The 134,193-nt window shown below is 40.1% G+C and overlaps 8 protein-coding genes and 1 long non-coding RNA gene across 10 annotated transcripts; 3 read left to right on the top strand and 6 right to left on the bottom strand.

Annotated features, from left to right (window-relative positions):
* Window positions 1-31,541: 31,541 nt before the first annotated feature.
* LOC133015794 (uncharacterized) lies at window positions 31,542-39,022 on the bottom strand. Its single transcript, XR_009681539.1, has 3 exons — window positions 38,852-39,022; window positions 37,417-37,983; window positions 31,542-32,321 (listed from the first exon to the last, which is right to left on the bottom strand). It is a non-coding gene; the product is annotated as an uncharacterized LOC133015794 (long non-coding RNA).
* A 10,229-nt stretch (window positions 39,023-49,251) lies between these two features.
* On the bottom strand, window positions 49,252-58,264 carry LOC133015255 (glucosamine-6-phosphate isomerase 2). 2 transcript variants are annotated; one of them, XM_061082416.1, is made up of 7 exons: window positions 58,196-58,264; window positions 57,327-57,462; window positions 57,113-57,214; window positions 55,131-55,313; window positions 54,821-55,005; window positions 51,617-51,791; window positions 49,252-50,655 (listed from the first exon to the last, which is right to left on the bottom strand). In XM_061082416.1, exons 2-7 carry the CDS (start codon window positions 57,448-57,450, stop codon window positions 50,597-50,599), a joined length of 828 nt encoding a protein of 275 aa, XP_060938399.1. In that variant the 5' UTR covers window positions 57,451-57,462; window positions 58,196-58,264; the 3' UTR covers window positions 49,252-50,596. The 2 variants fall into 2 exon arrangements, with proteins under 2 accessions (XP_060938399.1, XP_060938398.1); XM_061082415.1 differs by lacking the exon at window positions 58,196-58,264 and adding an exon at window positions 58,108-58,182.
* A 1,247-nt stretch (window positions 58,265-59,511) lies between these two features.
* On the bottom strand, window positions 59,512-60,988 carry LOC133015612 (cytochrome c oxidase subunit 8A, mitochondrial-like). The gene is made up of 2 exons (XM_061082857.1): window positions 60,804-60,988; window positions 59,512-59,861 (listed from the first exon to the last, which is right to left on the bottom strand). The coding sequence occupies exons 1-2, from the start codon at window positions 60,918-60,920 to the stop codon at window positions 59,766-59,768; spliced, it is 213 nt and encodes a 70-aa protein (XP_060938840.1). The 5' UTR covers window positions 60,921-60,988; the 3' UTR covers window positions 59,512-59,765.
* Window positions 60,989-62,291: 1,303 nt separating this feature from the next.
* Window positions 62,292-69,644, top strand: rrh (retinal pigment epithelium-derived rhodopsin homolog). The gene is made up of 7 exons (XM_061083412.1): window positions 62,292-62,403; window positions 64,380-64,570; window positions 66,487-66,586; window positions 67,315-67,468; window positions 68,240-68,408; window positions 69,216-69,394; window positions 69,539-69,644. The coding sequence occupies exons 1-7, from the start codon at window positions 62,292-62,294 to the stop codon at window positions 69,642-69,644; spliced, it is 1,011 nt and encodes a 336-aa protein (XP_060939395.1).
* Window positions 69,645-70,674: 1,030 nt separating this feature from the next.
* Window positions 70,675-95,420, bottom strand: enpep (glutamyl aminopeptidase). The gene is made up of 20 exons (XM_061082450.1): window positions 94,566-95,420; window positions 91,322-91,463; window positions 90,037-90,171; window positions 89,820-89,940; window positions 88,323-88,477; window positions 86,398-86,511; window positions 86,172-86,306; window positions 85,678-85,743; window positions 79,466-79,531; window positions 78,676-78,836; window positions 77,704-77,786; window positions 77,448-77,584; window positions 76,833-76,888; window positions 76,604-76,754; window positions 75,889-75,962; window positions 75,568-75,672; window positions 74,720-74,893; window positions 74,321-74,461; window positions 73,225-73,306; window positions 70,675-71,557 (listed from the first exon to the last, which is right to left on the bottom strand). Exons 1-20 carry the CDS (start codon window positions 95,204-95,206, stop codon window positions 71,411-71,413), a joined length of 2,886 nt encoding a protein of 961 aa, XP_060938433.1. The 5' UTR covers window positions 95,207-95,420; the 3' UTR covers window positions 70,675-71,410.
* Window positions 95,421-97,022: 1,602 nt separating this feature from the next.
* Window positions 97,023-104,112, bottom strand: lrit3b (leucine-rich repeat, immunoglobulin-like and transmembrane domains 3b). Its single transcript, XM_061082452.1, has 8 exons — window positions 103,912-104,112; window positions 103,182-103,284; window positions 101,777-102,043; window positions 99,956-100,333; window positions 99,643-99,728; window positions 98,768-99,061; window positions 98,607-98,666; window positions 97,023-97,533 (listed from the first exon to the last, which is right to left on the bottom strand). Exons 3-8 carry the CDS (start codon window positions 101,884-101,886, stop codon window positions 97,070-97,072), a joined length of 1,392 nt encoding a protein of 463 aa, XP_060938435.1. The 5' UTR covers window positions 101,887-102,043; window positions 103,182-103,284; window positions 103,912-104,112; the 3' UTR covers window positions 97,023-97,069.
* On the top strand, window positions 103,925-109,404 carry fam241a (family with sequence similarity 241 member A). Its single transcript, XM_061082454.1, has 2 exons — window positions 103,925-104,137; window positions 105,694-109,404. The coding sequence occupies exons 1-2, from the start codon at window positions 104,003-104,005 to the stop codon at window positions 105,988-105,990; spliced, it is 432 nt and encodes a 143-aa protein (XP_060938437.1). The 5' UTR covers window positions 103,925-104,002; the 3' UTR covers window positions 105,991-109,404.
* Window positions 109,405-109,625: 221 nt separating this feature from the next.
* Window positions 109,626-117,871, bottom strand: jkamp (jnk1/mapk8 associated membrane protein). The gene is made up of 7 exons (XM_061082453.1): window positions 117,781-117,871; window positions 117,138-117,217; window positions 114,924-115,078; window positions 113,559-113,765; window positions 112,747-112,928; window positions 111,794-111,870; window positions 109,626-111,153 (listed from the first exon to the last, which is right to left on the bottom strand). The coding sequence occupies exons 1-7, from the start codon at window positions 117,782-117,784 to the stop codon at window positions 110,935-110,937; spliced, it is 924 nt and encodes a 307-aa protein (XP_060938436.1). The 5' UTR covers window positions 117,785-117,871; the 3' UTR covers window positions 109,626-110,934.
* Window positions 117,872-121,915: 4,044 nt separating this feature from the next.
* Window positions 121,916-124,707, top strand: LOC133016116 (G-protein coupled receptor 135). The gene is made up of 2 exons (XM_061083442.1): window positions 121,916-122,022; window positions 123,366-124,707. The coding sequence occupies exons 1-2, from the start codon at window positions 121,916-121,918 to the stop codon at window positions 124,705-124,707; spliced, it is 1,449 nt and encodes a 482-aa protein (XP_060939425.1).
* The last annotated feature ends 9,486 nt before the right edge of the window (window positions 124,708-134,193 follow it).

Raw genomic sequence — 134,193 nt, forward strand, 5'->3', positions numbered from 1 at the left:
TACAACAAGGTGGTATTCTTAATCTTTAAATATACCTTTGAGACGTGAGGAACAACATTTTATTTGCCTTTCAGCTCCTACTTTCAATCCAAAAAATCCATAGATCAATATATTCCCTGCCACTTTCCCACTGTGGCAGCCAGTTGGAAAGGTAGCTGAAACATCCTATGTTCCCACATTTAATCCCTCCATGTTCTGAGTCAACCGTGCTTAGAAAACCACAGGTAGATGCGTTCAAAATGCAGTTAAACAACTCAACTTCCTCCCTTGAATGTAGAGGACAGATAGTAACACTCTGTCCTTCTTTCAGATATCTGAGACCTTCACTCTGTCTATAACATTGAGACCCAGACATCCTGCAAAGCAAACAATACTTTGGGCTTCTTGTAGCCATAGTCTCATTCTTCTCAGTCTTTACCCAGAATAGATAGCAATATGGCAACTAATGCAACACAGATTATTCAATTAACTGAGGCCTTCATCTTCAGGCTAATAGCAGTCTTCTTCATGGCAGTCCAGCGCAATCATAAACCCGGAGATTCTTCTTGTCCTTCCCTTGTGGCATTGATTCTCTCCCAACCTAGAGGGGGCGAAGCATCGTTTCCCAGCATCATGTTCTGTGTCTGTATGAGTCACAGCACACTGAGCTTCACACTGTGCTGTTCTGGTGTTTGTGACTGCACCATTACAACAGAGCTCTAAGTACATTTTTCAATAGCAGTGGTTCATAATATAATATAATGGATCTTGATCTTTATGGTTAGCTACATACTGTGATTTGCTTAGCTTCAATGCTAATGACTTCTGTTTTTTATTGAAAAAGAAACACAGGCCTCTTTGTTAGCCAGCAATGTCAGTCACTTCTAAGAATTAAATTAACTAGAATAATTCGTAGCAGATTCAGCTTTCTTAGGATTCTGATTCATTAACCCACTCATGGCAGCTCTTTAGCCGACAAATGTTTGCAGAAGTACAACTCCAGTTTAAACAGAGGAGATATTGCCATCAAACGTTTATAAAACAGCCCAAGTGTTTACTCTTTGCTACTGTGCTAGTGACATAGTTGAGAGGCAGGAGAGAGGAGGTGCATTGAACTTTGGAGCTGCAATAAGGAATGGAGGGTTGTTGTGCCCACTCTTAAAGATCTACTACCTGATTGTATTATAGAGTCCAGTAGTTATAATGATCAAAAGTGAGTTTTGGGGAGTTCTGTGACACTATTGGTCAATGTTAAAAAACCAGGGAACATATCTTTTTATATATTTGAACAAATTAATTGTTCACAGGGCTCTATTTGTCATGGCAACAGCTCAAAGTGTTAGAAGGATGGAGGTCAAACTGGGCCAGTTTCGGCTCAGAGGTGAATTCATGAAAGTAATTAGTCAAATCGGTCAAACACTGAGTATCAATGAGCGGCGATAGTTGTTTTTCCCAACAGCCACATTTTATAGTGAACAAAGTTATAAAACAAGTTATAGAGTTATCATTGATATACTGTAGAGCGAAATGCTAAATGCTCTGTTTAAATTGAAAACATCTGGCTCTAAATTTTACATTTCTTTTTTGGAAAGGATTGAGAAAACCATGTCCTTTAGATAATACGGCTCACAAATTACTTGAATTTTCATTTGTATGGTTGTGTTGCATGTTAAAAGCTTACAATAATGCCACCATGCAAACTATCTGAAACAAAAGAGATAGATACATACTGATGTATTTCCAGCAATACCTTGAAATTGCTGTATAAATGTTCAACACAATGTCTGAATGTCAGCTGTGATTAGCTTAGAGTCAAAAACAAAAGGAGCATTTAACTTTGATAGACTTCAAGCTTAAATTTTATATAACATTATTTTCTTTTCAGAGGCAGAGGTTCAGAAAGTTGTCCTGGAGTTTGAAATGTAATACTTTACTCTGAATTATTGATGGAGATGATCAGGTCAAATCTTTTCACAGACTCTTATCATTTCCTTCAAGATTCTTTTCAGCATTTATAACACCACAATGTTTCACAGCTCTTTACCACCGCTGCCTGACTGACTCTAAATTCAATTCAGTACAAATACACTGTTTGACACAGTAGAGTGGACAGTGGAATCAATCTCAGTCGAAGAATGATTTATAGGTTTGGAGTTAGTTGACAATTTGTCGTTTGTCACAAGAGGTCACCAAGGGGCTGCTGTAAGTCAGGCAGCTAATGTTGGAACTATTGATGATTTAATTGAAAGAAATTATAATTATTGTCTCTGCTGAATAAAAAGTACTTATGCCATTATTTAGTTAAGGACTAAATTCTCTTAGACAGTGCAGGATACCTTTGTTCTTTGCTCTACGATAAGTGCTTAAACCAGAAGTTAAATAGTTTTCATAAATGTGCCATCATCAAATAATATACCTTTACCGACATTTGCTTTCTTCCTCAATTTGAAGTTGCGAAGCATTTCCTGTTGTTAGTATTTAGAAAGAAGGATGGCGTGAAGCCCTAGAACAATACTACTCCTTTTACATCTTGTAGTTAACTAGCATCAATATACCCTGCTAAATATTTGGCTTTACAAAAAAAAACAGGTGAATTCTTCTTCAGGTATTTTTCTCATGCTTCTTAAATGTAGTGATAGAAATGTGGCACCTGCAGACAACACAAAGACTAAGGGAGAACAGAATCATACACCAGCATTGGTCCAGGAAATGACTTCAGACGAGAACTTTTCACATACACCAAAGAAACTGACAAGACACAAGTTAAGCAGTATGTCCTAGATTTCATGTTGCCCTCAGTTCTGATTGCATTTAGTCTAATAAACGTATATATAAAACATTAGCTACAGAATAGTTTTAACCTGGAAAACACCATTCCCCCATTGCCAAGATGCCATATTTCTTCCAAGTTTATACAAATAATAAGTTGTCATAATCCACATTTACTTAATAATTATTGTCTGATATGTTATAGATGTAAGTATCTAACAGGGAATGTACGGAAAGCCTCATCAATCTATGCAAACATGAACATTGTTCCAGATGTTATAAATCTCTTTTTCATTGGTGTTAACTAGAGATGTACAATTTATGACATTACTTTCTATCAATGGAAATAAAGGAACAGTAGAAAATCATATAGAAAAATGTCCATAGTGCACCAATAAAAATACGACGCCCATGAGGAGTACTAGACGAGGCCAAAATGGCTTTACATGGCAATGCGTAAAACATGGCATTCCCCATGTATGGCAGCCCATTGCAGCCATGCTGGAAAAGAAAAGACTTTTAACATCTTATTGTCAGTAGGCGATCATTCTCCTGATAAATGATCAATTCTGCTATCCTATCTCAGCCATCCCCCATTCCCTATGAGAGAGCTTTTTGGAGTATTGGTTCCGCTTGTAACCTTTCTACTAAATGCATATTGCGATATAATACTAAAAGTTGATTTCAGGCCTCTGGTATACCAGTTGTCTCTATTAAAGGGACTCTCACCTTTGTTGCATTTGAGAATTACAGCACATTCAAATCATCCCGCCTTCCTCCAATGCCCCACCCCCTCGTTCCCATCCGCGGTGTTTTATTTAAGAAACTTTATTTACACAAGCAGACTTACAACCATCAAGGTGTTTTTATTTTTTTGAAGAAACTTTATTTACAAGCAGACTTACAACCTACTGCCTCCGCGCACGCACGTGAGTTTTTGTTTACCAAAGCAATGGATTCGGATTCAGAAGCACCGGTAAGTTATATACATTGCCTTGATGACGCGGGCCCGAATGCGTCACAAGATGCAGACGGAAAACCTGCATGTCCATGCAGCAAACAGACAGGTCTGTCGGCCAATAAGGTCCTTCGGTCCGAAGAATTTTATTGGTTGAAGTTTTCTCTAAATATTATGAGAGTGAAATAATTGTTTGTTTTTACTCCTGGTGGGTCTGTCTTGCATCAATATACCCTGCTAAATATTTAGAGTGTCAGTACCTTATTAATACCAATTTAACCTTATCCAAACAAAGTGTAAAAATGCAACAAAGGTGAGAGTCCCTTTAATTCATTTCCTCATAATAATTTCTACGAGTGCTCACCACTCTGCTGCTCATAGTTTCTCTTCTTAAGACAAATATTGACCCAATTCACTGATTAAAGGCACTGTAAAATCTGTCATTTAGATAGAACTGAAACACTAGAGACAGCAGGTGAGGAACGGCAGGGAAGGACTGTGGTGGATGTTAGGCCTAAGGTTCTGATTGGTGGCAACCGCTCAAAATTAAGCTGTAGCAGGCTGGAGACACCTTCACTCACAGGGTCCAAGGAGAGTTTCCTGCTCCTCTCTGACAAATTAATACTATCGTCTCTCTCAATCAATTCGATCCACCTAATTATTATATTATAGCTTCAGGCCTAAGTTAAAGGTTGAATGTGTATAATTTAGTGAAATCTAGTGGTGAAGTTGCATGTTTCAGTTAAATATTTTTCCCCTTCCAAACATGAAAGAGAACCGGTGCTAGCCTTCAGTTGTCATAACAACTCAAAAGTTGTGTAATTTGTTTGGGATACTACAAGGAACATGTCGGCCTCCTTAGAGAGGACCCGCTCCGATGACATAGTAGCTGTATCTGCACTTTTCCTGATTGTAATATAGTGGTTTTACCGTGTAGCTTGGCTAAATCCTGGAATAAAAGAGTACAAAAGAGTACTTCTTCGAGACTTCATCCCAACAAAGAAATCGCAGTGCTCGCTCAAACTGGTGATGCCATCAAGCAGTCATAGCAACTTCTCGTCTTACGAGTGTCAATTCCTACAGTATTAAAAGAAAACAGTGATTTTAAATAATTAAAAATAAAACAATCAAATTTCTGTGATGGTAGCAAACAAAAGAAAAGCAGTAGTTAAAAATGTAATCGTTTTTCGAGTCGAAACAGTAAGTAAAACATAATTTGTCATGCATAGTTAAGAGATGCATGACATCTCTTAGTCCACTATCGTGGACTAAAGTGGATCCCATCTTGATGCTGGATCATGATGTTGCTGGCTGCTGACCAGAGACTATGATTGCAGCAGGACTGCTTGACATATAGTATTGAAGTTATCCTTCAAAATATTTACCCTCATCAATGCTGCTAAAAACTTTAATGCCGATGATGTTTTCCTACACTTGACATCTATTGCACTTCTGTCCGTCCTGGGAGAGGGATCCTTCACATGTGGCTCTCTCTGAGGTTTTGACGTATTTTTACCTGTTAAAAGGGTTTTTAGTAGTTCTTCCTTACTCTTGCTGAGGGTTAAGGGCAGAGGATGTCACACCATGTTAAAGCCCTATGAGACGAATTGTGATTTGTGAATATGGGCTATACAAATACATTTTGATTGATTGAAGAGATGATACATTTAAATATAAGTTCAATTCCAATGTGTTAAAAAGAGAAACTGGGAGCAGTAGAGGCTTGAGTTTGATATAACCCTGTTATAAATATATTATATAATTTGAATACTGAATTTATGTGTCACATTTGAGTACAAGTTTAACTTTATCTTTTTTAACCTCTATTATTACTGATGCCTTTATGTGTTTGTGCCAGCTGAGAATAGCCAATCATCTTTTTAAAGTGAGAATTTATACCAGGTTCAATATCTCCACACGCTGCAAGGTTATTGCAATCTATTCCACTGTACAATAGATTAGATAGAGTTTATTTTCCAAGTGGAAGAGTTGCCTTGGACATCACAGTGTCTGCAGTATAAAATTGCAGCCATAAACAATAAACACATCCGTCTGACAATTGCACAATCACATCTGTAATAATCATCAAACAATAATGTTTAACTCCACCAGAGGATGGTTGATCCAAAGTCACACAGAAGTTCCTCTTACCTCTCCCCACCTCTGTGGCCGTGAAACCCCTCCTTAGGTTTCACTGATTCCATTATTCTTTTAATTGCCCTTTAGTAGCAAAAACAAATTCATGTGCAAGTGAGAAATATTCCTCTTATGTAGCATTCAAAGCAGGCTTGGTAAACCTGTTGATACTGTACCAAAAGGACATTATGTAGATATATAGGTTGCAAAATGTTGATTCTCATCCTCGCAACGCTTATAAAAATCTAATAATGCATTATAATATCGTGTTGGTCTGATATATTGCTCTTCTAAGAATGTTCTTTTTCCAACTGAATCTGCTTAATATGTACAGCTTATTTTCAAAATTATCAATGCAAGAATTATTTCTCTTTAAAAGGGCCTTTGCCCAAATATTGTAGCTTCATCTGCTGACTTTGTTAATTGCAGAGTATAATTTCAAGAATTTAGTAGTTTCTTACAAAGCGGTGTCATGGGGTTAGCACTAATTTCCTCTGCCTCCCTCCTGATAGAAAGGTCCAATAGTTTCTATAGGGCCTTCAGTTTCCCCAGCTTTAAAACTCTTCTGTCTTGGCTTCAAAAATTATTGTTATCATGATCTGTGTTAAAAAAAATATATAAAATGCAAGTGTATATTGCTTTTCAATCTTTGTCAAGTGCAAATGAAATCATTCGTATAAATGTATTCAAAAGTTGTATTGTCAGACATTATGTTCCATATCTTTCTTTGTAGTTAGCCGACGACTAGAAATCAAATGCTGTATTTTTCAGCCCAACAACCTCAAAAGTGTGTTCATGTGAACATGACAGCAAGGTTTTTTTTAATGATGATGCTACGTATTGCATAAGCTCAAGCCATAAACACATCAATCACCTGTGTACAATGTCATTCTTTGTAAATGTTGCTCATGTTGTGTCGTGACTACTAACTAAATACACTGTGATACAATAAAGCAGTGCTTGGAAAAAGATGAAGTGGTCAGACTCGATGTTTGAAACCAATGTCAGACAAGCCCCTGTTGTTGATCATTTAAGGTTCAGTGCGGAAGATTTAGTATCATCAAGCAGTGAAGGTGCAGATCCCAGGGCTTTCACTGCTTGATGCAGCTGGAGTTGTATGATTTAATAATTCACCTGGTTTGTTCATAAGGAATAGGTTCCAATCTAATTTACTTATTACTTATATAGCTAGAACTGCACTCAACATTCCTGAAACCAAATAAAATTCTCTAGATTTGGATTTTATTGAAATCAGCAACTACTTATCCATGTTGAGGTTAAGAAGAGCCAACATATAGAATGTTCAGGCATGCTGACATTCAAGTTGTATTTATCAATGTTATGATTCTGCTCTTAGAAAACGTTCCATTTTTTGTATTTGGCCTTGTTTGTTATGGTTTTGGATTTGCCTTTGAGTTTTTTATACCGAGTTTTATTTTGAAATTTAGTTCCTTGTTTGTGTCATGCTTCACTTCCTGCCTTTGACCTCTTTCCCACCTTTTTGATCTTGTGTATTGTTTTTGTCAGTTTTTTCTGTTAACACATGGGTTTTCCTTCCTTTCCTACCATAGGCCTGCTTTGTTTCATTTTCTCATTAAACTCACCCTCACCAGCATAAGCTTCCATGCCTACATGTTGGTCCTCTTTGCAAAACCCTGAGATTCAACTCATGCACTGAATAATGTGAACAGAATCCCACCTTTAAAGTTGCCAATGCTGTTAGTTAGAGTTGGCTTAGGAACCTTTTCAAAGCCTCCCTATTGGATGACCTCTGTCTGCACTACAGCTTTTGGCTCAGCACACAGATAAATGAAATCATTTAAAACACAAACTTGCGTTGATTCATCTACTCTGCTTAATACCACATTATGTACAGCCTACTAAATCCATGATTTAGTTTAAGACTACTACTAGATGACTCACTACTGCAAATGATTCTCAGTCCGACATGTTGTTGTGTGCTCAGTTACATTTAAATAATTTACGTCAACTTGGCACTATAGCAACAGCGGTTACTAAACTGATCCACAATTTAACGGAGAATGCATGTCTGTGTGGGTGTCTTAGTCTTTAAATAACACTGCACTTTTGTTGACAATTACGCAAACACTTTTGGGGCTGGTGGTAACTTTAAGCATGGAGCCTTTGTAAATGAGTTCCCTGGCACATGTCTGGAGGGAACAATAGAAAACACTCATTCTTCTCCATATTACCCCAGCTGTCTGTTCACAATGTCAGGGCTTTGCACAAACATTGTTGTCAAACTACTTGTAATTTCCTCAGTGTTCGATTTTCTTTTTATTCATTTTTAATTGAAAAATAATGATGAAACATTCAGGGAAGGGAAACATTTTCTACAGGCAAAGTCGGCTGTTGGGTGCACGACTACAAAAAGCTATTTCAAAGCTGTGAGTTATCCAAGGACACTTTGAGGTTTCTTTTGTTGTTCAGCTTCCACATCCCTCGAGTCGTGCCTATTTCTCTCCTTCTATTTTCCCTGGAAGGTACCAATTAGCATGTAAGCTTAATGGGAGAAGGCAGTGGCGGCTGAATGAGGCTGCTGACAACAGGAGGGAACTAAAACTGTTGTTTCTTGGTGATTATGGGGTATGAAGTTGAAAAGCTCCCACCTCATGGCAAGCAAATGAGAGTTCAGTATGAAACCTTTTTAGATTAGATTAGCACAGAAAAGTCGTAGGACCACTGGTCTTCTCATTGTGATTGAGGTCAATTGAGGTTTTCACGAGGCAAATTTGGTAATTTTGGATGTACTAGTTGAATCCTCAATTGCTCTCACATGACTTGGTCAAACTGAGCCATCGGTTCAACTTGAACCAAGAAAATGTCAAACACCCGATTCAGACAAACTTAATGGCCAGAAAATGTCCGCTTGTTCAAGTCTGCAATTATTTTTCTTAAAATCCCTTGCATCATTTATTGAATTCATCTATCTTCTCACCTGCCTTGTACTTTGCCGGCTTTTGGGTCCTATTGAAAGCAAACTAACCATAATAACCTTTATATTTGCGTTCAGCAATCAAATCTTAACTCCATCTCTTTCTCTCATAGGGCAATTGATTTGGTGATTGTCATCGTAAAGTGTGAAGTGTGTGTGACATTTTGGTTAATATCTGATCCGAATCATTCACTGAACAACGAAAAGCCTGGAATAAAGATATAAAGGAATATATCTCTTTAGACAACTAGGTAGTAATAAGTGGAGACAACTAAATAACTTATGATAACTACAATATGATTAAACTCATTTTACCCTGGCCATACCATTGACTTGACAGTGTATCATTGCCACGTTAACACTCCTAGCAATCCCCTTGTCTTGGAGAAACACTCAAAGATCACGGGCGGAACAGGATTAGGTAAATAAAAAAAGTATGGACAAATTACCCATTTTCTGAGAAGGTAGAACCTTCCATAGAAGCCTAGGCCCCAAATCATATCAATCATTATCTCAAGGAATTTAGAGAGTATTTTGAGATCTAACAATATTTTAGAGAAACTCAACGAGTGATCACTTATTACTGTGGAAAGAAAATACTGCCTTTTTACAGGGAGAAACCTACAGCAGAACCAGACTGGGAACTTGCGACCGGAGAAGAATCGGGGAGAGAAGATGATTATGTAAACATATATGTAAGTTTCTAAGTCATGTTTGGACTTATACATTTTAAGTTATTTTAATATAAATATTTCATTGATGTTTAATCCTTGTGCAAAGCAATTTGGGATTTTACTACGTAAAGTGTCATACAAAAAAACAATTAGTATTATCTACCTACTAATTCCACAAACGTCTGTATGTATGTGGAATGAATATCTTGTGAAATGTTCGGCAACCCATTTCAAATGGATCGAGAAAGTACCAAGTTTAGTGTGATTTAGAACAGACAGGTTTAGAAAAGGCACTGCACTAGTTATTATAATTTTGCCTTTGGCAAACGGTAAAGTCCATCCCCACATTTAACCCAAACAGTTTGGATTTAAGAGGAGTTTGCTTCTTGTATCAATACAGATACATTTTTTATACAATTTCTTACAGCTTTAACTGGAAAATTAAATGGACCCTATTTTATTGTATATTTGTACCGATTAGGAAAGAGTAACCTCAGTGTGTTTCCTTAAATCAGTTCATTCACCAGTCAGATCTGGTTAATATCATACGTGCTTCTCAGATGTCCTTCCTCAAAATAATAAGCATGAGTAGGTGATGTGTTTCCATCACTGTCAGTCACTATGGAGTCAGACATAACTAATCTCCAGAGGGTCAGAGGTGGCTGTGGCTCAACGTGCCTCTGGAGGCTTTCCTCTTCCCACTGCCTGAATCAGATGAGGTCGGTGGTTGTGTGTGGGGGAGGCTGCTATTATCAGTGTTCTCTGAATTGTGTGAACTCATTTGAAGGTGACATGCTGTGCAAGTGGCTGTAGCGCTCCAACATTAAAAACAGACGCGCTGGTAAAAACACAATCATTTTTCCATGATGGAACACAGCATTTGACATGCACGGCTAAATTCTGACAGCCATGCATAACTTCCACTTGAAGCTTTTGGAAAAACACTTGATTAATTTATCTTCTATCTACCCACTGATGAGTTGCAGTAAATGGCTGATTAACTAAAGCTCTGAACGTGATCTTGAATGGTGCAGTGCCAATTCTTTCTGTCTCCTTCCTCTTCGTTGATGCACACCAAAGCAAGGTCTGTCACATACTAGAGAAATGCACTCAGCATGACTGATGCATTTCTCTCATGCCTTGATGATTTGGTCTCTCGTGACTGGCCTAGGTGTTTCAAGTCTGAAAATAAAAACAAACAGTAAAAAATAAGGTTTTTTATTTTGATAGACATGTAGTAGTAGTAGCATTTTAAAATGAGTGACAGGAAACCTGTGCAATAATCTTGGACTCATAGTAAAAATGGATGTTGACACTGAGTCAACACAGAGACTGAAAGCATCTGGAAGCTGTTATTTCTGCAACTGCCAGCCGAGGGGGCAACTTCACTGGTTGCAAAAATAAATCAATTTCTATATGCGTCTATATGAGAAATTGACCCAACATCTCACATGATTTATAACAATAATAAACATTCTTCAAGTTAATGGTCTCAATTGCTAGTTTCACATTAATTGCACTTCACTAAAGAAAAATGTTTGTTTTGTAAACTACAGTCCAATTTTAAAAATAGAGCTGCGTGTCTTGGGGCTTGGTTATGTCTGACAGGTGGTACTGTACCATGCATGGTGACTTTCCATTATCTCAAGACAGAGGAGAAAGATTACTGTGTCAACGCTGTGATCCATTATTTCAGATCATGAAAGTAAATGGTAACAATTGTTTTACCTAAATTTTCCCTGTTAAACTATAGGACATTGTAAGGAGTCAGCTGTTCATTTTTTCAGGTAGGTATTCAAGCCTGGTTTTCACTTGCCAAAATAACCCTTCCAATTAATATCACAGTAAATATGAATTGCGTACATTGTTAACCAAGCTATTTAGCTAGTGCTAGAGTTAGCCAACAACTTAAGGTTTAATAAAGATGTGTGTTTTGATCGCACACATGTCTTTTGGATTCCTTTGGATAAGCAGCAAGAAAAAGACCCAATAATCAACAGTAAATGCTCCGACTCACCCTTATGCACGACAGATGCTTTTCAAGGAACAGCCAGGCTCAACCTGTCTGCATGGGTTCCTCCTCAGAGGGAGGTGCAGTGCGTCAGGCCGGTCAATTATGTTCGGACTGGGTGTCTGAGTTTGTCTAGAACTTTCTCCCTCAAGTGGTTTTCCAGTCTAAATGTGAGGAGACAAGAGAGCTCAAATTATGTGAGACATCACAAGAAGCCAAAGCTTTTTTCATGAGATCATTCAAACTTTCAAAACTTCCTCATTCCACTGGACATCAGCCAGTACAGAAATAGACAGTTGTCAGTTGTGACACTCTGCCATAGACTCAAAAAAAGGTTGGATGGATTTCCCCTGAAATGTGCTAGACAAACTCACCTTTGAACCTGATATGACATTCTTCATTAGACTGAGTGCTCTGGTGGCCAAATGGTCCCAGCACATGACACATTATTTATCCGCTTCCTATTCAATTCTGGTTTTGGACCTTTGCTGCACGTCATACCCTTTCTCTCTTGCCTTGTTTGCAGTTGACAAATCAAGTTAAGATGAAAATGCCAGATGAAATCTCCAAGAGTATCTGAGGGCAACTGAATCTTCAGCTTTGTTTGGATGGGATCCACCTTTGAATCAAGATGAGTGTGCATGTCTTAATCTGTTGTATCCTATCCCATAAAGTTTGCATTAGTAAAGAAGTGTAAGTAATCTTTGAGGTTTATAGTATGAACTATTTGGGAGTCTGAATGAGCATTACAGTGGGAGCAGATGAGAAGCAGGAGAGGAGTCTCTGGATAAGGAAGGGGTGAGGCATTGGGGTTGTGGAACTGAGCATGATAAGTAATGAGACCATGGAGAACTGGACATTGGGGACTGAAGATCCAAAGCACGTAGCAGAAGACAAGGAGCTGCAGGTGGCACACAACAGAACTGTCAGGTCAGGATTAGAAATGCACAAGATTACCCAAAGTATTACAGACTATAGAATTTGGCCATATACAGCATGGCAGACAGTTATCTGGCAGCGTCTGCAGGGATGAGCTGGGGTTTAAATACTTTATCAGGTAATAAGCTGATGAATGATAGGAGCTCAGGTGTAGTGACAGGAGCAGAAAACCCAGACCCTTCATGTTTTAATGGAAACAGAATAAGAAATACAGAGACCCACTCACTCACTGCTTTAATTTACAGAATAAAAACCGGGTAAAAGCTACAATCAATGTGAATAATAGATACAAGACAATTTTCCTCTTGTGTAATCCAGCAGCTCATCCATGTTCCCACCCTGGCTATGAAAGAAAAGTGCTAACCTGTCACTAACACATTGTTTACTTTCCTTTATGACCATGAAAACTGTCATCTGAGCTTTAGATTTCTAAAAAGGGGATAACTTTGAAGCCTTTCACTTAGTACACTGGTATTTCAAATTGGATTCCAACTGTATATCTTGAATCCAGTTTCATTGGAACCATGGCTGTGGCTGAGGGGTTGGAGCGGTTGTCCTCAGAAGGTCGGTTGTTCTATCCCAAGCTGCCCCATTCCGAAAGCTGAAGTGTCTTTGCTATGTGGGTGGCCACCACAACATACGGTAGAAATAACCAATGTAAAAGGACCTCAGGCCAATCACAGGCTTTAACCCCTATAAGTGTGATGATAAGTGTAACAAAGCAATTCTCTTTGTTTTTGGGTGTGTATTACTGAAGGTTCCTCCTCATATTGTTTTAACTCTTTCTGACATTCTCACATGCTCACTGAGGATCACGGGAGCATGTGATGCATGTGAAGGACAAACCTACGGGCATTAAAGTGTCGTCATCCTCAAGGAGACATGAAGCCTGGACATATATAGATTACGTGCAACAGCGGGTCTTTCCTGCATAACTGAGGTGATTTGGATATCAGTGTATTGATATCATATTGACCATCTCCAGATGTGTGTTGAATCTGGAACTTTCTAATCACATGACCTATGTTCTTTGACAGCTTAACATAACACATGAGATAAGTAGGTGTTTAGAATGTCCCTTTTCTTTATGTCAGAAAAGAGGACTCTCTGTTTAGAGAATGTCCACTTGATTTGTTACACTGCTGAAGTTTTATATTAGCTCCAGACAATAAAATCCCCCATCACTTGGCAAGGTGACTTTTAATTCAGTGTCTTTTGCAGGGGTATGATGTCATGCAGCTTCCACCTACATTGCAGACTAAAGTCATTATTTGCATGACTGCATGAGACTATCAGGGAAATGAAGGTGGAGGTTGTTTGGTTAGTTTTAGACGGTTTCATATAATAGTTTTCTATACCTTTGCAATATGTTTGTGTTCCAGGCAATGAGTTCAAAGTGTAAGTAACCATACATGTTATTGCTACAACAGAAACTTGTACAATAAAAACTTGTCAGAACATTTGTTAGTGTAATCTAATGTAGAGCTTTCCTGGTGCTTTTAGAGACAATTGTCTGTTTTCTTCTGTACAGTGAGTGGAGGTAATTAGTAAGACACTAAATTAACCTATTAGAATGATAGCATTAGGTAATGACTTGTATGATTAAAAAAGAACTGGGGCTTAACAAAAGTTTACTTCACTCACATTTATTCCTTTACTTTTCTATTCTACACACCATCTTATGTCGAGCTGCACCTCAGCCTTTTCCCACTTTCATGTTGAATTCTTAGGGGGATCATTCAGTCACTGATATTCATACTAAATTCTAAATACATTGCAATCAGACCTTCAAAGCAGCCTCTCATCAAACTGTTCTCTGTTGCAAATCGATTGTCATCGTTTGAATTTCCAAATCGACAAATCCTGATAGTGGGACTGCAACAGAAAGTACTGTGGAAATTGTTTTGTGATCACGGATGTACTGGTCAACAGTTTATATGAATCAAAAAGCTTGGGACAGAATCAGTCCTACCGGAACGCAGTTGAATTAATTCAGTTATAGTGATCAAGTCCACTTAGTGTGTTAATTTTGGGTCTTCGCACACGTTTGGGCTGTAAACATTTTTTTTTACAGTTTTCCCTGGCTCTGTCAGTAATTTACTGCTCAAGTGGAGTTACAGTGTGTGCTCTTCTGAATACTCCTAGTGTCCGTTTTATGACATTGAGATGCAAGGAACAAATTATGATACTTTTCTATAGTATTATTAACCCTAACCCTTGATGGCCAGCACTTCCTCCCACAGTCCAAGCAGTGAGATGCTGTTAGATTATTTAGAGACCATACTGTATATGTGTCTCTTCAGCCTGTGATAAGCTGGTGGTCTGTTTAGGTTGTAACCCCACTCTCGCCCATGTAACAGTGATTGGCTACATATCTCTTAGAGTATAACAGATATAAAAAATTCAAATGCAGATAATATAACCATTTTTTTATGTGTATAGGCACATTTTATAGGTCTTTATTGAGTTGGAACTGGAAGAAAGCATTGTAGCATATACATCAAAACAGGTAATCTGACTCAGCCATGAAGAATAAGCCTATCAGCCCAATCCAATGTCACACGCTTACATCCTAGAGCTAGAATGATGTTCAGTAGTAGTACATCCCATAAAATTATAATGCTAACGGAAGTAGTACAAAAAACATAAACCTAAAAACACACCAGCAAACAGGCCTGAAAACAGAACCTCCTTGGCAGAGGTTATAACACAGCATCTCACCCATATTAAACAGGCACAAGGCAATAATTCTGAAAATGTTCTGGCTGCTTGTCGTCTCATTGTCTCTTCTACTTTGAAATTCCTCTTTCATCTAAAACCCTTTATGTTCCCTGCAGGTGTTGGGAAATAATTATTTCTGCAATGCCACCCAGTCTTTAGAGTAACACCAACAATCTGAACGAGCCTCTGTAATATTACAGCCCCCCACTGTTATGCAAAACAAATTAAAAATAGTTGTGGCATATAAGACCATACATAAATCCCCCCTGTTATAATTAAGAGGAGATGTCATCCATAATCCAGGTGACGTGTTACCCCGATAGTAAATCTTGTGACCAAGATGTATTGAACAGAGCCATGTGTTGATGCTCAATGCATCAAGAGGGAAGTGTGATGCGCAGTACAATATATAACTTAACCAGTAAAGCCACACAGAATCTGAAACTGTTTCCTGAAAAGGACGTATTTAAACCCACAGATCCTCACATGGACTCTGTAGCATGTTACGCAGAGACGGTTTGTGTTGATATTGAACCACTGAGGCAATGGCTGTTTTTTTATGTAAATTTTCAATGGTTCTTGGACTGGGACATAGAAAACGTCTAGTTAGAGTAAATGTCACATGATAGAGAGTGTCCTAGTATCTTGTGCCATCAGCAAATTAGAAAAACACCCGTCAGCCCGAGGGTAAAGTGAGCCTGCAACACAGTCAATTAACTGTACTGTTCTAGAGTCTACAAAAATGTTTTTTTTTTTTGTGAAATATTTGCAGGAGTGATAGATGCACGGCTTCATACTTTATAGTACATGTATTTATTTGAGTATAACTGACTACTTTCATACAAGTAGATAGTCACATTTATGGCCATATTCAAGGCAAAGCCTATGCAACAACATTGTGCTGCTAGTTAGTGCCAAATGATCTCACGATAACTGGTGTTCTTGGTTTTGGGAAATGACTCGCCCCCTCTCCTCTTCTCTCTCTTCATCCCACCCTCCTGAGGGATATGAGTCTGTCACACAATCCTACATCCTGAACCTTCATGCTATCTTGTTGTGGTTGTTGTTGAGATTGCAATAAACTTCATTCATTTGGATTTATTCCCGTATCCATCCACATAGCATCAAGATGTGTTTAGGAGTTAGCTAGTTGGTTGTCTGATAAAAGCCATCAGGTGGAAGGTCGGAGTCCTTTAAGGAGCAACTGCAGTCACGTATAATAAAGTCTATTCTAGGTCGAACAAAATACATCACAGACAAAAAGCCAAGTTGGCCGACAATCATGAAGTAATAGCAGTAACAGCACATTAGGGGATTCCTGCAGCCCACTCACTTGTTTTATTATCAGCTGTGTGCCAGGTGATAGCCAATGAAAACTGTCAAATCAATGAGATATTACATATTTAGTGTCACACTGACCAATAGTATGCGGAATCACAAGAGTGTCTGAAAGGGCCTCTCTGAAGACTGACTGTCCAACTGCTCCTTTAATCAGTGTCTACTGTCTAGTCTAAATTAGTTTTTCTTTAAACTACACTGAACACCAATGAGCTGCTGCAACAGCTACAGCAAATTATAGCAACAGCTACAGCAGCTCATTGGAATACAAACTGTAGCAGGAATTATCCACAGCAAGGCTCAGATCTAATGTTCAACACGACTCATTTGGAACTGATTGTGCTGTAATTCTGACATGATAATGTGCTGATGTGAATAACACAACTATTTGTAATTCCTGCCAGATGACCCCCCAGTCTTGGGTTAGGGTTAAATGGAATTGATTTAATTCACACTAGCCTCAATCCCTCAATGGGATGTCAATAACAAGGCACTGCTTATCAGTTTATTGCCAAAGTTGCAACTTTGCAATTTGCGTTTTCCGATTTTATTTAAATAATTTATTCACTTCAATTATTTATGGATTGGAAATGGTTCCTTTATGGCAATACATGGTGGCTACATTAAGAGTAATAATGAGACAACTTTCAGATCCTGCGTCGGGAAGTGGACAAAAACCCAGACACAGATAAAGATCCCACATCGAGCCACCTCAACACATCTGCTGAATAATCCCTGAATTGACTTGAAGGTGGGCTCTGTCCAACCAACCACCCTTTCTGCAATCTCAATTGTGCTTGTTGTTGTTTTTACCCTCAGCATTAAAATGACTTATTTGCAAACAAGTTCTGAACCTCAATTTCCGGAAGCCGTTCCCCCCAAAGCATTTTTATTGAGACATACAGAATATAGCAGCTTTAATAAATAATAAAGCTAATCTTAGCATTCTGAAGATTTCAGCAGTAGTTGCCGTCTTCCAGTACTGATCCATGTGCCACGCAGATGGAAAGCAAGCCTTTCTTTTAGTGAAATGCCTCATAAACAATGCATGACAAATGTATGTCAGTGGAAGTGCTCCCCTTGATGGAATTTCCTATTTTAAGGTATGAAGGAGAAATGTCCCATCCATCCCATCTTCTGCCAAAAGCTCTGCAGCCGCGGTCCCAGCACTGTGGAGGAAATAGATCACACAGAAAATGGGTGGGGGTGGCACTCAATGGTTGAAATGTACAGTATCATCTGTTTTCAGCTGCATTTAGTACACATAGTACAGTGCACACACCTGATCATATACTGTATATACAGATGGACAATATGTCAGCTCGCCAAAAGGGATACCAAATCATCTTGATCGCCCCTGGTGGCTGGCTGCAGTATAGGTCATGAACTCAAATATGTTCTTGTGATTAGTCGAGTACAGGGGCAAACTGGGGCCAACAAATGTTGTGTTCAACACACACACACACACACACACACACACACACACACACACACATTGGAAGACAGCACCACTATATAGAGCACAATCAACTTAGAAAAATTGAACTTTATGATTTCAGAAGGTCAACTAAGTAAGAAGTAGCCTTTAGTATTTGTCAGCAGCTCAATTTTCTGTGCCATCAATCACCATGTCAGTGTCCAAGGTCATCATGCCCAGCACACACTGGAGGTGTGAGCAGTGCGTGCACTTCACAAAACATCTTGCTTTTCATTTAGGAGCCCATGTTATCAGGTTAGACTAGAGCATTGGCTGCTTGAACCACGTGTCTCAGATTTTTCTTCCTCTTATTTTGTAGGAATCCAAACGATGATACAGACAAACCAATGAACATGCTTTGGGTATGGATTCAGATAGAATTTATCATTAAAGTTTTATTGTGAAATATTATCCTGTGTGTAAAAAGAGGTAGACTGAATACTGATGAAAAAATGAGGTTAATAGTAAATATTTAATATTTCTTCTTCTTCAATGATTCTGTGCATCTTCTAGGTCAGTGATCAGAGTCCAAGTATTGACTACTCAGCGTGTCTTCTCTTGTATTCCTTCCATTGAATGGTGCATTCAGGTGAATTTGAAATAATCATCGGAAGCTTGCTGAAGTAACTTCCAGCTTCCAGTTTCCAGGAGATAGGTGATTACTGAGTACCTTGGAGATACTTTGAAAAAAGGCATCCGAGCTAAGTGAAAGTGCAGGAAGTGAAATGGTTATTCTTAGCATAGAGATTCTTCACCAGCATCCGAGTATGTCTGGACTAAATGTGTCAGCAGTGAACTCGACAACACAAACTGGATCAGTTGTGGCCAAGGCTCGAGCAGTCGGACCAGTAGTGCCCACACCATCAGAAGATCAATACATTAAACTTAGTTCCCTGAGAGAACTTCATCGCAGATACACAATTGACTAAATAACAAGGGAAAAACTCCAGTCAGCTGTATCATAGCGTTCTCAGAGGAAGAGGAGCAGTTACTAACGAGGACAAACACTTTCACAGTTGACGACTGAAAAAAGTCCAATTTACTGATGAATCCAAGTTTATTAAAGGGATTGAATGATTCCAAGTGAATCCAACCAACAGTGACAAATGGTAGGTTTACTCAAGTCTGGGGGTGTTTTGTCTACTTTGGTTTAGATGTGTAGATGTGAATAGAGATGTCATTATCTGTATGAGTTCAAACAACAAAATTATCTCAGTATGTGTTGTGTATTCAGGTAGAAGACTCAATGTAAGCATGGTAAATAAAGTATGCTAAGTACCATTACAGCAAGCAAATGTTGTACTTTCCAGGGCTGTAAGGGATGAGTTACATTTACCCTCATGACAAAAGACATTATTTTTCTAGATCTTATCCTAAGGTATTCTGTCTTTTGTTTGTTTTCACAAACCTTGTTCTATATTAAAGACACTTGACATGAGCCTGTGACTAAGAGTCGAGCACTTGAGTCCAGAGTTTGTTTTGGTGCACATACATGTTAATGAGGACATGGCTTCGTTATCCCAAACCATTTTCATTACAGTACAGAGGTTCCAAAGATGTTCTTAGATTTAGCTGAAGGAACAGCTGATGTATCTGTCTGCAGCTGCACAAATGGCATATCAATCCCCACTCCCACCTTCACGGGCAGTTGGTGCATGACTTATTCATTCAACAAGGCATATGGGTTCATTATTTATAGAACACAATGTGCGGCACTGTCCCATCACTCCTGATGTAATGAAATCTGAGGCACTGGGGTTTTGGCATTATAAATAACCTTTAGGAATGGTGTCAGAGTGAATCATTGGAGGGGTGGGATCAATGCATTACACTGAACAAAACTCTCTGCAGACTTTAAAGACATTGGTATTGGCAGCAATCCGCTCCTGTATTGGCACTGAATTGACAATCAACACCCATAATGGCTCTGAAAACTGCACGTTCTATTTAACATTTTGTCCACTTTCATTAGGCCTGCTGAAAGGCTGACAGCATAACAGATATCTTTATAAAGTCCAGTATTGATCTTTGAGATGAAAGATTCAGTCGGCAGAGGAAACAAAACACAGAATGAGACCTTTGTCTGTTAACTTAAAGGAGACATATTATGCCCATTTTACCACAGTTGATTTGGTTCCTTGGGGTCTTAATGAAATGTCTAACATATTTTGGGAAAAATACCACAAGGATCATTTAAAACAGCACCCTTTTCAACCAGTCTAAAACAGCCCTCATCAGATTGACCTGTTTTGAGTGCTGGAGACGAAGATACAATCTTGCAACGATATCGTTTTTAACCAGAGTCAGGTGGGCCGAAGCCTGGCTGCGAGAGCCCCAGCACCCCAGCGCAGGCCCGCAGTGGGAGCAGTGGGGCTGGAGCATTAAGCTCCAGCTCCTATTGCCCACTGCCCACTGCCCATAGCTCCAGTTAGCAGCCATAGCTCCACTAAGCAGCCAGCTCCCCAGCGTTAGCTCGCGACCCGTCAGACATCTAAGTGGCCGATAAACATGCCGATCGTCAAGGCGGAGACCGCGGAGACTCTATCCCGGGGAGACGCGCTCGCCACGGTGGATCGCGTTTTCTCCCTAACGCCGGAGCTAGCGTTAGCTGGCCATCATCACCATCATCTCACCAGTGGGGGGTCACCCCATGTAGCAAGACTCTCTGACACTGAACCCAGAGGATCCAAGTGAAGGGTTAAAAGTGACAAAAATGCTTTGAGTGGTCATTGAGTCAATTTCTTCTCCTTTCAACTTACTTTACACTTGCATTATTTGTTTGTATTTGTTTTATAAATACAAACAAATAACCAGTGCTAGCATCGTTGGTGACATCCATATTACCAGTTATGGAAATGGGAGATCTAAGGAAGTGGAGATGGAGAGAGCTAGAAGACTTGCGAGCAGGAGTGCAAGGGCATGTGTAGCAGGCATTGAGGGGATTGTTTGTGTGCTCAGGGCCAAAGCATTATGGGGAACAGGCATAGAGGTCAAAGTTTAGGTATGTAGCTAGATTGGAAGGAGGGGCAGAGGCAGAAACCACCGATTAAACATTTTACTTTAGCAGAAATCGTCATCTTTTGCTCCTTAGATTGCTGGAGAAAAAGAGGGAGCAGATATCACATCACATATACAGTATATCTCATATCACGTGTTATATACTGTAGGTGCGGAGCTGATTGTAGCCTAGTGCAGGGCACAGATCAAGAAAAACAGTTTTCACTACTCTGCAATCCTGAGGGACAATGACAGCTTTTAGAGGGCAAAGCCTATACCATATAGAATATAAATCATTCGGCTGGGTTTGACTTCAGTTAATTGGACTACACAGGTTAAGCAATTGGTGGAAGAAAACCACTTGACTACATGGACTCAGAGCCCAGAAGAATTATTATCGCATGCAGCTTTGAGGCAATATTCCTCAAGATCAACAGAATAGGGAGCAAGAGAGCAGTCAGTATAATTGTTTGTGGTTTAATCTGTGTGAATCTCATTAAAGGAACTTACAGCTATGAGAAAAAGGTCATGCTCTTTTTTTAAACATCATCCTAACACTGTGATTGTGGTCCCCTGCATTGCCTCCTGTGTTGGGCTGTGTCCTGCCCAGATGTCATGGACATATATAGGCTTTGGTGTGTCAAGCACATTGTGTTCTGGTGTTTGTAATGCACAACTGTGCTCTCTGGCCATACCCCCTTCACTACGTGATTATGATAGTCCCTGTTGGTTTGTCTCCTCAGCGCCATTTCAGACTCCTCACTGCATGCACTCCACTCAAAGTGTCACTGACAGTCAAGATCATGCACGGAATATCCTTGGAACTCCCTATACATCTACATACCCCTGTTTTAAAAAAGTCCTAACTATAACTACAGGTGCTATTGGAGTTCGAAGCTGGGAGAATATGACACAATGTGTGTTGTGCTTTTGCTCTACCTCTAAAGCCTCAGATTCAAAAAATGTTTGGTCAGACAGTGAATCACCATGTAGGAATAATGGCTAGTCCGATAGTGAGATTTCTCATAATTAGAAGTTTCTCTTCGATATGAATTAAATTCCTGAATGATCCTGATCAGGTGTTGGTGAGTTGTATGGATGAAAGGGAAAAAACCTGAAATCACATTTATTTGAACTATTGTTCCGTTCATCACTTATTTTTGAATCTAAAATTGTTTAACATATTTCAGCTCAGCAACTTATAACTCAACCAAAATCAACTGAAAGCTAAATCTATCTTTAGAAAATGTAATAATCCTGTTGCAGAGTTGAGGGACACTGATATGGGGATACCACTTGTGCTGCCAGTCTGTCCTTGTAATGCTGACCTCCATCCTCATCCCTTTGCCCAGGTAGTGGATCCTCCTGGATGTCCCCACTAAAAAATGCAGTGATTGTGCTTGACTTTGGTCATGACGATGTGATCCACTTGCAGGACTTTCAAGAAGCCCCGTCATCACTGTGCCAGTCAGTGATGACGGCGCTGTAAAATACAGTATATATGTATATTTAACAGTTATTTACAGTCATGCAGTAAGATTTAAATTGGCCAGAACCAGAAAAAGAACATGGCAACCAGACATGACATCTTCTCATGTATAACACAAACTAAACTATGTTTTTTTACATAATTTCAAAATTCCAATTCACATCACTAAATCTGGATAGGTTGATTGTCATCATGTTCACTCAGACAAGCAGGCAGTCCCAGAGGAGTCGAAAGCTGACCAGCAAGCCTTCCTCAGACACCATTGCTAGACCGGTCCCTCTCGTCAACTTCTGCAGCGCCGGTGTCATCCTTGCTGTCATCTGGGCCCGGACCTTCCTCCTCCTCTTCCAGGATGTCACCTGCTGCCACAAATGTTGTGGTGGACACATCAGGCATCAATCATCTTCTTGGTGAAAAGAGGCTGAACCTCAGGGCCCCTCAAGAAGATGGAGGGCCATCTTGTATTGAAGAGGCAAATGCTGCGCTCAATAAAGTTTCTAGTTCTGGCATGGTGTCTTCAACTTGGCCTGTTGATAACAGAGTTGTGTAGTAAATGTACGTAGTGTACCATAGTCACCAAAGTAACAATTTACTGTGTGTTTAAGGGATGAGACAAAGAAAGTATTGTCACTTACAGGCCGTTGGCACGGTGTCATAATGACAACAGGACACTTCAGACACGGGTGTCCCCCATCTCCCACAAAGAAGAAGCCAGTTGGTGGATACAGGGCCTGCTGGGACATGGGTGATCTGCGGAAGATGAGGGCATCATGCACAGATCCTGGATTCCAAATGTACCCTGTAGTATAACAAAAGGGAAACGCTTCTTGTTAATGTAATATCTCCTTTTTACGTTTCAATTTGATCACCATTTACTTCAGTGGTATTGGATTTGGCTGCAACGCTGTTTACCACTGAAACTCCAGAAGTGTTTTGTGGATTCAAACACTTCACCCACTCCTCCATCGGCAGAGCGCTTGGATGACTTCAATAAACCACTTATTACTCGATGTATGCAGTGTTTATACAAAACAAATACATTGATAATGATACCACATTAAATTACAAAAATGTGAATACATACGTTGTGAGGGTCACATCAAACTACCAATCCTCCCCTTTAATTGGCAGTTACAGTTTTTCTCAATTGGTTTGGCTCATTTCACGAAACAGAAATGACATTCTCAAAACAACACGTGCAAACCTCCAAACCGCTGGGCACTTGTTCACAACAGATTGGAAGATCTCATTCCTTTAATCAAATTGCAATTGTATTAGCACAGCCTTGCACATGACAAGCACAATTTTCATATGATTTAGGACACCTTGCAAACGGTTAGGTACAATTGCCTTCAGTTAGCCCACTTACCAATTGAATATGTCTTGCTGGTCTAAACTGAATGTTGCTTCTCAGTCAAGTGGTTGTTCTCTGCAGAACATGTTGGCATCATTTCCTTGTTTACATCATCACCTGCACAATAGTTCACTCCACTGTCAAAATCTTTCAGGCACATAATACCATGAAAAACATCATGATATATACTGTAATATGGATCTCTTGGATCATTGGCCTAATTTTCATGTGCAACTAGAACTTTACTAACCATGGCGAGTTTCACACAACCAATCACCAATCACACAGTAAGTTTAGTTAGCTGACAGGTGCTATCCAGGAGCATAAAGCACTGACCAAGTTCAGTACAATTTATGAACATGGAGGCACCTGGCCAGGGAAACAACCAAGGGCAACTGCCTACTTGAGAAAGAGGAGGAAGAAGAAGAGGAAGAGGAGCAAGGGTGCGTGGTGGTGGAGAAGGGGGAAGAGGCCGAGGAGGACGAAGACAACAATTTGTGCCAGATGAAATTCGGGCTACACTTGTGGACCATGTGGTCAACCATGGCCTCACAATGGCAGAGGCAGGTCATCGAGTTCAGCCTAATGTGCCACGCTCTACAGTGTCCTCTATCATCCAAACATTCCGCAGGGAAAACAGGTATGTGGTCAGTCAACTATGGAATTATTGATGGTAGAGTTAACTGTAATATTTAAATTTATTGAACTAAAGTCAAAGTAAACAACTAAATACAAATGGTAATAGTGTCTATTCCCACACATTTTTCATTGTGTGGGACAATGTAAGCTTCCACTGTGGCCCGCTCATCAGGGCGTGTTTCACTGCCATCCAAGAATGCTGATGGTGCTCCTATCACCTTACTCCCCATTCCTCAATCCTATCAAGGAGTTTTTATCTGCATGGAGGTGGAGGGTCTATGAGCATCGGGCTCAAAACAAGAGGTCCCTTCTCCAGGCAACGGATGCTGCTTGTGGTGATGTCACAGCAGAGCAGTGTCAGGGATGGTTGCAGCATGCACGCCGATTCTTCCCCCGTTGCATAGCAAGGGAGAACATCAGATGTGATGTTGATGAAAGTCTGTGGCCAGACAGACGTGAGCGTGAGGATGAGCAGGAGAGTGAGGATGAAAACTAGTGAAACTCCAGCTTTACTTTAGTTTCTTACTTTATGTGTTGTTAGTGTAGGCTATACCTAATTTTAGTTTTGATGTGCTTATTGTCCCACAGTATATTGTGCTGTACACATTTTCTGTTACTGTAACCACGATGTATGGCAATTACTGTAACAATATCCATGGCTGTATGACTGCAATAAAGTATTTTATGTGAAACCTTGAATTAATCTTTTTTCTGTTTACACATAGTATTCTGGAAAGAAAACATCTACTGTACGCATTCAGTGTCAAAGGACTGAGCCAAGATTGAAATGTGCACATGAGGGATATTTCTATGGTCCACTGCCATACTGACAAAACATCTAAACATTTTGACCTGTAGTGTTTAAACAATGCCAAAGGGACTTTTCATTTTGGGGGCAGTGACTGTTTGTATGAGAAAAGGATTTAGTTTTGACTGATGAGTTGTCTGTTTTGGGAGAGATATGACCTTTTGCAGGTGTGCCATGGAGTTTTGCTGAACCATCTAGGTTATTTTGGCAAATGTATTTAAACCTTGGAGAATGTCCTTTTTCCCCCGAGAGATGAGCCACAGCAATCGAGAAAGAACTTTTCATTTTGGGGGCACTGATTATTTATATGAGAAAATTATTTGGTTTTGAAGCTTGAGTTAACTGTTTTGGGTGAGATATGACCTTTTGAAGGTGATCCATGTAGTTGTGCTGAACCATATAGGCTATTTTGCCAATTGCACTTAGTGCTCTGAGAATGTCATTTCTGTTTCGTGAAATGAGCCAAACCAATTGAGAAAAACTGTAATAAGGTAGTCCTAAGGTCATTTGACCTTATCGGATCTTACATATTTATAGTATATTGTGTATTATAGTCATATAAAATGGAATAAGACATTTCTTGTACTCTCCACGTCTACTCTGCATCCACCCTGCAAGCAATGTTAACAGTTAAAAATTTGTATCAAGGATGGTTGTGTTGTCACTGAGAAGGCAACTGTATGTGCCTCGCTGTCCCTGGTGCCTTACAAGGAGAACAACCCTCAATGCCTTACATTGATGTTGTTCTCCATGTGCTCTGCTAGCTGAGAACATGTACAAGTTTGTTGTCTCTTTCTTTTACTTTGAGCCCATACAGCAGTGACCCCATTTCTTTAATCCCTCCCCAAGTCTGTTGAAAATGTTTAGGATGTCAAAGGCTGCATCAATTATGCATAGGAACTGACTGATTGGATTTTATCTCTTGTTTACAATACCCATTAGCCCCTCCACTGCTGAAAGTCTGGGCTGCAAGATGGACCTTAATTTTCAGGTTTTGCCCCTGAATGTCCGACATTTTTTATTTGATGCAAGCCATCCTTCACATGAAACCTTTAGACCTCCTTGATGTAATTTTATATGCTGGCTATTTTCCCCAGATTATCAGAACGTCAAATGATGAGAACACATTCGGTAGAAGCTTGAGCATGTGTCAGTTCATGGACTTTTTGTGTGAAATTCCTCAGGATAGAGACGGTGAGCTCTCATGTCAATGATCAATCATCAATCAAATTTTATTTGTATAGGCCATATTCACAAATCACAGTTTGTCTCATGGGGCTTTAACATGGTGTGACATCCTCTGTCCTTAACCCTCAACAAGAGTAAGGAAAAACGACTAAAAACCCTTTTAACAGGGTTAAAATAACGTAGAAACCTCAGAGAGAGACACATGTGAGGGATCCCTCTCCCAGGACGATGATGTCTTGGTTGATGCCTTGGTTGACACGACACTGCCCAATCATTGTGAAGTTTTGAGATGGTCCATCACTTGTCAATGGGACAACTGCGTGACAATTGCGTGAAACCTAATAAGGCTCTCATGGATGAGGTGTGCTCTTTTGCTCCTGTCATGCCATTGATAAGAGAGTAAGCTTTGGGGTCTTCGAGACTCATGGTTTGCAACAACGATGCTTGTTTTGCCACATTTTCTGTCTCACTGCCACAGATACAACCTATCCATGGATTTACCCTCCTGAACTCAGTCTCCTTGTTTGGTGGCTTTTCAACTTCAGCCTATTACGAGCTTCATTGAGCCTCTAATTTAATTTTTACTTTTACTGCAGAAGCTTTCCTTGTAATTGTTCTGGGAAACTCATAAATGATATAGCAGTGATTACTCAGAAAGCAGCTGGTTTGAGACAGTAAAAGTGGCCTGATGCTGAATCTGCCCATCCACCATTTAGATTAGGTTGCTTAACACTACCACCATAGCCAACAATGCAAAATACATTTACTGTCAGAGCAATATGTCATCATGCACATAATCTTATACTGTTCAGGTTTGTCCTGATGGCATTGCTCTGACTGATGTCACGACTGCAGTTATATACATCGCCAACCTCCTCATTGCTATTTCCAAATGAAACTGAGATGTGACAGGTCCTTGCCATTTACAAGTGGGAAAAGCAAAGAAATGAATCAGTCTTAGTGACAGGTGCCGAATTGAGAGGAAAAACTCATTGCCGTGCTGCGACTTTCTTCTTGCCTCCACATGTACTTCAGAACAGACTTGAGCTTGATAATCTCATTTTAGATAGGAAGGAGATTGTTTCCCCCAAAACGATGAACTATTCCTTTAGTTCAGGGGTCTTCAACGTTTTTCAGGCCAAGGACCCCCAAAATGCTGGAGAGATAGAGCAGGGACCCCCTACTATATTTATTGTAAAAAAATTTGTTTTATATTAAACTGGGCCTAGTGCCATGTATAAACATAGCTACCCTGTTATTGTGGATTCAATACTAAGCTATTGAAATATTACAAGGGTTCATATATTCATGTTTTTAATTTAAACATGTGCAAGGTACAGGGTGGCCATGCCTCTGCCATTTATAAACATACATCTTGCATACAATACAACACTGAGCTATTAAAGTAATTCACAGATTCATGTTGTTATTTTAAACATACATGTAGAAGAGACAGTGATCGATCCCCAGTCTGACCCATCTGCATGCCGAAGTGTCCTTGGGCAAGATGCTGAACCCTGAATGGCCCACTATAGAATAACAAAGTACTGTGATTAGATGCACTGTAGGAATGTGTGTGTGAATGGGTGAATGTAAAACTGTACTGTAAAGCGCTTTGAGTGGTCACTAGGAAAGCGCTAAATAAATACAAAACCATTTACCATTTACCATTAGTGAGACAACTTATCTAACCTTGGACGGATGGAGGTTGTCAGGCAGAGGGTCAAATCAGCCTCACAATATTTTGGATGTATGTTAATGTGTATTTAAAGACATTTCAATTTTTGGAAAAAAAAATTGGTTAAAAAATAAATTAAAAATTATAAAGAAAATTAAAAATTGTCTAATCAACTAAAGATTTTGCGACCCCCGTGCAGTACCCCCTGTTGAAGACCTCTGCTTTAGTTTATTGTGCATCCAATATTGTGTGAGACAAAATGTGAAGAGCTTTTTTAAAGCAGATGATTTGAAGAAGTCTAGAAACTCATTCTACTGGTTGTCGGTATTATTTTATAGTTGAGTAAATACACAAGAGAAAGGTAGGTTATGACAGATCTGTGATACATCCCAATGGTCTCTTGCTGCATGTTTGGTTGATAGTTTTCATTGAAAGATGCACTGATGAGTATGCAATATAGTTCTAATGATTACTGATAGAGTCACAGTGTGAGTTGTGTGGATGCAGCGGTGCTTGTCTGTCCTGCGGTAAACCTGGTGTGCTCAGTCAGATGTGCTGGATTACTTCTTGTCAAGTTCATTCTTCATTCCTCATCACAGCACCTCAGTTTCCATGGAAACAGACAAGACAGCCACAGTGACCATGAATAGCATACTAGTGTGCTGAGCGTCAGGTCAGTGCCTGCACACATGGACTATGAGAGGAGCTGCAATGACTCACAGCAGTGGTGGACATGAATCATGTGCGAGGTGATGCAAGGTGAGAAAATATTTGCTGGGATCAAGACGTAGCACTCACCTCAAAATAGGTTTGGCAAGTGGAGCAATGCACCTGAGGCACACTGGCATGTGTCAACAGGGAATTCTTAACCTTAAATCTGATTTGGCGAAAAAGAGCAGTTTAAAAACTGAAAAGAAGTATGCGTTTTCAGGCATAGGACATCAACGTACCTGGTGGCCCACTGTGGCCCCGACTCCACTCAAATGAAGATCCCAACAAACATGCATGTAGAGTGAGCATACCATGTGACCAACCATTTATTTAGTTCTCGTTTAAACACGCCTTCGCGAAGACAACCGGCTGCGTCGTAAACGTAGTTTTTCAAATACTTGCCGATGAACTACGCGTGTTACCGGAGGATACCACTAGAGGAAAAATCGGAGAGATCAGACAATTAAACATCCAGATTTGCATGATTTAAACAATAAACATGGTGACACTCGAGGAGGTTACTATTTTGTTCATTCTGAGATCAAGGCATAAAAAGAGACAGCGGCCCCATTGTAGATGGTACTTAACTGTCGCCCGCTATTTTGACAAGCATCTTTGTCACTGTACAGTGTCAATGACACATCATATAGATGCAGGTAATTGCGGACTTGGTCAATAAGCCTGTCCTCAAAACTTTCCACCATTGTTGTCGCTGCTTTTGTGCCCATTGACCTGTTCGTTTGGGCTCAGCTCTTTTGCACAATATTAAAGATGCGACCGCAGATATTGTCTGGCCCATGGCTCTTGTTCATCTCTGTAGAACAGAAAGCCTGTTCAACATCATTGTAGTTTATAATGAGTTGATTTTCTTGAGGTTTAAGACTCAGTTCTTGAATTCAATTTCTAAAACATGTCAAAACGATTATAAAAGCAATTAAGAGCATTGGCAATGGTGGTGCTGAATTAAAACTATCTAAAGTGCTTTTTGTTTTATTCTGGAGGCCTGCAATGTATATATAATATTATTATTTAGATATTAGATTTTTTTCAGAATTTTGCTGCAAGTTACTGGACATCAATTTCTCAATAGCCATGGCACACTTCATTAATGTCAGTGGAGCTGAGGATGAATTTTGTCCCTTAAATTGTGTTTCTAAACTATGGTTGCATGTGCAAATAGACAAAGCAAGAAAGAAAAAAATTACAAATTCAACGCAATCAAATACAGGAATGTGCCAAAATTAGCACAAACAACAATGGAAGTGTTTTTTGGGGACATAAAATAGTATTTGTCCTCATTCCCCGATATCATCTAAAGATTCTTATTTAATTTGTTCTTAAGAAAATTTCTTTTAAAACTCTACATCAAATTCATGACGTGTTCTTAAACACTAGTATTGTTTGCACCAGTGTTATATATATATCTCATATTGAAGCATGCCTATGTCTTTGTGAGTTGAAAGCACATGCCATTCATTCCTACATAGCATAGGTCAGCGCACTGCCAATGCCTATGAAAGGGCATGAGACTGCAGGGCAGACATTTTCCAAACATATATCCTGTAATTACTGTGGTGCTGATAAGATGTTATACAGTGCTAAGATAACCAACTCAAGCTACCTACAAAAAATGCTGTCCATCATGATGCTGACTGATATTTTCTCTATAGAGAATTTGCACATAACAATTATTCCACCCATCCAATGTTAGAATGATAAACTTTGACTGAAAGATGAAATACTTTACCTTAAAGGGGACATATTATGAAAATTCCACTTTTGTAGTACTTCTACACATTAATTTGGGTATCTGGCATGTCTACCATACCAAAAACTCTGGAAACCCCCCCCCCCCTCTATTTGTTGTGGTTCCTCTTTGTCAGAAACTATACGCTAGAGTGCGTCCAATGGGATTACGACCCGAAAATACGTCATAGTCTCGCTACACGGCCCGGCTCCACCGACCCGGTTAGCTCGCGAGCTAATGCTAGCCGGGGAGCCGGGCTCCCCCCGGCTAGGGGAGCTAACCAAACACTAAACTAAAGCTGAAACTACTGAGCTGATTTTTTGCTAGATCAGGGATTGATCAGTATTCTGAACCCTTGGTGGTTCAGTGGCAAGCCAGGCGATTGACAGCGGACGGAGATCGGGATCCACTCCGAAGACCAAAGACATCTACTCACTTTCCTTTGATACAGATAAGAACGTTCACCATAAAACCTACCCGGGTAGTAGAACGAACACAGGGTTGAAACCCCATCTTCTGATATAGAAGAAAGGACACTTTTCTTTGAACTTTATTTTATTATTTATTATTTTATACATTCATTTATTTTATTGAAAGAGCTCTATTTTTGTTGTTGTTCCTATTTCCATGCACTGTTAAATAAAAATTGCTTGTGAGGCAATAAATGATCACTGTTCAATTTCCAGCCAGAGTCCAGCTTTCTGAACCTAGAGGAATGTGAGTTGCTTTCTTCCATTAGGGTTAAAGGTGCTGCATATGTTAAAATGTTTATTCAACAGTTTCCTCAGAGACTTAAAGATGCTCTGCTCTTCATCAACTCTTTTTCATACTGTAAATGTCTCATTCACTTTTCTTCTGCTTGTTTCCATTATGTCAAACTGGTGATTTTGTTCTTTTACCTGCACCAAGGACGAGATGTTTCCACATATTTGTTTGAAGAGGAAAGAAAAGCAGAGTCATGATTCCAGTGAAGTCGGTGGAAGGATGTTTATTGAGCATTAAAGCAGAGACAAGTAGAAACAGAACTTTTCTCTCTGAGATGTTTTTCTTCTCGTTACATCTGGTTTGTCACAGAGGAAATGATCCATGTGTTTGACTCATAGACTGAATATAAAGGCTTGGACTGGGATGTTCTGCTGTTATACTACAGAGCCACCTGTGGGTCAAAAGTAGAAAAGCAACCACCGCTCTGCACCTGATGCAGAAATGAAAACGTCCCATTTTTAAGTCCAGAGTTTTGATCTTTTGTTTCAAAGACAAAAGTCTGATTTTGAATTTAAAGTGATTTCAGTGTGTTTAACTTTGTGTTGAACTAAATCAATTTGTGACGTGAATCCAGGAACTTTAAGATCATAAACAAACATATACACAGAATGTGGTTCTACACACATGGAGACATACTGAGGGACAACAGTGGAAAATAGTAAAGACCAACTTAAATACACTGTATGTGACTCTTTACAGAGGGTTTATATATTCTGCTTGTGTTGTGTCAGAATAAACACAATCAGGGCAAGGAGTTTGCAGGTTTGAATCCGTTTCAGATTGGGTCTTCCTGTGTGGAGTCTGCATGTTCTCCCCGTGTTTTCTCCAGGTGCTCCAGCTTCATCTCACAAACACATGCAGATTGTGTAAATTGGAGACTACACACAAGCTGCTGCTGCTTCAGCCTCTGGATCCTCAGGACACAGCTCAGCCTCCGTCCAAACACACTGTCCTCTTCACACTCACCTTCACTAAGACCCCTCACACCTGTTGAGAGAAGAAGACATCAGTGTTAGAGAGACTCACTTCATCAGCTGTGAGTCAGTGATGCAGCTCATCCAGTAGAAAGAGCAGCAGGGACTTCAGTCCTGTTCAGAGGTGGAGCAGCTTCCTCTCTGCTTCATGTTCACGTGTTGGAATGAACACTCTAAGAGCTCAGTGTGTGTCCTCTGCATGTCAAAGTGCAGAGTGGACACCTGACAGGTGGATTCACTGCTGTTACAGGTGAAGCCATGTTTCACTTTGTGTTGATGCACATCTGCTTCTGACAAACTGGGACCAGATAAGACAGATGGACCTCAGCAGAGGTTATGCTCTGTATAAAGAGCTCCTGGTTACCATGATGATGACACACACTGTCTCACTGACTCTGAGGACACACACTGTCGCACTGTCTCTGAGGACACACACTGTGGTGGTAACCTCTGACATCACTACTCAATAAAAACACATGGACCTATCTTCAGGAAGCTGACTGAGTGCATCTGGTGTTTTGGTGACAGGATGAGTCTGGAGAGATTGAGATGTTCTGGGTGAGTTAGAGATCAACTGAATCAACAAGATGTTGATTTAAACTTCCCTTATCCTTCCCTTTAAGGAGAGTGTGCACAACACAACAGTGTAGAGTCACTGTGGTCAGTGGGTGGATCTTTTATACTGGTTAATCTCCAACTTAACCTCGAGCATGTTAGCCGTTCATCAGAAGTTATCATGGGGATTTACCACGTTAAGAAGTGGACGAGCTTCGTAGGACTGAAAAAACTAAACCTGAAGTTAACCTGATAACCACAAATCCTGATTGGTAGCACAGACCCTGGATGTGTGATACTGACTGTGTTTAGTAAAATACTGATGAAAGCAGCGTGGACTGACTCCAACAATCTACTGACCACAGAGTCTCCAGTCTACAGGTTGAACTCTGCTCCAGATCAAGCAGCTCTTTCACTTCTGAGTCCTGCAGGAAGTTGCATCTCAGATCCAGTTCTCTCAGATGAGAGGGGTTTGACCTCAGAGCTGAAGCCAGAGAAGAACAGCTGATATCTGACAGACTGCAGCTCCACAACCTGGATAAAGAATACAACTTAACTGTAAATTAAACTGAGTTCATGTGTGAAAATAAAGAACTTTGACTAAACATCACTGTCTTGTCAGACCTGAAGTCTGAGTCAAGGTGTTCTGGACATTTTCTGGAACTTTTCCTGCAGCATCCTAATAGAGTTTCTGAGTGAGTCCATGTGAGAATACAGCAGGTAAATGTCAAGAGGATTTCACAGAGAGCGAGTGGACGTGTTGATGACACAAACACGTGACGGACGTGAAACTGGAAGAACACAAATATCTCAGGATGAAGAAGAGGAGCTGTACACGTAGAAGACGAAGACGTCATCTTGGAAACACAAGGAGATTCCAGAGCTTTTGGTGATGAGGGCCGACGCCGGTGTGGATGAGCTGAAAACAACAACACTGATCTTTCCACAGCAGGATCTATACGTCATGTCCCGCCTCCTGCTGCTCCACCCATTCTTCATATGTGAAAGTCAAACTCCCGAAAATGTCCAAACACTATTTTACAGAGTTCACTATAAACAGCTTGAAAGTCCTCGTGTCCTCGAGGTTCAGTTGTTTGTAATATGTAACTTCACCACTAGATGTCTCTTAATATCTTGCTGGACATGTTCAGACGTCGTACACGTAGACAAGAGGACTACGTTAACATGTACAACACCTGGAGACGTTGCTAGCTCCTTCACAGTGAAACTGTAACTTAACGTAACCATGGTTATTGTAGGAGCCAAGTTAACCTTTATGTTATCTTTCTTTATTAGCCATGCATGTGTGTGTGTGTGTGTGTATGAGTGACACTGTGTCTGTAGGTGTTTTTACCCCACCTAAAGGACACCTGAACTGAACCTGAGAGGTGGAGGGTGGAGCCAAGGGGAAAGGCTTAAAGAGCCAGCCACGAGAGCATCTGGGCGTGGCTGAGCAAGGCAACACTTTTTTGACAGTGTGTTAACGTTCTACAGGGAAACGGTGCTCTACGAGAGTCTCTTTAGTTTAATGTCTTTTAGTTTGTTTCAGGTAAATTGTAATCCATCTTTCTACAATAAATGGTCATAGGAACCAACTGGACATACCTCTACTCCTCATCTTTTATACACGCGTCAGAATCAAACCGAACTCAGCCACCAGTAGTAGTTAAGTAGAAATTGCTGCTACAGTTATCATGGAGATATGTGCTTTGGCTCCACCCCTCGTCTGAATGTTCCCACATGTTCCTGTTCCTGTGAACGAGTCGGGCCCGGAAAATCCCCTGCTGCTGTTTCAGCTCCAGAAAATGTGCACTCATCTTCTACTCCAGGGAAGCAGTGTCGTGTCGACTTCAGCAAGTTATTCACCCCGAAAACCGAGTCACTCGTACGGAACAAGCTTAACAAGAGCCGGTAGCTTCATGTCTGCGTGAGACAGATGCTGAATTCACGAGGCTGTGATTGGACGAGCCCACCAGGTGATGACTCGAACGTGTGACGTGAGGTTTTCAGAGTAAAGCTTCACAGATGTCCTTTTCATCTTAAAGCAGCAGTTATAACAGCTTTTAAATTGAACTTTTATATGGAATGAGTATGTGACTGAGGACCAGTTTATTCTTTCTGGTTTTAAGTAAATGTACTTACATGATTCCTGCTCTTCTATGTTTGTACCCTCATAGTTGAATGCACTTATTGTAGGTCGCTTTGGATAAAAGTGTTGAGTGTTTTAATGGAATATTGAGAAAGTTTAATAACAACAATAAGACAATTGAAGTTCAAATTAGAATTTCAATTTTGGAGCTTACAGGGCACAGACATATCATAGCCAGCATAATTTCTTCCTGGTGAGCGGATTGCTGGTAGATGTGTGGTTAACACATCCACTGTGCATTTAACCAACACAAGTTAAAAAGTAACTGCAATCATGCCACTCTGCACAGTGGTTGAGATTTAGGATAGTGTTCATGGGCAATTAAAATTGAAGAGGTGGGTTGTCACTCCTGTCCAGAGAAAGAGACTTACTGAGTCTCATTGTTTTGGGTTATAATCAGTGCTTAATTTGTAAATCACAAGGTGCCGGAACGCAAAGTACATATTACAGCGCAGGGATGACGAGACGGGCACAGGTCCCGGAACGCATACAGAAAACGGTGCTGAAAAAAACATGCAAATGCCCACTGACAATGCTATGGGACTTACAAGCCTTAATTTCAAATAATATCCATGGTATAAATTTTATGACAATAATTAACAATTATTTTAGGCTATACAGCACAGGCAAATGCCCACATCAACACAGGTGGGACTTACAGTCAGCAATTAATTTCTCAACATAGATCTAACTTGTAAAACATAAAAAATAAAAGTTCAAAGCTTACAATAAATCACATAAATCTTCCATTATTATTATTTAAAGATTGGCACGGCGGCCTATTAATAGACAGCATGCTCATTATATTTAGTCCAAAACACCCCACATCACGACCATGTCCGGATTCTCCTCCTCCTCCCGGAGGTTTCACTGCGTGTGTCTGTGGCAGTTCTGTGTCCTTTGGCCACCCACGACCTCACGTACGGGACTGGATTGAATTTAGCCAGGGGGGGGTCCAACAAGATTTAGGAAGAGTAAAGATGATATGGTGGATGTGAGCAGAGAGGTACGGTTGGGAGTGCAAATTAAGTTCATTTGCGAAAAATCCGTGCTCACATTCAGCACTCGCAATAGGAATGCTGTTGACAGCAACAAGTCACTTCATCAGTTCATCGGGGATGTCTTTTCCTCCGAGTCTCTGTGTTTTCTGTAGGCCCGTATGACTGCGCGCGGGTTGGCAATGTTAAAGCGCTGGCACAGCGACTCAACCTCAGTCTCTCCATACAGCGCACCTGCGTCCTCGGGCCAGTACTGTGCGTAAAGCACCTTCAGCTCCTCAATTAACTTGTTATATCCAGTTTTATCAGGCAGCCGGCCTCCTTGAGATAACATACGTTCCTCTAAGTTCTTGGCCACAGTTAGGAAAAACTGCTTCGAGTCGAGTTTTTTGTCACTTGATTTTCCTCCATTCAATGTGACACCATGGAGAGAGTTTTCCTCAATTCCCCTCTGGCTCAGTTCAGTGTAGCGCCCTGGCCGATCCGACATGGCCTCAAGTACCCTGATTTCCCTACAAATTGTCTTGTGTTTATTACAAAACGTCACATCAGCGGCGGTGTGTCTTTAGCCGCCGCCGCACCCCCGCCCTGGACAATATAGCGAACCTCGTCCGCGGCAGACCTCTTGTCAGGGGGAGGGGGGGGCGTGGCGGCGCCGGCCCACACTGCCTTCGCGATTGACATATTGGCCACTTGTAAGAAATCACATTTTTTTTTGGCGTCACAAATTGGATGTGTGTCACATGCCGAAAGCGTGAGAGTTGGCAGCTCTGTTATTAATATTTTTTTCTATACGAGAGGTACCGGATCAGCCCAATTAAGTCCCGGAACACGGGCAGCCCAAAACCAAGAGGTGCCGCATCCTGTTCCGGCATGATCCGGCACAAATTAACCCCTGGTTATAATAAAATGTTGAAATAAAGTGCACTGTTTCAAAAAAATTTCATAGCATTGACCTTTGCTCATGGTATACAATGTAATTCGAAGCTCAAGTGTGGAAGATTCAGGTGAAAGGATCCATTGTTAGAAACTGAAGAGAAAAGAATCCTAGAGATGTTTTCACTAGTTTTATCTGAATTGTACCAATTGTTGTTTTCTTTATTTTAGAATGATACGTTTATATTTATATACTTTATATTTACATACTTCACATTTAAATACTTAGTTTTAATACTTTATATTTACACCAGGAGCGGGTCCTCTCTGCGGAGGCAGCCATGTTTTTTTACAGTAGCCCAGACTGGACAAACTAAACCTTTTGAGTTACTATGACAACTGAAGCTACCACAGGTTTTCCATCATGTTTGAAGGGGGGGGGGGGGATTCAGCTGCAACATGACACTTCACAACTAGATGTCACTGCATTCTACACACTGAACTTTTAGCATTAAAATATGATGTCTGACCTCAGAGTCTCCAATCGACAGGTTGGACTCTGTAGAAAACCACACAGCTCCTTCACTCCTGAGTCCTGCAGGTCGTTGTCATTCAGATCCAGTTCTCTCAGATGAGAGGGGTTTGACCTCAGAGCTGAAGCAAGAGAAGAACAGCTGATCTCTGACAGTTGGACCATTGTTTCCTTCATCAGCCTCTTCTCTGTGTGTTGGTCACTGAGCAGGTTTGTATAATTAAACACTGTTTAAAGTAGGGATGGCTTCAGACAGTCACATCCTGTTTGTTTCTATACTTATCAACTGTCCAACGTGTTTCAATAAGAATGTGTCTTATTTTGAAAACCTAAGGAGGACGAGTGACCCAATAAGAAAGAAAGTCTGAAAAGTGAACAAAGATTTAAGGACCTCAGAGTCTCCAGTTGACAGTTTGGACTCTCCAGTCCAGAACACAGCAGCTTCACTCCTGAATCCTGCAGCTGGTTTCCACTCAGATCCAGTTCTCTCAGATGTGAGGGGTCTGACTTCAGAGCTGAGGCCATGACTTCACACTGAGTCTCTGAGAGTCCACATACACCGAGTCTGTAATTAAAGAAAATATCAAATCTGTGAGAATTAAATCAGAAAACACAACAGTCATACAAAACGCGATCATTTGACCCTCACCCTGGTAAATCCCCTTTTGTTAAAAACACCTCAAGAGAATCCTTTCAAATTTGGTACAAGCGTTGATTCAGACTAACAGAGGAACTCATTAGATTAAGGTGGTCAAAGGTCAAGGTCACAGAACATGTTATTGGCCTATTGAACATAATATCTCAAGTCCGTCTTCAGAGGATTTCTTCACATTTTGAATCAAAGATAAACTGATTAGATTTCAGTGGTCAAAGGTCAAAGGTTACAGTGACCTCATATTATTGTGAAGTCAACATGTCAGGAACCTGGAGGGACGGACACTGCACTGGTTGGTGGTGACGTACAAACGCAGGGTGGGAATTCTAGTTTTTACAAGAAAGAAGAATAAGCTATATTTCCTGCTTCTTCAGTTTCAAGGAACCATTAGTGATTCTCATCCAAACACTGATTCAGTGATCGTCCCCTCACACTGTGCTAGCTGTTTGATCATATATATATATATATATATATATATTATATACAATAATCTCCCTTGCACCCTACACGGTTGTTTGTCTGAATCCTCAAACTCCAGCCCATTGATCACATTGGACTTTACTCTCCACATCTGATCTAGTTGTTCTCATATGTACATGAGAACAATGGGAATGTATATGTACATAATAATAATAACTTTATTACACACACACACAAACACACACACACACACACACACATGCTGCCCAAAACAATGAGAATCATTTAACACTGAGTGTATTTGAAGAACAACTCATCTCCACTGATTGAACATGTTATTGATCATGTCTGGACTCACCGAGCCTTCCTGCAGTTCCTCACAGCTGGGATCAGTCTCTGTCGACCCTGGTCTGATGTGTTGAACTTCACCAGGTCCAACTCATCCAGAATCTCCTCTGACATCTGCAGCATGTAGGCCAGAGCTGAGCAGTGGATCTCAGAGAGTTCCTCCTCTGATCTGTTCTCTGACGTCAGGAACTGTTGCATCTGCTGATGAACTGAGTGGTCGTTCATCTCAGTCAGACAGTGGAAAATGTTGATGTTTCTGTCAGGAGAAATGTCATCACTCTGCATCTGCTTCAGGTTGTTGATGACTCTCTGGATGATCTTTGGATTGTTCTCTCTCCGGCCCAGCTGGCCTCCTAAGACTCTCTGGTTGGACTCCAGACTGAGGCCGTGAAGGAAGCGAACAAACAGGTCCAGATGACCATTTGTACTGGTCAGGGATTTCTTCATGGTTCTCTTCAGGAGGTCATCCAGGTAGAAGGTACTGTCTATGTCCCCATCTGTTCCCAATAAGTTGTTGAGTTCTTCAGTGTTCCTCTCGGTGTAACAGAGGAACATGTAGACTGCAGCCAGAAACTCCTGAACGCTCAGATGAACAAAGCAGTAGACTGATTTCTGGAAGATCACACACTCTCTTCTGAAGATCTCAGTACAAACTCCTGAGTACACTGAGGCCTCTGTGACATTAAGACCACACCGCTCCAGGTCTTCTTGGTAGAACATGATGTTTCCTTCCTCCAGATGTTTAAGTGCCAGCCTCCCCAACTTCAGGAGAACGTCCCTGTCAGCCTCCAGCAGCTGCTGTGGAGTCGTCTCATGTCCCTCACCGTACTTGTTGTTCTTCCTCTTTGTCTGAACCAGCAGGAAGTGTGAGTACAGGTCAGTCAGGGTCTTGGGCAGCTCTCCTCTCTGCCCTGTGGTCAACATGTGCTCCAGAACTGTAGCACTGATCCAGCAGAAGACGGGGATTTGACACATGATGTTGAGGCTCCTGGACGTCTTGATGTGTGAGATGATTCTGCTGCACAGCTCTTCATCACTGAATCTCTTCCTGAAGTACTCCTCCTTCTGGGCGTCAGTGAAGCCTCTTACTTCTGTGACCCTGTCAACACTTGTAAGAGGGATCTGATTGGCCGCCGCAGGTCTGGAGGTTATCCAGACGAGAGCCGAGGGAAGCAGATTCCCCCGGATGAGGTTTGTAAGCAGCACGTTGACTGATGACCTCTGTGTGACATCAGACACAAGCTCCCTGTGGTTGAAGTCCAGAGAAGGTCTGCTTTCATCCAGGCCGTCAAAGATGAACAAAGGTTTACAGACAGCGAGCGTGTCTGCAGTGAGCTTCTGTAACGCTGGATGGAAAACACGGAGCAGCGTGAGGAGACTGTGCTGCTGGTCCTTCACCAGGTTCAGCTCCCTGAACGAAAGCACAGTCAGCAGATCCACATCTTGGTTTTCTAAACCCTCTGCCCAGTCCAGAGCGAACTTCTGCACCGAGAAGGTTTTTCCAACACCAGCGACACCGTTGGTCAGGACGACTCTGATGCTACTCTGCTGGTCAGTGGAGGCTTTAAAGATGTTGTGGCACTTGATGGGAGTGTCGTGGAGGCTCTTCATCTTGGAAGCCGTCTCAAGCTGCCTCACCTCATGTTGAGTATTTACCTCTTCACTCTGTCCCTCTGTGATGTCAAGCTCAGTGTAGATCCTGTTTAGGAGGGTTCTATTTCCTGTTGCGTCACTTCCTTCAGTCACATGTTCACATCTCCTCCTCACACTGAGCTTATGTTCATCTAAAACCTCCTGCAAACCACGATCTGCTGAAAGACAAGAAACAATGTCAGAGACAGAGAATCTGAGAATCTGCTGATTGTTTTCATCAGATACAGAAAAACTACAGAAAAAAGCTTTTTAACTTTGTGCTTTTCTAACGATGTTAAATGTTGATGCTGTATGAAGGAACAAAATTAAACCACATGTGCTGTTGTCAGAAGTGAAGACATCAGCAGACACATGTACAGTGCTGCTCTGACCGGCTGTCTGAGCTCCAGCTCCTGTCATGGATCTTTGTCCCCACTGGGGACAGGAGGAGTCTCCTGAAGAACCAGACTGGTCCCAGTATGAGGTGATGCACTGTCTGCAGAACCAGTGTCCACAGCTGATGGAGACTGGATCCTTCAGGACATCCTGACACGAAGCACAGCAGGACGACTGCTGCTCCTCAGAAACATGACTCCTCTTCCTCTCCCTGTGAAGACATTTCCTGATAATTCACATGTCACAGTCACAGGTTGTCATTACTTCTGTCAAGGAGGTTTTGTTTTTACCCAGTAAGTTTGTGTGTTGGTTGGTTTTTTAGTGGGATTATAAAAACTGACAGATTACCAGTAAATTTGGAGGAAGGTTGTGGTCTGTGAACCAGATCGGGGGGGGGGGGGGGTCCTCTTTCACAGACATGTTCAGAGGACTGATGTTTACCAGTGTGTGGAATTGGGTGCAGATCCAAATCAAAATGAGTCTCTAGTGGATTTCAAAGTGGTTTCATAAGGAGCGTGTCTATTCTTGGTGGAGGTCTGAGCTCTTTGAGTGATTCTGAGAGATCAGTCACCAACTTCAATGAAGCTCTGTCCTAATGCAGAGGCCACACTAGAGGAAACTAAATCCTGCTAAGAGCAGGTCACAGTAGAAACTCTGTGTGTGAGGGTCCAGGTTCATTACTGAAGAATGGAGGAGGACCCATGGACCAGTCACTCTTCAGAGACACACAGCTGGACCCTGGAGACTCTGCTCTCAGTCTGTGGTTCTGACCTCTGCAAACAACATATCATTCACTGGTTCATTCTCTGAGGACTCAGTTTGGAGAATCACATGTTTGCAGCAGGTCTCTTACTTTGTGTGTGAGGGTTCAACTTGCTCTCAAAATGTCCTCGCCCATGTTGCACCGGGCCGGCTGTGGCTCAGTTGTGGTTCAGGCCACGCTGCTGTTCTACATATTCAAGGTTTGGTCTATTTCCTTCTTGTTCTGCGCTCAGTTTACAGCAGAACACAGTGAAATGATCTTCCACACCAGTTTCAATGTTTATCTGTTGAAAACGTCACAAACACAAATATTTGCATCACTTCCTGTAGCCTACCCATTTCCAAATAAAAGCACTCCAGCGTTTCTGTCGACTGAATCAATTCATTTATTTATTTAATGTTTTTATTGTGAAATTGATGCACGGCTTCATAGTTTGTAGTACTGGTATTTATTTGAGTACACAGGACTTATTCTATCCAAGGAAATACAGTGATCACATCAGAAACCTCAGGAAGGCTGTAGTTACATTAAAACCCCCTGCATTTCATTGAGAACATTATTAAATTAATAATATATATGTGCCCAAATGAAGGTCAAACACAAGCTCTTCAACTTTATATTCACATTAAAACTCACACAAAATCAGTATAAAGTTATACGTGTGTGTGTGTGAGCGCTTGCGTGTGTGTGTGTGTGTGTGTGTGTGAGTACCTGGCCATGCAGGTCGATGTTCCTCACACCTCAGCCAGTGAGTCCAGAGCTTTACTGGGATCCACAGTGAAGACTCTCAACTGGTTGGTGACCACTGCTGTAACGTATTATTGTGAAAACACTTTCTGTTATTAAACACTTGATGAACAGATGTGATCAATCAATCAATCAATCAAATTTTATTTGTATAGCCCATATCCACAAATCACAATTCGTCTCATTGGGCTTTAACATGGTGTGACATCCTCTGTCCTTAACCCTCAACAAGAGTAAGGAAAAACTAAAAAAAAAAACCTGTTAACAGGCTAAAAATATGTAGAAACCTCAGAGAGAGCCACATGTGAGGATCCCTCTCCCAGGACGGACAGAAGTGCAATAGATGTCAAGTGTAGGAAAACATCATCAAGATTAAAGTTTTTAGCAGCAAAATAACTGAAAATTATTTATTTTGAAAGAAAAAGGCCATTTAGACAAAACGTGTCCTACAGACGGAACATCTGTATGAGAACACATCTGCACTGATTGTATTCAGAGTTAAAAGAAGAAGTAAAATGCCATGAAGATAAAGAGTGAAACTGTGAGTTAACAATGTTCAATAGTCCTTTGAAGGCTCTTTGTTCCAGACCTGCTGTTAACATCTGTCTCTGGGGATCCAGTTAGAAACACTGACTGTAAAATAATATGAATGAATACGTCTCCTCCGTCTGCTTCTTGTTGTTAGAACAAGTCTGAACACTTTCACTTTCACTGGAGGCTCCTCCTCCGCTCTGCAGTTACTGGAAATCACATGACTCTGGGTGTGTGTGTGTGTGTGTTCTTAAATTAAAACTGCTGTCTTAACTCATGAAATATTTTTTACAGAAATATATTAACATTCATTATTATTATTGTTATTAACTGTAACAACATCATGTGAACACGATGAAGACGTGTTTCCTTGCGATTGGTCTGAATATTCTACTTTGAATGTGTACCATTTTTCTGAGTTCCTTCACATCTTTCTGGTTTCTTACGAAGACGATGATGTCGTCTGCTTATGCAGATCAAATGTGGCTTTTTTAAAAATCATTTAAAATCACCCCTTCAATATAAGCTCTTATCTTATTTAGCATGGGTTCAATAGAAAGTCCCTATAACATCCCTGACTCTGTTGCATTTAAATGTTATTTAAATTAGAAGAAAGATTTAACACAAATACAATGTTGTGGAATTTGATGAATATAAATTATGTCTCAGCAGAAGCTGGCACACAGTTATTTTTTAACTTTCATAACTACTTTACTGGAGTGAAGCACAGTCACCATATTGCTGTTTTTTAAAACTCGTATAAAACTGTGGAAGTGCAAAACTTTTTTGCAGAGCCAAATTAACTGCTGATCGTTGGAAAATAACAATTTTATCCTAGAAAATGTGTTGTACGGTTTCTGTTCCACTTTTATTGGTATAGGATTGAATTCAGTTCAGTACACTCATTATTTATTTATAGTTATACTTTCTTTATGCTTTTGCCTCTTCCGTCAGGTTTATAGAGCTTTTTACAAAGTTATACTGCTGAATTCTCCTGACCCATGGAATCCGTTTTCTAACTTTGTATCCTCTAGTAGCTCTTTGTGTGTGTGCTTGTGCAGTATTTGGATGCAGCCTATGTTTTGAGCAGCATGAATTACACAGAACTGGAATGAAGGTGTCTCGTCCTGCACCAGATAATGAAAAGTGAGGATACTGACAGTACCTGGAAATGCCAATACATTTCAATTGACTGTTGACTGCACCTGCCAACACACATCAATTATTACAGCCAGCCCAACTCACTTTCCAAGTTCAGTGAATTGAGCTAGAAAGGAACTGAGGCTCATTGTCATACTTCTAAAAGTCATTGTCTATGGCTGCTTCATATCAAAACTAAACTTCTGAAACACCCTTGGAGACTACAATAGTTGTCATACTCCATTTATTCCATTATTCTTATATATATTTTATTATTCCGATTTTGGGATAGATGTGTTACAAAGTTGGAGATGTGGGTGGAGACAACCCACTCTAAAGATGAGAAGACATTTACAAAACAGCTGCTGTTTTTGTTGACATCCAGGAGATAGAGTATATGATGTGTGAATATACTCAGGGTTTGGTACTTAATGACATTTGGTTGGGTTGCAGGTGTAAATGAACATAATCACCATACCATGAATGACACTAACATATCATAACATAACATTATCCAATGAGACAAAGACTAAGGAGATAAGGTAAAGAAGTGCCCTGTAAATGCTAGTTAAGATGTTAGAGATTTTAGGAGAGGAGGTGGAAGAGGAAGAGATGAGTTTTATTAAATATAGAAGGGGATATAGTTGGGGGATATCTGCATAACAGTGATATCAAAAAAGCCATGCAAGCGGATAATTGGATCAAAGGAAGTGGTGAATACTACAAACGCGAGAGACCCCAGCAACGAGCTCTGGGATTTAGGCATTCTGTGTCACAGGTCCTTTCAAGCTCCATCAGATTGGATGGGAAACACACTGTAAATATCCTTCTTCAGGTGTTTCCACAGATTTTGTATGTGGTTTAAAGCGGGGCTTTGGTTGGAATGCTCAAGGACAAGCAGAGACGTCCTGAAGCCTATTCTTGACTGGATAGCTTCAGGTCATTGTGTTGTTGAAAGATATGCGCACTCTGTAGCATGATCTCTTGACGGACCCATCTGTTATATTTGCTATTCTAGCAGCTAGTTAGGAGGTCCCAGTCCGAAAGCTCAACCATGAGGATCAATTTAACAGAGTCTGTCACGTAAAGCATTTGTTTTGTTGTTAATGTGATGACGCTAAGGCGCACAGGGAATTTATGACACATGACACACAGAGCTTCTCTTTCCAGCTTCTCCTTCCTCTTCTCCATCCTTATCACATCAAAGTAATTCTTATCTCATCAGTACATGTTACTAACTTGACCCCTTCCCTGGAGTCCCTGTGCCTTATCGCCCGCAGATGCAGGACCACAGCTGTGGTGCACCATGGATCATGATTTGTGGATCGCGCATCAGAGGTCGCAATGGTGGATCCAGTTTGATGGATTCTATATCGTGCTGGCTGATCGTAGTGGTAATGGAGGATCCTTTGTCGCGTTGGCATCGGATGGTGGTGGTGGACCACGACCGAGGCGGCGGCTGATGATGGATCCTAACTGGTGCCAGTGGACAATGACTGTGGACTATAGTGGATCCCATCTTGATGGTGGATCATGATCTTGCTGGTTGCTGACCATAGACTATGATTGCAGCAGGACTACTTGACATATAGTATTGAAGTTATCCTTCAAAATGTTTACCCTCATCAATGCTGCTAAAAACTTTAATCCCGATGATTTTTTCCTACACTTGACATCTATTGCACTTCTGTCCGTCCTGGGAGAGGGATCCCTCACATGTGGCTCTCTCTGAGGTTTTGACGTATTTTTACCTGTTAAAAGGGTTTTTAGTCGTTTTTCCTTACTCTTGTTGAGGGTTAAGGTCAGAGGATGTCACACCATGTTAAAGCCCTATAAGACGAATTGTGATTTGTGAATATGGGCTATAAAAATAAAATTTGATTGATTGATTGATAACGATAGGTCCAAAGCTGGTTGGTAAAAATAGGTAAATGGATTTCCGATTAATATTTGTGTAGAAAAGTTATAAGTTGCTAACAGTAATCAGGTCACATCACGGTAACATGTTTTTCAGTAATAATAGTTGGATAGAAATGCATTGTAAGTGGACTGATTTGTGGCATTAGGAAAACGGTAATGACAAAGTGTTGAAAATAATGAGGTCAATGTTTTCAAACATATAAAATGTATGTGGAACCCATATTTGGAGAGCTGTTCATCTTATCAGCTTCACACTTGGCATGTGTAAGGGTCCAAGGAATCCCGGTGACATGCAATATGTTCAATATTAATAAGCTTTGAATAAAAAGGCGATCAGCCCTCCGTGGTGGCTGGGACTCATCAACGTAAGTGACCTTGTCGATTACAAGGACAGTTCAGTGTTCTGCCTTCTGTGTTGTTTCACCAAACGTTAAGCAGGAGGTGAACAGCTCTTTGTGCAGTAGAGGTGGTGCAGCTTCAGGGTTCTGTGGACTGAGTCCTATAGCTGCCCTTTACTTGTCACTGCTCAATTGCTGCAGGTCACTTTTACAGTTTCAGAAAGAAGGCTGCAACCAGCATCACCACAGGTCAGGCAGACAATGCATTCCAGGTTTAGAATGGCCACCACACAAGTTCTACAAAAACTATGAGATTTCTTAACTGGGAAGATAGGTGATAGGTGGTAGTCCACAACCAATCCCAAACCATCTCTTTCCTCTTTATGTTGTGATGCTGTGGTAATAATATTTTACACCAAATATCAAAGGTAACAATTATTTACAGGTGAAACATACGGCAGTTAATGTGTAATACCCAAAACTATCATAAATTGGGTCAGGAAATTAAATCACAGAAATATAAGCATTAAATATAGAGCTGACACCGACACTGCAGCCAGTTTAACTTAATACAGATGACGAAAGGTGTGTGACTGAGCGAAGATGAGTCAGTGCAAAATCTTAAGCTGATGAAGGTAGCTGCTGAAATCATAAACTGAAGTGTTGCGTTATGTTTCTCATTGAAATACAGTAGCTGAGGTTGATACTGATGATAAAGTGTATGCTTTGCTGAGTAGAAAGATTATCATTGTTGTGGATTTACAAGAGTTGTTGTAGGATAGTGTGTGTGTAGGTTCAACACTATTACAGTATTTACTTATTTACTGTTATTTCAAAGCTGCAACTTCTCTGTCACCTTGTTTTTCCTGCTAGTTAATTGTTCTCCAGATCTCTAAATGCTCTTGTTTCTACAGAAATGTGTAAAGATAGGGGTCGTCTTTTTATTGGATTCAACAGGGCATGTATGTGGCCCCAGGGGAAGATAGGGCTGAGGTGAGAGTGTGGTGCCCACTGTGAGTCATATCTACTCACTCAGTGGACACTGCTGGATCACAAAACCTTTAAATAGAATAATAACCATGTGATGTCTGTGGTGTAGCCGCAGTGGGGCTGCAAGTGAGCTGCTCCATAGGACATTATTCAGGTTCATACTATCAGTAAATGTGGCCCCCGGCTGTGCCGTTACTGGCAAATTATCCGCAACAGGCAAATGCCCTCCGTGCTGATGAGCGGGATATTTAAAGACACCCATTCTGGTGACTTTAATCAGCTAAATAAACTGATGTATTCTTTCTGTTGCTCAGCCCTTGATGCTACGTGATTTGCCCAGTAGGGCTAGGTGAGATGTTTATGACGACCAAAAGTGAGGGGTTGGATGACTGCTGGAGCTACACCAGGAAGCTTCTTTGCTTTCTTTTTTTGCAAGATTAATTTCTTTGGTGAAAGCCTGCCTCTTACTGCTTGAATTAAACTATATCATTGAAAGACAATTCATAGCTTTATGTTAGGCCAACAGAAGTGCATTTCCCTGGAGATCCCAGAGGACTGACTTCCTGTTTATTTTACTACACATTGTAATTACAGAAGCAAAAAGCAGGGTTGTATCTTCAGGGGAAAAAAAATAACTTAGGGTAGGGCGGGACTGCTGTCATTGGGCTGCCTGTTTAATCAGGCCTTACTGCATCATAATCAATATAATGAAGTAATTACTCAGTATTAACATATGCCATATTTAATCAGCAGCATGGATTTCAGAGGTGCTGGAATGCAAACAGGAGTCTGTTAACCAGTCAGACTGCTACTGTGGGCCTCACTGAATTACCATCCTGAATCAACCAGGCAGAACAACACTTGCTGTTTGTCAAATGAAAATAAACTCTGAAGTAAAAGTTAAGAGTGTGAGTCAAAAGTTTGGTTTCGACCAAGTAACTGGAACTTTTTTCAAGGAACTAAAAAGTTCCTGCAGACCTGTTGTCCTCCTGCATTTCTACCACGGGCCTTACGACCATTGGGGATGTAAAAGCTACACTTTTATTTAATACTTCTAAAAATACTGTATATCATTGTATAAATATTATAATGTCAATTCTAAAGCTAAGTGCCATCCAAGTTTATCTTGTTATGTTTAATTATAACCATGTTTTCTTGAATCTCCAGAATGATCCAACATTGTCATTTTGTACAACATGCATTGTTTGCCAATTTTTCTTTTAAGTATAATTCTGTTCTCCATATTTGTTGCATCCAGTAGAAGATTGTGTGGGACGTTTTTCTTTCTGGTGTCAAACGAGAGGTTTTATATAAATAAATAATAAATCACTTTGAGTGTTAATCTGTTTTGTAAACTGGTAAAAACTGAATTATGTTGGATTTACATAACTGCTAATATGTAAATATTTGACAAATTATATAAATTAAACAATGTGTCTTCAATAAGTACTATTCATGCAGTGTACGTGGGAAATATCTGATTATGTTAGCATAGATTTTGGTAATTGATTAAAAATATTTTGTGGAATATGTTACATTGTGTTACTTAAATAACATAGTCTGGATCCCCCATATTAAAAATGTCTGATTGAATGTCGAAATAAACCATGGCGATCATTTCAACACGTTGTATCTGAGAGGGCACATTCAAGTCTTAGCAATGACTGCCCCGCTGTGGGACACAATGGAACTGCATTGGCTCAAAGTTGTTTTCCCGGTGGCCCCCGGAGAAAGGACATGCTGGTCTTTGTATATTTCTTTCACAATAGATGACGCCTTTGAAGCAAAGGGTTCTAATCAAAGTTTTAACTGCCATCACAAATATGAGTAAAACACTAGAAACTGCCTGACAAAAAGGAGGAGAGACGTAAAATAGAAAAAGAAAAAAAAACCTAGGAAGGCATGCTGTGGCCAAACACAAAAGACAGAAATAAATCACACTATCAGACTAGAAATGTTTCAAAGCATTTACAAATATGACATGGGTGAATAACATTGCATTACATTTAATTTAGCTGACGCTTTTATCCAAAGCAACTTACAATAAATAATGTCCTCGAACTGTTACTCTTACATTCTCTCAATTCAAATGTCATTGAATCTTGTGAAGCTAAAACACTGCTCAATACTAAACTAAAAATGGTGTTTGTAACTCTGAGGTTCATTGGTGGCCGAGGGATCTGTCGATGTGACAAACTAATCTCAACTCAAAGTTTAATTAGTGGCTTTTTCAGACTTTTCAACCGCATCTCAGTCTTCAAGGGACTGGATAAACACTGTAAAAGCTACAGGCTGCAAACATCAAAACTAAACCATTCACTGCATCCATTTGTAAAAAAGTCAAAGGTCATCAACCAGGCGTGACAAAACTGATAGTTGGGGCTTGAGTTGAGATTATTTTGTAACAATTAAAAGAGGGTATTGTTTCTTAAGTCCATGTAAACGTTAGTGCGCAGTAGTGGCTGTCAGTGGAGGAGCCATTTGGAGTTCACATCCCGTTTACCTCCTTGCAATAAACATACGAAAGCAAGTCTGACTAAAGACAAAGGTACTTTAAATGGCATTCGTTTGAGTGAAGGAAGTTTCATAATAGCTTTTAAATTAAAATACCATAATCGTCAAGACAGCATATCATATACCGTGTATACACACTGTGCTTGATTACTCTGTCCAGTCAAGAAAAAAGACTTCCTCCTTCACTACGTCTGTGGTTTAATCACAAAGCGTAGGTCCCTGTGTACCGGTCGCTGACTGGTTGAATTGACAGTTTTTGGGAAGAAATCAAAAATTCCAGAATGCGTTATGATTGGATGCAAACTGAGTACAGGATGAGTCATCAAACAGTTCAAAGGGTTTTACAGGAAGAGAAAAGACCAAGATTTAGATGAGCAGTTAACAAAGGGATAATAGGATTAAAACATTTCATGGGCCCTTTAACATTGTTTAATTCATCGGACATTATTTCAAACAGCAGTTTCATCCACATTCTGGGTTCATTTCCACACAAAACCAAGTGAACAAAACTTTAGAACTTCCCTTTAAACACAAACTGCAAAACAAGGAACTTTAGAGGGAGAAGCGCTATTAATGTAAAAGGAACCTGATCATTTCCCCACTCACTGAGGATCGGAACTGTCTGGGGCTAACATTATCCAGTGTCCTTTAAAGTCCATGAATTAACAAAGTACATAGTCATAGTACAAAGCTGACCGGGAGTCAGCAGTTCCTCTGTATAGAACAGTACCACAGTAATAATGTTGTCCACTCGTGTTGGATCCAGGAACCTTCAACCATCGTCTCATTGGTCCTTTATACTGAGCACTGGGTCCACCAGCTTGTTATGAACATGCATTAACCCTACAATGCACATGAACAGTGAAAAAGTAGTTTAGATACACACAGAAAAATACTGACAATATTATTACTTTTACAATATTGTGTAACGTTTTGATGTTCAGTTTGACTTAAGAGCACTCGGAGTGACCTTTTTAGAGCTGTAGGGTACCTCCTTTCGTTTTTAGTTAATAATCAACTGTTTTGCTGCTAACAAACAGTAAGAATTTTGACAGATAGTAAAATATCAACCAATAAACTCTTTAACATCTCTGCCCTTATGAACACTTAATCTCCACCTGCTTTCACAGTTAACACACTGTCACTCACCCCACAGCAGGAGGACATGTTCTTGTTTCTGAATAGTGTTGGTTATTGTGATTACCTAGAGTGAGCTCGTATGTGCACCAGTGACAAGCGAGGACAGGGATACACTATGTTCTGTCTGCCTGTTGCGGATGCTAAAAAACTGGATGGATGTTGATGTGATTCATGTGCTTTAATTTAATAACCTGTTTTTATATATTGACAACAATATGTGTATGTGTGTATATATCATATATATATATATATATACATACATGTATATATACCTGCAGGATTTAGTAGAAGTCTCTCTTCTGATTTCTAAAATATCACAAAAGCATGACGCTGCTTTGCTTCCACACCACAAACTCACTAACCCGTTTGGAACCAGACTTTTCAGATGGTTTAGATCTGGTTGTTTGCACCAGATCCAGGTTGGTATGAAAGCAGAGTTTGGTCCACCGAGTTGAAACCAGCATAGTTCTGCAAAAACGTCTACCTCCATAAAGGTGCTAATGTTGAGGTTTTGGTGACCCTGTTTTTAAGTGTTTATTCAACTTAATTCTAATTTTGTATGCTCTTCCATATAATACCGTGGAATTAAATTGTGGTTGTAACACTCATGTGTTATTGATATTTAATCAACCCGATCTAAAATCTATGGTTTAACATTTGGTACCTTTGAAATATTTCACAGTCTTGACTCGCAGCTCCAGCGTGGCGTCCTCGTCACAGACAAAGATGGTGCGTGGGTGCTGCTGGAAGGCTGATACTGTCCACATGTGGTTGACCCCCTCCTCTATGGCTTTATACAGAGCAAAGGCTTTGTGTGCTCCTGTGATCAGAATCATCACCTGAGCAGAGGACATCAACAGAGTTATACTCAGTGCAGCTACTACTTCCTGTAGATCCAGTTGAGTATGAACATGAAGTTGGTTAATATAAAGTGTGACAAAGGAACTCTTAAGTATTAACATCATTTGATAAGTGATCAGCGCTCAGCTCTGGTCTGTGGACCAATCGCAATAAAGCCCAGAGTTCCCCTCAAAGCGCTTGTCCCACGACAGAAAGACTCTTACCGAGCCTGTTGTCATAATGTAAGTGTGTGAGAGTATTGACAATTTATTTAATTATTGTCCTTGGACAATTGATACATTAATAAAATAATAATAATAAGTTAAGTTAATAATAATTATTGTTATTATCAATTTGTATATTACAACTGCGGTCGTACATTGTCTGTTGTGAGTGTGTTTTCTGTTTTTCCCATGGTCAAAGTTGGCCTGACTCATCGTGTAAGCGTCTACATGCAATTAAGACAAGGTGGTGATTAGTGGACTAAGGCAGATCTTGCAGCTGATTGGCTTGCTGCTTTGAATAAGAACACACTGGTTCGGTTGAGTTGCAAAGGGACACTCATCTTCCAGTAGAGGGCAGTACTGCATTACTAATGGTCAAAATTACACTGCTGAAGGCAGTGGTGTCCTTTCATTGGTCATTTAGTTTTTCTAAACGTTGTGTACATTTTTTATGTAAGCTGTAAAGTTTGTGATTTTTTTCATATTACTCATGAATTACATGTTTATACTTATATATGCATGGAAATGACAGGGAAGCTACACCTTACTGACATCTTAATATATATTAATATATAATCAGGGTTCCCACGCTTGCCTTGAAAAAAAATTCCATGCTACCTCCTGATTTTCCAGGTACCATATTAAGTGATGATCTATAGGCCCCTGAAGCTTTCCGCACCCCCCTCCCCTCACACACACAACCCCCTTGGACACCTGACTACTAACGCCGGGTTTACACCGGACGCTGAAGCAACGCGTAAACGCAGCGCCAAGCCTTAAATAACAGCTGGCTCCAATCCACTCCCATGTTAATCCTTAGTGCCGGCCCCACCGGAGCCTGAAGCGCCGCGCTGCGCCAAGGCTGCCTCGCGGCGTGCAGCGATCGTTTCGGCGTTGAGTCTATTTTTTGCTTGACGCGAGCGTATCGCCTCAGGAAACACAGTGAAAAATGATTTTAAACGATATTGATGACATATTTTATATAAATATAAACGATCAAATATGCATCCCATAGTTTGTATTCCCCATTTGTTGTCCTGAAGTTTTAATTTTACCAATTTTACCAATCACATTATTAAATGTCCCCCTCTGCCCCCACTACAGCCACACGAGCAGTCATAAAGATAAAAAGAGAGAGAGGGGGGGGTTCTACGTACTCTCCACATCGGCTTGAGTGGAGAATACGTAATTTACCCTCGACACCCGACATTGAACGGAGCAAACAGCGGAGAAGTTCTTGAAGATGGATGACATTAAATTAATAATTGAAGTGGAGAAGTAGTACAGTGAGCTGTATGATCCTCGGCACATATAAAGACATAATTAAAAAGGACAAATGCTGGGACGCTGTTGCAGTTAATGCCAAATATCAGCTGTATCGGTGATTACGGAGAAGAATCGCAGGATGACCGCCGCGGAGTTAAGAGTGTCTGGTGTGACCAGCCAAGCGCCGGCGTGCTAGGGATTAGCGCTTACGCGTCGCTTCAGCGTCCGGTGTAAACCCGGCGTTAGGCTACTTGATTTAAAAGATGTGCCAGTCAAGTCTACATTGTAAATGCTTAGAGATTATGTCGTATTGATAATATCAATGCATGAAATAATGCAACAAGCTGTAGATTAACAACAATTGAGCACTGGGATTGATATATGTTTTCTCTTCCACTCCTCTCCTATCTCATTTTTGTATCACTTTTTTAAAGAAAAAAACGAAAAATCACAAAATAGCTAAAAGTAGATATAAGAATGAATGTTACAAAATTGATCAAGACTAGACTTGTCATGTCAACTAGTATAGAAGTAATATCACAGCCTAATGTGAAAATGTATTGGTAGTTAGCAAGCAATGCAAGCTAGCCAACACTAGCTAGTTAGTTAGCAAGCTGAACGTTGGCTAGCAAGATTGCACTGCATGTGCTTTCTAACCATCATTAATGAATCCAAATCCAAAACAAACTCCCCTAAATGTGGTGAATAACACGGTTTTAGGAAAAGTCAATGAGTGAAATACATATGAGGATCAAACATAGTTCTAGTATTTTAAAAGCAAGGTAAAAATTACCTCAACAATTCTAGTGTAAGCTGCTAGCTAGCAAGTTGCAGCTAGCTAGTTAGCAAGATTGCACTGCTTACTAACTAAGGTTGATAAACCCAGGTTTACCACACAGTTAAAACACAGCTAATTACATTTGAGGATAAACTTGCTAAAGAAGTTTCACTGTAGATGTCAAGGCTCCCGTGTTGGCAGGGAAATGCATGTATTTGACCCTTCTATTGAGATCGCGAGTAACGTTTCTCGGCTATTATTCCCGAAGTCTAACAATCCAAAACTATACTTTTAAAGTCCATATCACTGGGTGGCCTGCATCAAATTCCAACATCCAATATACCAGATAGGATGCTAAGAGCATGCTCTACAACATGGGATCATCCATTTCTATCTACAGTAAAGCTGTTCACATGTAAAGGGTTTTTATAAACTCATCTTAATTATGTGCTCAATAGTTTCATTTATTTTACACATCATCCAATAAAATTTTCCAGGACAACTGTTTCAATTTCCATGTAAGTGTTCACTTTTGCTCAGTTTCCATGACTTTTCCAAACCTGGAAAATGAAAAAATAAATTCCATGTTTTCCATGGTTTCCAGGTACCGTGGGAACCCTGATAATCCTATTGAATCTAACACAGGGTTTGATTTGTGTAAACAAAATGCACATATATATATATATAGTAAAGAATATGTTGCAGTGCTCAAGTAAGATTATGTTATGGGAGGAATGAATGAACTGCGTTCCAATCTGACCTCTTTGGCTGCCATGACAGTTCCTACACCCACAGTGAGAGCCATGGTGGGAACCTTGGACAGGTCGTTACCAAAGAAACGAGCGTTGGCCACAATGGTGTCCTTAGCCAGGGTTTTCACTCTGGTCCTGGAAACAAGGCTGGAGCCTGGCTCATTGAACGCAATATGACCATCAGGGCCAATACCTACAGAAACACAGTGAGAAGGAACCAAAGCACTTTACATTACACAAGAGATTAAATCAACCCTTATGAAATCTACAATAAGCCCTATTTTACTGATGAGTTACAGCAGATGAAACATGTCTGACCTCCAACAAACAACTCGATGCCTCCGGCCTTTTCGATCTGCTGCTCGAAGGCCTGACACTCGGCCTCCAGGTCCTCTACGTTTCCATCCAGGATGTGAGCGTTGGCTGGATCGATGTCGATGTGCTTGAAGAAGTTGTTCCACATGTAGGAGTGGTAACTTTCTGGATGAGCTCGTGGGAGACCTGAAGAACAAGAGGGTCACCTCGTCAACCTAAGAGCTAAGAGGCCAAATAACAGTCTGCTTCAAAACCATGGGATCACAACTGAAATGATGCTAAATATAAAACAGTCCAGAGCTAACCCAAGTAAACAGACCAGGACACGTCATTTGACTCATACATAACACACGTCTGTAGGACAGCCTTCTTCCACATGCATTATATCATGTAAATTTGAAAAATCCTGTCTCAGAAGGATGCTGAGAAATTAGTCCATGCTTTTGTTTCCTCTAGACTGGAGTTTTTTTAATTATTTATTATCAGGATGTCCCAGTAAGTCTGTGAAAAGCCTCCAGTTGGTCCAAAAGTTTGCAGCGCGAGTGCTGACAGGAACTAAAAGGAGAGATCATATTGCTCCTGTCTTAGCTTCTTTGCATTGGCTACCTGTAAATCCTGCCATTTACATATAATAAAGCCCTTAACAATCAAATCCCATCACATATTAAAGTAGCATATTATCCCAATAGATCACTCTGGTCCCTAAACACAAGCTCTCATGTGGGTCCTTCTTTCTCCTCTCTCCTCCATTTCAACCCAACCTGTCGAGGCTCATGTCCCTGTCACACTGAGCCTGGTTCTGATGGAGGTCTCTTTCTTTTTTCCTCTCCACTGTCACCAAGTGTTTGCTCATTGTAGGAACAGTTTCATGTCTGTCTAGAATATTTTAAGGTCTTTAAAATACTACTAAAAAGTATGTGTTTGCAAAGGTCAGTTTGCAGAGTTCCAGAGTAATGAAGTCAAAAGTTACCTCTAAATGATGGAAGTGTTCAGTAAATTTGTCGCCTAATCAAAATTTAATTTCAAAATGTGCCGGCAACTTTACCTCAATTGCACAACATCTATTCTTTGGCTGAGAAACAACATAACAAACCAAAATACACTCAGATGGAAGAAGAGTGACGATAACAAATATTTATCAGAGCATGTCTACAGTGACTGTTCACTTCCTATTGATGCCACTGGACTGAACTTAGCTGAAATTCACCTGCAGGTCAGTTGTGAAGTAGTCCTCAATGAATTGGTAGTGAATAGAGCTAATGGCTAAAATAATTATTTACGCCTGCTTCTGGACAAAAAGGATACATTGTATTTGAATTATTGCTAAGTGAACGACGAGCTAGAAGCTTTAGCGGTCCTTGGCTGACGAGGTCAAAGTCAGCAGTATTTTTAAATGTTAACGTATCTATTTAACTAAAGTGACAGATTTCATTTACAAATCAGAGTTGATATGAAAGAATAGTTGAGAATTCACGACTAATTGTAAAGCAGGACCAGGTGAATCATCGTGTCAGAGAGATGTAAATGTAGCAGCTAATAACTGGTCATGGTGGCATTATGTTTCATGGTCACAAGAAAAAAAAGACTCTGGTGAACCCAAAATGGTGAATGCTGTAAACTGTCATGTGGTGTGTGAGATTAAAAGTTGAAAATCTAAACAAAATTCCACCTCCTATATCACAAACATAAAGAGAATTGGCAGAACATTTGTTCACCCCATAAATGTTACGTTTGAGGGCAACAGTTCCATAGGGTTCCATTCAATCTTGACCACGCAACCTGGAGGTTGTTAGAGTGGAAGTTCTCCATACGTTAGGAATGCTCTGTACTCTCTCTGAGGGGTTGTCTGGATGCAATGCACAACTCGACACAAGGTCTGACAGAGGACGTGAGTCATCAGCTCTGCTCAAATCTAATGCCACAGCATATTCTCCCAAATATTTCATTTGAGACATTTGAGATTAATCAGTCAGCCTTTAACTCACCTACATATTCATCCATGTTGAAGGTTTTCACATATTTGAAAGAAATATCGCCATTTCTGTAGTATTCAATTAACTTCTGGTAGCAGCCGTAAGGAGTGCCCCCTGAAAGACATTAGACACGTTAATGCACTGCACTTATTTATAGTGATGTTGCAGAGATACTTCACCCCTGAAAACCCTGGAGAACATCAGTGTGGGTGTGGACAGTTCCGACCTGTAGGCAGCCCCAGAGTGAAGCATCTGTCGGGGGACGGCTGGAACTGGATGATCTTGTTGCGGATGTATTTGGCTGCCCACTCACTGGACAGATCATAGTCATCCAGAATGACCAGCCTCATTGTATCAGCTTTCTGAATGAATGAACAATACAATTAATGATAAATTACATCCTGGCTGGCCAATTATACAATGTCAATAGGATTGTCATTTATTTTATTTTATTTTCTAAGAGGAAAATAAATCAGAGCACTTAAAAACATTTGTCAGCTTCAGTCCAGACTCAGTTCGAACTGTTTCCCAGTGGGTTTACAGGACAGGAGTGATACAAATATATAGTTTCATCTCACGCAGACTAAACCAGACATAGAGAGTCAGAGGACCAAAGAGCAAGATGTTATAACAATCAAGTCATTGCTGATCAAGAGCAACATAACCAACGTCTAATACACATCGATATATTGCTTATAGATTGTGTTATGTGAGGATGTTGGGCCGTTAGAACCACGCCAAGCTCCATTCAGAAAGTGCAAACTGGATGCGTGCCTGCTCGCCCATTTTCAAAGATGTTAAGTGTCGCTTATTTAAAATATGATCTACAACATATCACTGCCTCGGAATGGCTGATTATGATCTGCTATCGATCTTTCTATGGAGGTAGAATCTAATGGTGCTCTCAAAAACAGAACTCTGGGAAATTGTCCGATTTCTCTATGCAGCTTTAGTGAGGAGGTGGCTATTAGCATGTGCAATGTTAGCGAGAGAGACGGTCTACGCACATTTAGTGAAAACTGTCGCTGATCTGAAGTGAAACAACGAGGTAACTGCTAACAGGAAACAGACGCTTCAACAAGAGCAGGTTTTTACCTTTAGTCAGCGGAGAAAGTCAGCTGACGAATCACGTCTGCTGTGTCACATGATCTGCTTCTGTCACATGATTCACAACCGGTCAGGTGACGTCACCAAACTGCTTTTGCTAAACCATAGACAAATAAAAGACAAACAAAAAGCAATACTAATAATAATAATTGTTTTATAATAATAACTATCATTGTTGTTGTTAATTTTCTATTTCATGTGACCTTGTAGGAACAGTTACTCATGAGTTGGGCAGCATACTTTGAAGATTGAACATCCGGACAGTTCAGTGATTAAATAATATTATTAAGGACCAAAGGTGGAGAAAGTACTCAAACAAGTAAAAGTACAAATAAATAGATCAAATGTACTCAAGCAAAAGTTCTACATCAACTTTTCTAACTGTGCTTGCAGTATGTTTTGTTTTTCAGTAAAATAGTGCAGGCTTTGTCATAAGAATAAAGAATGCTGTAAATGCTACCTGAAAACACATTGTCATATTAACAAATGGCTGAGTCTTGGCAGCAGCCTCTTCTACAGTAACAAAGTAGGGCAATATGTTAAATCCCATCCCTGTTAAAGACCAAGACATTAACACGAGTAGATTAACAGAAATATTTCATGATTAGCTTGATGCATACTTTACATTCCTATGGTGCTTCAGTGACTTTTGTGATGACTATACCTCCAAGTACAAGCCCAGCCCTCATGTGAACATAAAGGTAAACCAGTGACCACAGCAAAGATCGGTATCTTTACACAAACACTCCATCTTGTACTGATGACAAAGTAACGCTGCATTTACTGGGCCTGTACTTGTACTGTACTTTTATTTTTGTGAAGACTTGAGGGAATATTTTACTTTATGCTCCACAATGTTCTGAAAACCTATTACACTAACATTTTATACATTAACCACAAACGTTTATATAATGTATTGCATATATATAAAAATATAATTACATATTTGTGATCTCAGTTCAAATATTTGACCACTGCTATGAACAAACAAATGGACTATACACACACGTAGAGCTAATCAGGTCATATGATCCGCTCAAAGCAACCATTACTATATAGTTCAATTGATCAACTGCCAGACCTTCAGGTTAGTGGACGACTCTTTCTAATCAATGAGTCGCAGCTGCCCTTAAGGAACATCCAAGAGGAGGCCTCCCAGTATTTCTTCTGATAATCACAACTTGCTTAATGGATTACCTCAGATTGAGCAGTGATTATTCAAAGTGTAAGCTCAAGCTCTCCCGACGACCAGCAAACCCCAAAAGTCTAATCCAAAGGAGCCAAAACACACAATGCAAGAGTAGCTGGGTTTAAAATTTAATCTTGTAACATACTCCTTTATCAGGGAAATCATACAATAAAAACTTTAAAAGTTCCATTCAATGTTTCATGAACAGTTGGTGTGTATCTGAGATTTGGAGTAGAACAGTCAGATAGGTGGAGGAATGAGGTAAAACTATATTCTTGTCTGCAGCTGAACATCGATGGTTATGGTCCCAGGTGGTCACTGGAGACAGGACGCTGTGTACACCAGGCAGCATCTGTTAAAATGTTCCGTTTATTCTTTCTTCTTGTAGTCCTCCAGGTGGCACAGGATCCACCCAGATGGGCCCAGGATGGCCACGGAGAACATGGCGAGTCCAATAACAGTCTCCTAGGTAACAGACAAGAGTGTTCAGTCAGCTTAACATAAGTGAAAAAGAAAAAGGTCAGCCAATTAATAAATAGACTATATCTACTATATGTATTACTCTACAGGGTATCAGTAGTATGATTTGTAAAGCAGCCATAGGTACCTTGAAAGGTGCCATGTAAATACAAATCATCGTTATTACTATTATGCGACCTTGATTTCATTGTTCTCTTTACTACCCTGACTCAAACTAATGCCTCTAAAAGGAACTTCCCATTCAAACTGAATCCCTCAATCCCGATTCAGAAATGGTATCGACAATAGAGTGTAGACCTCAGTAAACGTTATTGAGTCAAGGGCGGTGCTTCTGTCTTAGCGCTAATGTACAAATCCTACTGATACAATCATTGTCAACACTATAGGGTTCCATTTTGATTAATGTGGACAAACTAAACTCTGATACTAGTTTACACAAACACCGACAGGACTGTTGAATTAATAGGCAGTTAGCCATGGCAAAGTCGAGTTAATAACTCAAATCTGAGTGTAAGGTAAGGAGATTTTGGACATGTTCACAGAGAAGGATTGTATATCGTAGTGGTGTCCTGCGGTAAAGGCAGATGGACACTATAACTCCGGATTGACGAGTGTTCACGAAATCAATAGTTTCATAAACAACTGTTAGCACAACACTAAGCGCTAGCGTGGCTAACAGTGTTAGCATGGGGCTCGCTAATGAAGGGAGAGGACCACACCGAGCAGCCGCTTAAAATACGTCGCCGCATACTCAGTCATTTGAAAGCCGTCACTTTAGTTAAATATTTACGTTAACGTTTAGAAATAAAACAGGCGCCCAGCACTGCCTGCTGACTTTGACCTTGTCAGCCAAGGACAGCTAAAGCTTCTAGCTCGTCGTTGACTTAGCATGAAGCCAAGGTGGCTGGGAGACAGCAGCAGACTCACGAGGGGACCGATCTTTTCCTTGGCCGGTCTGGAGTAGATAGTCGCCCGCTGAGTGACGGCATGGGACCGCAGGGCCGGAGCAGCACGGCTGGCGAGAGTCCTGAGGAAGCCCGGCATGTTTGTCTCGAACGGTGGAGTCGTCTCTTCTCAAGAAACTGCAATGAAGTGAAGAGGAAGTGCTTCCGTGTGTCCACCTTCAAATAGTGTCCAGTGAACTTTACACTGCCACCTCCTGTCCGGGAGGATCGATGACGCACCACCACCAGCGTAACAGTGATGCAATATTTCACAAATGTATGACTAAATGTAGCCTTGATACATTTTTTACAAACTAATCTGTCTTGCACTCAATTACATACTGTTCGTATCAAAGAGGGGTTAACAAAAACAACATGAACCAGTCATAAGATATATTATTTAAAATGATATTAATAAAATCATAATTATTGGAGTGTGATTTAAAAATCTATTTTAAAAATACAGTTTAAAAGTAAAAAATATTAACTAGATCAACAAACTGAATTTACAATAAATATATGATATAAGAATTTAATGTGCTGTTTTATTCTTCATTTGCATTTTCATTCATGTTTTTGTGCAGTCTATTTGTTTGTTAGCAGGATAACATAAAAACCACTAGAAGGATTACCAAGAAACTTGGTGGGAAGATGTGATATGGGTCAGGTACAAACCAATACAAATTTGTTGCAGGAGTGGGCAGAGCAATGAATGTCATTATTATTTTTCCCACTTTGATTGACATTGTGAGATAGAGCGTACCACCTGGAACATGATGACAAGATGCAGTTATGCTTAGGGCACTGATATTTGAGTGTGTACAATTGAGAGCAGATCTAAATAAAAATCCAGATCTGGTGAACAAGGGGACTGTTAGACCTTGGCACAGATATATGCTCTCTGAGTGCTCCACTAGTTGTGACATGATTTTTAAAGTCCATCGCATGTGTTGTTATCTTTGGACCCTTTCCATTAGTATATTTAATATATTAAGAAACCTAATTCGCACAGTGAATTAAGACCATGGGCCTTTCCCGGCTGGTGATCCATATTTGGTGTTGGCCACAGTTTGTACACGCAGTGAAGTGAATAGTCTTTAGGCATTTACACAACTTCAGTTCAGTTTGGTAATGTTGCTCACTGGCCATAGCCCTACAGCTCCACGTGAGTGCTAATCCGGTCTTGTGCAGCCCTGTTGTTCACGTTACTTACACACAGCCTTCTGCTATCTGGGGACAAGGGAGCATTGGTATGTAATAATCCCCCTCACTTTCACCCCCCACACCCCACCACCCCACCACCCCACAAGTCCCTTCAGATCTTAGATAGAAACAGCATTTTGCCATACTGGCTCTCTACATCTCCGTTGTTCCCATTTTGTTATCACTGTTTTTTAACTTCAATCCAAGACTGTCTGTGGGAAGACTGCCGGCATCAACAAAGTGAATTCTTGTTCTAACAACAAAGAAAATGGGGATTGACTCTGGAGTTAATATTTCAGATGATGTTGCACCTTACGGAGGAAAAAGTGCCTTTACTCAAACGGAGCACAACATCGTGGCTGGATATCTTATTACTGCAGGTAACAGGTAGCATTTAAAGCATTTTTTGTTGTGACAAATGATGGGAGTATTGTGTTTTCTGTAGAACCAAAGAATGTACCTCTATGATGTAAGGGACATGCCAAGAGAGTCATTGTTTTAACAGGAAGTACATTCAACACAGCTCATAATTTTCAAACTACCAGAGAATTCAGAAATTGTGAGCAATGTTGGTTGTTTTACAATTTCAAAAAATGAATCTCTATCGATGAACTATGAACACAGCAATGAGTTTATGTGATTTCATCAAAACTCACTGCTGCTTTCCCCAGTAGTGGGGGAAAAAAGAAGAGAACATCAGTGAAAGATGGTGGCTTTGGTTACTTTCAGAATAAAGACAACACTTCTGGTTTTGTAATTCTTGTCATCATTGTTTTGTTTTTACCTAACACAACCTTAACATATTCTTTTGAGTTGCTCACACTGAACACAAAACCATTACTTGTGGGAAAAAATAATTAAATACGTTGACAAAGAACATGTACAGTAATGTTAAGAATTTTTTTTCTAATTTATTTATTAAGAAGACCGACATCAGTATTTGCTGTTGGAAATTGAAATTAATTTGGTTGCATTTAATTTGTCATGAGCTTGTGCTTGGTTATATTGTGTTATTATCGTAAGTATCTATTGGGTTTTACTTTCTCCAATTCACCTACTCTACTCTTATCTCTTGTGTGTGTGTGTGTGTGTGTGTGTGTGTGTGTGTGTGTGTGTGTGTGTGTGTGTGTGTGTGTGTGTGTGTGTGTTTGTGTGCGCGTCTTACTGTTGCCTGCTGGCTTTCCTGGATACCTGTTGGTGAACCATTCATACTGTAAGGCTGTAAACATTATTGACAGTTTCGACATTGCACCTACCATTTTAGTGTAAAGTCCAAACTGAACACTAAGTGGAGTCAGCAGACAGCCCCTCAGAGTTTGTAAGAAATACTTTTTGCCTGACTGGCTCTTGTGGTTTTTACAACATTTTATCAACTTTTTCATAAATGTTATGGGTCATCGTTTTTTAAAATTTTTATTGAAATATTTATTGAAAAGCTTGATATTATGACATTGTTTTATTTTATAAAATGCTTTACAGATTTCCAATAATACGTCTTCGATAAAAGAGGTCTATCCATATTGATATGCTCAATATTTTACTGCTTTTCCAGTTTAGGAGGATTTTCTTGGCATCATTGAAACAAGGAAAACTAATTTTATAATGTGATTTGACAGCGAAACCAGTCAACTCACAAGCAGTGTGATGGAGAGAAGGGTTACATTGTTTATTTCCCCCCTTCCCTCATCATGCTTCTTTTGAATTCCTGGTGATTCTTCAGGTTTTTAAATTGTTTCCATTGGATTTCTACCTGACTTCAGAGTTTCTGTGAGCCTAATTTATGCATTTTAAAATATAAGCATTAAGTTCATCATGCAACCTATATTTTAATATTCAAAATGCCTGTGCAATGCATGTTGAACCGCCTCAATAATCATTGTCAAGCAGTTACACACAGAGCACAGAAGGAGTTAATGTTCTTTCTACATTAGACTTAGAAAAGTCTATTTTAGAGCAGCTTAAGTGTTTTTTTCATCCTCAGCCTCTGTGACTTCTGTCCAAATTCTAGAATCTGTTCCATGTGCTGGCAAAATGATACGTCAATCTATTTTTCGCACATTTCAAGTGTATTTTTTGGGGGGGATTAAAAACAAGATATTGATTTTGTAAATATAGATGATGTAAACTATTCTAGTCTTGAAAAACCACTCAAAACACTTTACATTCTTTTTCTTTATGTATGTATACAACTTATCAATTACACATGACTATATAATATATATTAATATATATCCCAAATAGGCAGATAGAGCCTGGGGAATAGAACATATTGAATCAGTTTATAAAAGATAATCAGGGGTTGCAGGATCTCTACCTCCCACTTCATTTCTCTGTTCGCCACATCTTCTCTCCTCAGGAGTCATCAGTTTAACAAGCAACATCGTGGTGCTGCTCATGTTTGTGAAGTTTAAGGAGCTCCGCACGGCCACCAACTTCATTATCATCAACCTGGCATTAACTGATGTTGGAGTGGCTGGAATCGGCTATCCCATGTCAGCTGCCTCAGACATCCATGGCAGCTGGAAATTCGGCTACACCGGTTGTCAGGTGGGTGGGATACTAGTGTTCAATTGTAATTTTGCCATGTCGGGTTATTCTGTACACACAATGTCTGTAACACATCTGAGGAAAATGTTCCATATATTGGGCTGTATGAATGAAACTGACTTGTTTCAATGCTAAAACAATCTACATTAAAACGTTTTGTAAATCGCAGCAAATATAATGTTGAAATGAAGGTTTCAGTTTTTTTTTTGGTGCATTGTTTTATTTCTATTTCTTTTATCAGATAAAATATATATAACTACATGTTATCTAAATGCTCTACATAGTCTCTGTTTTTCCAAAGCTTAAATGCGACTGACTGGAAATCATCCCTTTGAGTCTTAACACGTGTCTGAGGTACACTAAGAAAGTCCTGGGAAAGGAACTAAGTGCTCAGCTGGTGGACAGGGGGAGTCAGTGGTGAAATGTTAAAATAGGTGTAATATGTAATATGTAGTCTGATATGATATGGACCTGGCAGCACCTGAGCATTGCATGGGTAATAAACACTGGTTTACTGCTTGTTTAAGTTGACATAAAAACACCCAACTCAACTCCCCCATCACTACTGCGCTTTCTCTGGATCCACAGTTGGCAGCACCTGAGAAGCATCGTCCATCTTTATTTATAGTCTACGGTGTAAACCAGTGAGGTTGGACTTGGCGCCCTCCTCTGTATTTTCCATCTGTATAATGTTTGCTGTTATGTTTGGAGGAGAATGTATTAATATAAGGGATGTTCATAAAAAGTTATACTATCAGTTAAATAAGTATATGCTATATACCAATGAGGAACCCTACGTGGCTACGCTAGTGACAAACTATCTCTGCCCTCCTGGGAAATCGGTGCCACAGCAGTTGGTATCCTGTGCTGCAGGCCTCACAGCTAACAGCTAACCCAGCAGCATGTGGAAATGATGTTACTGAGTAAAAAACAGTAGATAAGCTGTTCACAACCCGAAGGATCTGAAAAATGTGATTATGTTTGTCCATGCTGTTAACCCTGTTGTGGGTCACAAAACCATCCCATCTACCACTGTAACCGTGGCCAAGACTTGGTATTTAAAAGGTTTTTGCTCTGTTAATTTCTTTATACATGAAAGTCTGCCTACTATTTGCATTTAAGCTCAGTAGTGTTTTCTATTCTTTTAGTTTTTCTCCAATCACAGCAGCTGTGTGTGATGATGTGAGAATCCTCGTGTTGTATTGTGTTGCTGTATATATGTGAAAATTAGCATCTTGTTATAAAACTCTTTGCTATGACTTTTGCTGAGCTGCCCATGAGACTAAACCTGTGAGCAGACTGACGCACATTCACACAGGCCACGTGTTTGGGTTATTTCAGCAGATTATGTTTTTCTTTTCGTCAGACCTCGTTATTCCACATTGATATTGACCCATGTGATGCTAATCTAGAGGGGGAGAGAGCAGGCCCAGAGCCAAACTATCCACCTGGACAGTGATGGCTTCCCTTTACACACTATATGACGGAGTAACATAATTATTACTCACACCCAGTTCAGAGGATATGCTTCGACAGATCAACATGCTGCTGATACCAGCTGATTTACAGACTCGCTGCCCTCAGCACTTACCATACTAGCCAATCTGTAGCCTGTGTACCAATGTTATTTGACAGCCTGTAAGCTTGTTAGCCTCTAAATGTTACATCCAGATGCTCACGGACTTTGAAGAGACTTGCTTTACTTTACATTTTTTACTTTTTGGCTGTCCTGACAATATACATTGTTGGTAGATTGCTGTTTATTTATATGGGGTTGGTCTATTGATTGAGTTTTTGTCCATAACTTTATTTGTCCCAAATATGCAGATGTCAAACAGTTGCAAACTAAAAGGTTACATCAAAGCAGACCATTATCATGAACTGTCTGGTTTTAACATCTGTGTTTCCGTCTCCAGATCTATGCAGCTCTTAACATCTTCTTTGGCATGGCCAGTATCGGCCTGTTGACTGTGGTGGCCATCGACCGCTATCTCACCATCTGCAGACCAGACATAGGTATCCACTGACTGCTCTTCTGTGACTACAGAATACACTCACTTCACAGTTAGTTATGTACACTAAGCTAAAACAACGTAAAAAGTAACACAAGAACATTCAGGTTTTGTTGAACCAGTTTAATAGAGGTTTAATTTCAAATGGCTGCAGTTTGAACACAATATCTCAAGAACCTTGGGAGAACGTTGCAAATTCCGTGCAAATGTTCATTGAACTGTAAGAATGAACTGATTCGATTTTAGTGGTCACTGGTCAATGTTGCTGTGACCTCACAAAACACATTTATTGTCTTGTGAATGCAATATCTTGAGGACGTTTTCAGAGAACTCCAAATAACTTATGAATTGATAAGATTTGGTTGGTCAAAGGTCAAGGTCACAGGGGCTTAACAGAACATGTTTTTGCCCTTTTGAACCTGATATTTTCAGTCTCCCTTTTTTCTAGTTTTGACCAGTTGTCATTTGAAATCACAGATAAACTGGTCAGATTTCAGTGGTCAAAGGTCACGAGTGTGTAAAGAAATTATAAAACTGCACTGGTTGGCAGAGACATACAAACTCAGGGCGGTACTTTTAGGTTGAAATCTGTTACTGTTTAAAAAAATAGACTTTCTTATTTCCACCAATTTTGTCAAACATGACAGGTTTGAAAATGTTTGCAGTTGCAAAATAAATACAATCTTTTCCAATTTTACTGACTTCCCTGATCTGAATGCTTTCTCTCACCAGGGCAGAAAATGACGATGCAATCATACAACCTTCTCATTCTGGCAGCGTGGCTGAATGCTGTGTTCTGGTCCTCCATGCCCGTAGTGGGATGGTCTGGATATGCTCCTGACCCCACTGGAGCTACATGCACCATCAACTGGAGACAGAATGATGCGTGAGTCATGTGTCAGTGCACACTTGAACATGGCTATAAAATGCGGTTTTAAAAACTATGAAGAACTAATAACAAGAAATAATGCCAAAATAACGGAGTAATTCCATGACAAAAAGACGATCGGTGACGCAAAAACTTGGAATGGTCAAATTAATAATTGATTAAAAAACATATAAAAACAACTTATAATGCATAAAATTTTGAAGTGTGGCCGTCAGTAAATCAGTAGTGTTGACATGTATGCATACATGAAAGTGGCAGGACGGAGAAGCAGGGTTCTCTATTGAACCCCCCTCCCGAGAACCATTCATCTTCTCTACTTGACACTTGGTATGTGTATTGTTCGGGGCCCAAGAAAGTGCAGTGTGGAATTTTGTGAGATTTGGACACATGATTTATATGATATGTGTTTTCAATCAGTGTTTCAGACTGCATGTAGCCACAACTTAACCACAGCCAGTCACTGCATGAGGACTTTCTCAAAAATGTTTGTGTGAACTTTTACACCCAAATAAAAAGTAGACTCTATAACATTTCTCAAAAATAACCATTTCACGACGGGTGTAGTGCGCAGAAATCAAGAAAGCACAGTGTGACAATTGTGAAGTTATTTGTATTGCAGTTGCTGGAAGCAGTCAAAAAATGTAAATGTATCTGCACTGCACTAGTCTCAGTAAGTACAGGTAAACACATGTTGTTCCAGATCTAAGGTCCAACTTAACCCTATGTAATCATGTGTAAGTAGATACTGACTCTGCTTTTCCTCCACAGCTCCTTCATCTCCTACACCATGGCAGTGATCGCAGTGAACTTTGTGTTGCCTCTGTCTGTCATGTTTTACTGCTACTACAATGTGTCAGCCACTGTGAAAAGATACAAAGCCGGCAACTGCCTGGACAGCATCAACATCGACTGGTCGGATCAGATGGATGTCACCAAGGTGAGAACACATGAGCTCGCTCTCGTCTACTCTGTGGTCACTGAGATAGAGTTTGCCTCAGCAGCTTCAGTGTAGGTCATCGTTTTAGTTGACAAAGTCAAAACAGTCAATTACTCAACGAGTGTTTTTTGTGTGTTGCTCTGTGTGTATCACCAGAAAATGAGTGACTTGTGCAATGTTTCTGGAGCACATTAAGAATATGGCAGAGAGTTTCCAGCCTGGATACAATTATGGTCACATTTTTTTTGTCGTCCAGCTCACATGCTCCTGTAGTCAGTTTTTTTAACACTCTTTGGACGTTGTGTATCAATAATGTTTCACATTCTGTGACCCAAAATCATTTTTTTGTGACATCAATTCTACTTTGTGCTGTCCTTCCTATGTAACTTAATTTATTGTGTAGAGAAATGAGACTCCAAAGATCCAGTCTGGACAACCTACAACAATGTTCATGTAGTGATTTGACTAAATAGCATGTGTCGATGAGCTGTAGGCTTGCTGCCAAGCTGACCTGACCTGTGTTGGAGAGTCTCATGAATACATTCGACACAAGTAGCGTGTTAGTAGCCATCAGGTGTCCAAAGATCCTCCAAGCAGACTCACATTAAGACCCCTGTGAATCTGCTTGGTCAGGAAAACCAACACAGTGAAATAACTAAGCCCTTTCCTCTAGGTTTGAGTCTGGTTTATTATCATTCCCATCTCAATGTCTGTCTCATATAATTATCTCAGCTCTCTGCTTTATTGTACATACATGTATACAGGTGTATAACATGAACGCTTAGTTGTCATATTGGTGGCCTACAGATGTCCATGGTGATGATTGTCATGTTCCTGGTGGCCTGGTCTCCCTACTCCATGGTGTGCCTCTGGGCATCCTTTGGTGACCCCAAGACCATACCTGCCACGATGGCCATCATCGCTCCACTCTTTGCCAAGTCCTCCACTTTTTACAACCCCTGCATTTATGTTATTGCCAACAAAAAGTAAGTGTTTTTCTTTACATTATTCTTTGATAACCACTTGATGTGCTTGTGATAGGTATTGTTTGAAGTATAGAGGGTGTACGTGTTGTAATAATATTTTAGTGGTTGGTGCATTAAAGGACATAAAAAGGGGCTTTCTTTCAGGTTCAGAAGAGCCATAATAGGAATGGTCCGATGTCAAACCAGGCAGCGAGTCACCATCAATACCCAGGTTGCAATGACAACTTCCCAACAACCTCTGACCCAGTGAGATGAAATTGCCTCAGTATGCCTCTTTATGATATACCCTGGCATTGAAGCCATGTATAGAAGATTGCTATGATGAAATAACATCAATCACTGTATTTCTTTCTGTTGGAGCCATTTTTTGTTGTCTGATGACCTAATTGTGGTTTTTACTGTGTAAATTCCACTTCCTGTGGCATTGTAGTCATTGTTTGTGTTCCAGTTACTCCAATAACAAACTGACAATGAAAATCCTTTTGTGTATGGACTGAATTCTTCAACTATTTTTTAATTAACGTCCTGTGCTTGAAAACAACCAAAGAAACATTAGGAACAATCTAATTTCTCCTTTTCATCATAACGTACATGCTGGTTCAGAAGTACCAGCATCAGGAAAGAGGTGATCAGGTCAGGGGGAGGAAGTGACAAGTAGAGGGTAAAACAACAGGTCCTGTCAGACTATTTGCTTCTAAAAGGCACCAAGATCTCCTGCTCTCTTGGCAGTGGACAGGACCCAGGCCAGCCTGGATTCAAAACGCCCCCAGGAGACCGACTGTCAGATTTGTGGTGTTTTAATGAAAAATACCAACAATACAAATGTTTACCATAAGCTGCTGACAGCTGTATGTGTCAACGTGAATGTCTGATAGAGAGTCTCAGGACTTTCTTCAGACACATCCACCAGCCAGCACCCTAGAAAAAAGTCGCAGCACGAGATCCTCAATCAATGTGAGTGAGAGTGTGTGTTGATTTTTTTTTCATGGAACGATGCAAAGAATGAAAAATATATATATATTTGAATAAATCCCAGGATGAAAAAGCGGAGCCATACACGTTGTAGACACAGGTGAATATGTCAAGATAAAGGGATAACTCTGGATGACATAGGGGCCCTGAGGCTCACCTGAAACAGCACTTTTCTAAAATATATCACTAGAACTTTTTAAAACTACCCTGACACTTTAGAGTGTATCCTTTGGTTGGAATTGTTTTGCTCTATGTCTCGCAAAGGTTGTGTTAAACACAGTAGTAGTAAAGCAAAAGCAAAAAACACCTGGTTTTAAAGTCATTTTAATTCAATTAAAAGAATACATCATAAAAATATTTTGTCTCGTTGAAAACCAAATAATTTTTTTATAAATTACATTTACAAGAATTTTAAAACAAGCAAACATAAATAGCCTTCCAGTGATGAGCAGAAACAAGAGCAGAAATGATTTATTAGTAAAAACTAAAGAGGAAAAGGATACAACAATAAACAAACACTGGCCTTTTATATTTTCCAACCAACATGATGAAAGAACACTGGAGAGAGTGAGCTGCAAGACCACATTGTTTCAACTGTCAATAACTATCACAGATAATGTTATACTCTTGTATTGCTTGTTTGTGATCCATGCCTCATTATGTTCAATAGTGGTGAAAGCAGTAGTACATTTGTTTTGCACAGCTAAGAAAAGTTCATGACATTCTGGTCAAATCCAGACTTTTGTGAAAAACATTATCTACAAAAAGGGAATTTCACATATGAGATCAGGTTAAGTATGAATTTCGATATTGTGAAGTGCTAAAAACGTACATATCTATTTAGACATTTGATTTTTTTATTATGTTCCGGTGCTGATTCAGATCAGTAGTGCCCTCCTTATGCCACTCAATGTGCCACACCCACACTCACCCTGTATGCGAATAGGTAAAGATCATATTTACTGTACTTGGGACAGTGCGTGCTCTGATTCCTAACAGTGACAATGTGTCTGTATCCCAGCAGTGATTTGCAATGTTGCTGTTTTAGGCCACATTGTTGTCCAGCCACCCTCTGATCTCATTCCCGTTCCTCCTGATCCATTCGATGTTGTTCCTCACTTTTTCCAGTGCCTGCTGCCTGGGCATCTCCCCCGCACCAGCATTCGGTGTTAGACTGAAGAAATGCTCCATCTACAAGAGCAGCATAGAAACATGTGATATAAGACAAGTGAACAAAAACTGACGACCCTCTACTTGCTTTGACTCAAACTATACAAACACTCGCTAAACACTCTATCCAAAACCTCGTAGGAGTTCTTTAAAAAGCAATGTATAGTAGAAGTACGATTTCATAATGCGGAACATCTCAAAATGTCGATTGCAACTGAATCTACCCCTCTGAATCATAACCCTCTTCCCCACATGCATGAGTACGGTCATTTTCTCCAAATCATGACTGAGATCACTTCTGGCAGAACAGCCCAAAAAATGACCTTTTATGTAATAAGTGTTTTTATCCAAAGTGACTTACAACTGAAGAACAACCTTAAAGCTTCAGTACAGTGGAGACCATGAAGTAAGTACTACATGCACAAGTTCAGGTAATACAATACAGAGAAAGTACACAGTCAGTAATAGTAAGACATGTCAAGGTGTTAGAAGAGGTGTCAAGGTGTTAGAAGAGGTGCTCTCAGGAAGTTCTTGATAGACATGGATGTCCATGCTCTGACAGTATTTTGGAGAAACACAAAGAGGAACAGTTTGTGCTGTAATTGACTTGTGTGCAGGGACGGCACTGCCTGACAATGTTCTGAAAGAGCGTAATGCAACTCTCTCTGTCTGGTTCTTTAAGGACTGGGTGGTTTGTATAAACAGCCCTTGTACATCATACTATTGCAGTGCTCCCTATAAGACCCTTGACTCTTGAATTCTCGTCAATCCCACAAAAATATGTAGAATGGCTGAGTAAACTCCCATGCTTCAAGGTTCAACTGTTAATCCAATGTTCTATGCCTACATGAGATTTCACATTTCTCCTCGTAGATCTGAGGTTCGACAATTGTTCAAAGCCTCAATTCCAGATGGAAACTGAGCAGTGTGACATCCTGATACTTAAAGGACACCCTCCTGTTACCCTTTTGTGTTTAATAACCTGCAGTCTGATTTCCATATAGCATTGTTTTTCATTTTACAGTCAATCAGCAGTTTATATTTTTGTAGTTTCATGAATGTAGGTTTGAAATTAGGTAATATTTGTGCTCTGTGAAAATCATTCACCAGAGTGTTAATACAATTAGGAAAAGACAACACACCACACAGTAATGTTGTTACATGTACAAATGCAAATTTACCCAGATGCAGAAGTTTACCGAGTAAAGGTGCAACAGCAAAGGTACATTTTGCGATTGAGGAATTGATACTAGGTCATTAACATCAACAATTTTATTAAAAAACGAATATTTTTTCTAACCCCGTAATCCAAACGTCAGTATCATCCATTACTTTTGAGGCCAACTGAGAGGATCACGGTATAATATCTGTATTTATTGAGGACTTTTCTAGTCTTGATTAGCACCAAAAGTACTTTACAGTAGAGTGTTTTGCCATTCATCTATTCACCAAGTGTATTTATGTGCAGCACTCTATCAAACTGAACATGCCAGCAGTGATCTTTAGAGACTGAGATCGAACTGCCGACCTTCTGGTTAGAGGACGACCAGCTGAGCCCCAGCTGGCCCAGCCACAGCAATCTCAAAAGAAATGTTTTTAGTAGAATTCTTCTTGGAAAAATAAATATAATAATTATATAAGGTAGTAGAAGACAAGGACAAAACGTAGTAATTACGGTCAGTGCTAACCTTCCACAGCTGCAGCTCTGTGTTGTAGTTGGTGCTGATTTGACTCAGTAGACGACCAAAGTTCCGGTCGTTGATGGTGTACCTGGTAGAAGGGAGACAAGTCGTTATCATGACCAGCACAGTGTGCTTGCTTTTCTTCTTCTTTTTACCACTCTGCTCTTACCAAGTCACAAAGATCATTAGTGTAAAAGGCAATGTCAGATACAGATAGATACTGGTATTCACCATGTTGTTTGCATGGCCTGCATTTGTCAAAACACTTTGGTAAAATAACAAACCCTTGACAATACTGGATACGTTTTAATATCAGATGATTCCCAGTGTTTTGTAAGCAGAAATAGGTATTTTGCAGTGTGTGTGTGATGGGCCTTGGGAAGTGTCACACTGACTAATGTGGATTCCAAGAGGGTATGTGTGATTTTTTTGTGAGATTCAGCTAATGCAGTGCCACCCCCCCCACCCCCCCCCCCACCCCCGTTGACAAGAACTACCATGGAACAAAGTACACATTTTATTCCCTACCTCCCCTTTTACCAGCTGTGATCATGTGATCTACTGTAACAAGCCGGTTGGTCAAAGCTAACACTGTGTCTGGATATTTCTCTTAGTACACTGCCTTGTTGTACACTGTTTTCTGTGTGATTGTGCACTTCACAAAAACAATAACAGCAACATTTAACGATAAATGTCACTTGTCTAAATATCAGCCCTTAACTTTCAGATACATGTGACTTCCGCCACCATCGGCAGTTTTTTTAATCTGGAAAACAACATGGAACAGCAAAAACATTTCTTGCACTGTGCAAAATGCAACACTGACAAGACATTGAGGTGAGAGAGATTCTCAGTTTGAAATGTGACTGAGAAACAAATGGGAAAAAAATATCTGGCAATGGGAAAGGAGTCAATCAGCTTTTTCTATCAGATGAGCACACTATGTGTGTCATCATGGAAGAATGCAAACTAAGTGTGTTTATTGTGTTCTGGTGTCACTAAGGCGCCAAACATTTACTAATGCAGCCTAAAGATTATGTATAATTTTGAAGTGCATTAAATGTCTGTCGCTGTAAGCTGTTGTTGCCTCGTTGGCACTGACCTGTTGACCAGATAGTCCCAGTTCAGCGTGGTCCAGTCCCAGGCCATACTCTCTCCCAGTGGGTTATTAGACACATATCGTACCACGGTGAACAGATCCTGACTCCTTATCACATTCTCATCCTTAGAGGCCTCCAGGAGCCTGTGGGGCAGAAGAACAGTTTTCTCTCCAAACTCAGTTTGTACTCTTCATAATAATTTAAAAGCAGCATTAGATGTTTATGACAAATAAGCAGACTCAAACAAAATGGGGTGTTACAACGCAAGGGCTCTGGAGTGTGGTAACTGAGATTTTTTTGCACATCACTGTTTCCAATATAATATTAAATCTGTGGCTGAAATGATGTAATATAACTGGGTGATCAGGTCAGCCAAGTAAAGACGAGATGTTTTTGATTACTTGAACAGAAGTTTCACGTTGTCCACAGACGACAGTCCATACAGCAGCTTGTCCTTCTCTTGAGCCAAAGATGTATTTTTGTATCTCTGGAACATTGTGTTCCACTTGGCTTCTGTACCCGAGTTCTTCATTCCATATCGATAGACCAGCAGCCTCAGGTTCACTGCTACGCTGCTGCAGGTAAAAATGTCAAGAAATTTCCCGGCATGTTAAAAACTTGATTCTACAAAAAGAGCTGTATCTAAGTTATATTTGTCTTCACAACCAACTAACTATGCATGTAATGCAGTCTGTGGGTGGGAGGCCGGCCCACCTCCCTCAGTTAGAGAACTATTTGCACTTAAAGCAGGCCACCAAAAATGTGGAGGGACAGAAACAACCACAAGATAATGTTAAGCAATGTAAAATTGACCACGTCAAAAATATTGTTTTTGTTTTGTCTAAAAGACATTTTATAAAAAATAAAAATTGATCGAGACAATCTGAGAGTGTAAACAAAACATATTCTGATTTGTGCCCTGCCTTTGTCTTGTTTAAATGTTTACATGTGGCTCCCAGTGCTTATAATAATAAAACAACAAATACAGGAGGAAAAAGCAGAAAACGTGTTGCTTTTTATTACGTGGGTTTTAAAGGTCAGTTTGTAAGGATCAGAGAACAATAGTTGCTAAAAATCTGTCTTGATGTCTTCATGTAGTTCTGACATCAATAGATATGCAAATAAATAATACAAATACTACAGTACATTGAACCTGATGGTCTGTTACTTGATAATACAGTGGAAATCACCTACAGTTATCACATTTAAGACACTGACAGAAATATATATAAATGACAGTGAGTTATACCTGAGACTTCCATCAATCCAGCGGTCAAAAATACTGGAGGCTTCATTCAGAGCATTCTGATCCCCCATCTGACAAGCAATACTGAGCACGGTCTCCCTCAGTAACCTGCCAATCACACACAAGCCATTTGACATTGGGTGATAACTATCTGCATGGGTTAGCATAAAAGAACGAGGACATATTTTATTGAATGGTCGCAATATTGTTACAGTTATCATGATCACAGACTGACTGTAAATAACACCAGGGAAAGACCTGAGGTATTTACTTGAATGGGCATATACAGTAAGTCTTGTTAAGTATGCACTGCTCCCAGTGTACCTCTCTGTCTGAGTTCCTACATCGTTCCATCCAAGTCGTTGGGAGATCGCTCTGACGTGATCTCCAAAGAGTTTCTAAAGAAAAGAAACAAGGATGTGATTACACCAATATCTCCTCACTCCTTGTCCTGTTCCCAGCACCGAGGCTGGTGCTATCGTATAATGAAACCATCAAAGTCTCAAGGAAACAGCATGACAATGTAGGTTGATCTGATCTGATGAGAGGATGAATAAAAGGTATGACTCGTGATCAGAAAAACACCTATAAAACTGACTGCTAACCACTGACTGTTTATTAAAAAGAATCATCGTCTGTAAATAAAGAGGGATGACACGTCTCCACTTCCTTCAACGGAACCAATAAAGTAGCCAAAATATTCCGGGTACGGGTATAGCCATCTTGCACTAGTGACATCATTTGGATTCAGTCTATTTAGTAGTGAACTTGAAGTTAAGGCACCACCAATGCATTAAACTAAACTTTTCAGAAAAATGAAGACTTGAACATACATCAGTTTGAATGACCTCGCTAAAATGACAGAAAAGACCTTTGAGAGACATGAGCACTTTTTAGTTTGTAGTAGGTCCCACCCACTTACATAAGGGAGTCAGGGTTAATTACCTGTTGAACCGTCAGCCACCAGGGGGCAATGGATGTGTTTATACTTCTTTGTTGGGAATGTGACAGCTACAGGAAGGATTTGCAGCTTGCTTACCTGGAATTTTTTGTAGAGAGCAGCATCGGCTACCAGCATGTCCCTCACATAGGAGATGGAGGAGTCCACGCGGTCCCACACTATGTAATCAGTCTCATTTGTCAGGTACATGGTCAGATTGAAGGCATTGCCATAGTCTATAATGTCTGCCCTAAACAATGAAATGAAAACAGTGTTTACAGTATGTACATGACTGGTAACACAAATGTGTGTTAGGGGGAATTCTCACCGTGCAATTGCAAAGACATCATCAATGTAGCTCGTACGATCAGCTGCATCAAACTCCTGTTGAACACAGTAAAGTCAGTCTAATGGAAGATTAACACATACAGTAAGATGATGATGATGATGATGATGATGATGATGATGAATATGATGATGATGATATGAAAGCAAACTGTATCAGTTGTTTAAGATTTTAACATGGATTCGCCATATTTTTATATCTCTACCAAATGCGAAGAAGGTAGTATGCAAGGAAAAAATAAAAAAACCATGTAAGTTCAGTATGAAGATAACTTATTTGCTTTAAATACTATTTCTGTAGAGTACAATAAATATTATGTTCATTGTAATTTAAATGTACAGATAGAGTAATAACTTCTTCCAGAATACAGTTATTAATGGTACACTATTTTTATAGCAAGAGTTCTGTGTTGTGTTTTGTTATTAGGAAAAGATTAAATATCACAACACTAAAACAAGACCATCTGCAATATTTTTATTTTACAAGAAAAAGGGTTAAATAGTATCAAAAGTTATGGTAAAAATTGTTAATGTTATGAGTTTGAAAATATTTGATAACATGTGCATGTTTTAGCAAATTTTAGATTTATTGAAATACCTTATGGTTGTTTTTAAGTTGTTCGCTGATCGTGTTCCACATGTGGACGTCATGGTTGACTCTGTAGAATCCAATGTGATCATTGTTCACCTTAAGCAGACCATCCACTGAGGGCGTGTAGTTAATTATGACGTGCTCTGAAAATCAACACAGTCATAACAATGTTATTTTTAATACAAAATACGATAATAATAATGATGTTACTGATTGATTTGAAGAGCTGATTGTTTTAGTTAGAATATTTTGTGATCATTACCGTTGCTGCTCTTGTCAAACATTGTCAACATGTTCTTGTCACTTTTCACAGAGTGCCATTTCACTGGGATAGTCCACTTGTAACTGTAACAAAGACACAATCATTTTTTATCAGTGTAGTGACATACAAAACCTCAGGGCATAGTTTAAAATCATTTTAGGACGTTGTTGCAAATACATTTTCATTTGATTATTTAAAGCTGCACTCTATATCTTCCATTAGCTCTGCTATGGAAATAGATTTGGCACATAAGCTGTCAAATTCTCCACTGTGGTCACCAGGCTAGTCTGTAAAGCTGGATTTATACTTGTGGATCTACATGTGTAGGCTCTAAGGTTACACTGTAGTTCATTTGTAAGTTTTTGGAGCTGTGTTGTCAATACAGATACCACATGGGGGCAGCAAGAACTTACTGGCTGCTTGTGCTTTACCCTACATCTTTCTGATTTCCATGGAGTTTGTTGACAATGAAGGCAACAATACGGGAGTTAAAGATTGTCAGTGCTCTTCTTCATGTGCGACACGTGTAGTGTTGCAGAGGTGAACAGTTTTGCTGTTAGAATCTTCAGCTGGGTTCATGTTAACCTCTTATAAAATATCACATTTTGACCAACAGGGTGTCTACACAAGGTTGGTTTTCGGTCATCTGTCACCCAGACAACTTCCCCTCGAAGTCTGAATCATTACCATGAAGTGACTACTAAGCCTCAGTTCAATGAGTGTATGGGTCAGGGGGGAGAGTAGGAGCGGATCGTTTTAATCTGCCATGTCAAGACAGGGTGTCAAGCTGAACCAGAACTGTACAATTGGGGACCATAAACCAAAATGATGCTATGAAAGATGATGGATGCTGAAAAGCTCTGTACACTGTATCTGGGGGAAACTGCAGTGTTCTGATCATATTTCTTTTCTCACTCCGGACTGATAGAACACTGAGGGTTTAACAAGCTCTATACTCTTTGCGTCACTTACTCCAGAGGTGAAGGGGGCTGGCTGGGATCAGCATTAGGATCCAGGAGGAAGCGCTTCCGGCTCAGTTTGGTATTCGCTTCTGTGACAGACAGATCCAGCACAGGATAACCCATCTGATTGGTCCATGTGTCCATGACCTCTGCAACTGGCAATCTACTCACCTGCACAAATAGCTTATATTTGTTAATGTTCGGAAGCAAAGGTTTTGGAATGTACATATTGTTCATTTCTTTCTGAGAGAGATGTTCAGATAGATATCAATTCCACATCTGTGTGCATATAAGTTAGTACTTCGCATAAATACTGGAAACAGTGGGAACAATTAAACTGATTCTGTGCAAAGTCAACAAAGCACTTGTTTAACATAGTTTATCACTTTTTAGTTTCATTACACACACACACACACACATATATGTACATATATATGTATATATATCTATAAACATGAAAATGTGTGGATTAAGAAGGGTTATGTGCATTAATCATTTTCTTGTTGAATAAGTTCCAGGCACAGTAACTGTATGGATCTTTCTAGCAATGAAAGACTATGAGTCTATAGGTCTCTGGGTATAGACCAATAAAGCTGGGGGTATTTATGAATGTTGGACAGAGTGAGGCTGTTATCTGCTTCCATGTTCTTATTCTGGACTACAGCTTGGTCCCTAACACGCAGACATGAGACTTGATATCCATTCTCTCACCCACCATTCCTGACAAGAGCAGAAAAACATTATTTTCTTGGTAATTATACTTTTTTACGAAAAATTATTAGGATAAAGGCGGGACATACATTGGCGAGAGACGCCCAGAAGTTGGCTGTTTTGGCATTCTTGAAGTGGTAGTCTTTCAAATATTTCTGGTGAAAGAATAAAACAAACAAACAAAAACAGGCTTTTAGCACTTATTGACAATACACCACTGTTCACACACATACACACACTTTAACGTGTAGTCAGATACACATAGCGTAAACACACAAACATAACACATAGTTCTTCTCCTGCTTCTCAACCTCAGAATGGTTCATACTCCTTAAAAAGGGAGTCTGCCTTAGCTGACAGATAACAGGTTTTCAAACCTCTGGCTTCATGAATCACTTCATTATATTAGTTCTGAGACTCCCTCACACACACACAGCGGACAGATTAGACTAGAGGTTTTCATGCCTTTCTCACAGTTTTCTATGACCTCACTTCACTTCACACACACATAAAATAAGCGCACAAGCGAGGCAATATGCTCATGAACTCTAGTACCCGCAACTCAGCGTTCACGTCATCACGCAACGCCAGGAAGAAGACCCAGTGACGCCAGGAGGGCGGGACTGCCTTGTGAACCAGCCAACGAGGCACTGCCGCGCGTTCAAGAACCTCTGTCACGCCCAGTATCGATATAAAAGCTATGTGCGTCCTTTGTCTCAGCGCCATTTTTCCTGTACAGGATCAGTGGACCATGCATGATCATTTGCTAGACACCGCAGTTTCCTGACCTGTGACCTCTGAATAAACCTGCTTAATTTTAACTTGAGAACGACGCCTCCTGCCTTTGATTTCCACCCGCAACAAAATGGTAGCAGAGGGTATGGTTTTAGACGATCAAAAGAGCGGAGTGGAGAGCAACTAGTCGGGGAGGAGGCCGTATCTCGGACGGGAAAGAACCGTCCTGAAGTGACTTGTATCGCCTTGGGAACCTGATCAAACAGCGCTGTACTATTAAAAGGTGAGCAGAGCCTATTTAATTGAAATCTGCATATTGTCGTAATAGAGAAAACCTAAATTTTTGATCAGAAGTCCTGAGGGTGAGTACAAGTTACATATGATAGATTTAACAAAGAAATTAAATGGTCTGAAGCTGCTGTGTATTGTGCAAATTGTGTTTTTCTATTTAATAACAAAGCGAAGACGCACACTGTAAAACAAAACGCCGATTTACAGGTTGGTGTGTGAGTATTAGCTACGAATTCAACTCAAATTCGGTCTCCCTCTTCAAAAAGATACAGCGAAGACGCACACTGTAAAACAAAACGCAGATTTACAGGTTGGTGTGTGAGTATTAGCTACGAATTCAACTCAAATTCTGTCTCCCACTTCAAAAAGATACAGCGAAGACGCACACTCTAAAACAAAACGCTGATTTACAGGTTGGTGTGTGAGTATTAGCTACGAATTCAACTCAAATTCGGTCTCCCACTTCAAAAAGATAAAGCGAAGACGCACACTGTAAAACAAAACGCCGATTTACAGGTTGGTGTGTGAGTATTGGCTACGAATTCAACTCAAATTCGGTCTCCCACTTCAAAAAGATACAGCGAAGACGCACACTGTAAAACAAAACGCCGATTTACAGGTTGGTGTGTGAGTATTAGCTACGAATTCAACTCAAATTCGGTCTCCCACTTCAAAAAGATACAGCGAAGACGCACACTGTAAAACAAAACGCCGATTTACAGGTTGGTGTGTGAGTATTAGCTACGAATTCAACTCAAATTCGGTCTCCCACTTCAAAAAGATACAGCGAAGACGCACACTCTAAAACAAAACGCCGATTTACAGGTTGGTGTGTGAGTATTAGCTACGAATTCAACTCAAATTCGGTCTCCCACTTCAAAAAGATAAAGCGAAGACGCACACTGTAAAACAAAACGCCGATTTACAGGTTGGTGTGTGAGTATTAGCTACGAATTCAACTCAAATCAGGTCTCCTACATCTTAAAAGATGATAGAGGGAAATGGAAAGACCTAACAATTGGATTACTAAAGTAGAATCAGATGGAGAAAAAGGTATAAATGTTGACTGGCAGAGTTATGCCAGGTCCACCCAGGGATGGAGGTCACGTGCCATCCTTGGATGTTTTTGAGATTGAAATGTCAAGTTATATGAAGATTTTAATTGCTCTTACTGCAGCTCTCTCCAATCAGGTCTCCAGGGCCCTGGCGACTGATCCGGAGGAAGCTGCAGAACCGAAGGTAAAAGTAGGTGACTGGATAAGAGTCAAGGTTCACAAGAGAAAGTGGCCAGAACCCAGGTGGACTGGACCGTACGAAGTGAAGGAGGTTACTTCACACTCGGCCCAGGTCAAAGGTAAATCAGGCGCACCTTGGCACCACCTGACACATTGTACCCCAGCACCTTCACCTTCCCGCCCTTTGGCTAAAATAAGAACTGATTTGAATAATGCCACAGGAGCTTTACAAACCAGACACACCATTGTTTCAATTGGGCACAAATAACGGAAGGCTGTTACGAATAAGGATTTGAAAGAGGAAATTACTTATATAAAAATGATTATACTACTATTGATTATATAATATAGAGAGGATGTGAAGTAACTAGTATGAATGGAAGTGTGTGGCTGTTGGACTGAGTGACTGGTAGAAAACCTTGGGGTGCGGCCCTTTGAATCTCAAAAGAGGGAGTCCGGTCTCTGCCCGAAATTTTAAAAAAAAAGGTGGCAGAGAGCGCGCTTGGGCTGTGAATGTTCGTGTGCTTGTGTGCAGGGAGATAACTCCCAGTGTGTGTGGGAGTAGGAGTGTTTGTGTGTGTGGAAACGAGAGAAATGTCTCAAGGTCAGCTGGCTGACTGAAGACACAGAAAAAACTGACGGAGCGACAAACTGACTGGAAAACGACTTTTTCCTAAACTAGTGGGTGTTATATGCGATTGCCATCTGATAAATGTTGTATGTAAGGGTGGGAGGGGTAAATGTGTTTAGGACTTGCCAAAGAAAGATTAAGACTTGCACAGCAGAGGATGAAAAGGGGGAGGGCCAGAAGCCTTACAGCTTACAACTGGCGTTGACATCATAAGAAGGCTTGGTGTTTGTTTATTTGTTTGTTTGTTTGTTTTTAATATTGCTTCATTCAGAAGTAAAGAATTCCAGAGGGAATTGTTAAAATTACACTTTTTGGCACAAATTTGTTCTTTCAGATATTTCCAATATATCTATAAGAGGAAAGGAGAAAGGTTTTGGCCTCTAAAGTTCTACATAAAATCCAATCATTTAAATATCTTATTTTGTTTCTACCTGACACAGGTAGTTGGTCGTTGAAATGCTGTTTCATTGACTTATTTTCTTAGAGCTGAATAATGTGCTTTCTATATGAGCTGTCTCAATCATATTAGGATGAGAAATTCTAACTTAACTTTAAACTAAATTCTGTGCTGCCTAGAATTAGATATTTCTTTGTTTTCACCTGTAGTTGCTTTAATTCCATATTCAAGTCATCCATTAAGAATTCAATAGTCAAGACATGTCAAATCTATTTACAGTTGGAATTTAAACTAGAAGTTTGATTCAACCCCCATGTAACTCTGGAGAGTCCTAAAATAAATATGTTTCACCATTGAAGGAGAATAAATTAAAATCCAGTTAAAGGTCAGAGGTCAAATACACTTTAACTCATAGCCGGTTTCATTTTAAATGAAATGCAGAAACCATAATACAAGGCCCTCTGGTTACACACTTATTTGAATGTCATATCTATAATTAGATTAAAATTTATTTTGGACCCTTTAACTTTCAAACTCTGGAAAGAACGTTTTTCTTTTGTTGTTTTGTTTCACCAGTTATCTTAACATCTAAGGCTCTTAATTTGAAAGGTGATGTTAAGCTCCAATTATTGTTTTTATTTCATCATGAAGGAAATTGTGGCAGAATAACTTTTAAATTGTTTTGAATTGTTTCAGCTGTCTACTCTGAGACGTTTGATTGAATCTAATCTCTCACACATTTGTATTTTGTATGTGGTTCCTGTTTTATCACAGGACAGTTTGACGTACAAGCTTCTGAATTATCGTGTTATGGAGCAGTCAATGAATTTTGGAAAATGGTTTGAACTCAAATACTCAAACACTGTCATATCTGCTGCTCATTGAAATTCAACTTGTTTAACCTTTTATTTTTAATGTCCACTGATTTGGCCGACCACACCTCAAAGGTTTTATGAAATTGTTGAATAACAAAAGAGGGTATGTATGTTTTGATTCGATTATTTTGTTTGTTTCTTTTAATTATAAATTTATATAATCTACTTTAATCTCAATTACGCATCGCAGTAAATTAATAATTTTTCTGTTTGTCTTCCTTTCAAACTCTGGGAACTGGGCTTCATGAATTCCACAACTCACTCCCATCCGGTGTTAACTCCACCTCCTCCACCACGACCGACAATACGCCCTGCGCCTGGCTTGGTACAGTGCAAGCTCAAACACATGGCCTGTTGGCAAGTATTAATTCCACGAAAGGATCTTTACAAGGCTAAGATCCAGATCATTGACTCTTAAAGACTGAAAAAGCCTCACTGACAATTCTTGATATTTTTGTTCTTGGAGCAGATCTGAAAAAGCTGAAATCTGCACAGCTTGCTCCTGTACCCTGTATGGTCAGACAGAAACGAATGGAAACATTTTTTCCAAACTGCCCCTGGTGGCTGGGTGACCAGTGCCCTCTCCACCTCTATGAGCCATGACATGACATGGCTGTAGACTCTGCTCTGATGAAGGAAAACGTGCCTCATCCCCAGCTGTTCTGTGGATGCTGAACTGGGGATGGGTGCTATGGGTGCTGTGGATGCTGTGGTTGCTGTGGATGCTGAAGGGGAAACTGATGCTGTGAAGCTGAAGCTGAGGAAGATGGAGATGACGACGCGACGATGATGATGAGGAGGGGGACGGGTTTGCACTGGATGGGATAAAGGTTAAGGGGAACATGAACTCGCCAGTAAGTGATCACACCCTAAAGGGGGATTAAAAGAGAGTCTGGAGGGATTTCAACTTTTTAACTATAGTCTGTGTCTGATTGAACTCTTAAGCAATAAAGATAGAAACAGTTTTAGCTAGATATTATACTTCATACAAATTATTTCAATAACGGTTGCTGCTTAGTGATAATAATGAATCTTTCACCTGTTCTCACTTCTCGTTCTGTATTAAAGCATAATTTCCTTGGCTACATTAGACATCAAACAGAGTTACAGGAGCTGCCTCTCCTGGGGCAAAGTCAGTCTGACATTGTTTGGGTTCAGTTTGTTCCGAATGTTTACAGTCAGGTTTGTTTTGAGATTTTTTATTTTTTTTTTTTGTTTGCTGGCTGTGATTCTTTGAATCACAGCTATGTTTTGACGTTTTTGTTTTTGTGTTTTACTGAGTATTAAGTTGGGTTTGTTTTTCTGCCTTGCCCTTTTCTGCCCTTTGCCTTCCCCGTGTTGTCCGCACCTATCAGGTGCGGAAAGGGGGATTTATTGACAATACACCACTGTTCACACACATACACACACTTTAACGTGTAGTCAGATACACATAGCGTAAACACACAAACAAAACACATAGTTCTTCTCCTGCTTCTCAACCTCAGAATGGTTCATACTCCTTAAAAAGGGAGTCTGCCTTAGCTGACAGATAACAGGTTGTCAAACCTCTGGCTTCATGAATCACTTCATTATATTAGTTCTGAGACTCCCTCACACACACACACACAGATTAGACTAGAGGTTTTCATGCCTTTCTCACAGTTTTCTATGACCTCACTTCACTTCACACACACATAAAATAAGCGCACACGCGAGGCAATATGCTCATGAACTCTAGTACCCGCAACTCAGCGTTCACGTCATCACGCAACGCCAGGAAGAAGACCCAGTGACGCCAGGAGGGCGGGACTGCCTTGTGAACCAGCCAACGAGGCACTGCCGCGCGTTCCAGAACCTCTGTCACGCCCAGTATCGATATAAAAGCTATGTGCGTCCTTTGTCTCAGCGCCATTTTTCCTGTACAGGATCAGTGGACCATGCATGATCATTTGCTAGACACCGCAGTTTCCTGACCTGTGACCTCTGAATAAACCTGCTTAATTTTAACTTGAGAACGACGCCTCCTGCCTTTGATTTCCACCCGCAACACACTCAGCTACTGGATCACTTGTAGCTTACTAGATGTCATCATCAATGAATTATTGGTCATAACTATCAATGATTTGTCATGAAGCTGCAACAGTGTCTGACTTACTCGACAGCCATCTCTGAACAGATCTTTACCCATCCAGTCCTCCAGCATCCTGAGGATGGACGCTCCCTGCAATAGGTTGGATAATTTCCATTACAAAAGCTTTTTTCGAATTGCATGATACACAATGCATTTAGTCTGTATCTGGTAAGTAAGGGTTTCAAGGGATCAGGTTTCATTTGTTAAAATTTTACATAGCAGGAAAAAACTGCAGTATAGAAAGTTTTTGGCTGTGAAGTTTTGATGCTGAAGTGTATCAAAACTAAAAGCAAAAGCCTTATTCAACCACACCAAATAGTTATAATAATAATAATGATTAAATATATAAAGGAATTCAGACTTTAATCATACTAAACTGCATAGAACATAATACCAAAACAACATAATTGAAAAAATTAACAATTCCTTATTGTAGCTGATTATAAATGTTGCATTGGAAAACAGGGTTTTTATGGACATTGACGCCTCAACTGTGTGCGGTTTCTTAGGAGTCGTACCTTGCTGTATGAGATGCCATCAAACACGGAGGTGATCTCTGCTGGGGTAGACACGTCCACAATGATTGGATGGGAGGAGAGGAGGGCGTCGTCCACCATCACAGGAAGCACATCGCCGATGATCATGATGTCTCGCTGTCAAAAACAGGAAGACACGATGTATGTGTCAGAGTACAGACATCCTGTCTCACATGTCCACTGTCAGTGTAAATCCGGTGCAACTTACCATGCCCCAGGAAGGTTCAGCTCTTTCCACACCGATGTACTCAAAGAAACTAGCAAAGCCCTCATTGAGCCAGAGGTCGTCCCACCAGTCCATGGTCACAATGTTCCCAAACCACTGGAAACGACAACTGATATGAGCATTGTGCTTTCAAACAAAGGACATATTCAAATGGAATTCATAGGAGGAGGATTCACAGGTTCCATTCTTGGCAAGCTTTAAAACTGGGTTATGGTGTTTCAATGGAAAACTGTTGCAGACCACTGTGAGCTTCATTGTAGGTTGTTGGCCTTGTACCGTTGCTTGTAGCAAGACACATAACAACAATGTCAAATCCAGGATGACAGTAGTTACATTGTTACTGAGGTGTCTGTTGTTACCACAGGCACCTGTGCAGATAAGATAATCATGTTTGACATCTGATCACAAACAACAGTGTGGACAGTCTGGCCTTACTATCCGATTTGATGAACAAATCTGATTTGCCTGAACTCTGAACAAAGCTGAAGTTCCTTATGGGAATTGTTTCCCCCAAGAGCACTCACACTGTCTCCATTAAATCTGGAAAATACTTTAAATTATCATGTCTAGAAAGAAATGAAGTGAATCATTTATCCCGACATTTGCATTGCTTGCAGATGGGGGTTTAGTGTCCATAAAAGGTCAGCTAAGGGTATCTGTATATCCTGGAGTGTTAAACAAGCTTTGCATGCTAGAGCGAAAACAATAAGACTATACAAATGACATAGTCAGGTCGTATTGAATATGTCCATGCAGCTATATGTGATCTAACATTAACTGATCATTCAAAGCCACATTAAACAATGTTTTCTCCATTTGCATGTGTTTTGTCTATTTGCACGTGTTTTTAAGTGTGTTGAACCCTCAGGGCCATTGAAATCACAAGTGAACAGTAAAACTTTATTGACTGCCTCAAGGTGTCTTATATCACAATAGCTGACATCCTGGAAAGATATGTTCCCAGATTATGCATCATAAAAAAAAGTTTGAAATATAACTCGAGAAACATTTAGAACTTTTACAATTGTGAACTGTGAACTCATATATGACCACTTGTGTGTAACTAAAATAAAGATAAAAGCCTTCATAGAACTGCCAGTGAGCTTACTGGATGTATTTGGTTGCATCACATGTGGCTTAATTGCTGCACTGAAACTAAAATACAGCTGATAACAATCTGCTGTGTGTTGGAAACAGTTCTTTATATGCAGTATAATAGATTCCCGTAAGGCAATTGAAGTATTGTTGCTCTATTTTTCTGAGCTTGAGCTGTATATATATATTTTTTTTAGATATATACATCCTATTTTCTATTTTACATTTTTGATATTCTATGTTATTCTATTTTATAATATTTCTATTTTATTTTTACTTGAGCATTGCTAGAAGAGAGCCTGTGACTCAAGCATTTCATTGCCAGCAACTGCTTAATGTTATTGTTGTGAATTTGATAATAAAAATCTTGAATATGGAATCAATCATCAATGTGGTCTTAAATATTAAGTGTGTGCTGATGGACCAAATACCCTCACTTTAATTTAATTTCTGGCCGTTTATTCTCTTTCTATTCTCGCAGCCCTGTAGATGCTAATCTACTAGAGAAATAACCCTCTGCTCTGAAATAAATTCAAGTAGAGTTTGTTAGGATAAAATGAAAATTATAGGGACAGTTCTCGAGAAATTGCATTTTTTCATATATAGTGTCCTGAATGTGATGTAGGCATAGTGCACAACAATAAGGGTCTGGCAAACATATCTGTGACATGGTTCCATTACACAAATAAAATAAGCAAAGTAATGATTCATATTTCTGATTCTGTCACTGGGTGCATAAAAAAAATGACAATAATTAGAATATTTGCGAGGTCATGACAATATCCTGGATACGAGTGAGTAGACAGTTGTACCTGGTGAACCAGCTCGTGGGCAATAACACTAGCCACTCGCTGCTTGTTGTAGGAGGAAGACTGCTTGTCATCGTACAGCAGGTTGGTCTCCCTGTAGGTGATGAGGCCCCAGTTCTCCATGGCACCGGTGCCAAAGTCAGGGATCGCTATCTTATCTGGAAAGAGACAGCTCAGGGATGACATTGAGGCAAGCTCTTATCGTATGTTTTATGGCGTTACTGCATTATCAACTCTGGTGAGACACTGATATAATGACTGACTCAGATTGTATCTTGATTAATTAATTACAGTATCACCATCAAAGTCGGCAGGGGCATTCTTCATTCCCAGAAATATGTTGCTGATATTTCCTGTAGATAACAATTCCTCACAACAAATGACCCTCTGGTACACAAAGAAGAATCATATCTGCACAGTAGATTCTGATCACAGGGAGGTGTGTTGATTCATCTAATCATGTGAGGTGATATGACTTTATAGGAACACTTGAGTGCTTATACAACACAGTACTGGATACCAATTCCCACTCTACTAAAGCTAGTTGCCCCTTTTATTCTAATTCAAAAACTATTCAACGTTCAGAGTTTCTTCTAAACCTCTGCTCATACTCAAATGAGTCGTCTGTTTTCAGTGGAAATAACGTTATTGCCACCTGCTTCTTTTTGCTGCGTGGTGTTTTTTCTTCAGCAAGGACAGTTAACACTGTCCTTATCCTGGGATGTAAAACTTTAGCTTCTATTAACACGCTGTGGGCTGCAGATGAATGTAACATACAGTAACTAAGGCCTTTTCAAACATTGCTACCTCAGCCAACCATGACTCTGAAAGGCACAGTTCACTGCACTGTAAAGTCGGGCAAGTTGATTTTACTTTTTTTTAAATGTGCCTTAAAATAGGTACATAACTAGAATTATTACTCTTTAGTTATGTTAACTTCATATTTACTTACTTAAAAGGTTAACATTTTGTTTGTTAGTTGTTACCACTTAAAAATGGCAAGTGATATTAACTACCTCGTTCCTCTCTGGTTTTCAATTTTTTTGTTTCACTGCTTGTTGATAAGCACTTTGCACCATTTTTAAAAGAAAACTTTATTATTATTATTATATTTATTATTGTTATTGGTTTTTGTTCACTTTTGTTGTTTTGCCTTATCAGGAGAATCACTAGCTCCCATCACTGTCCACAGTACTGATTATAACATTTCTTTGTGTGCTGATAATTGTCTCTACCACACGTTTACAAATTAAATTTTTCCAGTTTATATCTACAGTGGATGAAGTGATCTTCGTTATCTGTTCATTATGTTATAGATTATTTTTAATACATCTAATGCTTTGAAACACATATTTGTATACACATGTAACTGAATGACAAACTTTTAATTTCAGATTCTTTTATAAGTTGATCTGGACAGATCTCTAAAATGAATACAATTTGGGGCTATTTTATAACCACAGTTGGGACAGGGTTATGAATATGACTGTGAAAACATACCTAGTTTTGGGATGGAGTATGTCATGTTGAAGTAATCCTCAAAGAAATCAAAGATGACCTTGGTCGTGTTGGCTGCATACTCTGCAGTTCTCAACTGAGTTGGCTGAGCGTAGATTCGCAGCTGCAAAGGCAGAGGAAGAGCAAACACAGAATGTATCTGAATGTATACATCAACAGTATACATCACTATTATCAATGGCACTGATGATAAACTCACAGGAATTCCTCGAGCAGAGGTCCGTTCCACGTGGTCGAACTGGTGCACCGCGAAACATACCAAGTAGGTACTCATGGGGACGGACTTCTGGAAGGAGGTCTTCAATTTATTGCGAGCCAGTTGTTGAGGGGGGCTCTGGAGAGGCAGAGAAAAAAAGGTTAATGTGTTAATGTGGATGTCAGTCAGTGTGTAGAGCTGGGTGGATCCCCTGGCCCCAAAACACAGGCCCAAGATTGATTCCTCTGCTGTTGGTATGCAAAGTGTTTACTCTAAACTCGGCCTCCCCCGTCTTTGTTAACCTCAACCATGGGAAAGTTTGAGAAATCATACTCATTCCACCTACTGCAACCATTCTGAGTTCAGCAGGATTGTTAACAGTCCTCCTGGTAAAGTGATGCTGTGTGTACCAGGAGGTCCGAGCAGTAATAATAAGGATTTCTCTTTTTACGTCATGGCTACCTCCAGAAGTCTTCAGAGGAATTATAAACCCCAGTCAATAAAGTAAAATGTCAATAAAACATGTTGAGTAAAGATTCAGGGTTGGCAGATATTTCCTTCGCAAGTTTAATAATCAAGACCTGTGATGCAGTGAAGACCATTTATATTGACTAAACAGGCTCACTGAGAAAGCAGGTGCACAGACAAACTGAAGGTACAAACTCAAAACAACACCAGAAAACGGAAAAGGAAATAAGCAGGAACAGATGGTAACAGGAGGGAGCAGACGTAAAGCATGAGGTCAAACAAATAGCAGCATGAAGCAGAATCCGAGAGATGAAAAGAAGCACAGAGAATGTGAATAGAGAACAAGGAGTGATGAAGCCCACGCAGGAAAATGCAACAGGGAGGCAGGGGGAACTGGACACAAATGAAACATACCAGGCAAGTAAAATAACCAGAAACAATTAGAGTTCCTCTATACATCACAACACATTTCACAATCCTGACAAATGTCTACAAACTTTAATCTAATTAGAGACAAAACTATAAAACTGAATCATGGTTAATTGTTAGGTTATATTATTACACTATCGTATTTTCAAACAGTATGTTTAACTTTTACAGGAAAAGGGGATTTGGGGATGAGGACTAACTTGCTGTTAAACTCCAGGTTCACTGTCGACTCCAGCAGTAAAACTGGTGAAACTACACACAGGAAGAATTTATCTTTGTGTTCAATAAGAGACAACCCTCCAGTTCCAGAGCCCTGGTTATTAATGTGACCCTAACAAAGTGAATAGAACAACTGATGGTATGATGGGGACATTTGAGTCCTCACTCCTACCTGCAGAGGCATGTTGGACAGAGCTTCATAGTTTGCATCATGAATGATGGAGATGGAGTATGTGGCCTTCTTGTTTGGTTCATCGAAGCAGGGAAATGTCTTCCGGGCGTCTGTCGGCTCATGATCAGTCGCAGCAATCTTTCTGGTGATAAAGAGATAGAGAACAAATGATTACAGGAAGTGTCTGTGATCAGCTGTTTTACACCTCACCCTTGAAACTGGTGAGGGCCAACACTTTACAACACAGCAGAATATCTCAGATGCAAAGTTTGTCATCAGTGACTGGCACTACCTCTGATATTTTGGGATGTTTAATTCCCAAGCCTGATCCCACAGAGACTTATTTCCTCACGCTGAAAATAATCTACATGTCAAAACACTGCAGACCAAACAGACTTGACTCAGGCACGTCAAGGTCAAGTCAAGTCAACTTTTATTGTCAGTCGTCATCATACAGAGGGTACTGGTGAACATAAGGTCGTTCCTCAAGGGCCAAAGTGCAGAAGATAGTGCAACATAAAAACGGGAATACAGACGCGGGTGTTGCATAAGATTAACTGACCCTAACCCTAATAGTTAAATAGTGAATACTACATCAGCAAAACACTTCTTCCTCTCTGGTGTCCAGTCACATGATCAGTATATATGATGCATTGATTTAGCTGGATAAACAGGGACTGGATTGGAACATGCTCAGCTTTAGGACTGCAGGTGGATTATATTTGATATTTTCTAATCATGCTCTTACCACATACTGTCTAAACATGTGTCACAATTGGAAACCATTGTAACTGCCATGAATCCAGGCGTAAATCCAAGTGTTTGCTCATCAAAAGTTTGATTCTGAATGGCCAACAGAAAGTATTCTATCTAAAAAGACAGCTGATGAATGTAAAATTGTATAGTTTGACTAAACATTGCGGAATCAATGTCCACTTATTCAATTTCCTGGAGCTTTTCACATTGTGTTCAGCAGTACCTCTTGAGCTAATTTCACCCACTGATGAAGATCATGTCAAGTTAAAGCTCAAGTAAAAAGCCAGTAAGCCGAACTTGACATGGGACTTATTCATCAAACTATTATGTATTTTATATTACTTTACTTTAATATTCAACCTTGGGCTTTAAAAGTATTAGAATGATAAATTGGTTGATTAACCGATTGGTCTCTGAGGTTTTGTACAGCATGGTGGTGTTGTGGGATATAAAGTAAATGTCCATTAGAGTGATTTATTAATGCGGTGACTGGGAGTTAATGATTGCACACTAATACGTTTACATAATAACCAGTGTTATTAATTTTGTCTCTAGGTCCAGGTGGGAAAAATGCTATGTTTTCATTTTCAACCAGGGAGCGACTCTGTGGTTCTTCTATGCACAAGTAACTATGAGTATTCACAGAGAAAGCTGATGCAGTTCAGACACCCTTTCAGTGATGATCAACTGTATCTGAACTTTGCTATGGAATTTTTTTGTCCTTATTTTAATCAAGGAAGGTTTAGGAGGAATTATAGATAGCAGGATTTGCCCTTCGGAGACTGAATGCATCTAAACAGAAACTGTTGAAGTGCCTTGCTAAGGTGTTCCTTTATTTTGATGTACAACAATAAACATCCTAATAAACTGTCTGTCTCAATACACACTAAAATAATAAAAGAGCAAATCCCAGGGAATATCTGCCTCAGACCTGTACAAAGTTGATTGAACTTATTGAACACCACCACTATCTCTTCTAACGTCATAAGGTCGCCCATATCACAAGTTAATCATCAAGTGGGACATATACCAAGGAGATGCTCTGTCCCTGGTGTAATAACCTGGCCAAATGAGGAGATAGAGGCCACTGATATCAAGACAAAGATGCTCCACACTGTGCATGGAGGGTTTCACCCAAAGTCCAGCACCCTGAGGCTGTACACTGAGCGAAAGGAGGGAGGCCGAGGACATGTGAGCGTCAAAGCCACTATCCAGCAGAAACCCAATGATGATGAAGAGGAGGACGACAAAGAGGAACCATCATGGAAGGACCAGCCCCTGCATGGCATGTACCACTGGCAAATAGATGTGGCTGATATCAAGAGATCCGACCGGTGGTTGGAAAAGGCTGGTTTGACAGACAGCACAGAGGCACTAATCATGGCAGCACAAGAACAGGCCCTAAGCACAAGATCCATAGAGGCTAGGGTCTACCACAGCAGACCCAAGGTGCAGGCTGAGCAAAGATGCCCCTGAGACAGACCAGCAGTTAGTAGCAGGGTGTCAGATGCATCCTGGGACAGCGCACACTGAGAGGCATAACCAAGTGGTGGGGATAGTGTACAGGAACATCTGCGCAGAGTATGGATTAATGGTGCCAAAGTCCTGATGGATGAGAACAACAGAGCTAAGATCCTGTGGGACTTCAGATTCCAGACTACCGAACAGCTGTTGGCTAACCAACCGGACATAGTGGTTGAGGACAAAGAACAGAATGCTGGATGTGGCAAGCCCAGCGAATAGTAACATCAGGAAAAAGGAGTATGAGAAGATTCAGAAGTACCGAGGGCTGAAAAAACAGCTAGGACAGATGTGGAAGGTGATAGCAGGGATGTCCCAAAAATATAATGTCCCATGAAACATAATCATAATATATTTATAAAATTCTATACTATTTTAATGAATGCTTTTGATTTTATTATCTGAACAAATTATAAATTGCTACTGAAGCTAATTGTTATATCTGAATCGTATTTTATTCTACTGCTATTGTTGACAAGCTGTGCTCAAGATCCTGTGATTGGTCCGACAGTCCAAACCATCCAGTATTTTCCCACTGCAGCCAAATCAAATCCAAAATCATATCATCTCTTTCAGTCATGCCAAATTTTGGTCCTTTTTCTAGATCACGGTCAGAGGAACGTTAACACCTGCTATTTCAGTTTAAACCAAACTGAAAAGGACTAGACAAACCAGACAAAGCTTCTACTTAGGTAGATATTACGAATTTGTATGCCTGTCATCCATCCCAGCCAGCATTTTGATGACTGCATACATACATAAACCATTTTCAGACATGACCTCTGGAGCATGTCGGACCTTTATAACTGGGGACTACCTGGAGAAACTCAGCAGGAATTCCTTAGGCTCAGTGCACAATCTTAAAGCAGCTAGTGACATGTTTGCAGTTATAGAGTAACATATTCCCCATCCTCTCCTTAACACTTTGTTTGTATTATTTATGACAGTTTAAATCTTGTTAACTTACTTGGTGACCCCCTCCTCGGTGTAGATGACCCTGTAAAATCCCACCACAGAGCCATTAAGCCAGCCCTGGAAGTCCAGACTCAGCACGTACACCTCTCCTGGGGCAGTGACTGGCAGCTCCTCTGCGACCTCCACCACCACATACTGCTGCGGATTGTATTCAAAACAGCTTTTCACTGGCAGCTCCCTCTGGCCCCCCTGGCTGTTCAGCATCTTCAGTTTAGGCATGGCACTGACGAACGTCTCTCTGATGTGGAGCCACAGGTGGCGGGTGGGCTTGGTGACTTCTAAATGGATGTCCACATTGCCCATGTAGGTGTCCTCTTCCATGTTCGGCTCCATGTTCAGGTCGTAGTGGACCGGGCTCACGTAGTTAGGGAGGCGGAAATTCTTCCAGTCCCCAGTGGAGTCCATGGAAGGTTGGCAAGGCCCTCTCCCAGCAGGCCCTGCTGTAGGCCCTGCTGTGGGGCCTGGCGTGGAGGGGGTGGAGGTGGGGTTGGTGGTCGTAGCTGGCCTGGAGAGGCCCACCCCAAGGCCCACCGCCAGAGAGCACGCCACCATCGTCACACATATGATGACAGCATGCTTACCTCGGATGCAGTAACGTTTCTGTTTCTTCTCATAGTCCATGCTCTCAAACATCGTATCTTCTAAACACCTAAAAACGTCCCTGTCCTAAAACAGCCCTTTGCTCCCGTGGAGAGGTGTAAAGCTGCCCTGCAGTCACAGCTGTAGGCTCCTACTGCATTTACTGTGTGAGCCGATCCAGAGCTGGCCTCTGTGGTGCTGTGGGGTGGAGAGAGGAAAGAGCAGGAGAAGTGAGGAGAGGGAATCTGTCAGACAGTGTGGAGAATCTCACATGGAGCGAGAGATTTATTCTGTCCTCTGTGCTGTTAACACGCCTCCTCCTGTTAAACATCGACAAATCTGTCTGTAAATCAACAGCTTAACTTTCTGTCTGTCTGTGCACATGCATGTGGACAGAACATGTAATCTGTAAGTAACTTTAAAAATAAGTATATGTGTGTGTGTTTGAATCCCCATCAGATTTAAATTTCAGTATGTTGGTTACAGTGTAATCTGTCTTGTTTACAGTGAATACCCAGGGGGGTCAGGGGTCTATCGCATTTGCTTTTTGGTCAACAAATTTTGATTACAACAGAGAGATGTGTGAACCACAAAGCAACACAATGGCTACATTGTGGCTGCTTGACAAGCAGCCACTAGTCCTCATCATTTCAGAGGTGTGACCGCGTTCAGTTGACAAAGACTGGGGTTTGTCTAGAGGAGGAAAGAGCAGTTTTATTTGGGCTTTTGTGCATTGAGGATTATATGGGGGATCACGAGTGTCAAAGAAATGGTAATAAAGACTTTAATCATTTAATAACGTATTGTACAATAAAAGGAGGAATTCAATCTAAAATAAAATTACAAAAGAGATATTAATCAATCAATGAAGTTCAAATTACAAGAAACAACATAAAGCCAATCAAATTTGTCAATAACTACATAGTTTAAAAATCTAATCAAGAATTAATAAATGAATAATGGAATTTAAAAGGGGTTTAAAAGGGCAGTTTTCCTTGTAGCCTCTCCACATTATTCAACATATTAAAAAAAAATCAAGTCCTTAAAAATTATAGAGAAACCTAAAAGTTCCCACAATGAGCAGCACATTGGTGACTGTGGAAAGAAAACACTTCCAGTCAATGTGGGCGGCCATCTGGCTCGACCAGTTGGGGTGAGGAGAAAAATGGGGAAGAGAGGAGAGATGGGTCGCAAAGAGGGAAGAGAAAAGAGAGAGATTTGGGGGAGGAGGAGGAGATTGGGGGAGAGAGGAGAAAGAGACCAGGAACAGTTGTGTAACAATCATGTTTCAGCTCTGTCAGACTATTTGTTATAATTAAAACAATAAGAGCAGTTATTATGGATGTTAAGATGTTGGTAATGATAGCAGCAACAATGCATACAATAATAATAGTGCTCAGTGGATGATGGGTGTTCCCCCAGCAGTCTAGACCTATAACAACAAAACTAGGGGATGGTTTAGGACTCACCTGATCCAGCCTTAACTAAAGTCTTTATCAAAAAGTCTAACCTTAAATGTAGAGATGGTGTCTTTAACATTCATGAGAGAGAGAGAGACCTTTTAGGTTTCAGGTAAGAGGTGATGGTTTCTATTCAAGAAACAAAGAACCAATTGTATGATCTGATTTTGCAACCTGCTTAAATAATGAAAGGATAATGAAATATCAACATGGACTGAACAGTTAGTTGTGAACATGACTGGGCGTCGATCTCCAGCATGGATACAATGTGTCACACATTTAACTTTTACAAACTGACAGCATAGCTTCTCAATGAACTGTCTATTATTCTACTGTGTAGAATGCCCCCCCCCCCAAAAAAAAAGCACAGTACACTTAAACTACTGGTTTATAAACAATGACGTTTATTTGCCTCTCCATGTCGACCAAGTCACTGACCCTGGCTACCTTCATCATGTTACAGAAGTGTTGCTGACAAAAGAACAGTTGTTAAGTTGTTTGAGGACTCGGATGTAGACTTGCTGGACTTCTGGCTCTTTTTCTTTGCACTGTTCAGTTTAGGCCTTTTAATGTTCTTGTCTACAGGGAGTACTTTGGACACAATGTTCGGGAGAGTCTGGATGTTGTTGGTGGACGGTGGTGAGATGTTTTGGAGTATCTGATTCTCCTTCACTGAGGGGGTGTTTGCAGTACCTGGGCTCTGGTTTGGCTTCCGTTTTTTTGATTTGGATGGAGTCTTTTGGGACTTCTTCCTCGGAAGACGGAGTCTCGTGTTGCCCACTACCTTCAGTTTAATCAGGGCTTCGGATATTCCCGCCATGTTCCGTGCCTGGCAGCGGTATTCACCAGCATCCTTGTATGACAACCCATTGAGGCTGATTATCGACCAGCGAACCCCCACACGTGGAGATTCCTGCACAACTGGAACATAAAATGGTTTCAATCTCAGAGGCAATCTTTGACCCCAGACCAAAATAAATTCAAGTTCATCTACAAATCTAGTAATACAATCCAGCCCCAAACATATTCATTGGCAACAATTAGTTCTCTCGGTTGGCTGATTGACTTCAAATGGACCTATTGTGTATCTATATGTACAGTGTTGCAAAAAAAAAATAAAATTCTTCAGAGATGCAGGGCACCTTTTTTCGATCAAGGGTAATTTTCATTTTCATGACATCTTTCCGACTTAATGATTGTTTATTATTAATCGAATCGATTCATAAGGTCTCAAAACAGCTTGATTCAATATTAATTTAGTAAAGGATCTTTCATTGTACGATACAAATTTTGCTTGGACATGTGTAACTGTGTAGGAAATGTCTAAGTTGGGGTATTATTACAAATATTAAGGTAGGCCTGTCACAATAATATTTTATATCGTTGGATGATAGCCAGTCCCAGAATTATTGTGATGAATGACATTATCATTTTGAAATCATTTCATACCACTGATATATTGACTATTTTATAGCATAATAATGCAAGGTCACCCTTTCCAAGAGCAATAAACTTAATTCTTAAGAATATTCAGTCTGACATTTGAATTAAAAATATGTAAAGGGTAATAACCACAACAATAAATCAAGTGGACCCTCTGGCTCTGTTAACAAAAGCTGCTCTTGAATAAATATTAAATATCTGGCTCAGGATGTTTATTACCAGCTCAGTAAACAGGATGGGGTGGTTAAGATTTACATGAGTATTTGAGTGAGCGGGGCCCGGGGCCTGTGTGTGTGATGAGACACAGAGCAGCTAAATGCAGACGCACTCATGGTACTTCACAGATTTAGAGTCGCTGTTCAGTGTGTTGTTATTTTTTTTTTACTGTATTGATGAATTGCCTCGCAGACCGGATCAAACAAACCTGTGGGCCGCATATGGCCCGAAGGCTGAAAATTCCCCACCCCTAATTAATGCACCATGTGCCACCCTTATGTGAACCGCATATAATATAAAATAAATCCTGAAAGAGACAGAGTAGCACCACTTACAGCTCTCCAAGTTCCTTGGTAGCTGTTCAGAGTTCTCAGGGATCTGTTGCTGGCAACAATCTGTAAAGAGAATAAAATTACAATATGACTAATGCTCTGACATTAGTAGCGTAAATCAGAAAGTGAATCACCGGAGAGTAGACTAACCCTAGACTACTTACCTGTGTAAGATGAGGTTTTGATCCAGGTTAGGGTTGGTGTTGGGTAGCCACTAGCGTCACAGCGGAGTATTACGTTACTGCCCAAAGGAGAAATGACTTTGGTGGCTGAAGGCTGGACCGAGGGCCTCATACAGCTGGGCAGCTCTGCCTGGGTCAGGAGCATCGCTGACTGACCCAGAGACCTGCTACACATCAGAAACTGGTCCATGATAACTACAGGACTCCCCAGAGACATGGACAAGGACATCACCATGGAGATCTGGCAGTCACATAACCAAGGGTTGTCATGGAGACCTGGGTATTCAGGATAATTTGACTTGTTAACACTGATGTCATGTTTGATAGCCTATGTGTCATGCACTGGGTGGAACATGCCTGAGGACAATGAGATGGCTGCAGTGGCAGGTTTTCAACTGTGCACATCAAAGTGTTTTCAGTAGTGACACATGAGCTGTCATATACAATAGATCAACACTCTCTCCCTCTTTAGGCAGGTGACCAATGTGTACAATTAATGTAATGTTCTATTTTCAAAAATATTAAGTGTCCGTATACTATAGTGGATTGTTGAAGAGAACATTTCCAAAAGAGAAGTAAAACATGATGCTGGAGTTGTATCTATCCCTTTTTTGAACTGCTTAACACTTACGTTGTCATTATTTGACCCTTTACGTCAAAAATCCAAACTCAAAGGGTTGAGATATTCTAATTCAACATGTGTATGGTGTTGTATAACGTTACAAACATTACAGTGAGTCTGACAGACCGTAGGCCTCTTTGTGTCTTTGCTGATCTACATCAGCTATAGCTGCATCAGACAGCAGTAGAATATTATGTGTCCCCATTTCTTCAAAACATGCTGTAACATACTGTACCCAATATTCTCTTCTTTACTTGACCCTCCTGTTGTCCTGGCAGAGGAAACCAGAGGTCCAGCAGCTCTGCAGGTAAAATAGTCAGCCTGTGGAGAGGAGAGAAAATTGAATTACAGGAAGGATTATAAGAAATGGAAAGATCATAAGAAAAACAGGAAAGACAATTAAGCAAATGGAAGGAGAAATAAAAGCACCTGGAGAGACAAAAAGGGAAGGAAAGGAAAGAAAAGAGAGTTGAACATATCTATTGAACGTGACTGACTGCCCTGTAGTTCCTTATATCAGGCTGGCTCCATGCAGCCTGTGGACCCACCTGTTGCTGGACAGGTCGAGGTAGGTGATGTTGGGGAGGAAGAGCACAGCGTGGGCAGGCAGGCTGGACAGACGGTTGTTGTGGAGTCCAAGAGTTTGGAGTTGTGGCATGTCCCTGAGGCCCTCCCAGGGGAAGGATGACAGGAGGTTCCCATCTAGGCGGAGCTCTCGCAGGGCCTTGAGGTTGACAAAGCTGCTCGGGTGTACGGATGAAATGAAGTTGTAGACCAGCCCCAAGAACTGCAGCTCAGACAGGTTGTAAAAGGCTGCCCGGGGCACCCTGGAGATCAAGGTCTTCTCTAGACGCAGTTTGACTGTGTCAGCTGGGACATTGATGGGAACAGATACGATTCCAGGGTCACTGCACTGCACCAACCTGCTGTTGAAAACAAAGACAGATATGTATTTATACACACTTCATGATCTTTGTTTATTTTCTGAACGATTATAGTTTTTCACTGTATACATAATGATAAATTCCTGTAACATTTTAAACACATTTGTAGGTAGTTTTCTAACCACAATTTTTTTTATAGGCCTAACATTGCTGAGTGCAGCTCTCACAATAACATTCATAATTGAATTATCAGTTCTCCTCCCCATTTTATTGGCATATTGCTCCTGTAATATCGGTTTTGGAGTGTTTCATAATAGTAGAGGCTCTACAGTAAGTGCTTCTCATAAAACATTTACTTGTACTCATTTACATGCATTATTGATCCAAACAACAGGGGGGAAACGTCAGCTTCCACTGCTCCTTTACTACTATTCAGGTGACAGAAAGAAAGAGAAAGATGAGAGTAGATTTTGTTTAGATTATAACATTATAATTTATTTAAACATGTATAGTATAATTACAGAATAAAGAAATTGGAAAGGAATTGATTGAAAACATTGTTTTAATTGATTTATATATAAACTAACCATAATTAAACAATGTAAAATTAATTATTTAATAAATTATCAAATAAAAACCAATTATTCCAGTGCCTCTGTCTAGGTTCCACATTACTACCACCAGTAATGGACATGGTGCCTTTAATAATTAAAATATTAACAAAAACCAAAGTGTACTTTATATTAAGAAATGTTATATTTTATGGTATAGATTAATTATTTGATTTGCATTAAGCTACACAATATCACAACTATCAAAAAATAATAATCATCAATTATGTGGATAATTTATAATTTGATGATAAAATGAAATTATAGGATTAAAATGTTTAATAAATAAAAATATCTATTTAACTTGAAATTCGATTACAAATACGTATTCGTCACATGTCATTTTTATTCATAAATGTTTTATTATTACAATTAAACACCAAAAAATGTGGACTAAGCTATATTTCTGATGGCCCCGAACATCTTTCATATATGAGGAGTCAATGTCTCTTTATTAATAGAATATTATTCCTTTCAGATCATATTTCATCCAAAAGCAACACTATGAGATTCAGTGTATGTGGCATTGTTATAGCATTGATACTTTGCTGTTAGCGGGCACCAGATTTAGTTTTGATAAGATGACTGCAGTCCTGTTCCTGTTCATATAAACCACTTTTATACAGAATGTAAACTACTATGCACATGACCATACAATAACAATTATTTTTGTCATGCAGGATGCTATTCAATGATTTGCAAACATTTGATGAAGTTTATAACATTTGTTGCATTAGCACTGTAGCGTTGGCTCAAATAGAGCTCTGATCATATTATTAAGATAAGAAAGTAACAGGCTGAGTTCTATTCATGGAGAGACAAATCACCTAAACACGAACACACACAGATGAGAATGAAGTCAGCCTCACTCAACCTGAGCTGTGCTGTTCCACTGCTCCCAAACGTGCACGCACAAAAAGCAGGGCACGAGTGGACTGCCAACAGAGACGACTGCAAGATGTGAGCAAGGAGCAGCAGATACATCTTTCAACAGATGAGCCCCGTTCTCCGGCAGGCCATTTGTTTCTCCATATTCCCAGTACTCCTCAGTCTGAGATTGTAACCAGGGTGCAGAGTGAAACAGAATCCCAGATTAGCTGGGATTACTCTGTGTACATGCTGCATGTAATCCCACGCCTCACTGTCAAGAGAAGAAATCACAACATCAGGGTCAGACAAAGCAAATGTAAACACCATCACCCTGTAGAGTCCTGAAGACTATTGCACATCTTTGCCCTGTTGAATATTGTTATATAGTGCTGAAAGTTAACACTGATTTTAATATAAGGAATAAAACACTAATAATAACATTGGTCCATAGTGTATGAAATGCACACTTTAAAAACATATAAGCCCTACATTCATAATTTTACTAGCATTAAATAAATGTAAGTAAGTTTTTTGTTAATACGTTTCTCTGTGCATGCTCATTACTGAAACTGTTGGGTTTCTCTATAATTTTGGAAGGTCTCCATCTTACTATGTAAAGTGCCTACACATAATGTATGTTGTGATATGGCGCTATACAAATAGAACTGAATTTCATACTAGACATTGAATAGTGGATCATTTTGCCAAACACGGATTACTAAACAAATAAAACCGCAGTGCCAAAAATTAAAACAAAACATAAAATCCCACACATAAAATCATAAACAGTAGAATAGGGTATGGAATAAAGATCTGAAAGAAAGACACCCACAGAAAGAAGATGAATTCCTCACTGGAAATCCTCCAAATTGAAACTGAAGGAAATCTGCAATAAACCAGACTGCGGACTGATTGTGTTTTTAGTTACTCGATATATGATAATGAGAGACACTTACAAAAGACTCAGCTGGAACAAAATAATAACAAACACATATTAGCACTATAGAATTGCCAACAGAAATAATACATATAGTATCGTCACTGGAAACTGGACTGATAACAAGAATATAGAACTGTACAACACAGTGCCGTAGGCCGGATTAATGCTCTGTTAGTTTGCAACTCTCAAATAAAACCAAATAAGGTCAAGAAAAAAAAGCTGCATTCTTAACCACTATTCTTTGACCTGGATGGAAATGTCATGGGGTCAAGGAAAGTGTGAAGGAGAAACATCTTGTTTTTGATGATGTATTTTGTTGTAATGATGTGAACTGTAAGCTCAATATGCTTTTTCTTCAACGTTACTGTTGACTGGACAGATGTGGCCGCGAGAAAGTACAGTTTATATTTATGGATTTGGTGCATCACTGTAAATGCTGAAACTTTATTGTGGGACAACATTGTCTCACCTTCTTTCACCTCTTCTTTCTTTAATCCTCCAGAGAAAATACGGACGAACTGGAGAGTTGACAGCCTGTCTGAAAGCAGCTATAAAGGAGAGTCCAGTTTATCCTATAAGATAAAATAAGGAAGCGCTGTAGAATTCATCACTGCTGACAACAAGTTATTTTCATATTAAGCACTAGGCAAACGAAAACGACAGCCTTCTCAACAGTCAACATATTGTAGTGATCGGTGAGCCGGTCGCTCCATTGGACAATACTTGTGCAGAGGCTCATGGGAGCGTTCGGTGGTTGTCTCGTGATTAGTTTAGCCATATTATGTTGATGTTTTGACTTGTTTCATATGTGTTTAGAATAGTTTATGTTCAGTTTATGTTTAGTGAGAAATGTAGACACCATGACGTGGTGATGTGGTGTCTTTGAGTGCAGTTACTGTGTTTCCATGAACTAATCCTCATGATTCTGTTGTATTGCTCTCACTAATAACTTGACAATCATGACAGCATTGGTGCTACAGAATTAGTTTCTTTCCTCCAAACCTTACACTGGATCTCAATTTGAACTGATATACAGTGGCTGGTATTTTTTAAATAATATTTCCAATTTTATATTTACGTATATTGTTCATTTAGTTGTTCTTATCTTGACTGACGGACAAACTTCATGAATATGGTGGGGTGAGTCACGCCCACCGGAAGTTGCGTTTATTTTGAAATCGGTTCTTCAGCGTTCTTACCGTAATGCTCAGTACAAACACGCACCGCTTAACGTAGCTGACTGGCCCTGCCTGTGTTCCGGAGTGAAGCCTGGCTCTACCGCAGTGGAAAATGTCCGCTGCACCGCCCGTCACAGACCGGCATGTTTCTAACCGACGTGAACGTGAGGAGCCCCCGGCGCTGAACCGGAGCGGAGGGGGACACGCTGCTCCACGACAGACCGCACCACACCTCCAGCGTCACCGGGTAAAGCAGCTCCTCCGCGGATCTCATGCTAACCGTGTCGTCCTACCGTGGGACCTGGGGGAGCAGGTGTCGGGGGGGGGGGGGTCGCGCTGTGTCGTAGCTCCGCTCACAGACGACCTGTGATCGTGCTTGTCATTCATTCCAGTGAAGCTCCTGTAAAAACTAGCAACAGCAGCGCCTCAGCCAAACGCCATTCAGAGATCTGACTTTTAAATAAAGAAACGTTCTAAAACAAGCGGCTCAGCACTTTAAGAACCTGACTCGTGTACATACAGCTATCACGTGATCAAGTATAGAAATCGGGATGTATATGAGACTCGTGTAAGTTCCTTTCTCGGTTAATAAGAGCTGTCTGGTGTAATACACACAATCGGATACACTCCACGTGAAGGAAAACTACTTTTCATGTAATAAACGTCTCATTTCCTGTTCTGCTGGGCGTGTGTTTGGTTATAGAGCAGCTTGAGATGAGCTGCTGTCTCAGTGCTCACTGTGACATGTTCATCATAACAAGAGAAAACATCATGTGACAGATTCTCATCATGAGATCAGAGAGAATCTGAACGAAGTCAGTAGGAAGCTGACAGACAGCGTCAGTCTGTTGACAGGAGAATGTTATAGGTCAGCTGACTCCTTTCCAACAGGAGTAGTGCTTTAATGGCCCCTGGAGGTCAAAGGTCATGTCCCCAATATGACCACAATGAAAGTTCAGATTTACACCAAACAACATCCAGATCTTGGATGGATAAGTATTTGTTAACTTTTGACTGTTTTGGTGGAACTCTTGAATGGTTTATTGGAATCATCTGGCATACTTTCTTTACTTGTCATTGGCCAACCATTTAGCTAATTGTATTGGGACTCATGACATTTATACGACCTGGTTGTTATAACATATGAGTAAAATCACTGTCACTCTATTTGACATAAGAGTAAATCACGTGAGTTTGCCTTCCCTGAAATGAAACTACAAAGTCTTAGTCTATAAATTGAAACTTATCCATTTGCTGTAAGAGTTTCAGATTGATGTGGGAACTCGTTTTTTGTATCGTTGTTGAGGAAGTTGCAAGTGCAATGCTACAGAGTAGGATTTGAGAAGCTATTTCCTGTCAACGGACATTTAAATTGTTAAAGTCTCCTGCGAAGGCCATACTGAATTGTCTGTGCACAATTTGTTGCTGACCCCTTGTGTTTGTAATTCCGCATTCAAATTTAAACTGATGAGTAAATATAGATAAAGAAGTCACCCCCTCAAAACTAAAGTCAGCCCCTCTAAAGTTGTCATGAAGGAGGAATTAGCTGTAGAGACCAAATCTCTAAACATGATTAATTCTGATTCAATGTGGGTCGATGGGGATTGACTTGTTTTGGGAGCCTGTCTCAAGTGGCCATTCAGGAAACTGTATTGTCCCATTTTGGCTTTGGGGTTAGGTTAAGAAGGGTAAGACAAAAAGTGGGGGCAATAAAGTCCAATAAGCAGAGGGAAAACATCTCGTCTAAAGAAGTAACAGTGTGCAGGAGCAGCTCTGATCATGTCTGTTACTTTGTCACCACAGGCTGATGGCAGCGAGACCCGACCTGGACCACCCATCGATCCCAGTGCCGGGTGGCCCCATGTGGAAGACCCCACCACCAGAGAGCCTCTGCTGGATGACTGTGAGCGGATGGGGACTTTCTTTGGGATGCTCAACAAGTGCCTGCGAGCGATGGGGTTCAGCCAGATGTACTTTGGAGACAAGATAGTGGAGCCGGTATTGATTGTGTTCTTCTGGCTGCTGCTCTGGTTCCTGGGTATTCACGCCCTGGGACTGGTGGGAACTCTGTGCATCATCATCATCTACATCCAGAAGTAATGAGAGCCGACGATAGGCTAAGCCTGCTGTTTTCTTTGGTTAATACTTACACATGCAGGACTGTAATAGCAACGGATGTCATGACGGGATATTAGTTGGATCTATGGTTTTTAGGGGGGGGCAGTGGAGAGGGCTTTACTGCTCTGTAGTGATAGAGACAGACAGACCTTAGCTGCTTTCTGGAAATGCTGTAAAGCTTGTTGAGTCAGGATTCTTCAGGATTGTCTGGTCTGGAGCGTCTCCAGCCTCAGAAGAAAGTAGGCGAGCTGACCTGCTGCCGTTGCTGACGTGACATAATGCTATCGATCCTGTGATTTAAAGGAACGGAAACACAGGGGGGGAAATGCTTTGTTTCTGTTTGAGTCAGAGGCCAAAGAGTGCCTGTGCTCACAAGATCAAACTGCACACATCTGTGTGGAGTCTCACACTTTGCTGTCATACACTGTGAATGTGGCGTGCAGGCACAGCAGTAATATCACTAAGCGTCAGAAACAGTGTCTGGAAGTAAGCTGACACAGAATGCATAATATGTTCTTTTGAAACCTTTTTTGCTGTAAAATGTTTACTCTGTGAGCAGTTCTCCAAGCGCTCTCTAACAGTCTGTCACAAGTTCATCTCTTAAAATAACCTTTGATTATCTTCTGGCCCACCAAATCCCTGGGGAAGAAATAATTGGCCTGTTGTCTAAACTTACTTGTGCCATGTATGCACACTCTATTCTGATGAATTGAAAAGTGGAACTATTCTTATTGCCCTTAAATTGCACATGTCTAATATATACAAGTAGAAGTCTTCTCAAGGGAGTAGTCAGAAGTGTGAGGAATGTAAATATGCCTTTCTCAAAGTCATGGAAAGGTTTGAAATTGGTAAAATGGATACAACTTAAAACTGGGATTTGTTTTGGAAAATGTGTTCAACAGATCAAATATTCTCATACCAATTCAATTTAGGATTGACAGAGTACATTTTATACTGGGTGAAACTTACAGTAATGTACAGTTTACTTTGTCTTCCAGTTAGTCTCACTGGTGTTCAGCTGAGGGACTTGACAGTGTTCATGTTTGCATAGAGCTGGTCAGGTAAACTGATGATGTCAAGATAAGCATATCACCCTGGATGTTTCTTAGGGCTTTGGTTACATTGCAAAATGCTGTGTATATTCAATATGTATTTTTAGTCTGCATGACATTTAGGACCTACTGGACCTATCAGCCTGTTTTATTAAAGGGGGATTAACTCTAAGGGCCCTAACTACCTGAAACAGGGCAATGCTGAGTGAAATGCAAATGTACTCACCTCCATCTAAGCACCCATGGGTGTGCTGATCTTAAAATGAGGTGTGGTCAGACACATTTTTGGTGCATGATATCTTGAGGCAGTGGAAAAGAGACAGTGGTGCATAATTTCAATTTTATTTTAACGCTCATTATCAGACAGGGATATGCTTTTTACAAAAGCAGATGCACAACTAGTGCACCTTCAGCTTGTAGCACACGCACACACGCACACAAACACACACACACACGTATATGCATGATCTCTTTTATCTGCAGTGAAATGTTCTGAAAGGTCCACCATCATAATATGAATCCATCAAGGTGCCAGCTCACCTGGCCTATAAAGGGATTGGGAGCTGGTGCTCTGATTGGTTTGTTGCATGTTCCTCCCAAAACGCACCCATTTCTTAAAGGAATAGTTCACCAAAAACACTTGTGGATATAAAGGAGTATACAGCATTGCAGGCCTTTTGGGTGAACTATGCCTTTAAAAGACTATAAATACACACATTTGGAACCATGAGCATGGCACAGTGACAATGTTCCCTGCAATTAAGCAAACAGAAATGGATTTGGATGCAAACTAAATGCATTCTTTTCCATGAGTATATATCATTTTAATAGAACCCTGAATGCCTTTTCAAATGCCCTGTGCAAGATGATGAACCTCAAATTGCCATCAATGTGGTTGTGGGATGTATAAGTAATATATATAAGTACATACGTGCTGCATGAATGTGTGTGTCAGTAGGTGGATGTGGTTTGTGGATTTAAGTCCTTGGAGTGGTCTTTAAGACTAGAAGAGCCATTTACCGTTAACCCCAGACTCCTGCAGTGCCTCCCACAGGGTCACCTGGGTAACACGGCTATAAGCCTCCTGCAAGTTTACCAAACACATGTTGTCTGGATGATCAAACTCCCATAATCCCCTTAGCACTCCTGCAAGGGTAAAGAGCTGGTCCAGTGTTCAACGGTCAGGATGGAATGTGCACTGTTCCTCCTGAATCTAAAGTTTGACAATCAGTCTGAGCCTCCTCGCCAACATCCAGTCACAGAAAGACCAACCCAAATGTTTAGTGTTCTATGGGACGTGTTGCTGGATGGATGATTGTTCTGTTATTGTTTGAGAGAGTCGAGCTTTAAGTCATGGTTGACTCCACAGTTACTACCATGACCACTATTGTTTATGAGCCATAAGCAAGTGTACAAGTTCCCTCAACAAGATCTGTGGAAGTCACCGCGAGGAGTCAACACTTAATTGGTCTGCTCAGATTGAATGCATTCACATTTAGCATATCTTAAAAATATTTGCAGCATCATTTCCCCATAAAACTATTCACTATTAATGGTTGCGTATTAATGTAGATGAATTGTGAAAAAAGGACATTATATATACGTAACAGTGTGGGGACACCTGGAGGCTGGATGTTAGTTTGGTTGGACCTTTAATTGTAATGATAGTCTCAGGTAGTTTTTTACCGTTAATCACATTTCACTCTTCTTTTGTTTTTGTTTATTGTGTCGACATCTTAAAATGTGCAGGCGTCCATGTGAACTGATCACACACTGTAGTCATCTCACTGATTCTAAATGTTACTGCTGAGCACGGGGGAAGCATTACCACTCGCTCACTGAAACTCAAGCTGCATCTGCTGCATAGATAGAATAGAAAAATCTATTCTTTTTATCATAATCTTTTGTTTATAAGACATCTGTACTGAGAATTTAATGTGCTAAAAAAAAAGTTGAATTTAAGTGATGGCACTTTGTATGATTAAAAGTGAGCGTTCCTAAAAATGTTCTTTGGGTGTCACTGTGTGATTATTGCATATTTGATTTTAATTATATTAGCAGAGTCATGTGATCCAAGGCCGTTCCCACAGCCATGCTGCTTTCATAACTAGCCGTTTGTCAATTATAATAAAACGCTGACAGGCACTTGTGTCTGTCCTGGGAGAGGGATTGCTCATGTGTGACTCTCCCTGAGGGCTCTGCGTTTCTTTGGGAGTCTTTCCTCACTCTTGTCAAGGGTCAAGGATGTTGCACCTTGCACTGATTGTTAAGCCATATGATGAAAACTGTGATTTCTGAAGATGTACAAGTAAACTTTATTTGTATTAAATTTGAATGAACCCCACCATGCTGTTATTTTAATGAATAAGTCTAATGGGCACATGGTTTTTCTTGCCACAACATGTGTGCTCTGTGGATTGTGTTGAATGTAGCTGGATTAGATTTGCAGGAGACATGTCTCCAGTATGAAGTGAATAAACACCTCCCTGACAGAAGGTATGTGTTTATGAGAGTCATAAAGGTGAGTCATAAGTCCCTGAGTACAGGGTTCACTCAACAGACATGTTGTCAGTGGCAATTCAGACTTTATTATTACCGACAAACATTTCTTTGCAAATGGTGCTTGTGTGCATGAAGCAGATCCCACTGAACACAAATATACTGACAATTACAAGCACTCTTATATTTACAATCATATACATATACACAACATAAGCAGCTTCAACTGAGTACCCCATGAAGACCATTGGAAGAATCACAGCTTGGTTCAGTACAAAAGGACACAGTAAACACAGAAACACAGGCAGGTGCTTCTATACACAACTATAACGAAGTTCACTTACATACAAACCCCCTCAACTAACAGAAGTGTGTGCCTCTTGAATATTGTAATTTTTGTTCATGAGATAACTCCCCAACAAGCTTTAAAAAGAAACCCTAAGATGTAGCACCTACTACTCTTAAGTGACCTCAGGGTTTGTTTTATTATAAGAGTCTGCTGCAGCCACGTCTTTTCGCAGCACCTGAGCAAAAGAACTTAACAGATTTCTAACACATTGCTGTCATTTATGGTCCTGCAGCTTCTCCCACTTGTTAGACCGAGGGTGGGGCTCAGCTCCTTTTATAATCCCATCACAGCCCTCTGAAGCTGAAATAAATCAAATTGTACTTCGGTCCAGGCTTCTTAATGGGCTTGTTTTGATCAAGACAAACTGATAAATGATACAGTGAATTCAAATTAAACAAAGTAACATTAACATAGAAAAACTAACTTTATAAATGTGTCTTGTGCAAATCAAGCGACATCATGTCATTTTCATTTGAGAAGTAATGGGGGATTTCTCAGAAGTGGGTTTTTCAAAGATGCTCAGGGATGTTGTTATGAGAGGAAAAGATGCTCAGCTCTGTCACTATAATGTGATGGTTCAATGAGACTCAGTGTCTCCTGGCTGAGGCAAACTTCTATTGCACTTTGGTATATACATGAGGCCTAGAGGAGGTCTGAGATACAAGGCAACCTTCATTCTTCATTTATATGTACTGTGTGTTACAAAAAATATGTACAACATTGAATAAAGTGCTAAAAAAACACCTCTCAGGACACTTTGGGATGATGTCAGACGGATATAAGACATGTGAGTGAGAAAACAAGACGTGAACTTGATAATAAATCAAATTTTCTGCTCTTCAACAAAGTTCAACTATAAATAGTGACTGTTTGCTGCTTCTCCACTGGGAGCATTTGCAGTTTCAATCATTCTACACGGAATAGATTTAATTTGTAAAACTAAATGAGACATTTAAAACACACTGGATTATTAATGACTAACCCACTGATGTCTGCCATTTCTATCAGACTGCTGATGGCAGCAGCTCAGTGGCCGTTGCCGCCCTCAGAGAGGATGCGGCTGGGCTCGGTGAACTTTGCCGTGAGGATATAAAACAGGGCGGGGCCGGGCACCAGGGCCAACAGCGGTAGGTCCTGCCCCAGCTTGTCCAGTCGGGTGATGGAGATGATGCCGTACGCGTGGAGCAGCCAGTGGCTGAACAAGACTACCAGACGCTTCTTCTTAGCAACCAGGTGTTTGAAAGACTGTGGTGGGGGGTGAACAGAGGAAAGAGGTTAGGACCAAAAACACTGAGATCAGCCTCCAATAGACACTCATCAAGTGCTCTATGAGTCTGACAGTGTTTGTAAGGCCTAGAATTTACAAGTCAGAAACTAGAGTTTAAATTTAACAATGTTTTATGAGAAATAATACCCAATAGTAAATGAAATAAGTTGTATTCATACTGAAAAATCGCACTCCCTCCAGTATTAAGTATAAGCACCTCTTATAGTAAGGATGCCACGGTGTGGAAATCTTCCCACAGGTAGTAAACTTGTGAGAACTTGTTACCAACTACACCGGACATTTAACAAGTGTCTGTGGCTCAGCGTCTTTAGAGCGTTAACTGACAGAGATCTGTGACATTAGATTTCACTTGAAGTTGTGATCAGTGTTCAATTACACAAACTGTGAAAGTCCACTTCTACCACTGACAAAAATAAAGTTTTATGTCTTGAAAAAAAGGAAGTTTCGCTAGCAGACTACCACAGCAAGCCCACTTTAGAGGAGGCACAAACTAGTCAGTTCAATTTACAGGTGTGACGACACTTTGAATGTTACTGCATATGAGTAAGATATGACTACTACATATGACTGAGATGCATGTGCAGTGAGTGTTGTTACCTGTATCTCAGTGGCAGACATGTAAACAGCGAGTGTAACCAGAGACAGCACCAGCATGATGTAAGGAAACGCATAGTCTGAAAACACACACACACACACACACACACACACACACACACACACACACACACACACACACACACACACACACACACACACACACACACACACACACACACACACACACACACACACACACACACACACACACACACACACACACATAAATAGTTAATATTTTATGTGAGACACTACATGTGCATGGGTTTCAAATTATTTTTAGCTAATAGATATCCCCAAACTTCCCATTGATCACAATTATTTGGTTGTATTACACATTCTCTGAAATGATATGTTCAAATATGGAAATGTAACATTATCTAATTAAATGTGCTCTAATTTACATACATTTCTCAAACAGAAATCTGAATGAAACAGATTTTGTTGACATATTAGAGGAAGGGAGTTGGATATTTCTTTTTAACATTCTATAAAATGTGAAAATACTGGCAATATCCATGTAAATTCATTTTCACCAGGGAAAAAGGGTTCTCTAAATCACGAACCCTTTATCAACTCTCAGGATAAAGAAAGGAATAAACCTTGAGGGTTTGGTGATTGTAGGTGATACTGAAGTGGACATTTCTGGCTCAGAGCGTTACAACAAACTAATTTCAAGAAAACCACCTTTAAAGATAATGCATGTATTGTATATGTAGTTAAATCTAAACATGCAAATAGGCTAAGGGAAGTAAAATACAACCCAACATGTTTTCTATCACTGGTCTGATGGAGATATTTTAAGCAAAATAACCCAATATCTCAAAACTGACCAGTGCATGAAAGGGAATAACACCATAACCTGACATTTTTTAACAGCTGTGTAATATGGTCCAGAGCACATCAAAAATGACAACTCTCCAACATTAGTTCAGGCTGGAATATTAACTCACAGAGCAGCCCTCCTCCCACGGCCTGTAGCACTGTCAGGATGGGGAAGAAGTAGAGAGCAGCGTAGATGCTTTTGAAGCGGTCAGATTTACCCAGACCACAAGCTATCTTTTTCACCAGCAGAGGGCGCAGTAGCATCATCAGAACCAGGCAGAATGCATAGTAGATCAACACAATAGTGTAACTGAGGACAGAAAACCAGAAAGCAGTAATGTCACAAAGGTATGTTATGGTCTCAACAGATGCTGATGCTGCCAAGTTGGTGACAACACTGAGTTTCCCCTGAATTATCAATAATTAGATGATTATTGGTAAAACATACATGTCACACAATACAGGACAAACAAGATTCATATCCTGCAAGATGTTGCATTAAGGTATAAAATACTTTGACTTGAGTGGCTACGTTTATAAGGTTTATAATATTATAAGTGGCTTTACAGTTTGCCACAGAGTTTGTAATTTGTTTAAATAAATGAACAAAAATGTTCCACCAAATTATTTAAAACAACTGCAAGAAGAACTATCTATAAATCATGTGTTATTATGATCCCCGACAGGCAGATGACAGAAATCCCATGGCACCACCACCCATTGCTACCACAATTATCACAGTACGTAACGTAAAGTAATGACGTCACCACAAGCGAACACTATGACAACAACAATCTCCTGCGGCCAGCATGAGAGTCATCAGTTTTAGAGGTTAATTTACTTTCTCCTTGCTGTCATCTTTTTGTTTATATGTTCCATTTTCTGTCTTCAAATGCATAATAAACACGTTTTTTAAAGCAACCCAGACATCAGCACTTACAGTGGGTAGACAGCCTCCTGGGTGCAGTGTATGGTGTTGATGTAGTCTGGGCTGGGGTTGTATAGCATGGTGTACCAGTCTGACAGCATGTGGACACCACAGGAGCGGATACTGAGTATTCCCACCGGATCGGTGACCAGCAGAGTGACCACGGCCGACACGATGCACTCCAACATGGCTGTGATGTGCTGTAGAAGAGCACTGGAACTAAACACACAACAACACACACACACAACTAAGTTTCACACCACAGACTTCAAACAAAACATATTGAGAGTAAGTATTCCAGGAACAAAAAGAACAAAGTAAATGAGATCTTTCGGAACACGTAGAGCAGCAGTGAGCTCAAATTAATCAGCCCCACTGTAAACACAGTCTACTGTATGAGCTTATGGATTGGCCCATGTGTTACTGCTTTGGTGAGAAAAGATGCCGCAGAACCACAAAACAAAGCCACTACACTGATTTAAGTGATTTTATCAATAAGAGAAAACTAAATTCTTTCCACAATTATGCAAAATAACCTCACTGATTAATGCTGAGTAATATAGTATATCAAGTATATTTTATCAAAAAATGTAGATAGATTTAAATTGACGCAACAATATGAAGTTAATGAAGTTAAGGCAGAATTAAGATGACAGATTCTTTTTTTATATATTTTTTTTCCGGGGGGTGGGGGGGGGGTGGGGGGGGTTTACTGCCTTTAATGGATAGGATAGAGAGTTAGCTGTAAAGGGGGGACAGAGAGAGAATGAGGGAGGACATGAACATATGGCTGCGGGTCAGAATCGAACCCGGGCCTCTGAGGGTTGAGGCAGTAAAATATAATATACAGCGTATTATCAGAGACTGATCACTTTATTTAAAACGAAGGAGTGAGCTCCCGTCTTAACACTACAAAAGTAACAAGTAACACTGTCGCTGCTCACACACATCCAGGCTACTTCCACACTGATGTGCTTTGTTTTAAATCAAAACCCATTTGCATTTTCTGACCTCCACCCTACTCTGGAATTGTAAAGTGCTTTTAACTGACTTTTAAAATCATAGACACCAAAGTTCACCTCCACATTGGGTCATCAGTTAAAGGTTGACCTTTCTGACTCATGTGAACCTATTTCTAAAGAAAACAAAATCTGTGCATGCAACATGGATAATGACTAACAAGCAATCCCTACTCTTACTTTTCTTCATTGCAGTTCCTCATTTCACATATTTTTTGCAACTAAGCAAACATATGCAGAGAAGTTTACATCCCCAGTGAACGTGAATGGTCATGTGTGTTATTGTGAACTGAGATTTTAGTCAATGTGTGTGTGTGTGTGTGTGTTTGTGTGTGTGTCACATTGTGCTTGGGCCCACCTCTTTTTTCCAGAGTACCACTCAATGAAGAACCAATGCAGCACCAGAGGCAACATGGCCATGAATCCCAGATAGAGCCAGTCGTAGAGATCAGGCTCCTCAGCGCAGCGTTCACATACCTTCTGTAGGTTGGACCGCTCTCCACGAGGACACACCTGGCAGGACACACAGACAGACGGCTGAGATTAGAACTGTGCCGCCCCACATCAATGGCTGCTTATGCACTCACCATAAGTAAAGCATATGAATTGGGATTTCCCCAGTTGGATGATGTGCACCAGGCCTGCTGTGTCACTGTGTGGTAAAATAGGACTTAAATGAAATGAATGTGTCTCAGCAGTGACTGGGATTGCTTTGCATGCATCTCTCTCTCTATCCTCTATTTTCTAACCCACTCAGTACACATTTGCATGTATTCACAAATACCCTTGGTGCAGAGATAGTGTGCTAGCAGGAGAAATGCCATCAACTCCTTTTGTTTCTCACTCTCTGTTCTCAGAGTTGAGTCAGCCATCTTGAGCTAGTGCGAGACACTGTCGCCCACATGACCTGCTGCTTGCTTGTTTAGTAGATTGCCGCTTGTGCTCATTGTTGCTTGTTGTGGCTGTACTTGGATTACTACTCTTTGTTAACTAAGGGTAAAAGTGATTGGGGATTTAAATTTGTTTTCTTATAAACAGATGTATTGTGTGAATATCTGTGAATCCTTCCTATGATAACAGCTGGTTCCTGTAAGTGTTTGAATTCATGCCTTCACTGTTCAGCCCATGAATATGGTCCCCACACTTTTAGGGGGAAAAAAATCTGAGATTTACAGTTTGGTTATCGATACAAAGGTGGTGCCCTGTAATGATTCATTCCAATATAACTATAAGTATGACTATTTGTCGTGTATGGGCTACATGCAATTGACATACAGGTGTTAGGTATTTTTTTAATTTTCAATGCACATTCTTTACTATTAAAGTATTGTAAATTATTTCAATATAACATGCAACAAATTTTAGTAACTGATGAGGTTCAGTGTAAAGATATATTGAGTATCAAAGCACAAAATTATATTTGAACACAACAATTTTCAGCAAGGCAAGACTTCGCAAATATGCAATTATAGGCAAACCATTGAAAGTTAAATACGTGAAATACGTGTAATAGTGCTGAACAAAAACATTTCAAAGATGTGGCATGAGCAGTTCAAAAGTGAGGGAGAGAGAGAGAGGGGTCAGGAGAGGCTGAACCAGGTTGGTGTACCAGGCCCGGGGCATGGACCCAGGGAGCCATGTACAGACCCACTAGCTCCACTTACAGAGTTCATTTTGGTTCTTATTAAGATACCTTTTTAAATTATAGTCCTGTACCAATCATGCACACACACATGCTCCATGAAATGGGGAAATTCAACCTCTGCTTTTAACCCATCCATAGGAAGACACAGCAATTGGAACACAACACACACAAGGGCAGTGACCACATGGAGCAGTGGGCAGCTATATACTGTATTGAAAAGTGCCAGGGGAGCAGATTTTATGCTCTTTCAGTTTTTACTGCTTTTCCCTGTCCATCTATCGTTCACTCTGCAAACCGAGCACGCCCCGCCATACATTGACTTAATTTCCAAATTCTGTTGTTTTTACCCAGTCTGAGTATGTCCGATGACTGACTGACTGTGTGTGTGATATCTGTATATATATAGATATAGCAGAGGAGTCAGTGTGTGTGTGTGTGTGTGTGTGTGTGTGTGTGTGTGTGTGTGTGTGTGTGTGTGTGTGTGTGTGTGTGTTTATGTGACATGTTTATGTGGCGTGTTACCTTTCGCTCAAGTTCTGGGACTATCATACAGAAGCTATGCAATTATTTTATAGTAATCAACTGCTTACAGTGATGAATTTGGCCTGAGACAAGAATGATCACCATAAGCAGTTTCCACTGTACTAGAGTTCTGCCGGGAGGCAACATGAAATTTGATGGCAGCGCCTCACAATTCTCTATGTAGGAAAAACCCTGATGTGGTCTGAGTGGTCAGAAGTCAGGATGCATTTGGCTGCATTCAGACATGAAAGTAATGCTTGTGATCAGGTCCCTCAGGATGGATGTTAATATCAGGTCTAAACTGGGTCGTAGCACATCTCTTTCATAGCACTGATGAAGATGGACAATGTCCCACAGACAGACACAACATAGCAGTCAGACGTAAATATGGTGTTTAATACTCACACCACACTCTCCCTCCACTGATCCATTGACCGTCATCCTGCCACAGTACAGGCCTGGACACGTTGAGCTCATGGACACAGCTGTAGGGACAGACACACAACTGAGACAGCAGCAAACACTTTGACAGCACAAGCACTTTGTTACGGGTTTTTAAGTATGAACACAAATTTGTTCATTCATTAACGTTAGTCAACATTCATATCTGGTAGCTAACGTGGAGATGTGCTACGTATCTGACAGATTCACATCGAGTCGGACAGAGGAGGAAATGTGCGTCTCTCGTTTTGTTACTGTCAGGAAATACAGGTGATATCTATACAACAGTAATTTACACTGAGATTTCTGGAGAGAACCGTCATCTTAGCTCGAGACCGAAACAACCAGGATAACTGAAGCACACTTCCGCCACTAGGACACGATTACATTGTACTAGTCGCTGTTTAACCTCTGTTTGAACACAATATTGTCTCTATTCCAGTACAGAGACATAACCTAATGAAGCGTTCGGACTAGTACAGAGCAGTGGGATGGAGTTAGCTAGCAGGTTGACAGGTAGCTAGTCTGGCAAACCCGTTACTAGTACGTGCGGTGAAAGACTTCTAAGAGCAGAACTAATCTCACATTAAAGACAAGTCTTACTTACACATTTTGGACCGATGAAGACTAAAACTATTTCCTAGCCTCGGTGCTGCTAAACTGTTTTCTGTCGCTCTTACGATACACCCATGACTAAACCGGATGTTTTTTTGTTTTATGACGGGTTTCAAACAGTAAACTGCACACCGCCACCTATCGTACAGGGGTGTTACTACTTTCAACTTGAAGTGGTCCGATTTCGGTTTAAATGCATTATGATGTGTTGTGTGAGTCAGTGACCTCTATGAATCTATTTCCACAATAACAAAGAACAAAAAGCGATAATTAGTTTTAACGTTTATTTTCAACAGCACAACAGGACCTGTAAATGGAGGGTTTAGAAGTCAGGTAATATATTCAAAAGTCCCATTTAAACGTAAGCTCCATACCCCACAATTGATTGAACAAAAGTGGTGCACATTCTTCCAAATGTTAATAAGATAAGGTAAGATAAGGTAAGATAACCCTTTATTGGTCCCACGATGGGACATTTTGCAGTATTACAGCAGCAAGAGTCAAAAAGGCATCATCAAGTAATACGTGCATTCAATACTTAAGTGTAAGGAATATAAAATATATAAAAATATAAAATTAATTAAACTAGTATATACAGTTTAATGCCATTTTCTATATACAACTACACAAGTATTTGGGTAGTTGTTATTGATGTTATTTTTCTCAGTGGCATGTGACTTATTGGTCATCAATGTAGTTTGTGTTAAACTACCCAGGTAAAGATTATGAAGAGTTTAGCTGTCATTAGTTCACTTATTTTATTGGATTTTCAGAACATCGCAGAGCAGTACAATGACACAAAATATTGAAATATTAACAACCCCCCCAAAAAAAATTCCTATGTTCAAGAATGAGGGAATAAACAACAGTGTAGTTTGTACAGTATATATCACTGAGCAATAATAACACCACAGCAGCATAAAACAAGAGCAATCAAAGAAAGACAAATAAATACATACATGTTTTGTTTAAAAATAAAGCTACAGCAAACACTATTGCTTGTGAAGTTTTTCATATTGAATGGACCAATTAATGGAGACAAATGGCGCAGAAGTTTAAATATTTCAAAACAAAAGCCAAGAGCATATCCACTGGAAAAAATAAACCATTGAAATAAATAAAGGGATCAGTCAGGAGAGAACCCATTGAATTGTGTGTGGATTGGGAGCGAGGTGTTAGGAATTTGTTTTAACACTCTTTAACATTGCAAGATTTTCCACCTTGTTGTGGATTCTTCCAACAACAATTCATTGATTGTGATGAAACTAATCAGGCATATTTAGAGTACTGATATTTAGGAGTGGGTACAATATTGTGCATATCAAAGTAAAATATTAGGCTTTGGCAGAGGTACAATCTACTGAGTGCAAATACTAGATCAACACATGGATGCTCATAACTGATCATAATTCATAGTGCAGGTTATCAGGTTCGGTGAAGCCAGATAATGAAAACATATCCTGGGTTTGTTCCACTAATTCAGTGGTTCTCAAAGTTGGGGTTAATTTGCTCCACAGTCTTTTTAGAAAGCTCGTAGCCCCAAGAGCTAGCCTGCTAGCTAGCTAACTTCTTCCAACTGCAGCTAGCTCTTTTCTCCTTAACACCTACCTTTACATCTTCAATCATCCACCGTGTTGCAACAAATAAAACACCAGTTCTTGAATACTATTCTGTGCTGTACCTGTCTACATTGTGTACTGTTCGTTTTGTTAGGAACCATTGCCTAGACCAGCCTTATTCATTATTCGTGTGCAAGTCGCTCACAGCTGAGCCACACATACAAACACACTCACACGACCACGACGTTGCAATTCAAACTTTATTAACTTCACACACACTGTACAATGCACAAGTTTCTGATTCGTAAAAGTCAGGCAACCGATGCGCCAGTTGCGAAGAGTCAAAGCCAAAGCTTTGCAGATATGACGAGAGCTATTTGCAGTTTGGTTTCACTGTCACTGGCACGACTGAGCAACGTCCTCAGTGTGTTTTGTGTGCCGAGGTGCTGGCAAATGACAGCATGAAGATGTACAAATTAAAAAGTCACCTCGACACCAAACACCCGGACTTGAAAGAGAAGCCTGTGGACTTCTTTAAACGTAAAGGTGATGGCCTCCAGCAACAACAAGCCACCATCTCCACTGTCTCCAAGCAGTGTCTGGAGGCATCGTATGTAGTTGCTCATAGAATTGCTAAGCTTGGCAAACCCCATACAATTGCCGAAATACTGATTTTGCCGGCCGGGCAAGACATGTGTAGAATAATGAATAGACGAGAGTGCAACTGCTAAACTCAGCGCGATACCTATGTCAAATGACACAAATGCATAGTGATAAAATAGTAATAATAATTGTCTGTATGGGCCTAACAATAACAATAGCCTAAACTTGACATGTCAGGCCTATCAATAACAATATGCTATCTATCTATCCATCTATCTATATACGGTGGTGTAGTTGAGGGCGGCGGTGGCAGCGGGGGGGTTAGGTGGGCCCCAACTACCCCTAACCAGCTTTGGGGGGGCCCAGCTGGCAAAAGTTTGAGAACCCCTGCACTAATGAAATCACCAAACTGTCGTTTTTGTACATCCAGTGATACACAGGCTGAAAATCCATTTTAAACAGTATTTTTTTGCTACAGCTGCCAACCCATACACTGTTAACGACTGTCTACCATGTTACAGGGACACAGATGAACAAAAATCTATCACCAGTTACCATGGCAACTGTATTAAACGTCAGACGAAGCTGTGGGCACGTTCATGTGGAGGGCGTGGCCACTGAGAGGGATCGTAGTGTCGGGAAGAGATGCACAATCTGCTCCACATCTGGACCAGTGATCTGCTGAGGTCCGCTCACTGACGGAGACACTGAGGAGGAGGAGGAGGAGGAGGAGGAGAAGACACAAGACGAGGCTGCTTTCCTCTTTCTCCGGGAGAGATCAACAGGGCGGCAGCAGCAGCTTTCTGACGATGTGTGTGTGTGTGTGTGTGTGTGTGTGTGTTTTTTTCTTCTCTCTGCTCCCCCCGAGGCGTTGATGGGCTAAAAAACAACTAGCGGACTGAGCTTCCTCTCCTCTTCTCATGAAGGATTGCACGGGTTCAAACATTCAGCAGCGACATTAACGGAGTTGTGTGAACGCGTCGTGGTTCTTCCTGGATACACAAGCTGCTGTGTGTCTGAGACGTTCAGGCACCGTCAGGAAAACTGAGAGACAGAGAGACGCAGTTTGTGTGTGTGTGTAGATTTAATGGCGGGCATTTTAGATTTAGCATGCTTTAGTAAGACCTTACATTATCACAGAATGTAATCAAATTACACAACGTCCAGGTGAGTTGTTGAACAGAAGGTCTACATGGCTATTTTTTCTATTTAAAAAACTTTAGCATAGCATTAGGCTACACATGAAATAGATGCTATTCCTTACTAGCTTAGTGTCACTAAAGGTTACACTAAATTCAGCATTTCACATTGTATCAGACTTATAACTGCTGAAGATGATTCATTTAGTTTAAACGTGTATGTTTATGGAATTATGAATCTATTTCCACCAAGAGACTTGAGATGCAAAACAAACATCAATCTATTCCAGCCGTAAAGAGCATCTGATGGCAGCCTAGTATTGTTGTAAGCTCCATTTAAGACATTGACTTAATGTGAAACAGTTGCTTAATCAAAACACATGTCGTTTTTTTACGAAAAGCTCCTTGGGCCAGTGACCTGTGATATTCTCAGTGCTTTAGTAAAAAAATGCCACAGAACATTAAATTCAACAATAGTTTAAAACATTGGTATATATCGTTCCAAAAAAGTGCCAGACATTACACTGCATACTTTGATCTCAGACACTTATTTTAATCATACATTTAAACTAATGTCACACAATGACAGATAGTTCAAACTAACCTAATAGGTCCCTCTTTGACTATTACCACAGACTTGCTCCTGTCTTTTCATGTTTTTCTGTTGATGAGTATGGAGAAAAATTCAAACTGCAGATGGATGAGGAGGAGTCACCTACCAGCAGCTATGTGTGAATCCAGGAAACCAAAACTGACGGACAATATTTGGACTGGACGCATGTGAGATCGGGGATGAGTTTTGTTGTGTTGTTTTTGCACATTATCGATGGAGTCGACTGTTAGCACGGCCCTGTGGGGCAGCAACTACACAGCCGAAGACTCCAGGCCAAGCTTCGCCGACCAGCTGGTGACTCCCTCACCTGTTGTGCCGAGGTAATTTACTCACTCCATCCATTCATCCAGCTGTCTGAGAAATTCAAGTTACATTTGTGTGAGTAGAGAGAAGCAAGTTGTTATATTGCAACAAAGGGGCACCTGCTAACTGGCGCCTCTGCTATCCACACCATTTCCTGGAGCTGACAAAAACATTTTCAATCGTATCGCCAAACTAAGCTCATATCAGCTGGGATACAATTAGCAGGAGAATAAGGGTGGTGGGATATTAAAGTTTGTACACATTTTATGTATCTACAAACCACCTTTTCCAGTTTTCAATCACACATTTAATTTCAGATGTGACACCAAGGTTCAAGTCCACTAATGGTTTGCAAGAGTCAAATTTCTCTGATCATATTTATTCTCTTCATAGTCCCTCTTAAAAATTCATGTTCACTGGCCTCATTTCTGCTTTGTTTAGTGATTCAAACAGGTAAGTGGCAATTGACCTATAAACCTATTTTGTAGGCAGTTTTAAGAACCAGGACACCATCTTGCTAGATAGCTACTGGTCTAGACTGACTTCACATTTCTGTCCGAACCAAAATAAAGGTGCCTTAGACAACAGTGTGGACACACCAAAAAAGATGGTCTTGGTCCAGATGAAAATCACAGTTAACATAGTTTGGTATGTTGTTTTATTTTCGGACCATTTGAAGGAAGATGAGACAGCATTAAACAATAGAAGAAGCAAAAGAAGAGGAAAGATCTCTTGTAGTCTTCACCTCCCACGACATAATGTTTCAGTGATGACGTAGTTAATTTTGGTAATAAAATTGAATTTTATTAATTCAAAAGAAGCAACAACCTTTTTCATTGCACTTAATTAAAAAAGTTAGCTATCCCAATAAACAAATTAACAACACACTGGAGACCTTGGTTCGATCACTGATAATGTGAAAAACTGCTCCTAGAAGTTGCTGCTTTTGGAAAATAATGTCAGCTGGACAAATACTTCACTTGCATCTTAATGGTCAAACATTGATACTGTTTTGATTGTATCTGCAGAAGTTTGTGTAGAAACTGTAAGCTACCAAAAGCTTTCCACACACTTTGTCAGATGATTTATAATTTTTATTATATTCAATATTGATTCACATTTGTATATAAATATTAATAATACAATCTTTGCCATCATTTGGCTATTAAGTGCGCTGTACCTTAGAGATAGTCTGGTACTGCATTACACAAGTATTTGATAAGTAGTATCAACACCCAGCCGTTATGACAATGTTTAAGTTTTGGGATTTACATGAGGCGCTGTTGGCAGTTGTGAAAACATATTGTGCCCAGACTTTGTTGATTGCACACTGATTTCTCTTTCTTTTATGGTTCTTTAGGGTTGTTTCCATTGTGACCAGCCTAGTAACCGCCACCGCAGAGGCCACAGTGGGAACCACAGGAAACCTATCGGCCTTCAGAGACGAAAGAGGGAACAAGCTCAGTCAGACCCACCAGGCATCGACCCCGTCACTGCTGAGTACCGCAGAGGGCAACACTTTCCTGCAGGGCATCACAGTGGCAGCTCAGGCCCTGGTGCTCCTCTCCATCTTCCTTCTCTCTTGCCTCGGTAACTTTGCAGTAGTCATCGTTATCATCAAACACAGGCAACTTCGAACGGTGACCAACGCCTTCATCATGTCGCTGTCACTGTCCGACTTCCTCACAGCTGTTCTATGTCTGCCGTTCTCCTTCGTCATGCTCTTCAGTAAGGACGGCATCTGGATGTTCGGGGATCATTTCTGTGTGGCCAATGGCTTTTTCAATACCTGCTTTGGTATCATTTCCACCCTGACTATGACTTTGATCTCCTTTGACAGGTACTATGCCATAGTTAGACAGCCACAGGCTAAAATAGGGCGCCAGAAAGCAACTCAGTTGTTGATAGCTGTGTGGGTGATTGCTGTCATTTTCTCTTTGCCTTGGTATCTACTAGTTCGGACACCTATAGAAATCCATAAGAGAGGGTTCTACCATTGTATGTATGTGTTCCACTCTGGGACTTCACGCATGGGGACGTCTTACAGCATCTGTCTGATCGTTATTTGTTATTTACTGCCCTTCTCCCTCATGTGTTTTTGTCATTATAACATCTGTAAGACAGTGCGGCTCTCAGAGATCCGAGTCAGGCCAGTGACCACATACGCTTACTTATTGCGATTTTACAGTGAAATGAGAACAGCCACCACAGTTCTCATTATGATTGTTTTCATAATTTTTTGTTGGGGGCCATATTGTTTAATGGGGTTGGTTACAGCAATTGGAGACTACAAATTTAACCCTGCAATGGACACAGTGGCCATCTGGTTCGCCTGGGCAAATGGAGCCATCAATCCTATGATCTACGCCCTGAGAAACCCCAATATATCCATGTTGCTTGGACGGAGCAGAGAGGAAGGTTATCGGACCAGAAACATTGCTACGTATCTTTCCAGCCAAACCCAGAACCGTGAGAGTCGGCTTAATCAAGCGGAGAGGATTAGGGACCGCTACGTAAGTCGCGTGGGGGTGAATAATAACAGCCGGATCTCCAGTTCAAGTCCTGGAAAAGGAGGAGAGGTGGCAATGTGGGCCTGTAAAAACCCTGCTGTGTTCTTCTGCAGGGACGGCCAGCCTGACACTGCAAGTCTACCCAACTCTGTCAGCACTCATAAGATGAAGACAGCTGACACCAGCCTGTGAAATTCTGGAATAATTCTCAAACATCTTATAATGGTTGTATTTTTATGTATTTATTATTATTATAGATACAGAGACTGCTGTCACCATTATCGAAAATACCTGATTTCTGTCTCGTCAGATCACAGAATCTTAAAAGTGTTAAAACCACCAGTGTTCCAAGAATCAACAGGATCATGAGTATAGTACTATTCAGAACTATGCAGAACTATTCACACAATGGGAAGACAAACATTTTGAGTTATGAATTTATTTCAAGCAGCTGTTGTCTGATCCCGTCAAGGTTTTAGTGCAGAGCATCCCTGTTGAGAACCATGATATGTGTTGATACTTGCACTGCAAAGATCGTCATGTCAGATATGTTGATGAAGCATGTGGAATTGGAAAACTGATAAAGGGTATATAGTATTTTCTTCCTTCCATGCTTGAAATGTATTTGTAGCCTACATGTATTTTTCACACCAACAAAATGACATCATTAGCCATTTGTTTGAATGCGTAAAATAACCTAAAGATACCCTTCCCAAACAAGCAACACCTTAATCTTTACTAGCACCAGGAATTGGTCAGTGAAGTTCATCAACACATCCTTGCAGAAGAGGTGATTATAAACGCTAAAACACTAAGCAGGGAACATCATTCCTGCTAGCTAGCTTATAAAATAGACACATTTGTACCCTATGACTTGTGCCATAGCTGTCAGCAGTTTATGTCTGGTAGAGCATGGTTATAAGTGGATGGTGCAACACAGCTATTCTCCTTATCTACAGAGGTCACAGCTAAGAAGATGGTGTGCTAGTGGATCAAGTGAGGTGTCCCAACAAGTGAGTTGCTAAGTTAACTGGGACTATGTCCTTGTGGGCCAGTGGACTGATAAGACCATGTGAGACCTTGATGCGCGTGTGTCCCAGGACTGGGCTCACTGGGTATTCAACCAACAGTACCTGTATTATCATGCTGCAGGGATTGTTTCATATGTCATCACTGGTAAAGATTACATATGCCCCTCCGAGCAAAAACAGCATGAAGTTATGATGCTGCTTGTCATTGTCGTCAGTTTGGTCTTGAATTAAAAATTTAGTTTTCTCTCTTGTTCAGCTCAGTAGTTCTATAGAAGCTTTGTGAAACTAAAATTGCTCAGTAAAGTGCATACATCTGCCAATGCCCAACAGATGCCTTATAAAACACAATTAATTCCGCTACATCAGGGGTTTTTTTTTTTAATCTCCTTAAAATACCAGATTTTTGTAAAATGAGATTAATGGATTATTCTCTAAACCCTTTCTTGCAATGTGATAGAAACTGCAAGAAAATGTCCCATCCATCCAGCAAGTTTCATAGTTCAGTTGTTTTTGTTTAATCTTGCTTATAACAAACCAAACAAGTGGAAATGGGTGAAAACATAACTTCCTTGGAGTTAATAATTTGAATGCCTTTATCTGCAGCAGAGTTATCTCTCATTTTCCCATCATTGTTTTTTATGGATATGTGATTATCTTTCAGTTTGAACCAGTGTTACAGCTGAGGTGAAAAGGCTGATCTGGTGTTCTGATTTGTTGGCGATGTGTGTCAAATTCCATACATTAAGTTTGATTGAAGAACATTGGATCTTCTACAAAAAGCATTTGACAATGTTGTAACATTCAACAAATGCTGCATGATTTCAAAGCAGGAAAATATTTTTGCTGGAAGCATGAGATATCCTAAACAAAACTGGTTGAATAATACAAAAAACCTTTTTTACAAACTGGATGTTTTGGCCTGTCAGAGCAGGAGACGCACAGGCATAAAGAGTTGCAAAAAAAGTTATAATAATAATATTATAAAAGCAATTCACCACTGTGCTGAATCAGCTCTGGAGAACAGACTTTGTGCACCCACTATCTTTCTTTCATATGGGAAAATGTGCACTGGCTTGTTTGTATTTCTTTAAACCAATCACAAGATCGACCAAGTTCTGTCACGGCGAACCTTTTTTGATGGGGTATTTGTACGTGTGGAAGTGATCAATGCCTTAAAATGGGTAATGGGCCTGGCTAATGGCTAATAATCCAACACCACAAAAACAGTAAAAGACGCACATCAACTGTGTGATGCATCTTTTACACTATGTTCAGCGTGTAGGTTGGTATTTCAGAGGTTGTTGATGTTGTCGTCAGAGTTGGAAGTATCTCTCAGAGGCTACCAAAGGAATACACATTTCTCTGTCATCAATAAGAAGTGTTAGTCTGATCTCAGCAGTATATAAAAAAAAAAGGATTACTATCCAGAAAATATGTTGTTGTATTCAGCCAAGCTCTGAGAGTGTTCACTTTTTAGTGCTGTTGTCGCCAAAGCTGCAGCAGGGAAGAGGATTCAGGTTCTAAGCAGGAAAGGGATATATGACATACTGTATGTATATGTGTAAATGCATTTTCATATCATCTTTTGTCAAAAATAAATTGTTAAATTTTTGATCTTCAAATTCTACTTTTGGCCCCTCTGTAAAAAAATTATTTTTCATCCACCCAACCAGGCCAAATCATCTTCATCATGGAAAAAGACACTTTATCTTACAAGTGCTCATTCTGTATGTATGGATTTATCAGGTCACATCCTGTCCTGCACCTAAAGGTCATCTACTCTTTGAAGACTGTAAAGTGCTATTTATAGACTAAAACAGCCAGGAAAGGAGATCTGAGAGAGCACACAAAGTGACATTAAACAGTTTCATTAGTAACAAACAGACAGATTAATCCTTCTGAGATTAGGGGAATAAACAATCTTGATACAGTCAAAATCAAACAAAGTTCCATTTCATTGTTTTTTTTTTTAAATATAAAACTAATAATTAATAATTTTCATTCAAAGTTCCCTTCAGGTGAACAGTTTTCAGTTCATGTAATTAAGAAAGAATGTAAACATAAAAAAAAAACTGTATATTGGTCAGCAGCCAATGTGGATATTATTCACAGAGAATCCTATTTGTTGTGAATTCTTTCCTTTTAATGACTCATCCCTCACTCATCAACATTGGATGTAGCTGTGTGAAATAACAGGAGGTATATACCACTGCCTTGTGACATTATTTGATTTATGCAGCCACAACAGCCAAAATAAAACAACAATACTTTCCCCCAGTGGGGCAGCTCAACCAAAGAGGACAAATGGGCTGTTTCTCAGACAACTTTTACCCAGCCTTGTTGTTGTCATGATTCTGTCCTCGGAAGTCTTATTGAAAGACTATTTGAAGTTGAAGCTAGTCAGTCATGGCCATTTGCATTTCTAGGGCTGCCTCGCTGTGGCAGTCAGCTAAAAAGTAGCACAACAGTTAAGGTACCACCTCTTCTATACATCGATAGGGAACTAGAAAACACACTGACAATCAAGATCCATCACACTAATCAACATATATGTTGAATCAGGGTATGTTGTGGTGACATTTTGAGATAATAAACCCAATCATTTTGTATTTTTACTAAGGTGTTACACAAGTAAATAATACATACATGTAGGTCAGAGAAACTAACCTTTGAAATCTTCCTAAAGATGATTGATGTTTGTGAACTTTGTTTCTACAATTTTCATGACATTACATCACATTATGTAAATTGAATTTTTTTTTGCAAAAGTTGTGATATTGTGGTAATAAATCACAGGATTATATTCATATATAAATTAAAAATTAATTAATTAATTAAAGAATATTAATCATTATAAAATAGTGTAAATTCACTGTACAGCTCAACAGGGTCTGTAGAGAGAGAAAGACAAAGTGAGGGGCCCCTCAAACAATGACAGTAACACAGTGAAATCATTAAAAAGAATACAAAAAACTTGCGTCGTTGTCTTTTTTTTTGTAGATTTTTACTTGAAAAAATACTTTTAAAATATATATATGATATAAAATATATATGAGTGTGTGAATGGATATGATCCCTAAAACTGATCGCACTATACATGTTTTTAGTGGATTTGTACAAACAAACATGTCGTAGGGTGACAAAAGTGAGAAAAAGAGAGCAGGGGAGTTCGTGTTTGTGCGCTGTTATCTGTCCCTCAGATTCTGGGACTATTTTAAAGAAGCTGTGCAATTATTTTATATAATCATCCGTTTATAGACTTCCATTTCACCCGGGACAAGCGTGATAACTAGAAATTGTCACTGTACAACATTTTTTAAGGACGCAGTACGAAATTTAACAGAGCCGGCTCACAATGATCTAAATATCTTTAATCTATTATCTAGGGCAGCAGGGCTCCATCTAATTGGCACAATATATTGACATGCAGACTGGAATACATGGCACATTGAACACCATTTATCGCAGTCCAAGCAGTCTTTTACGACATGTATAATGCCCATGTTGATATCACGATGACCGTAATTTTTAGATATCTATGATTTAAAGCCCATAAGCATGATTTGTTTTTTTCCCTGTTCTAAAGCCAAATAAGGTTTGCTGCCATTTTATTTTCAAACCAACTGACTAATAAAAGGCTTTTAAGTCATCAGTAGATAATGAGATGAAATGTTGCTGGTCATCAACGTAATCATGTTATTTTTGCTGATGATGAAGCCAAGGGGAATCATGTGGAACCCCAAACACTAATTGTTTTTTGTTGGAGTGGAAGTCGACTGTTAATCGATTAGTTGTTGCAGCCCTAGCTCGACAAACCCATTTTTTTTGCATTTCCAGTGGTAAATGCATAGCTTAGGTAGGAGTATTTGGATGTTCACTGACAATTGATTATCAAATTGTGCAACAATTCTAATATTAATATATATGAGGTCAGATTGAGAGTAAGTGTACTCTTGTGTTGCTCTTTCAGAAGCAACCATTCAATCACTGGAGGAGAGATGTATTACCCAGTGAAGAAGGTACTGAAAAGCAAAGGGCTGAAAGTTTGATTTGTTGTAATTTGAGGTCAAAAAATTCAGTTGTAATACACAAAAAAATATTGTACTACAGAGATAGTTACTGGATTTACAATCACCACAACTTCAAACTGTAAATTCATCTGACCATAGGTTTGCTTTTAATGGTAAACATGTTTTAATGTTTTTCAGGGGAACGTAATTGAACTGGTGGAGCAGGAGCCCTGTAGAATGTCTCTTAATTGGATTTGATTGTCCCTAAAATTACTTAATGTTTACTGCAATATTACAATTAAGAAATTAGTATTTCTTGTTGTTGTTTTTGTTTCTTATAACATTATGCATTATGTTATATAAGTATACATTATTGTCTTGACCATTGACTATTATAATAATCAGGTAATTTACACTAATCAGCTTACTGAGTGCATGTTAACATATTCTCGGTTAATTACAGTTGAAAGCAGTGGCGCTTGGAGTGGGTGCCAAAGGAGAACACGAGGAGTTGACATACATACACACAGCAGGAATATACACAAAACGCATATACACACATACAAATGTGACATAAATGGTTCAATGTTAAGTGTTTATTTTTCAAGAAGTTTTTGTTAATATTTCGAATATGTCTAATATTTCTTCCAGGCATTGCTTCTGTAGAGCTGCTGTTTTTGGTTGAGATCAGGAAACACACAACATGCTGGGGCTGAGTTGGTGCTCGGCCTAGAAGGATCTGAGACATGTGGTGCAAATTGTTAGCCTGACGTTGTCATACTCATAATTCTAGTCAGAATATGAGTCTGATACCGATCCATTGGGCTGTGATTATGGGGCGTGTTTCAACCGAACCAGGAAAAAAATGCCTCTTCGCTCAATTGGATAGACCGACAACCAATCAGAGCAACGTAGTATGTGACGTATGTCAAGCTGCCCTTCCAGCGCCTGGTGGGAGAAATCGCTCAGGATTTTAAGATTGACTTGCGCTGCAGAGCTCCGCTGTCATGGCTCTGCAGGAGGCCAGCGAGGAGTAAAAACGGCAGTTAATCATTTTTTTCAAGCATATACTTACTTGTTGCTCCAACATTAACTGCAACAGCGTCCCAACAAGTGTCTTTTTTGCCTCATATGTGCTGAGGATCATACAGCTCACTGTACTTCTCCTCTTCAATTATTAATTTAATGTCATCCATCTTCAAGAACTTCTCCGCTGTTTGCTCCGTTCAATGACACAAATGCCTTGATCGTGTTTCTCTGTTCCTCTTTCAAAATGAATGCGCTGTCGATGTCTTCTAAAACAGACCCCATTTCAGCATCTACACATCTCAGCTCTACAGCGGCAGGCATGTTTGTTGAAAACGAATTAAACCCAAGCGCTATTTGGTGTCGTGGTTGATTACGTTACTGTTGATCATCTGTCTTTCATCGTATAAAGCCCGCCCTGACAATTAGACCGAACTTCCCGACCCCAAATGTTGTGGGCGGGGCTAAATTCGTCTGGCATCCAGGCTAGCAAATTGTGTCTCCATGAACACATCCATGTTGTAAAGATGAACACTGGATACCTGAAGGCAGGCTTCAATATCCAGTGGGGTTACAGCCTGAGGATATGATATTGAGTAATGAGTTAATTAAATTGTATTTGTTTAGCACCAAATCATAAAACATATTTTTTCTTGGCACTTTACATAGTAAAGTTGAAACCTTGTAAAAATTATAGAAAAACCCAACAGTTCCAACAACGAGCAGCTCTAACAACTGTGTAGAGAAAAAAACCCTCTTTACTAGAACTAAGAAACCTCGAGAACCAGATTCAATGTGGGCGGTGCCTTGACAATTTCTACAATCCCACTCTACCGACGAGGAATGAGACACAAATTCTCTTACAGTATTGGCGCACTTACTGTAATGCTCAGAGCATAGTGCATACGACAAAGGTGAGTTTGTAATATGCACACCAATGGGAAACAGTTTTTTGTCTTTTACATTTGGCTCAGCCCTCCCACTCTGGTTGGGGTTGTTACAAAGTCAATTGGGATCTTCTGATGAAATCTAAACAACAACGCCAAAGTTAAAGCAATCAGGCCAAGATTCAGTCAGTAGTACAGGATACAGCATGATCATAGAGAGAGAGAGAGAGAGAGAGAGAGAGAGAGAGAGAGAGAGAGAGAGAGAGAGAGAGAGAGAGAGAGAGAGAGAGAAAGAGAGAGAGAGAGAAAGAGAGACAGAGAGAGAGAGAGACCAGTAACCATTATCAGACTGGTTTTTTATAATTAAAATAATGCTTAGATGATCGCAGTATAATAATAATAATGATCGTCATTTATTTTTCTTCTCTTTTCATACTTATTTTCATCTGATCTACATATTGGATGGAATAAGAGGTGATCACATTAAAATACAGAGTACAAATCCAAAACTCAAATATACTAAAACAAAGGCCAAACAAAAGATCAAAACTGAAATGAAAAGTCCAAAATGTTACTGCTATATAGAGCACTATATAGTGAGCTCATCGCAAAGGAATAAAATACTTTCACACACTATTCAGCCGATTTTGGGTGCAATCGTAAAATGACATCATTGCCACAGGAATGAAATGTACAACCACAACAACATGGAAAATCCCAAAGTCAATCGATTCAATCAATCAAATTTGAGAGAGAGAGAGAGAGAGACCAGGAACTAGCATCAGACTGGTTGTTTTAACGAAAATAATGCATAGACGATAGCAGTATAATAATAATAATAATAATAATAATAATAATGATAATAATAATAATAATAATAATAATAATAATTATCATAATAATAATACTCTTCTCTTTTCATCCTTATTTTCATCTGATCTACATATTGGATGGAATAAGAGGTGATCACAACATTAATAAATAAACATTTCAAACATCCCTGTATCATTGGATCCACGGTGTGAGCAAGACAAACAGACATTCTGGGCGGCTGTGGCTGAGGGGTAGAGTGATCGTCCTCCAACCTGAAGGTCGGCGGTTCGATCCCCAGTCTGAACCATCTGCATGCCGAAGTGTCCTTGGGCAAGATGCTGAACCCTCAATAGCCCCCCATAGAATAACAAAGTGCTGCAAGTAGATGCATTGTATGAATGTGTGTATGGGTGAATGTGAAACTGTACTGTAAAGCGCTTTGAGTGGTCTTCATCAGACTAGAAAAGCGCTATATAAATACAAATCCATTTACCATTTACATTCATTCGCTCACCACGTGCATGGGGGTGGAGGCAGAAACCAGTCTGGGTCAGATACGATCAGAACTCTCTGCATAGTGAGATGCCTCCAGAGGTAAATGAGAAAAAAATGTGTTGCATCCATGCCTTTTTGCATAAAGAATTCAACGGAACACTGACTATTTACAGTAGAAGAGGAAGAGCTGGTGTCACATTTCCCTAAAGCTGCAATACAACTAGTAATGTTTGGTGTTGGTGGTGAACACTGGCACAGACAGTCCACAGAGCAGCATCAGGATGGAAGGGATCTTCATTTTTGTCTTGTGTCTCTCAGGTCAGTGCATCTAACTGTTTGTATGATGTCTAACATGTAATCTGAATATAGAGATTCATTTGAGTCCTCATAACACAAATAATTGGTTTCATCCTCAGGGTGCCTCACCTTCTCCACATGCCTCCTCCATCAGTACCACTTTGTGTCTGATGCAATGAATTGGACTGAAGCTCAGAGCTACTGCAGAGAGAAGTACACAGACCTGGCCACTATTGAAAACACTGAAGAAATGAAGAAACTTAAAGACACAGTTTCTGCCGCTGGTCACGGCTCTGATGTTTGGATTGGCTTGTACAGTCATATTGACTGGAAGTGGTCAGATGGGTTCAACCAGAGTGGAGCTGAATATAGGAACTGGGGTGATGGTCACCCAAACACTTTAGCAGCCAAAGAGCTCTGTGTGATGTTCTATTTAAGTTGGTATGATGTATTCTGCAATACAAAGATGCCATTTGTCTGCTACAGAGGTAATGATGTACTATTTATTGATCTTTACTATACAACATTATGTATAAGATATGATTTTGAAAACCATTGTGTGATCTCAACAATCCCTCTTTTGTTCTCAAACTTAACTGCAGGACCATTAGAGGATTCTAACTTTGTGCTAGTGAATACATCAAAGACTTGGACTGAGGCTCAGAGGCACTGCAGAGAACACTACACAGATCTGGCCACTGTGAGGAACGACGCTGAAAACACCATGATAAATAACTTGACAATACATCCTACCAGGGTATGGATGGGTTTGCACAGAGATCCTCAGATTTACTGGTCCGACGGGAGTAACTACTCATTCAGCTCCTGGTATTGGGGTTACAACCCACTTGGCTCGATGAAAGTCGTTTGTGGTGTTGCAGATTTGGTGACCAGAGGAAAATGGAGGTTATTTTCCTGTAAAGAAAGAAAACCATTTGTCTGCTACAGCGTCCCAAGTGAGAATCTTTTTTGTATTGTTGTGTTGCTTATTTTTTATTTGCTAGTTTTCTGACACGCCTGACCACTGCCTTGTGGGCAACATGCAGCCCAGAGACCAGAGGTTCCTCACTGTGTGTTTTAAATATACACAGGAATAACTGTAGGTTTCACAAAATTATA

This window comes from Limanda limanda, chromosome 12, assembly GCF_963576545.1.
Source record: "Limanda limanda chromosome 12, fLimLim1.1, whole genome shotgun sequence".
Taxonomy (NCBI): Eukaryota; Metazoa; Chordata; class Actinopteri; order Pleuronectiformes; family Pleuronectidae; genus Limanda; species Limanda limanda.

Bases quoted from the DNA above. Each gene is read 5' to 3' on its own strand.
- LOC133015255 (XM_061082416.1), bottom strand. From the start codon at position 57,450: ATGAGGCTGGTCATTCTGGATGACTATGATCTGTCCAGTGAGTGGGCA. The intron at 57,215-57,326 runs GTCGGAACTGTC...AATGTCTTTCAG, and splicing joins CACTCTGGGGCTGCCTACAG to GGGGCACTCCTTACGGCTGC. The intron at 51,792-54,820 runs GTCAGATTGGAA...TCCTCTGCTCAG, and splicing joins CTGTCATGGCAGCCAAAGAG to GTGATGATTCTGATCACAGG.
- LOC133015612 (XM_061082857.1), bottom strand. From the start codon at position 60,920: ATGCCGGGCTTCCTCAGGACTCTCGCCAGCCGTGCTGCTCCGGCCCTG. The intron at 59,862-60,803 runs GTGAGTCTGCTG...TCTGTTACCTAG, and splicing joins AGGAAAAGATCGGTCCCCTC to GAGACTGTTATTGGACTCGC.
- rrh (XM_061083412.1), top strand. From the start codon at position 62,292: ATGGGGATTGACTCTGGAGTTAATATTTCAGATGATGTTGCACCTTAC. The intron at 66,587-67,314 runs GTATCCACTGAC...TTCTCTCACCAG, and splicing joins CATCTGCAGACCAGACATAG to GGCAGAAAATGACGATGCAA. The intron at 69,395-69,538 runs GTAAGTGTTTTT...GCTTTCTTTCAG, and splicing joins TATGTTATTGCCAACAAAAA to GTTCAGAAGAGCCATAATAG.
- enpep (XM_061082450.1), bottom strand. From the start codon at position 95,206: ATGTTTGAGAGCATGGACTATGAGAAGAAACAGAAACGTTACTGCATC. The intron at 86,307-86,397 runs GTAAGTTGCACC...TGTTTTTGACAG, and splicing joins CTGAACCTTCCTGGGGCATG to CGAGACATCATGATCATCGG. The intron at 85,744-86,171 runs GTACGACTCCTA...AACCTATTGCAG, and splicing joins ATGGCATCTCATACAGCAAG to GGAGCGTCCATCCTCAGGAT.
- lrit3b (XM_061082452.1), bottom strand. From the start codon at position 101,886: ATGTATCTGCTGCTCCTTGCTCACATCTTGCAGTCGTCTCTGTTGGCA. The intron at 99,729-99,955 runs GTGGGTCCACAG...TCCTCTCCACAG, and splicing joins CTCGACCTGTCCAGCAACAG to GCTGACTATTTTACCTGCAG. The intron at 99,062-99,642 runs GTACAGTATGTT...CTGAATACCCAG, and splicing joins AGTAAAGAAGAGAATATTGG to GTCTCCATGACAACCCTTGG.
- fam241a (XM_061082454.1), top strand. From the start codon at position 104,003: ATGTCCGCTGCACCGCCCGTCACAGACCGGCATGTTTCTAACCGACGT. The intron at 104,138-105,693 runs GTAAAGCAGCTC...TTGTCACCACAG, and splicing joins CACACCTCCAGCGTCACCGG to GCTGATGGCAGCGAGACCCG.
- jkamp (XM_061082453.1), bottom strand. The intron at 113,766-114,923 runs GTGGGCCCAAGC...TTGTGTGTTTAG, and splicing joins TGGTACTCTGGAAAAAAGAG to TTCCAGTGCTCTTCTACAGC. The intron at 111,154-111,793 runs GTAACAACACTC...CCCCCACCACAG, and splicing joins TGTCTGCCACTGAGATACAG to TCTTTCAAACACCTGGTTGC.
- LOC133016116 (XM_061083442.1), top strand. From the start codon at position 121,916: ATGGAGTCGACTGTTAGCACGGCCCTGTGGGGCAGCAACTACACAGCC. The intron at 122,023-123,365 runs GTAATTTACTCA...ATGGTTCTTTAG, and splicing joins CCCTCACCTGTTGTGCCGAG to GGTTGTTTCCATTGTGACCA.